This window comes from Centrocercus urophasianus, unplaced genomic scaffold (genome assembly GCF_019232065.1).
Source record: "Centrocercus urophasianus isolate 14NV4802_14NV808 unplaced genomic scaffold, USGS_Curo_1.0 seq_9, whole genome shotgun sequence".
Classification (NCBI taxonomy): Eukaryota; Metazoa; Chordata; class Aves; order Galliformes; family Phasianidae; genus Centrocercus; species Centrocercus urophasianus.
In genome coordinates this window covers 31,492,738-31,636,916 of record NW_024885532.1, presented here as the reverse complement: position 1 = coordinate 31,636,916, position 144,179 = coordinate 31,492,738, and the positions used below count along the sequence as shown (strand labels likewise).

The window sequence follows — 144,179 nt, the reverse complement described above, 5'->3', positions numbered from 1 at the left end:
CCCTTTGAGAGAAAAAGTTTCTCCTAATATCCAACCTAAACCTCCTCTGGTACAACTTGTGGCCATTTCCTTGGGTCCTACTATTTGCCTGGGAGAAGAGGCCAGATCCTTTTGCACCACGACCTCCCTTCAGGAAGTTGTAGAGTGCAGTGAGGTCTCCCCTGAGTCTCCTCTTCTCCAGACTAAACAATCCCAGCTCCCTCAGCCGCTCCTCATAAGGTTTGTTCTCCAGACCCCTCACCAGTTTTGTTGCCCTTCTCTATATATCTCCCTTGCCCTTATGCTCACTAGCTGGAGTGGGTGTGTGTGTATAAGAACAGATTTCGAAAAACATCCATTCATTCATTGTAATCACACCAGATTAATACATTCCAAATTAATAGGATTACAAACATCTCATTAGAGAGCTCTGTCATTCTATCACATCAATGCTGTTTACCCCTGGTTTACAGAAATTAAATTTCACAAGAAAAACCCATGAGAACATTTGCTAGCTTAATTAAAATTACATGTAATGCTGCTTTCCAGGCCATCAGCACGGCCTTATGTGAATATCACAAAACTGATTAAATAAATAAAGAAAAAGAAATTCCTAAGCTTCCAATGACTGACTTAGTTGTCATGGGTCAGATCCTGAGCTCACTGAGTATCTCATCTAACATCAGCACAGCCACAGAGATCAACGAAAATAAAGGGCCAAGTTCCAACTCAGTGAATGTTTGTTTCAAACATACGTTGAGGATGAAAAGATGAGCATACAACATGAAGAGTACATCACAAAAAAATACTATGCATGTTACATTAAAGTACTATAAATGCTATCACTGTTTTAAACTAACATTTGTTTAGCTGATAGCTAGCATGACACAGAGTTCATGGGTTCCTTTGGCACTTAGCACAGTGAAAACAAAGCCAAGGCACAGGCACCCTTAGAGCAAGGCTGGAACAAAGAGACCTGGGCTATCAGCTCAGCTTTTCAAATGATGTTAGGCTGTAATCACCTGAGCTCTCTGCACTTCTCTCACTCATCTATAAAATCGAGCAACTGCTTCATTACTTCTCATGAGTGTGCTGTGAAGAGAAACCCATTTGCAGTTTACAAAGCCTCACATATTATAGGAATAAGAACTCCAGAAAAGCCTATGAATTAATGAGTACAGGCTGGTTCTAGTGATGCTTTTATGTGCTCCTAACTGCCGTACCTGCCAAATGCAGTTAGCATCATCAAGGCCCTCTCCGTTGTGATATGACAGGGAGTGAGACCTAATGAAATGCATAAAAAATAAATAATCTTTCCCTTCAAAGCAGCTGCTCAACCAGAAACTCAGGTAAAGTGAAACAATTGACCTTTCTGTTTATATATATATATTTTTTAATATTAAAAAAGAGAGGATGTTACATCACTACCTACTTACATCATTAGATTTCTACCCAGTTTTTGGGATTAATGCTTATTGTAGTTAAGCAAGGAAAATAGAGTAGCTAATTTACTTGCAATACTTAATGAACTGTGCACAATCTTTTTATGAGCAAAAAGTAGGTGAAAGCACTGCTGATCTCTGTGCGCTTCTTTAGCGCACAATCGCTATGAAAATCCAGAACTGCTTGCCTATCTGTTCACATTTAATACAGGTGCATTAGAAAGTTGAATTTTTACCAAGTCAAGAGTCTGTCATCATCTCTGGCTTTTTTCAAATTCTGCAGCAATTCCGTATGCAAATTCATCTATCTCTACATATGCTAAACGTACACATTTACCCCAAGACTTTACATCAAGTATCGTGCTTATTGTTTGGTAACAACCCACTTGTCACACAGAAGGCACTGCCTTTACCCCTTAGATTCTGTAGAAAAATTAAAATGCACTGGAAGCCCCAGTTCTGTCAAAGGACAATTCTTTCTTCAGTAGCTTGTTTGATTTTCAATTCTCTTTAATGCCATGCTTAGGTGACGGGAGATGCGTGGAAACGGCTTAAGATAAAATAAAGTAAAACTTGTATTAAATGACAATTAGAATGATGCCTCTAAAATGCCAGGCCCAATACTCTACCAAATAGGCCAATAAAACGTGTTCTCAGAAAATGGCAACGGAAAGTGTTTCTTTCAAGGAATTCCTGCATTTGCTCCAAGTTTTTAAACTAACTGCCTCTGGCATCCATCCCCCGTTAATTAAGGATTTGTTACTCTTGAAAACTGTTGCACTTTGAATCACAGGGAGTCTTTCCCTTCTGAACCTTCCTGTCAGATTTAATTCCCCCTCAGACAGCCTCAGACATGCATTTTTTCTGCAATCAGAAAAAAAAGATACTTCTGCCTTTCTTCTGGAAAACAACATACTGACCATTTTTGAGATTACAGTTCTTTCCTCAAGAATTAATAACTAATCACTAGTTGATTTATTGTGTGTTTCATGGATGTTGTAGATTCTCATATATCAGCATGTTGCTTGCAGTTTTCTGCAGCAGCTTCTACTTTGGGCTTAATATCCATATTACACTATTTTAAGCAACCATTGGTTGCCTACTACTCTTCTTTTAAAAATTTGCAATAAATTGCTTGGAACAGACTACATTCTGCTACCAAAGTCAACTCAGAAATTTGCAAAAATATAAGAAAAGCAAGTAAATCACTGGAGGGCCCAATAGCTTCTAAAGCCAGAGGTTTTCTCTAGCCAGTGGAAGAAAGTTGTTTTTTTGTTCATTCATTGTGCTAGGCCTAAAAATACACAACAAACAAAACAAACAAAACAAACCCACACAAAGCAGAGTCCCTGCTCAACTTTCTTAACTCCTTTTCACACCTGAGTGCTTTCTGTACTTCACATCCAATGGTGAAGAGCCATTAATCATTCATGGTGAGAATAAAAGCTCACCATGGCTCAGTGCCCCACTTCAAGGGGTACTGGACCAATTCCTGAGCTTTTCTTTGCAGCATGAGTGACGGTATTGTGACATTGCCACAGAGCAGCCGAGCCCTAGACAGTCAGGGCAACATCTTTAAGTGTCATGCTGAGCATTTGAGCAGAGAGGTGACCTCATCTTCTCCAGAGGGGTGATTCCATCCTCTCCTTTGCTAGCAGAGATTTGGACATTTCCCAGAGTGCCAAGTCATCACTGGAGTTTTATATTACACTCAGCTTTTTATAAGCCTGATATGTGTGTTACTCTTTATACCCAGCATCATTGCTTCAAGAATTCTGATTTTGAAGTTGTTTTGCATGTGACTGGGAAGATGGAGGCCAACAGCTCTGCTTCGTCAAGCCTGGGTTACTCACTGGCAGTTTAACAAAGGTTCTTTAAGGAGAAGAAATACCCCAGTTTTGAAGAGGAGTGCAGCAGCATTTCCCTCAGTCCCTCAGTGTTAAAGCCCGTTAACTATTAACATCTCCTGCCTTGGGACCTCCAGCACGCACTGCAGCAGTACGAGTCAGGAGATGTCTCCCTGCTCCTCTTCCCTATCAAGTCCTTCAGTGTTTCCTAATTAGCATCCTGGAAAGACTGTCTTCAACACAAATCTGAGGGAAGCTGAGAAAAACAAGAGGCTGCTTTGGGCCTCCCTCTGAGTAGGACCACACTGAGCAGGGAGTGAGTACCTTTTCCTGGCAACCCCAATGCAAGCTGCAAGTCTGGTACTTCAAACAGCTAAGCCTTCACACAGAGTTAAAAACAAATGAATAAACAACATATGCTATTATACAATGCTATTTTTTAGCGTTCTGTGTATGAAGCGACCTTTTCAGACAGATGAGCTGCCTGTTCCACACATAACCAGGCACTCAGCCCTCCTAATTGGCACAATGAGAGGACAAGGATTTGTACTCCTCTCTGTACTTCCAGGGCTGATACAAAGGCATCAGAAGGCAGAGCCAGGCTTCATCCCTATTAATCCCATAAGGACAGGAAATCAGAAGTTACTTTTGAATTGGAAATCTTGAGGAAAAGCTTTTGAGATACAAATCTAACCTGAGCAAATACATAGGAAGGGAAGAAAAATCTGCTCTGTCAAGGCCCTATTTTCAAGGATCTTTCATTCTAACTGTGGTCCATTTGCAAAATTATAGTCTTCAGCAGAATACTGTTTTCTGAAAGAGTTACACGGCAAAATAAAGAATACCAAATCACATTTGTTTTGTATATTACCTTTTCATACAACCAGCACTCATCTGTAGCATTTACTATTCAAGTACATGCCAAAATGCAACAGAAATTCTCTATTTATTCTAACTTTCAAAAACACATTTCTTCATTTCTAAGTATACATGGGCTCAGGCTTGCAGATGTACTCTGTGTGCATCTAGGGATCTGTGCAAAGCAACTTGCAGGTTCACAGCTCATATGAGAAATCTGCCTGCACAAGGTGAATCAAGAAAAACTAATGGACCCTAAAATAAATACTTGATTGTTATTGGCATTATTACCAAAGAGTGCTCATAGGAGTTCCATATTACAAGTAAATAGTGATGTCTGTGCTGAAGAATTCTGTGAGAATTTGTTCCAGCTCATATTCTCACATGTATATGAGCTTACTGATTAGGGCTAACAGCAGGTACCTGCAGAGTTTGAGTACTGCTGATGTCAACAACAGTCTGCACAGAATTGAGACGTTGATAACCTGGCTATCAACAATTATTTTATTTTCTTTATTGGAAGTAATATTAAGAGAATATCAAAGAGTTACGATAACTGATGCCATGTTAAAACTGCCACTCTCAAAAGTGGCCTTACTCTTTCACTGACATCTCCTCACTTTATCCCCTCACTGAAGAGGCAAAGTATAGCACTTTGGTCTGGGAGACATGCTCCAAAAAAAAAACCTTCTATCAACGTTCTCTGAACAAATTTCACAAGTTCAAGTTATAAATAAAATTGCTTTCTGTGATCTTAGCAAATAAAAAGAAAGAACACTGATAAATTTCTCCTTAAAGGAAGCACAGCGTGTCTCTGCAAGCACACAGCAACAGCCTCCTGCAGACTAGTGAGAACATAAAGGTGGAGGTCATAAATATCAGGAGACCTGGTTAAGAGTCCCCCAGGGACCATGCAGTGGTGATACAGACTCTTTCTATATTTGAAGAACACAGCCTTACAACATTGCTCCTGAGACACTGAGTGAAGTTCTCAGTAGTCACAGGAAAGGAGGACACCATGAGATTTTGTCAAAGTATATGACAATAAGATTTAGAAACTATCCATTGTTTTGCCCTCATTGCGCTTAGAAGAAGGCTCCTCTAAAATCAGACTGCTCTGGCAGTTAAAAATCATCTTCTAATTTCCTGCAATTAGTACTCTCTAGCTCTTTTGCCAACATGATCCCTCAGCTCAAATATGTCTTCCACAGTCCTGACAGCTTCATAGGAAGCAATTATCTCTTGCTGCCTTTCAGAAGAAAGCTGCTTCTCTCCTCTCCTCCCTCTCCTAATCCTCCCCTTCCACCAGCAGATGCACCCTAGAGATACAAAATTTGAGGAGTGAGGTTTTAATATAATTACAGGGGTACATTTCCTGCAACACATCCAGTTCTGCTCTCACTGCATTTCTGTGAATGCTGAGCAATGGATGCTGAGCAATGTCACTTACGGGCATTTACTGCTTGCTTGGAATTGCAGCCAGAGATCTCTTCGAATGGAAAAGAAATGGCTCTGCTGAGGAGCTGAGTGCAGCTGAACTGATATATGGCCATGTGGGGCTGCAGCAGTGTGAGCAGCCATAAGCTATGCAGAAGCATTAGAACCGTGTAACTCAGAATGGTCAGCATTCAACTCAGCTATTTTGCTTGAAAATAAATGCAAGTCTGTAATCAATTATACTTGCGAATCGGTTTGCTATTTAAGCTAATACAGAAAGTATTGCTTTCTGTACCTGCTACTTCTCAGATTAGCAGGTCAATATTTTGTACCTGATGAGTGAAGAAATTTGTTTAAAATGTTTTCAAAGTTACTGAACAAAAAATGAACTTTATGCTATTTGGGTCTATGCAATACTTTTCCTTTTAATACCTCTGCTTCTAAGAGAACTAAAAAGAGAGAGATTGGTAGCCATGGAAACGTACCTCTTCATTCACAGCCCAGGTGTATCAAGAGCATCTCATTTGTTCTGAGCATTCCAAGGTGACTGTACACTTTGAAGTTTGTCTTTTCTGTCAGTGGTGCCAGCAGTTGATCAGTTCTGCCAGAGGAAACCATGATGCACTTTGAAGTTTTCCTTACGTAATTAATCCACATATTATGACAGACACATTTTTTAAACCTTCTCACGTCATCTGTGAAAACATTCAGTGTGGGTGTTTTATTTTCTCTCCGCCTTTCAAATTAATGGTCCTTTCATTTGTGAAGCATGGCCTGGAAGAAAGATGCATCCTGACAGGTGAAGTGGCTCTTACCTCGTGGAATGGAAACGTCAATTTAAGTCTACTTAACAGTACATTAACAATAATAAATACTGCAATTATAACTAAATAGAACTGAATTCATATGTTCCTATATATGTTACAAAAACTGAGAAAAATGAGTTGTACCAGTGCATTGATCTAAATTAGACAAAGCAGACAGTCATGTCAATTCTGTAATTCTCTAAGGGTGGTGAGGCACTGGCACAGGTTGCCCAGAGAGGTGGTGGATGCCCCAACCCTGGAGATATTCAACGTCAGGCTGGATGGGGCTCTGAGCACCTGATGGAGCTGTAGGTGTCCCTGTTATTTGGACTACATGACTTTGAAGGGTCACTTCTGACACAAACATTTCTATAACTCCATGGTTCTATGATTCTGATTTTATGATTCTATGATTCTATGATTTTATGTTCATACCTAGTCCTAAATCACAATGGCATTTGAGATTAAATGAGAAAAACAAATATATATACGTACTTACATATGTAAGAAAGAAAAGTTCTACAAAGTTGTTGTAGTTCAAAAATTGCACATTGCTGAACTTCAGATCGCTCCATTCGACCTAAACCTCCGTGTGTAACTGTGGTACATCAGATTACTGCTGTATATTCAGTGACAGCTTGGGTTGTTTAAGGACAGGAACACAGAAAGTGTTCAGCTCAGCTTTTAATGATATTTTGAAGATCACTGATATGCATTTTTCCTAAGTGAAAAAGAAAGTCATTCATCCCAGAACAAGTAGTTTATGCAAGAGATGAGGGAATGAGAATATAGGAAATAATATTTAAACATATGAAAACAATTTTTAATAGTAGGATGTTCAAATGCTGGAATTGGTTGCCTGGAGAGGCTGATGTATCTCCATACTGAATTATGATTTCGAACATGACTTTGACAGTGTCTGCATCTAAAATATGCTGCATCTAACAACATACACAACATATACTGACACTGGAAAGACCTGGACTGTTTTTTTCTTAGCCCAGCCACTCAAATTGTTAAAATCATATCCTGCCTCCATTGTGAAATCTGCATTACAAAAGTAAATTAGAATTGTGGTATGGAAGATCATAGATAGATGGTCTTTAGGCTATATATGGTCTAGATTGTAAGTAGACTATAGACAGACAGTCTTTGTATCTTTAAGGAAAATACTGAACCTCCGAGGGCTTTGAGAGAAGGCTCAGTGTGGTGTGTCTGATAAACGTGTGATCACGTTACCATACACTCCAATTCAAATGCTGTGGTTGTTATTACTAGATCACATTTGCTTTGTATTATGACTTACGCACAAAATTAGCCCTTGAATATTACAGGGTGTTGATCTATCTGTGGAGGAGAAAAATGGGATGCCCAGTAATGCCAAGACGTGAATAAAAACGGAAGGAGTAGCTCAGTAGAGGGACCAAATTGAATGGCATATCAGGGTCACTCAAATTCTGTAGATAAGATCAGAGAAGGAAATGAATGCAAGGCTTATGCCTGCACAAAGAGATCATTCTTTGAAGAGAGAGACAAGTATTACACAAAGTGAGTGGGCAAAGTTTGCCTCCCACATTTCTTTCATTGCTCATACCTAACACCTGCTAGTTAACTACCATCCATTTTTCACACAGGCCTGCTCCAGTTCCACTGAACATTAATGTCAGGAGGACAATCTCTCATTTCATGTTGCATTGTACAGATAGAAATGGTAAGGCAACCAAATATGTGCAACCTCAATTCAGAGTACCCACTGAGTTGCAAAGCAGAAGGTACCCAGGTCTCAACCCCTGATGAGAGACAGTGTTAAAATAAAATTAGGGGAAAATGAAACCAGAGGTTTAACTGCACACAGCAAAAACACGCAGCTGTGCAGGGCTCAAAAGAACTGTGTATGGTAAGCAAATAAGTCTTCAAACAGGCAGTGGGGCAAGTTTCTCATTTGGGATGTAAGTAGGACAATAGACTTTATCAGCGTTGCCCTTCCTCATGAAACAGTTATTGTAAATGCAGAGTATCAGTTTTATGTCTTGGAAAACATCATACACAGCAGCTGAGCATGCCTTGGCACTGAAATGACCCTTGACAGCCCAGCACCTCACAGAGACTGTAGTTAATTACTACCACCATATCTATGGCGGATGAATATCCTTGGAAATGTTAAGCCAGTTTGCAAGAGCTTTGCAGGTTGCAGCACATCAAGGTCAGGTACCTTAGCATTCTAAACACTACTCTGATGCCTCAATGGAGGTTGCAGCTATTTGCACCACTTGAAAATATAAACCCATCAATTTAGAGGGCCAGAAGATGGATTGACTTACGTATCTTCTAATATATGTTGTGGCATCATGTACTATACAAGAGAAGACAAGTTGATGAGACAGAGATGAGGGCTGGTACACAACTGCATCTCTGAATGCTGCATAGGGAAAACTGGAAGATACCCTCATCATTTCTCTTTTTTTCTGTGTGGCCAAACAAGATGTGGTTAGACACATTTATTCTGTAGTCTCTAACTGTACTGACAAGAATCTGATGAATGAGAATTGCCCTAAGCACAATATTGTTTTTTTCCTTGTCAGTGACTCCCCACATAAGCTGTCCTTCGTGCCCTAATTTCTCATGCTGGTCTGCATGCATACTTTGCTGTGGTGTTTTGACATGCTAATGAATTTTGCTGTGATGTTAATAACTCAAAGCTACAGGATATCTGGTGATGTCATCATCATCAGCCTCTGTATTATTGTTTTGTCTTTGTAGTTCAGCATTTTCAACTGCGAAAAAATAACATGTCCAACTGGAAGGACAGGTAAGGGCTATTTGGTGGTATCCCTGCATTAAACCGACCTACATTGCCTGTGAGAGCAGGCCTGTATTTTGGGAGTACAAGCTCAGCGTGGACATTTGTTTGGCAAGAATTGACTTCCTTTTGACTGATTCTTATTGTTCTACAAGTGAACTTTGTGCTGGGATGAAAGGAGGGGGAAAAGCTGTGTTTGCTGAATGTGGGTTGTGCAGCCCTATTTAACACAAGTATTCCCAGGCGGCACCAGCAGGCTGCCCTGACCTGAAGCTGAAGGAATAGAGCAGGTATAGGGTAGCCTATGCCTTTCCCTCAGAAACTGCCAATGGCTCCTGAGTGTTTGCTGTTCCCCTCTGGCAGTGTGACTAACTTAATTTCACATGGGTCTACATCATTAATATCAATAGTCTTCCTGCAACTGAACTTTCAGAACGGCGTATAATCATTAACATCAAACCCTGAAGCAGCCCGCTGGGATATTATCACTACGGATTTCTAACAGGAAAGAGATGCAAGAGGTCTGTGCCCAGTGCCCCACAGTGACTTTAGCAGTTAAGCTTTCAGACTGTATTCTTAACATAGTAACTTATGGTTGGCTGTGACTGGACCAATATAAAAAATATTTTGGGGGAAAAAATAAAAAAATACATTGAAATTCCTTGCTTCTGTATGGTAATCTATTGTGATTGGACAAGGGAAAATGATAGCAAACTAAAAGAGAGGAGATTTAGATTAGACATAAGGAAGAGACTTTTTACATTAAGGGTGGTGAGAAGCAGGAAGAGGTTGCCCAGAGAGGTGATGGATGCCCCATCCCTGGCGACACTGAAGGTCAGTGAGGATGGGGCTCTGAGCACCTGAACTAGAGATAGGCATTCCTGTTCACTGCAAGTAGTTGGACTTGGTGACCTTTAAGGGTCCCTTTCAACTCAAATTATTCTGTGATTCTATGATTCTATGATCAGAAGCCTCAAAAAGTTGTCCAATGGAAGTAAGCTCTTTTATGCCCATTACAAGACTAGGGAAAAAGAAGCACTTGAAGAGAAAGTGACTTTCCCACCCACATTCAGTTATTCAGTGGCCACCTCAGAGGCATCCAAGTACCTTGAGTCCTATTCATCAGATTTTGCCACGTCTCGTGTTGCTTCCTGCTGGCAATCCATAACCCCTTGGTTCTGTTTGTAGAATTGTTTAGCTTGGGAGGGACCTTCCGAGATCATCCAGGGAAAATTCCTGCTGCACAAGGATCATCTAAAGAAGGACCCAAGACCACATTCCTCACTACATTCCTCACCAGTCCCCACTTTCCCTCCGGCATTGCCGTCACACAAGTGAGGAAGAGGACACAAAGAAACTGAACCACAGGCCAGATCTTGTTCTTGTCTCTGACAGGATGAAGTGGGAGGCTGGAAAAGAGAGACAGTGGTAGAAGGTTGGAAGGATGGCATGATGTAGTTTGCTGCTTCTGTTCTCCTGAAGGATGTCAAAGACATGGACATCCAGCATGTTATTCCTAGCATGGAGGATTTTTATTTAAAATAGAAATGCTGATTATTTAAGATAGAAATTATGATTATTTTAAACAGATATTCCAATTATTTAAAATAGAAAACTTAATGCTAATTGAAGCGCATATTTAACAAAGATTATTACAGATGCAAGCAAAGATACAGCAGTATGAGAACACCCACCTTTTCTGATACTGCTGCTTTGTAGAGCTCCTTGTTTTCCTGATGTCCACAACCAGTGGTACACTGTGCTGGACTGAACAGGGCCAAATCATAGTGCAAAGGTAATGCCTTTGCTTATCAGTTTCCTGGCTAATACCTGCATGTTGCCAGAATTCAAATTCGGCCAGCCAGCTGCTACTGTGTCTCATGTCTGTTCTGCATTTCTTATACAAGAATTTCTTCTGGATCAGAATGGATTTGCAGCTGTGAGAGTTGCACTGCTGAAAATGTCACTTCCATATTCATTTTCAGTTACAACTTGAATTTTAGAGGAGGTGACACCTAACTGAGGAGGAGCAGAGCTTTTGCAAGCTTAAGACAACTTCTGGATGCCATCTTTCCTAGGACTTTCCTGTAGTTTGTTCATAGGTGTTCAGAATAAAGGTAGGATGAGATAGTTTCTTAAATATATCTTTTAGATACTTCTAGATTCTGGTTTTGTTTTTGTTTTCTAATACAAAAATTGAAATCAGGTGAGGGCTACAGATGAAAGAAAACATTGCTGTTCAAATCTTAAAAATATAAAAATGAAGGAATGCTCTGAAAGATGGAGAAAAATCATTTCATTTCAAGCAATTACAATTAAAGCAGGAGCTGCTGAAGCAGTCTCACTAATAGATTGACATTCAGGTCACCTCCGTAACTTGCTTACAATTAGGCCATGTAAAAACTGGCTTCTTGTTAGCCTTTGTTATTGATTCAAGGTGTTGACTGTAATATGAAATTATTTTTTGGTCCCAGGCAAAGAGGCCTTTGAGTTTTCTGACATTAGTGAAAACATCATGTTTTTAAAAACACATAATTTTATTAATGTAGGGTATTGCTATAATAATAATAATAGTTACTAACGCTATCAACAATCTATTTCTATATTTAATATATATATATATTTATTATATATCTATTTAATATATATCTATTTATATTTATTTATATTATTGGAAAATTGGCTTACGTTGGCTTACATTGAGATCTAGCTTACAGAAACTAGTGCTTAAACAAGAATGTAAAAGTAGGACATGTGGCATACCTTCCAAATTTCAGCAATCCAGAGGAGCTCCTCTTCGAGAAGTTGCAGAGTTGTTGTTTCTGTGTAATAATTCTCAGAGTTCTACAAACTCATGAAGAGAGCTCATCAGTTGACATCCAAAATACTCTATGGTATAAGTTCTACCATTTGGCTGTGTACTAAATGAAAAAATTCATCCCTTTGCCTGTAATGTTAGGAATTGAAGAGTTTTGAGTATAACAAGTTCATTGTGTAGGTATGAAAGCACTGTAAGGAGAAATGGTGAATATCACTCCCTGCTTCAGGTCATATAGACTCTGATAAGCAAGATGATATTACCCTCCCTCCCTAAGCAGTCTGTTTTCTAGTTGAAGGCACTTGGATCATTTACTCATTCCTAACACAGGTGCCATTTCTTTGATCTTATCTGCTTCCCTACTTTGACTCTCCCATATTCTTCCTGTGACATCATTTTGAAGAACCTACACCGTTCAAGGTATAGTTGCGCTACGGAAATGCAACAGTGCCTTTTGTGCTGTTTTCTATTTCTTTCCTAAGAATCTCTAATTTTATAGCTAAGTTTAAATAGTTTATCTGCTTTTCTATAAAAGAAGAAAAACTGGGTTTGGGGAGTTTCCAGTAACTTTGCTATGATGAACACTGACACAAATAATACATTAAAATTATACCATCTTGATGGATGATGGGACATTGCTCTGTCTGAATTAATGATTAGAAGAGCTGCATTTCCTGTTTTAATGAGCCCCAATGATGTACACAGATCTGACTGCTCATTCCTGATGGGGGGCCTGACCCTCGTTGAAAGGTGTCCATGCCTAATTTTAGAAGAGAGAGACGTCATTTATGTGGGTGTTTTCTTGCTCCACAGGCAGCCAATTATTGCCTATCATATCTCATGCAGCTGCTATTTTGCACATACGAGCCCAGGCAGGTGTCACATCCTATTTTCACAACCAACCAATCAAGACAAACATGGAAAAATTGGTATTCCAGGCCTTGCATGTTGAGCCTGCTTTACCACCAATTACAATATTCTCCCCATGTTATGGAGAAGCCATTATCAGTAACAAGCATGTAGCTAACGTCCCACAGAGCACCAAGGCAAGGGTTGCATTTTCAAAGTCTTAACACTTTCACGTTTTAGCCAGATGTGGAAAAATGGGTTTCATTTCCGAGTATTGAATGTAGAAGTGAATTGATATTAATAGCCTAAGTTATTCTTAGAGCTAAAAATATACCCATTCCAATTTCTGATGCAGGATATCTCAATTTGTGATGATGGTAATCTAGAGTCATGTACCAGTTGCAGATACTTCCTTAAGTCTTTGATTGTATGTTACTTGCAGCTCTCCAGCTTTAACTGAAGGTTTTAAGGTACTCACATGTGCAATGCCAATAAACAAAGTTGCTGTAATAGTATCTCTCATTACTACAGACATTTTCCTCAAAATCTGTAGAAATAAAGAACTGGAGGGCCACTAAAATGTCTGGAAGGCTGGAGGTCCTCTCCTATGAAGGCAGGCTGAGGAAGCTGGGGCTGTTCAGCCTGGAAAAGAGAAGGCTCTAAGGAGACCCTATAGCAGCCTTCTAGTAGCTATGGGGGGCCTAGAGGAAAGATGGGGAGGGACACTTTGTCAGGCAGTGTACTGATAGGACAAGGCCTTTAAAAAGAAGGTAGGTTTAGATTAGACATTTGGAGTATATTCTTTACTCAGAACAGGGGTGAGGCAGTAGAATATATTACCCAGAGAAGCTGTGGATGCCCCACCTCTAAAAGTGTTCAAGGCCAGGCTGGATGGGGCTTTGAGCAACCCGATGTACTCAGAGATGTCCCTGCCTATGGCAGGGGGCTGGAACTTGGTGAATTTTAAGACACGTGCCAGCCCAAATCGTTCCAGCAGTCTATGATTACTAACATACTGCGTGAAAACTGACAAGAAGCTCAGATTCTTCTCTTTTTCATGCTCAGCAGTTTGTTTGCCTGAACCTCAACTATTTTGTACCAGACTTCTTATCCAGCTCATGGAGGGCTATTCTAGTTCAGTACCTGTGCAGCCCTGAGAGGTTTGATCAGCACTTGCTGATACAGGGTCCCAGCTCACAAGGGAGCTTATAGATGGAACACACAAACATTGAAAAGCCAGTTTGTTCATGAACTTGATCACTGGATTGTGCCATGTGGATATCAATATGAATAAGAGTGGTCTAAGTTTTGTTATACGTACCAGCTTGTACTGACTAAAGATAGCTCTCTGGAAGACACTGAGATTCATTTATTACATGGGAACATCTGCCATGCCTCAAATGGAGCAGCTACATCATTTTTTACTTTGAACCACTATGAAAGTATGACCACAGATAGTGAAGAAAATCGCATTATGTGAGGACGCATAAGAAAGGTCCATGAATATATTTCATTAGTGTCATGAATGTCTGAGTGCCTTTCCAGACAAAATTCTAAATTGAAGATTTTACAGACATTCTTATAAGTAATTTTCATGTATTCTGATTTGATCAGGAAATGAAAGTTGGCACATGGATGAATTTTTAGGCATTATCAAGATAGCATCGGTGTACAAGGATTTTGTTTCATTTCTTCAACAATATGTATTCATTCCGTGTAGGGATTTTGCCAAGTAGCACCAATGATTCCCATGGCAAAATTAGATTAAAAAGGAGAGAGATTAGTTTATTGTCTGGCCCCACTGGCTGAGTGGAATAAAGCAGGCATTAGTCCATTTGTTATTACCGATAACAATCAAATATCATATAAAAGCTCTCTCTCCTGACAAAATCTGATTTGAGGCTTGCTTTTAAATACAGCAAAACAGGGAAGATCATTAAATCCTCCTTGTGGTCATGTGCAGAGCTAATGTAACATCATCTTTTATCTGAGGAGGATGAGTGACTGAATGTAGTGCGGTCTACTCTGATTTCATAAATTCACCTCTCCCAGGTATATATATGCATTCATTACATTTAGATGTTTTTATTTTATGAAAGTTTGTATTAAAACAAACACAAAGGTTATATATATCAGAATCCAGGGTGAAAGTCTCCATATCTCTGATTACAATTTTTTTTTCTTAAAAAATACTCATTCTGAGCATCTGGAAACGCAACTGGAAATTCAGATGATTCTTGAGATTTAGGATGGCACAAGATTTAAGCTGCCTTTTCTCTCTCTTGCATGGTCAATAGACTGTTCAGAGCTCATCACTCCCAGCAGAGGTTTACACTCCACGGGTACACTGCAGTGACGTTCTGAAAGAGCAGGGTGCTTGAGAAACTGGCTGCAAAAAAGCTTCTTGCTCTTCTACAGTAGCTGCAGAAAGAGACATTGTGGTGTAAGTCATCTCCAGTGAAGTATAAAGGATGAAGTATAAAGGGTGAAGTAGTTGGCTGAGGGGATAACAATGTCGTCTATAGACATACAGCACTGATGTTATATCTCAAACACAGAGTGTCAAACCAGCATCTGGTTTGCATTGCACAGGAGCATTTCCAGGACTGTCCCCTTAGAGTGCTGGAAAAGAGTTGATGATAGAATTGCTTTGAATTTCCCTGAAGTGAGGCTGAAATGCTATGACATTTGTAAGGATACAGTTAAATGACACGGCAGGTTAGGTCAGACCTTGAAGAAGGTCAAAGAAGGCATGCCAACATTCAGAAGGCGTATTGGTGGTCATGTGAGATAGTAAACCTTGACAATATGGTCTATTAAACATTTTAAGTTATTCTTGCAGAAGGGGACACAAACTCAGTGACAATGTCTGCCTTTGGCTTCTCTTTCTGAGATAAAGCTTCAATCAAACACACTTTGTATCCTGACAGCCTGCTAAGCTGTGGGTGAATGTGACAGACTCACAGACCTTCAAGGTGCAGTGAAAAGGTTGAACATTCACTCAGCTGATGAATTTTCCCCCTGCAGATTCTTACTGCTTTTTCGAAGTTTAAGATGTGATCTTTAGCAGAGAACTTCTTGCAGTAAGAATAGGTTTCTTGATTTAAAATAAATGGTCCTTGAAATTCAGAAAATGTTCAAGATATTGGATAATTATATACATATATGGACATTTTCAGAACCATGTTATCATTTCTTACGGATGAAATGGAGCACTTTTCCCAGAGGATAAAAGAGCGCTGATTTTTCTAGCAGTGTGCTTGCATATAAGATATATTCTGCTCTTGATAGATGCCTTCCATTTAGATGAAAGGCAGTGATGCATTCATGTTTACTGGAAGGATACCTGTCATATTTGATGTGGCTGTTAAAAAAGTGACACCTTTTAATAAATCTGCCTCTTTCTGGAACAAAAACATATTTTTAACCGAAGAGCCTATGGACAAAGGGACCCTAACTGTGCATTACTGCTGCCATCTTCTGACATTGAGGTTATATTGCAGGTTTTTAAAAGAATGAAATTACCCCAGACCATTTTTTTCTTAATATGCTTTTCAGTAAGTGTCATTACATCAGTGATAAAACAGAGCAGGATTATATAGATGTGCCTTTGGCTTGCACAAACATTTAGTGAAGGGAACTGTGGCTGTACAAAGTGTACATAAATGCTCCAGAGACTACAAGATGGGATGAAGGGTGCCTGAACTTCATTCCGAACCTGGTTGGTTACATATCCTACAAAGGAACACAAAAGTACAAAGAAACAAAGGATCTAATGTCCTCATCTATAGCTGTCAACTATGTATGACTCAGACACCAAGATAAGGGATGATAAAAAACTAAAGAACAGTTGGTGTGAACTTCATATGAATGGGTGTTGCATGGATATATCCTTCACAATTAGGCACTGAAGTGATAATAGATGACAGCCTTCACAGTATCGATTTCCTGGATGCTACTCAGACCTTTGGATTCCTGGTAGCTTGTTTACAATAAACTGTAAGGTGATGAATTGAGCAAAATATCTGGGCCAGAGGCTATGGGATGTGCCGTGAACTGTCAGATTTGGGTCTTGACCAGCTCTTACCCAGAACACTCACATTCCTCTCTTCCAGTGATGCTTGACTTGCAGCCACTTCATATTCATCTGCCTTGCAGCAAGCTCAGTTAATGCATAGTTCAACACAGGTTGTACTAACATTTTTCCTTTGAATTAGTTGCGTTGGAGCCTTGGAAGAAAGAGTAGCATGGAATTAATCTATGCTTCTCAGAAAAGCTAAGCCCAAGGCATGTTCAACCTTAGCTGTAATAAAAACCTGTAGAGTATCTGATCTAATAATGTTTGCCTTTGTAAAAATGGGTGGAGGAGGCAAGTGAGGATGGTTTACTTCTCACTTTCATAAGAATTCCAACTTTCAAACAGAGTTATTTCAACATTAGCAATAAGACAGCTATGAGCAGTGTCTGGTTTCTAGCAAATGCAGAGCCTTACAGGAAAGATGTTTGGTGTGGGATGCTTCATCTGCACACCTGATTACAGCAAGCCCAGGTTCTGTGCCACTTGTCACGTCCATCAGCCAGCCTATTTTTGTTTCTATTCTGACACATCTGCTCCAGTGTGTTTTTATGGATTTCTTTTATTTCCTATTCTTTTTATCACGTGTTCCATTATTTTCATAGAATCATAGAATCATAGAATGGCCTGGGTTGAAAAGGACCACAATGATCTTTAAGTTCCAACCCCCTGCTATGGGGTCACCAACCTCCAGACCAGGCTGCCCAGAGCCACATCCAGCCTGGTCTTGAATGCCTCCAGGGATGGGGCATCCACAGCCTCCTTGGGCAACCTGTTCCAGTGCGTCACCACCCTCTGTGTGAAAAACTTCCTCCTAATATCTAACTTAAACCTCCCCTGTCTCAGTTTAAAACCATTCCCTATCACTATCCACCCTTTTCTTCTGCCTTTCTTCTCTGATGTGCCAAACGCTTGCTCCCCCTTTTTGTTCAGGTTCAAAATCTGTATAAAAAGAAAAGGGGATTTTGTAGATAAGAAATTCTTACACAGTTGATTATTCCCCATCTTTCATATGTCACTTTGTAGACTGCATGAAGGAAATCCCTTTGGGTTGTTACAGCCATTTTCATACGCCAATCCCGCTTGGATATAATGGATTTGGAGTTTAAAATATTGTTAATTTTAGTGTTAGGAACTGGGCTGAGATTTTGCAGAATGATGACTTAGTGTTACTTGAGATTCCTCTTGATTAACTCCTTTGTTTATCAGAAATCAGTTTCTACTTTCATTTCTTTCCATACCAGTAAAATCTTTGCAAAGTAATAATAATCCCACTTGATTTACTGGTTCGTTGGAGTTATGCCAGCTTTGTTATAATCCCAGCTGCTGTTTTATCCTCAGGGTATTTCAGTTCTTAGTAAAGTGCACAGCACGGTCTCCAAAATCACATGAGCACAGATTTTAATATTTTTATTCACCCGTTTTTTTTTCTCCCTCATAGCAGAGCTCATCTGGTTCTCAAACTTGACCAGTTTGATTACATTTAAACTACATTTTAGACAGATGCAACCCCTGGGTAAAACTTCTTCCCTGATTAGTCTGGATGGGAAGCATCTGTTTTCCTCCTGGTAATAAGCATTCTTAAAATCAAAGCACAGAGACAGTCACTGGCCATGTCGCACGTCACGTGTGAAGACCATGAGCAAGTCTTCAGAAGTGGAACTTTAATTTGGGCAGACTGACCCAAAGACATTAGCACAAGAAAATGAGAAAAAGCCCCAGAGCATCAAACCTCAAACCAGAGCGATCTCAAGCTGTAGCAATGCTTTTATCCTTAGTGATTGGGAATGTGTCAACACCGTAGTAAATGTCACAATTCTAAATGCAAAAAATATCTAAAACCAGCAGTATTATGAGCTGACAGCTATTGCTGCTGTATCCTCAGCAGCACTGCTCTCCCTTCTAATCCCTCTGGCTCTGCTGTTTCCTAGGATCCACTCCCTAAGAGCCAAAATGTGAAAATGCATTCAGCTTCTCTGCACAGTGATAAGGATGGGAGGGGACACAGCCAGGTTCCACTCACCTCTTCCTGCCACCACTGTGCCGTTCAGGATTGTCTGGCACTCCTTTGAGGAAAGGCTGGAGAAGAGTAGAGGTGCCTCCCAGGGGCCAAGAGAGAAGTGGGGAGGGGTATCCTATACCTCAAGAAGGTGTGCAGAGAAAGAAAAGGATCATGATGCAGGGTGCTGCCCTGTGCTAGGATTGCCTTCATGGGTTGATCACAGAGATCGTAGAATGCCTTTGCTTGGAAGGGACAACAAAGAACATCTAGTTCCAACCCTCCTGCTTCGGGGAGGGTTGCCAACCACTAAATGAGGCACTAGATGTTGCCAGGAGACAGGGACTTCTGCCAAGGTACTGGAGCAAGAGGATCCCAACTCTCAGCAGTGTGTTCTGTCTTGGGGGGAATCAGCTGACTTTTCTGGGAGTGAAGTTGTACATATGCTATGCAAAATGGGGAGTCTCGTGGGGCTGTGAAGATATACTCTGAACCTACTCAAGCCAGTGAAGAGAGCACAGGATTAAAAACACTTCTCCTTTTGATTCCAATCTATCCTTTCAAGGTCTCTTTTCACGTTTACTTCTGGAACCAGACCAGTCTTCTCTCTCGCTATGGTTCTATAACACACAAAATTGGCTCATTCTTCCTCGAGCTCTCCTCTCATGTGCACCATCTCCTGGACCAGATAGGCCTGTTATCCCAGTCAGACTGATATGTCAGTGTGCTGTAAACTGGTCCCTGGGGCCATGGCGGGGGGAAGAGATGGGCCCATGAACCTATAAGATGTGGTTCTTGTGAGGCAAGCAGTCATTAGAAGACTAATGTCTTGACGCCCTAGATATCCTAAGGACATGACCCAAGAGGGCCTCATGTGTATGGCTCAAGCATCAGGAGACAGATTCTGGGGAGGCCAGAGCTGTGTTTCCCTGCCACCAAGAAAAATCTCAAAGATTTATAGATAAAAATCTGATGAACTGCAGGCTAGATTAGAAACCAAATCCTTTGTTAGGTCTTGTATCTAAGAAACTGTGAGCTGCACTGCAATGGGGATCAACCAGGGAAGATGGTTTCAAGGGCTGATGGCTCCCAGGAGGGTTGGCCATCAGAAGAACCCCCCTGTGTGAAATTTTACCTGTTCTTCATATTCCCTAATTGCTAGGTGTATTTTGCTGTTGTTACTTAATTTGTGCAGATCCACACTCTCATCTCCAGGATTCCTCAGAAGCCATCTTCATTTACAAGCTATTATTTCCTGCTGTTTGTTTCACATACCAGTTCCTTTGGTCTCTTCTCACATCCATTTTCCTGTATCACTGAAGCAGTCAGTGAAAAAGAGGCAAGGTTAGCACAAACTTCAACTCTGCACAAACCTGGGAACCAACCAGTAACACCTGCTCTGGCAGGAGAGTGAGTTGCCAGGAAATTTTCAGGACAAAACCATCATTTCAATAACAATTCCAGAGTGACTCTAAAGCAAAGACTTCAAAGATCTTTTAGCAAGACAGCATCGTGCTCACTTGTGGAGAGACAAAGCCTGCAGGAAAGCAGTGAGCTGCTGGCACAAATTTGGTACCCAGCTCAGTCTGTAAGTCCTCTTCTCCTCCTTGAAACATGAGACTGCGCAACTCTGCAATATGCCTCCTGGCCCAAGCACAGGCAGACAGACACTTACCTGGAAAAAGAAAACATGTTTTGTTCCTTGCTGGAAGAGTCTTAACGTGGCAACAACTGCTGTAAAAAGATAATGAGAAGCAAAAACAGTTTTGCTCAACTTATGAGTGAATACATACTTTTTCTTCGTCCAAATTGCATTTTACAGAGTATCTCTGTGGGCTCCATAGTAGCTGCATTAAGCTCAGTCAGCATGTATAACTACTGGGCATCTCTGCATATCATCCCCTAAGATCCAACAAGTTGGATGCTCTCATCTTTTCCTGTCTGCCTTTGGCCTTATGTGCTCACACAGCCACCCCTACCTGAATGAAAAACTCCAATAAAAATAAAGACAAAGCAGCGACACCAGGTTCTGAGGAACAGCAAGAGAGTTACCACTGTGCATATACTGTGAACATTTCATTAAATGCCTGCCACAAGTAGACCAGAGCCAGATGTTGCTCTGACAGTGATGGGGTATGTCAGCTTTCCAGTCCATCTGGACCAGCTACCATAGAGCTCTGCAGATTGTAAGTAAATTAAAATCATTTAAGAGAAAAACATAATAAACCATAGCCACGTGAGAAGCCGATTGGGGAGTCACACCTGTGAACAGAATTCTGCTGGTGACTGATGGCACCACCATGAGCTGGTAGCTGAGGGATGGATCCAGCACAGCTGCACCAGTGCAGGAGGGTTGGGTTCCCTCAGCAGCTCCTGGTCTGGCCTCTCTGAAGAGACTCCTGATGGATGGGGCTTCCAGGCCAGATGAGGCTTTGAGCAACCTGGTCTGCTGGGAGATGTCCCTCCCTAAAGCAGGGTGCTGGGAGCTAGATGATCTTAGAGGTCCATTCCAGCCCAAACCATCCTGTGATTCTTTGATGTAAGCATCTCTCAACCCAAACCAACACCCACTTTAAGCTGTTCGGTTTGTCTTCTGCACACATCCAGGATTCCTGCAGGCTGAGCAGGCTCTGCTCCAGTTAAAGTCCTTAGGGTGCAGAAACCAGGTGGGTTGGCACCCATGTGCCAGACCTATCACATGCTCAGGGACACAACACCTGATCTGGGACGCACCCAGGACCATGGTACTGCTTCAGATGAAGTCCTGAGATGAGATAAGCACCTGTAACCCCATTTACAGACATCCATCTCCTCACAGAAATAGGTGCCATGGAAGAGAAATAAATGTGCATTACGTGACTCATGAACAGAATCACATTAGTTTTAATCAGATGCTAAGAAAAAAGAAGTCAGAAATTGTGCAAGGTGATTGTCTATGTATTTCCTAGCAGCACTCAGAGCCCATGATCCCTGGCACTTAGGGCTGCACAGATCTCAGGCCAATGGACAGAGGATTATGCAGATGAGAACAAATCACATGGCTATATAACTGAAGGAAGATGCAGGCAGAATTTACCCCGGAGCTGCTGGAATTAATAGAGCAATGACAACTATCATGGAAAGTGCACCAAGCAAGGTTTTGTGCTGAGAGAATGCAAAATGTATCGGGAAAAAGGCATAAGGCTGCAGGCTTTTAATCCATCTGCTGGAGAACAACCCCAGAGCTTGAAATTATTGTTGACTGCTTCAAATCAACCTGTTTACGGCACTAAAACATTGCTTGGACACTGAGTACTTGATGACTTGTGGAAATCCATGTTTGGGTAAATACTTTAAGTGAGAATGAACAAGTAGAGCGTGACTATCTTTTGAAATGCTCTTTAAGACTGTTCCCTTGGATCAGAAGCTAGGGCAGAAGTGGCATCAGTGCTTATACATAAGGAAATGGGGATGTCCATCACATCCTGGGGCGAATGAATGTTTACATATAATCTTTGACAGATGGGGACATCAGTGCTTTTATTTTATGGATAAAGATGAGAGATACTAGATGTACTACAAAATATTAAAAGCTCTGTGATGAGGATAAACCTCATCTTTAGGGTGGAAATCTGTTTTCTCTATTTCAAGGGAAATGCTCTGGCAAAGGGCTGATGTACAGAAGGCGGGTGACATCACATCTGGCAGCACTCCCTTCTGAAGAGGACCTGGGGTGAACTATGGGAGGAGCAGCAGAGAGAGCAGGTCGTAGGATATCAATATTTAGCAAGACCCTGTTTAGAGACAAGAGTTGGAAACGATAATAAAACATCAGTGTCCCAGAGCTACTGCAAATACGGACGATGCTGCAACACACCCAACACAAACACCTCATGTTAAATTAAGCTGTCCTGATTTGAGCCTTGATCATGTCCATCCTCCCTTGTGAACAGAGCTTGCCTCCTGTTTAATGAGAGTCACTGCAGAAAATGGGATATGTATGTGTTTATAGCTAGGATGTTTTCTCAGAGTCGATCCCTTTGCCCACCCAGACCTCCTCTCCTGACATCACCAATGCTGTCAGAATGACTGACAAGAAGTGAGTCTGGAAGCCTACTGTAGTGTAGGAGAAATGCAGCAAATCTGCAGCATCTGTAGAAAAAGGGAAGCCTTTTCCTTTGGCTTTTTAAAGATCTTCAAATCCAATTGAAATTATGGACATGAATGTGCAGAAAAGGGAATGAATACCAGGGAAGGCCAGTGCTGCAGCCACTAAAGGTGCACATGAGTGTTGGGAGGAACTTAAGAGAAAAGCTAAGAGGGAAAGAAAAGGAGAGTAAGTGTTTCTGGAGGTGAGTGTTCATGAACAGCAACTTCTGCTACCATGGCCAATGCTCCACAATCCCAGGAAACACGTAGGATTTGGGTCTGCTTCTCCAGAGTAATAAACTATTTGGAAAGTAACACCACCACCTGATCTGCCCAGTGACGTTCCTCCTGCCCTGCGGCAGTCCCAGCTGACATAAATGAAGGAAAAGCAGCCTCTGAGCTGGGCTTCGTCAGCCTGTCTTTATTTGTATGCTCTGAAGAGACTCCAAATCAGGTCAGGATCAGTAGCAGTTGCTGCTGTTTCAAAAACTTCTCTCTGTTAGCTGTGACCTGGCAAGGAACACAAATGAAATTGGCTTGTTCTCTTGTTCGTACTTATATTTCTGTGTGAAAAGACATCAGAGGATTGGGAGGGATTTTTCTTATAGATCTATAAAAAATACACGTATAAAATGTCAACTTTGGCTTTTCCTATTTTTGCCAAACAACTTGCAGGATGTCTTAGATAGGATTTTTCCAACTCTTAGCTAAACTGGCAGATTTATCCAAGCATTTACCAGGAGCATATTATCTTCTACATATTTTAAACATTTCAATAAAACAGGGGAAAAAATAAATCCCAGAAGGACATTAACAGCCTTAATGAAAAATCATTACTCCTTTCAGAAATGCAGTTTTTATATATATCTGTATTACTTCAGTTATCCAGCAAGTCCATCATGACAGCCCCTTGAGGTTATTATTAAATGAAAGCCAGAGAATATTATTGGATAAAGAGAGAAAAGCCTTTCAGTCATGCAACATGCAACACAAACAAGGAAAGAAAACACAGGTAATTCTCTTTTTCCCTCAATAGGACACCCTTAGATGGAGCTCTAGACATTTACCAGGAAAGAGACATAGGGGAAAAATGGGTCAGTAGCTGAGAAGAGGAGGAAAAAAGAGGATAACCCCCATTATGGTCTGTATTAAGTCTTTATTGTCTTCCCTTCTACCCAGGGGTGGCACAGACAGTCTGGTTGCAAGACATGGCCCCACCAACGCAGCACTGAGCTTGCTCCAAGTAAAATTCACCAGGATCTTGATTTTATTGACAACAGTAAGGAAGACTGAATATTAAATGAAACATTTGTTAAAAAACTCCCAAAGCAAACAGAAAGTTCTCTATACATCTAGGGGGAATGTGATCAGAGTGCGACAGCTGAAAGGACCACTGAACAAAAGACACGCTGTAAAACGCTGTGTAGCAATTGACTAACAAAAGCTCACGTGCAGGAGGCACAAAAGAAGAGAATTTGGAGGAAATCATACATTTCAGTGTAAAATCTCTATTCACGCAGCTTAACTCTGAGAATTATGCCTGAAAACATCAAGTCAGCGCATGCATCTTGGTGGATCCCTCTTCTATGGCTTCCTTTCACCTCCTGTGCCAGATCCTCCCTATGGCCAAAAACTGGGTTACATCACTGAAATACTGGGATAATCTCTGGTGCTCCACTGTAATGGAAATTGGCAACTAATGGCCAAGCTACTGTTATTTCCCCACTGTTGTTATTTTCATTTGTTTGTTTTTCAGTCATTTCTGCAGCCCCCAAGTTCAGACAGGGCAGCCTGTCCATACTGGGTTCCTTAGTGCCAAAAAAGCCAAGAGTCCCCAAACTAATGTGCAGAAGAGAAATCTCAGATAAGTGCAGTGCTGCTCAGACGCCTACGTAGATAACAGCGAAAAACAACCAACAGGGTGGTCTGGGAAATAGATGGACGAGAATGAGTTGAGAGAAGGACCTGTCACAGTATGAAGACTGGGTAAAGCCTGTGCCAAGGAGGGGTGGTGTTGAGGGTGTGCTGTTGCTCTGTGTGACATTCGATTTGATAACTCTACCAATTCGAGGAGGCTCTCCCTGATGGGTGACTTACTGGCAAAGGAGAGGTAAAATAGTTGTATTTCTGCAACCCCAGCGTCTTCCCCTTCCGTGCTCCACCTCCTGTCACTGCACAGCACACAGCTGCAGCAGGGTGGGGGCAAACTATTCCATCCACTCCCAGCAGTGGGTCCCACTGGTCTGCAGGGACATCTGAAAGCACCATGAGTCATTCCAGGTCATGCCTCAACAACAGCTGGGAGATAATGGCAACAACAACAACAACAAAAGAGGAAAGATTCAACTTGGAAGATTTTATTTTCGCATTCAGAAGTTCATTTTCCTTATTGAAAAATCTGTTATAAACTTCTCAAGGGAGTTATGCATACATCCCTTGGAGCTGCAGCATGAAGGCACCGTGTCAGGGCGCAGGATGAGAGCAGCAGCAGGAGAAAGAAGCAGCAGCAGCACATCAGAGCACGCACCAGCGAGCCGATCAGCTTTGCGAGGCTGGAAGGCAGCAGCTTGCAGACAGAAGTCTGTCCCTCTGCATCTGCTGTCTGTCCCTCCTGCTGTGCCAGCTGCCAAGGGTCGGGTCCTGGTGTTCAGCTCCTGACTTGCATGGCTTTGAGGAGGAAGGAAACAATGCCAAAACCATTCCCATCATTCCTCCCCTGGAGCTGCAGGCACTGTGCTCTGTGGGTGTGTTTAGTCAGTGACCCTTCCAGTGCTTTAAGTGGCGGGCACACCAACCACAAGACTAACCAGTGTTACCTTGTTGGGTGGGATTTTCCTCTCTTCTTGGCCTGTGAGAGACGGGAAAGCTTTTATCTTTTTCTTCCTCCAAACAGAGGTAGCTGCAGGAGTAGAACAGCTCTGAGCATCAGCAGGTGCTGCCAGCAATAACCTAAAAGATGGGTGAACAGGTAGACACATGGGTGTGGGTCAAACCAGAGCTATGTCAGTGTGCTCTGGTGAGGCAGGTGGTGTGAAGTTCAAAGGAAGTACGCATTTTTACATTATTTTATCAGCAGTCTTTCTGATCCAGGGTGTGTGCAGTTGGCCTTTTCCCAGATGGTTGTTTCAGGGTCTCCCATGGTGTTGAGGAGAACTGAGATCTGTGGTAGAAATAACTGTGATGTCTCAAAACTGGGGTTTATATTACAGGTGATGGATCAATAAACAGGAGAGAAAGAACTAGACCAGGTTCTGCTGCCTCGGTTGGCTGCTGGCAGCTGCTTTGATTCATGCCCACTGGGAACTGCTCAAATAGAGTGCTTCAGATGCTAGCTGGTAAAATGAAATCCTTGACTCCAGATCTTTCCATCAGTTGAAAAGGGAAAACAGGTTATAGAACTCCCAACAATGATGTACACTGCTGAAGAGTGTTAAAACCATCCCCTCAGCTGTCCGAGACTTCCCTGCAGTCTTAGTGACACCAAACGTTGGTGACAGCAGCACTCATCCACAAAGAGAGTTGCATGGAGTAGTATGGCAGTGCAGAATGCAACATACAGTTGAATTTGGTATAACTGAAAAGAGCTATATGAGAAACCTTCCCAGATTGCATGCTGATTTCTTTTTAGCCCTCCCTTATCAGAGCTGGTGCAGAGCTCCCAAGCACTGGGGAATGTCTCACATTGCTCATATGACTGTATCTAATTCAACCCCAAACCTAATTTTCAGCAGCAGCTGAAACTGCCTAGGTTCTACCTCACTTGTGGGGCTCACACTTAGACCTGACCAGCATTAACATGTTGCGTCTACACATACATATTTACCCAAACCACCTGCAAGTAACAGGAGCAAAATGAGTTGGAGGAGGAGGCACCAGGCAGCATGGGACAGCCAGCCGCTTCCTCACGGCTCAGCTGGCGCGTGACGGCGGCACGAGCTGACAGCAGAGAGCGGCCCTGGAGATTAATTGCTTATAATGAGCAGAACCACAGCCCTCAGAAAAGGATAAACTGGGGACTGCCTGAGAAATGGCAATGCTTTAACCCTCTGTGGTGTCGGTCCCCTCACTGGAAGCTTTTTGGGCATTCCATCCCCATGCCTGGAAAGGAGAGTTTCTGAAGAGCACTGGCCTGGATTTGCACTTCAGTAAAGGGCCTGGGTTTGGGCTACTGCCACCATTAAACGCTGCATGAAGTGACTCTTTGTCTCCTTTTCTCTCCTTCTTCTTTTTCCTCTGTCTCTTCCACTTTTCCTCTCCCTATCGATGTACGTTTTTCATTAAAAAAGAAGGAAAAAAAAAACCAACCAGCAACTAAAAAGAGGAGGTCACCAAGTCAGGACAGCTATCTGAGCTAGCCCTTCAGACATCGCAGGATCACAGGGTGGTTGAGGTGGGAAGGGACCCCAAAGAGCATATTTTGAGAAAATCTGCAAAGGAAAATGGTTTCAAACTAAAAGAGGGGAGATTTAGACAGGATATAGGGAAGAAGTTTTTTCAGTTAGTGTGGTGAGGCACTGGCACAGGTTGCCCAGAGAGGTGGTGGATGCCCCATCCCTGGAGATATTTAAAGTCAGGCTGGATGGGACTCTGAACAACCTGATCTAGTTGTAGGTGTCTCTATTCATTGCAGAGAAGTTGGACCAGATGGCCACTAAATGTCCCTTCCAATTGAAACAATTCTATGATTCTATCATTCTTTCTTCAGGAGGCAGAGGAACTGTTGGTCTGAGTTAAACAGAAGCAATAGTCTCACCTGGGAAAAGAAAATTGGGAAGAAAAAAGCCAATCACTGAGTTCCAACAGCTCTGTGGAAAAACATTACAGCTTTTCATTGCTGTTTTCATTTCAAGACTGACCTAGATTTTCATGCGCTGGAAAGGTGGGGGTGTTACTGAGCCACAGAAAAACCAAGCTGTCCCGATCTGAGCCAATTGCCATTTGGGGGTCATTTTTCCCATTTAAAACAACCCAAGCTGAATTTTCTGGGAAGGTGTATTTGCTGGATCCTGCTTTGTCTTTAGGGACAGGGGCAGGCACCTGTTCTGAGAGCAGAGCACAGGAGGGTGATGAGAGGAGCCCCGGGAGGGGGCCAGGCATGACAGCTGGCTCTGGGCAGATGTCCGTCACAGAAACTGGTGACAGCAGAGCCTCAAATTAGGGCACTGGGTCACTAACCACAAAGGAGAGATCAATCCATTTTGCAACATGTGGGGAAAAAAAAATCTTAAGGCTTGTTGGTGTTTGATTGGACATGTTCAGCCTTCTGTCTGATCCAAAGCACAAGTCTAAGAAATGGTTTTCTAGAAACCTTGAGCTACAAGCATCCTAGAGTGCTTTCACTAATTCAACAGTTGTTGCATAATCTTCCTTAAGGATATCTATTCGGGATAACAGACTCAGGATTGTTACTGTTCTTCTGGTTCTTCTGCAAACAAGGGAGGATGCTTTTCTCCAGCTGATTGGTTTTGTACTTTGAGACCACAGGTCATGCAGTGACAGAAACTGTAGCTTAGCTGTTAACTGAGGGTTTCCCCGAGACACCTAAGCTAAAAATACTTAATGTCAGAACTATTGTTCAGATAATTTAAATAACACTTAAATAATGAATTGTATAAAGTATATGGGTTTTAACTTATTTTACAGGTTGTTTTTTTTACATCTAGAACAACTACATTTATACATAGACAAGAGACAATATTTCAATCAATTTCAGTTCTCTCGTCTCACAGTAATTCAGCTCCAAGGTGTAGTATCTATTTCTGTAAGGTAATAGGAAGGATTAAAAAGATTTTAAAAGATCCTTACTCAAAGCAGATTATTTATAAAAAGAATCTACTAAAATTATTAAATGCTCTCCTTAGCAATAAAGGCCGTACATCTGACTAGAGGAGTTTGCAGGGCAAAATCTTTTTGTACAACAGACAACTGCTCTGGAGCATCCTAACTTCATCCTTGTTTTCAAATGTGGCAATTAAAGCAGACTATTGTATAGCACAGTTTCTTAAATAATGTATCTCATAATGCAGTCTCAAAGAGAAGACGGGAAAACCTTACTTGCAGGGACAGCTGTGTAGCTGAGATTGGCTTGTTTTGTTTTGTTTATTTTTCTCTCCAAACATAACTGATAAAGAATGTGCTTTTAAGATACTGCAGGCTAATGTGTAGACAAGGGAAAATGTCCTCCTGCAACAGACTAGAAGTCTCTCATTAGCAAACTGCTGGAGTTCTACTATAAGGCATTAGTGCAGCTGGCACAGTTCCTGAGAATAGAATTATTCATTGCCATGGTTACTCGTGCTAGAAATATTGCCCTCCACAATCAGCGTAAACAAAGATCCTTTCACAATGGTATAAAAATTAGAGTGCTTGAAGCAATTAAAGGAAATGATAAAATTGTACAGAAGTTGAAATTGTGCCTTGCAAGCACTGTAGCTTTTCTAACATCTGGGGGAAGGAGGGCAGGGTAGAAAGCCTTCTGCAGAAGCTGAGTCTCTCCCAGCGGCAGTGACACATAAAGCTCTGGGTGGGCATCAGGAGCTGAGGGCAGAGCCTGGTGGGCAGCACTATGCACTGTGCTTCTCACACCACACCAGAGGGATAGTTATAGCTACAGATGAAGGGTAGACAGATACCTCAGTTGTTGGTGGTAAAACTCTGCCAGTGAATAACGTGTGGTGCTAATGTGCATCAGCCAACTGTGCCCTGAAGTGCCCCAGGCCCAGCATGGCCACCAGGCGAGGGGTGTGGGTGTCCCCTCTGCTCTGTGCTGCGCCGCCTCACCTCCAGCACTGGGTGCATTTTGGGTGCCACAATGTTAGAGGGACATAAAACTATTAGGGAGCTTCCAAAGGAGGGCTACAGAGATGGAGAAGGATATGGAGGGCAAGCTGCATGAGGAGCAGACCCTGGTGTGCTCAGCTCAGAGCAGAGGAGCTGAGGGGAGGCCTGATGGCGGCTGCAGCTCCTCACAGGGAGCGGAGGGGCAGCACCGAGCTCTGCTCTGTGTGACAGCGACAGGGAACGGCAAGGAGCTGCGTCAGGGGAGGGCGGCTGGGGGTGAGGGAAAGGGGCGGCGCCAGAGGGCGGTGGGCGTGGAACAGCTGCCCAGGGCTGTGGGCACAAGCTGCCAGAGTTCAGGGAGCGTTTGGACAGCACTCTCAGACAACAGGGTATGGATTTGGAATGGTTCTGTGCAGAGCCAAGAACTGGGTTCCTCTCCTGCAGCTGCTGTGGGACACCTGTGGGTGAATACCCAGTGATAAGGTGGGCAGGCTGTCTAACATGAGAAAGAAGGGTGAGCTGAGGCTTGGAGATAAATATTCCCATGTGCTATCAGCAGCATCAACTTCGCTACACCTGCTGTGAGCCCTTTCAGGCCATTATGCACCAGTTTGAGGCAGAGTAAGCTGGCACTGCAGTTCCTTAGGAATGAATTTGTCCATCCCTCCAGACACCCCTCCAACATCTCCAAGCACCAATCCATACTGCACAGCCTGAGGGCTTGTGAGTCCCCTCACTGTGGGGACAGCACTGAGTCCAGACAGTCCCCAACCCCAGCACCTTTCTCCAATGTGGTTCTGGCAGTGCTGTGGCCTGTGATACTTCTGGAAAATAACTCCTGTTCTGGATGAAGAAAAGAAGGTTTGGGGGAACCTCGGAAGTGTTTACAAATACCAAAAGGAAGGGCTGCAAAGAGATTATAGCATGGCTGTTTTCAGTGGTGCTCAGTACCAGGAGAAGAGTCAGTGGGCACAAAATGCCATACAGGAGGTTCCGTCTGAACACCAGCAAGCAGTTCTGGCGGGTGATGGGGCACTAGCACAAGTTGCCCAAAGAAGTTGTGGAGTCTCCTCGGAGATCACTGAGTCACTTTCTGAGGCTTAATACCTGGCTTATCAGACGGATGTCAATGATAGCTGCTTTCTGACTGCATAGTGGGAGAAATGAATAACTTGCTGCTGTTCTAAGTCAAAAAGCGGAAGTGAGGGAGGAAGTAAAATATCCTTCTGTGACTGGCATTACTTCCTAGTCCAATGTTTTTCATCTGATTTCAGAAAAGTAGAGAGTCTGCAGTAGTAGGCAGGACCCAGCAGAAATGCCATCTGGTGTCAAGAGCATCTGTAGCCGGGTCTGACAGATGTCTCAAAGGGCTTAAGGCATACTAGCAGCATCTTCTCACTTCAACTGTGGAAGAACTGGAACACCCCTCTAACTCTTCTCCATGATGTTGCCAATTTCCCTCAACAGCCTTCTTCTCCCATTCCCCTCCAGCAAAGCAAGGAGGAAGCTGGAAGGCTACTTTGGGAGCCCTGAGAGCAACAGTATTACAGTCGGGTAGAGGAAAAGGCAACTCAATGGCTTCTCTATGGCTACATCGTCATGCTGGGGACTTAGAACTGTCATCCTATGACCAAAAAAAAAGAAAAAAGAAAAAAGAAAGGAAATGAGTTTTTCATCCCCTTTCTTAATCAGGTTATAGCCTGATTCACCCTTGGTGAATCTGGGAAGGCTGGCAGATGAGAAAATGCTGTTATTGCACTATGCCCCTACCCATATCTCACATCACTTTACAGACAGTGGGGTAAAATCTGAAGTATTTAGTTTTGCAAAGCTTCTCCTGCAACAGGATCACCATCAGCTTCATTTTAGAGGTGGAAAAAGCAAAGAGATGGAGTTTTGTGTGAAAGATCACAGAGGACATCTGCAAAAGACTGTCACAACCTGACTGCAGTCCTCTGCCATTCTCCAGCTTTTCTCCTTCTTCCCAGCCATGTCAAACAGCCCCATAACAGTGCTGGGAAGCCTCATGAAGCCCTGTGGAAAAGCTCTAGGGATGAGAAGAGTCAGTTAAGTGATGCAGATCATGACAAGGCAACAAGCAGCCTGCAAACCTCAACAAAGTGATCCTAACTTCTGCTTGGCAGCCAGGTCTGCTCCTGGTCCATCAGGGCATCAGCCATCACCACTGCTTGCTGCACTTCTCCACGGGGAAGTCTGAAACTGCCATGGGAACTACAGGTCAGCAGCCCCTGAAGGAAACATTACATGACATGCTCCTGCACATCATCCAACTGGAGAGAAACAGAGGTGACAAGGTAACACTGAAATGAAGTCCCAGTGGGGAAAGAGAAATTGGGGAACTTGTTAAAAAGCTTGCTGCCATCTGGAAGGCAGGAAGAGGCACGGTTCTGTGAAAGTGTGGCTTCTCTAGGGAAAGTCTGCTTGCAGCTGGCACTGCAAGACGAAAGGATAAGGACTAGCTGGTAGGCCTGCCCAGCCTGTGGAAACTGGAACAGAGGGTGAAGGGAGGGTTGGTTTTCATTTTCATGGGACTTCAGGGTATGTAGCAGAATCTAAAATAATCACCTTGCGCCAGTTGTTGTCCTTGGCATGAACAGTAACTTTGTGGCCCAAAGGGAGATACAAAGGAGAAACCAGAGCACATTGGGCTCTTGATTTACTAATAGGAGTCTTTTGTGCTGTTTATTGGTTCAGAGCCATCTCCGAGGTCTTTACCCTTTACGCCTTAGTTACTGCGAAACCATGCAGTCTTCCTTGACTATGCATTTTATCTTACAGAATGGTAAGAACTGTTCTCTTTGAATTTTCCCTAAGCTCCCATCACTGATCTTAAATCTGGGGCATGGAGAAGGAAGAGGAGACCTATGCCATGGTAACAGATGCCTTTGAATTAGTAATTGGTTTTCTAGTAACTGATAGTTTCTGCTGTTCAGCCCAGTGAACACCAGCTTCACATTGGTCTTCTCTTATGGAAACAAAGTACAAAAGGCTTTTGCTTTTGGTTAGTCATGTAAATCCTCCGATGAAGCCCATTCTAACAGAAGGGTAGTAAAAGGCTGTGCTATAAATAGTGTTGAGTGTTTGCCTGAGCTCAGGCAGAAATGTAAGGTTTCATGGCTCAGACTGAGAATCCCGGTTGTTTCAGAGCCAGGAGCTGACATTTGCCTTTGTGCTTGTGCTCTGATGTCTGTTTTGTTTTCTGATACAGTCATTTATTTTAAATCGGTCTGAATACATGTTACATCTTGAGAGAGAATTAGGATTCAGCACAGACAAGTCAACTTAACCATGTAATCTGGTCCAAGTGTTTTTATATATAACTTGCACACTGATGGGATTTTCTGTCAGAACCTATGGGGGAAAGAAAAAAAAAAAAGAGCAACAACAGGCAAGTTCAACATCATGCAGTGATCACAGACGTAAATATTCTAGGCTTCTGAGAAAGCAATAGGCAGCGCTGCATCCCTCTTGCATTTGTTGCATAGGAGCCTTTCTTACTGATTTGAATAAACCTGTTCAGATGCAGTGACTGCAAAATCAGGTGCTAAATGTGGCATGATAATGACTGGATTTGGTTTAATTAGAAAGATGAAAAGTTAAATTTGTTATCACAGGGAAAAAATGATGTTTATAAACAGAAGAATGGCAGGACTAATTTCTTCACTGTAAGTGCTACACTTCTGTGTGACTTGTTATCTGTCAGTAGAAAAAACCACCATTAGAGCAGAACGTGAAGGGTAGAAACTGAGAGAAATACAGAGGTAGGTCCAATATATTCCTACTATAACAATACACCAAGATTGACTAGATTCCTGAATGTCATTGTTTTAAAGTAATACTCAAACAAACCATCTGATTTTCATTATTACTATATTTTTTGATGCTTTGATTTTTTTTAACAGAATACATGTTTTCTGCGCTTACTTTAGGTTTTAATCTGTATCTTCGCAGACATAATCAAGGTCAGATTTTTTACCGAGACACATTGACTGTGTTCATTCAAAACTATTTTATTGCAAAATTTGGTTATGTTTTCATCTTTACAGGTGATCAAATGTAGCAGGGCAGGAATGAAAAAGATATGCTTTATATTGCACATAGATTTGGTGTAATTTCTGTCCTTAATATACTGTTTGCTTGTTTCTACAGATTGGCCTGCCTGCTCTCAGCCCTGAGCAAGGAGCTCAGCACAGCTTGTTCCCATGCTCTTGTAGCTTGTGGCTGGAGAAGACCATGTAAATATCCCACCAGTTCCACTGTCTGATATAGCACAGTATCTGTAATGCCTTCACTACTCCAGCATCTGTATTACAGCCTGAACAGCATAAACTCTGCCCTTAGTATTCCTGTGAGATAGAAAAGTGCCTCTATCCCACATTACAGATGTGAAAGTGAAGTATATGTCTTCATTTACTTCCTGAAGCACTCTGATACACAAAGAAACCTCAAGGAACCACCACCCCATGAAGCAGGCAAGAACATCTCTGACAACATGACTCCTGGCTGCCCTGAGTTTAGCTGCCTCAACATCTCCCATCACTGCACACCTCTACGATGCTTTCTGCACCTGTAACCAGTCAAATTCTGCTTATTTGGGGCTTCAACTTAGATCTTCACTCAGATCTGAATTCACTCCTCTGTCCAAGTGGCCTATGAATTCCAAATGACACCAACAGCTGGAAGAAGGGCCCGTCCCTGACTCTCACCACAGTGCACAGGTTGTTATCAGCACAGACCGTTAGTCTTTGGAGTAGCAGCAGGAGATATACTTCAACAGGCTCCAATCTTTTCCTCCTTGCACTCGTCTTGTTCTATTTAAAATGGTATCTAGTGGTTCCATTTCTGTCTTATCTTTTAAAACAATCATTCTTCTTAAGCTAGAAGAATACACGCAGCATTCAAGGATGAGTCCTCCTCATTAGTCAGAACAAGAGACCTCCTGTTCCCAGGATCTGAGCACCTCAGCCAAGTGCTCTGGGTCTTCACAGAGTAAAAGGTGACATGTCGTTAAAGATGAAGCAGGTTCTTACTCCTCATCTGCCACAGCAGCAGCCATGGCTGCTGAAATAACCCCTTGCAGAAACGTTTGAGCCTCTCTTCCACATCCCCCTTGGGGTGCTGTGGAATGATTTTAATTGGAAGCAGATGTGCAATGTGGTAGGTAGGAGCAGGCCTATGCTCAGTGTGAGCTCCTAGAAAATAATTTCTGTATGATCACTTCAGAAGGGAAAAATACCATGATTCATGGGAGATTATTTAAAATGAGACTAATAGGCACTCAGAGTCAGTTGCCTGGTCAGTATTCCTTACCAATTATTAGGAGTCAAGAATGTTCTCTCACTTGATAACTTAGCAGAATGGAGCATTCAACTTCAGCGAATGGCCAGAGGGAGATTTCCAAGCCATTATTTCAGTTGCAAACATTTTGGGGATTCCACTTTTTTAATAAATGGCCACGAATATCACAGAGGTGTGCTATTGGGATTGACCTGGGTTTCAGGTGGGCAGGGACCGTTAGCTGAATAACAGAAACTCAGCATCTTAATTTCAGAAAGGAGTTTTTGTCACTTTTCTCAATTTTTTTCTGTCACAACAGATCTGCCACCTACTGTAGCCTGGTTTCACAGAACAGCCGCATCACACATCTGCAGTTTCCAAGATTCATATGGTTGCTGTACATTTGCTCTACACTTCATTGCAACACCTTTGCCCCTCAAGAACCCAGTAGCTGTGCTTGGACACAAGCAATGCAATCACCAGGCAATCTTCTGCAGCAGGGAATAATTATTCAACAACTCTTTTACTTCCAGATGTGTACGGTAAAACACAAAAATGCAACAGGGAACATAGGCCAAGAAGGCCTGAATGTAAAATTGCTTATGCATTAAATCATGGGGAAAACCTTTTTTCAGTCTCATTCCAGCTACTGGAAAGAAATGTTATGCTTGTACAAACATAGGATCAATGTATACCGTGTCACCATGTCCTGCTCCTTGCTTGCATAATGAGCTTTCTCATACCTTTTGTTTTGTTGCTCCTCAAAAATGTTTGAACAGATTTTATTTCAGTTCTTATTCTGTCAGGTTCAGTATCTAAATAGACAAGTAGTAGCATGGGGGAGGCTTTTTGAAACTCAGCTCAATGAAGAAAATAAATGCAAAGGTTGCAACCAAACTGATGCAAGTGCAAAATGTATCTTTGAAACGCATGAAATGTAGAGAAAGTTGCAAATCAGAATTCTAAAAAATATCACTTCACATTCATAGTAGTCAAGCCCCAGGTTTAAAGGCAAGAAATAAAGCTTTCAGTGGCAGTAGTGTTTTCTAGTTGTCATGCCAGAACTGTGGCTCCAGAGTTGATGCATGCCAAGAGAACCAGCTTCCCTGCTGGCTTCCTGACCAGGAGAAGCAGGAAGCAAAGGTGATTTGAAAAATAGAACAAAACCCAGTCCATTTCCATTGTCTTAGTGACTTAAAAGCAAAGCAAACAAAACCTAACAAAATAAAAACATGCTGACGAAACAGAAGAACTGGAAGACCAAACCTCACTCAGATTTGTGAAAGCCCTCCCCTTAGTAGCAAATTCAATCTAGTTATTTTGTGATGCTATTAGTAAAACTGCTACAGGCATTTCTACATTAAAATGGAACTGCATACATGTGCATGTACTTTGTGCTATTCTGGGGACATCATTCCCTGATTCTTGCTTTCAAAAGCCTCATATTTTCCACTGCACTGAGTAGATCGACTCTATCTTTAATTCAAACATCAAAAAGTAACCTCCACATTCATCAGTGAAAAGTGACAACCGATTTTATTAACTGTATTCATTATAACACGTAATATGACAGTGGGAATGTTTTTCACTGTAAGATTTTTGAATGGAAAAAAAGTGCAGTTAGTCTGAGTTCCTTACATTCATTAGAAGCAAGACTACTGAAACCATCAACATTTACAATGACACATAAGCAAACACCAGAACCAGTGCCAATAAATACGCAGAGTAGCAAAATAAATATTTACAGAATTAAAAATAAAACAAACATTGATTAATATATCCTCGTGAGTTGCCAGGGAAAAAAGTCATCTATTGCTATCGGTTACGTTTTCCACATGTTAAGAATAGAGTGATTTAAGGAGACACGTATTCATCAAAGTTTGCAGAGGTGGAAAGGAGAAGATACGCCTAACAATCTGGTACAGAACCACCCCCTGGAGTGTTCTGATCTTTCACTCTGAAGAAGCTGGTGCACAGCCTAGTCAGATCATTGGCAAACCGTTTAGGTAAGAGCAGGGAGGTCTGGCTTTCCTCACTCATTATCTTGAATCGGTCACATGCTGCCTTGCTGGGGGTGGTCGACAAAAAACACAGGGGAAAATTGTAATAAGCAATGATTTGTCAGCTATAACACATCCAGTAAAAACAGATGAAGTGACTTCTAACAGGACACATCTGTCCCTTTCAGCACGTAGGAAGCCCCGCGAGCATCAGTTTGTCAGATGCAGCGTGGAGCAGTCCCTGCTACGTTTTCCTCAGGCACACCATGATATTTAAGCAGAGCTGAGCTGTGATAACAGACTGAGGAACTTCTCTATTTCCTGGACTTCCTGAACCTATGTTTTCCACCAAACACCTCCATATCTCCTTCTCCCTTTCAACAGAGCCACAAGCCACAACACCAGAGCTTTTCTGAGACAGATTGCTGACAAACATAGCAAGGAAAATTCGGATGGGGCTAAACTATGGGATCTCTGCTCAGCCTTAATACCAACCAACGCTGCTAACAGGGCCACTTATTTCAGTGGGAACACTGGTGGGCAGAGCTGTTGCTTGCCATCTCACAGCAGAGCATTTACTTCAACTTTACATGAAGGCAACAGCTTTAATCATGCTTTCTCTTTTGGAAAGCAGGGTAACATCAGGTGCTGCAGAAAGGTGCGTGCCCCCCACCTAGAATTTGGGGCTGTCTTATCCCACTACACTCCCTCCACAGCTTGTCCTTGGCCATGAGGGCAGCCCCCACCACCCTGCCAGGGCACAGATCTTTGCACATCCCTGATGAAATGAGAACCAAACATACCATGCAGTGGTCATGGGCTACAGAGGCTGTGGAAGTATCTAAGCTAAGTGCCTTGCTCCCCCAGCCCATGGGGTACAGGTGGGCTGGGCCAGACCCTTGGGTTTGCTGCCACGAACTGAGAAACATCACCAGATGCATAGCTTTTACACTATAAGTCAGGCTTAATTCAAAGCAGAGGTAGCCAATGTTCTTTTATGAGCATATTATGTTCAAAGATTCCAGTGCCTCTGCAAAAAGAGCCCGTGGAAGCAACCTGATACTGAAATAGCAACTGTTTTGATGCAATATCATCCAAAACAATAAAAATCTGTTCAAGTTCTTGCCATTCAATCTGCAGGCATTGCTTTCCTTAAAACAAATCTAAGATGTTGCTATGAAACAATTAAAGGAGGCATAATCAGTTACCATATTAAAAAAAAAATATCAAACAAGAGCAAAGACATCATAAGCAGGGATTTTAATGCTCTGGAAAGGATCTGGTCCTGTTTTTGCCATCAGAAGTTAAATTAAGGAAGACAATGATTGTGTTAACTGCAATTTAAACATGCTGAGCACTGGCCGTACAGAAGTGGCTGCTTGTTATAACAGAAAAACAATAGAAAGACATGTTTTGCATTCAAATCAGTGGAAGTATAACTACACTAATATTAAAGACTGCACAATCACCCAAATAATGTTTATCTTCTAAAAAAGGGAAGACTTATTTAAGAAACACTTCCTGTTTCCTTCAAGATTAAGAGATTAAGAACCTTCTCCAGCTCCTATTGGAGTCAGTGGAAGCTTTGCCACAGCAGAACTTAGCTTGGCTTAGAAATAGATCGTCAGACTGTGTTGGCAGAGGCTGCTTTTCTGGCTCTGTGGCCATACCTGCATTAGCTTCTACCTCAGAGCATCACTTGGATGTGATATTACAGGCAAAGCAATCTTCCTTTAGCCACTGCTGTTAGAATTGTTAACAGAACCGTTTTCACTTGCTCTGTGAAGTATAGAACCTTTTCCCCTCTCCAGTACACCTTTGGGTCTATTTATTTAAACATATATAGAAAGGAAAAAAGAAAAGCAGCTCTAGCAAAGATAAAAATATCTCGGAACTGCCTCCATAACAAACAGCCTCCAGGCTTTTCCACATGTGTGACATGCTTCCCTGCTAGATTTGATAAATTGCGCACAACAGAGAAGTGGAAGGATATGTGCCACTCTGCAAAATATCACTCAGCATCCTCACCCACATGTATGAGATCACACAGCACATTTTAAGTATCTGTGCTGCTTGTTCTGAAGGCAAATTCGTTTTTTCCATACAAGGAGTAAAGCCCTTTTGAAAACAACATTGGCAGCAGCTCCTCCTTTTGAGTGATGGAGGGGTAGGGTAAAAATCTCCATTTCCCAACCAAGTGCAGTATAGTTGAGTGAGAACAAGAGATGGGGGGCGGGGGTTGGAGAAGGTGTTCCTAGGCAATAAGCTTGGATGGAGAAGCTCCCCAAGGTAGGAAGAGATTTAACAATTTGCTTTTGCAGGAGTAAAGGCCCCCAGGTTGTGGCTTGAGTGGTTATAGCTCTTTGCATATGGCATATCCCTTTGCATAAGGCAAGTTCTTCTGTTTCCCTTTACAAGTAATGGACTTAGAAAACACCAAATCAACACTGACCATTCCAACCAAGATGCCCACATAGAAGACAAGATGTGAACTAAAGACGATCTAAAAAATTTCCATGAGTCAGACTAAAAATCAGCTACCTCTGAAAGCAATCAGTGCGACAGATTTGGATGCTTTCTGCCCACAGCAAACAGCATGTGAACCATCAGAAGGGAAACCCACAGTGGAAGGGAGGGATGCTGCACAGAGAGCAGTCCCAGGCTACCAAAGGACGAGTGGCAGCAGCTCTCAGATGAGTCAGTCGTTGTGCAGTTCTGCCAGGACAAATAGGGCTGTGTCATCGTAATGAAAATGTAAACAAAGCAAAACAAACAAAAACAAAGCATAAACCAAAATCAAAATAAAAAAGGGAAAAGCCAAACCTAGAAAAAAAATACTGCGGAAACTGTCACATGTAAGCTCTGCCAAGAGTCAATCCTGCAACATCTTTAATTGTTGTCAAATTGGTTTCTGAGACAGAAGCCTTAGCCTTTCATATCGATAACCATGAAAATACATTTCCAGGCCACCTTGCCTGAAGTCCCCTACTATCACTGTTAGATAACCATGTGCCTTATAAGTGGCTATTGTTACCGTGAACTGTCTGTACCATTATCTTGCTGAAAAGCCTTTTCTGAAAGTAGTCCATTAGAGCAGGCAAAAAAAACCCTCAGAGCATGGCCACGTAGCAGAATCAATGGCTCCCTTTGATCTGCAAGCTCGTTCAGCACTACAGATCTAAAAAACAACTAGGGTTTGCTTTGCTAAGCAAAGCCCGTTAATTTGGCTCATCTGATAGCACTGATAGCATCTTACTGAAAATGCCATCTGTATCAGATGTTTTGAAGACTTTGGTGCAATACTCGCTTAGCTTAGATAAATAATTTAGTAAGAGATTCATTAAAAAATAATCAGTGAATTAATTTTCATAGTGTACATCTGTGCACGTAATTTTTAAAATTCAGTCCTCTACTACCCTGAATGATGGTAAGGATGTTCACAGTGGATGAAGGAAGTGCTGGTGATTGATGGAGTAATAATGAACATGGATGTTTCTTATTCTAGTCATGTAATTTCTTCTGAAATCTGTTACATGGATTTGAGTCCTATTACTGGCAAGAGCAAAATGCACTACGGGTAACGTAAGAGCCTTTATGTCTGGTGCAGGCCACACGTATAGCACAGATAACTCCTACTGTAACAAAAGAAGTCCACAAAAACATCATTTCATGCTAAAAAAGGGAAATCTCTTGTGCTGATATATATAGGACAGGAATGTATACCACTGAAATCACAGTAGATAGCTAAAAACGCTACACAATATATAGAAACAGCCTAAGAACATACAAATCAGCAGTGACCTGGAAGTGCAAAGAGTATATAGAACTAATGCCAAGTTCTGATCTATAAAATCCTTTATGAATGACATACAAGCTGGTAATTACAAAGCATCACTTGGACCACAAAACAACAAAGAAAACAAGTAAACAAAAGTATTCTTTAAGGAAATTGAAACTGTTACAGAATGGGGAACGTTATCTTTGGGACTCAGAACACTTCTACCTCGATACCTACTGAAGCCAGGGAAAATATATGCCTGAACACAGTAATATAAATAAGGATGCAAAGCACCACAGAATGCCTCAGGACTTCTACCTCCGTGTGTCTCAGCCTTTAAATCCAGCAAGCCATTAACTGTTTGTTATTAGGCATCTCACAGTATTTTACAGGGATCTTTCAGGAACTAAATACAGGTGTAAAGAAAGCCTTTGAACTTCCTTTCAGTGATTGTTTCAGGCATTGTGCAGAGTTATACAAATATTTCCACGACAATTGAAAGCCCTAGTAAATATTACATTTTCAATTACCTTTTGGAAGATTAACATAGATGGCTTAAAGACAAAAGTGAGTTTTATAAATATAAAGTTAATCCGAGCATTACATTGTATTTTTCTCTCACACAACCATTACCCTGAATCAGTGTCAGCGTGTCGCAATGGTTCAAAACACTGACGCCCTACCACAGTTACTTTCCCATTTTCCTTTTAAGGATATGATTGTCCTTAAAATATGTACACAGCAAGCAGCCAAATGAACCACCAAGGGATCTACAGGACATACTTACACAGGGACATGGCAGAAATGACCAGAGAGCACCTGGCCTGGCAGGTGAGCACAGATGTGCTCCCACCCCATTCTGGGCTCCAGCCCAGGGCTGCCCGCTCTGCACGGCGGTCAGCACTGAGCAGCCAGCATGCAGGGGAAGGAGGGAAAACAGGGCAGAAAACAGAGAGAAAATGAAGGGCAGCCAAAGCATTTTAATGATCTTGTTAGTCAGTAGGTGCGAGGGAGCTAGTCTACTGTTAGTCAATCGGTTTCTTGATACATACACGCCACAACGCAAATGAAATGCATACAAGGAATAATTTGCCACAGACAAGTCCTGCAGAAATGGCAGCTGATACCTTCTAGTGATTCAAAGAAGCATCACTGATACTCCCGCAACCAGTGCTTCCAGTTCTGTGTATTACCCAAGCCCACCGCATCCTCCCTCCCTCTCGACTTCCAGTACCCTATAGAATCTCCCTGTACAATCTGTCCGTCAAACATAATGGAGAACTATGATTTTTTAGCAGAGCTGTCATGCAAGGAAAGATATGCTCCTTATAGTCACATGGAAACAGAACAGAAAAAAGGATGTTAGGCTTAGGGCTGAACAGTAGGATAACATTCAACGCTCTGTACATCCAACCTTTTGAGGGTATTTTAGCTTTAACTTTCTAAAATGCATAAGCAGAGTTAGGCCAAACGCAAACCTCTTTGTCAGGCAATCATCACCAGCGTGCTGTGAAACAGATTGGTGGTGCATCCCCTCAGTCTGCATGTAGGAGTGTGCATGCGTGGCCATGTTTGCACAGGTGTGAGAGTGCAGGGTGTGTGTCTGCTGTGTGCATGCACGCTGGGAGGAGGTGGGCTCTGACTAGGCATGCATATGTACAACGTGTCTGTGTGAGTAGGCATGTAGAAACCACACGTATGTATGTTACAAGGGAGACATACAAAATTATCTTCTGTGAAGTGTATTAAGGTTCTTACTCAAACCACAAAAACAGGGACTGAGCAGAAAAGAACAATTTCTCCCTAGTCACTGGGGTGGCACAGCTTGGTGTTCCGTCCTGCAGTGACTGCACAGCCAGATGCCAATTCTCCTCTTGTGACCACAAGGTCATCACCTCAGTGAACCACGCATATAAGACATACTTATATGTTATTCCTGGCTTTTTATGGTTTATCTGTAACCTTAATATCCTTCAAATGTATATCCTGTATATTTACTTTCCTTTTTTTCTTTCTTTCTTTCAGTTTAAGAAACAGTAAAACCAACTGCTATATAAGATCAGACCCATTAGCTTCAGTTACGTGAATTTAGGACTCTCTGCATAATATAGTCTTATATTCTTAAAATGTATATTATTTGTAAGATACACCGGAGCATATATTTTATATTAGCTGTGGTCTGATGATTAAATACTCATATCAAAATATTTTGTAAATACATAATATTCGCTTTTAATCTTCAGTGATTTTTGGAGCTTTTTCAGTGTATCATAAAAATATGTCCTCAGGCACATTAAAACCCTATTAAATTTCTTGGAAATGTTGTCAGTGTCCACGTACAGTAGCCACTACTCAAAAACATGCTGACCATTAATACATTTCTCATAAGATCCAAGCTCATCAGACCATTTCATGGACCATTAGCCTACCATATTTCTTTTCATCTCTTTAAGTAAAATTATTATTAAGAATGAAAATAAAAAGCAACAAGAACCCAGACTTTCTTTAAATAGTCAAAAACTAATTTTATATATTTTAAAAAATAATAATTAAAAAACTTGTTTCTTTCCTGGGTTCCTCCTCTGTAAGATTTAAGCCCAGAGTAACTTTGCCTAAACCCCTGAAAATAGAGGTTTGCAATGGCAATGCTGTCAGAAATTCTCCTCTGACATGGAATGTGCCACTCGAATTAAATCAGCACTTCAGACTTACTTAACTGGGGATGCATGAGCCCATACAAAACAGAGTTTTGCTCTAATTTAAGGTACTTACACAAAGTTCTATCATTTTAGAACTGTAAAATTATCTACCTATAAAAACTAACTTCTGTTTAAACTCTAGATAATACAGACAGGTGATTTCTTTCTATAAAAAAATTTGTATCATTGAGTAAATCTGCTAAAATATGTATATATTTACAAATGGCAAGCAAGTTATTGTATAAATGTGAACAGTGTGTATATATTGGCATTTAGTAAATTGTTTCCCTGAACCTGATTATATGCATTATTGGACAACTATTGATGTAAACATCTGAACCTACGTCAGGTGTCTCTGTTACCCAATTACATTAGAGCAGATCAAAACGAACCAAACAGACAGACAAACAAAAATAGATTTTCCTGTTGGACAAATCCACCTAACTCCTTAATTAGCTACTGCACATAAGTCAATCAAGTCTGCTGCTGAGCAGTGCTCTCATTCCTACATCAGGTAAAATACCTGTTAGGTTGTTTGTTTTTTGCTTGGTATTTTTCTCCAACATCTTGCAGACCAAACACTACTTTTGGCGTCAGGCACCCTCCCCCCACTCCTCCCCAGGAACAATTAAGAGATAAGTGTAGTGGGGAACCTCTTATGTCGCTCCTTTCGTAACTCTTGCTCCCTTGAAGAACATGTGGCACTGCTTTGCATGAGGGAAGATACTCATTTAGGTTCATAATCCAAGTTCTGCTTTCACAAAGGCATGTTAAAATGAACCTCCCCAGTACTCAGTGCTGCAGAAAAAAGATACAAACGTAAAAAAAAAAAAAAAAAAAAAAAAGTGCTTGAAAAGTTGTCTTCTTGTATTCAGCCATACAGATTCAGAAGTGCAGGCCGACATAGTATAGTGAGATAAGCCTTTTAGGTTCCCCCTTCAGGCAATGCAAAATTAACACACTGTTTGTGACCTCCTATGCAGATTTTCACATACTGATCTTGCTGTCTATCTTTATGTCCACCTGCTCTTCAATTACTTTTTGGCACTGTCCTGGTATGTGGCAGCTTTCACCGTTGTCCCTGCTAAGCCCCTGTTACTGACTCGGCGTACCAGTACTTTAGAGACAGGGATTTTTGTTCTGTGCATTTCACTTTTGGCCAGGTGATGGTGTGCAACGTGATGGCTGTTACTGGTATCTGTTCCATGGCTAGCAGGATGCGATGCAAGGTGTTTAATGCTGATGGGTATTTTGGAGTCCTTCACTGTGCTTGAGGGCGTTTTCAGTGAGCACGTGGTCGTTATTGGAGACACAGGCTTGGAGCGTGGCGTACAGGTGACCTCTTCTTCTGGAGGTCCTCCTGGTGGGTTTTCATCAGGCTCAGCATAGAGGTCATAGAGTGCATCCCCGCTGTAGCTGTCCCTGGGAAGGGTCTCCTTCTGGATGCTTGTAGTGCTGTCTTCTTCAGGACCAGGGGTGGTGGAATCCCAGTAGCCCTCATCACTATTTGGGACACCTTCGTGCTGTTCCTTCTCCCTGCCCTTCTGCTCCTCTTTGTTGTTAAGGTGAATGGGGATCTGGTTGAGGCCACCACGTTTCACCACCACTCTGTTCTGGGCCCCCTCAGTACCTTGGTTCTCCTTCAGCTCCTCGGCTGTCTTTGTCCCTCCTCCACCTCCTCCTCTTCCTCTTGTTTCGGTCTCTTCTGTCTGTGACAGCATATCCCAGAACTCTTGCAGGTAGGTATCATCCACCTGGTCCGGGCTGGCCATCTCCTCCCCTCCTCCTTGATAGGCAACCATGGTGGAGTGCTTCTTGGATGCGCCCAGCTTGCTGGCCCCGGGGGTGCTCTTCTCGCAGCCACCACTCCCGCTGCCCACATCCTCCTCCTGGTCCGCAATAATATCTCCGCAGCCTGTAAGAGAGTCAAAGCTTTTCAGTGAAGTCACGTCAGCAAACATCAAACAAATACGATCAATCGACTGCTCTGAGGGTGGATCAACAGAGGAAGGGTCAGGGGCGGCTGCCGTCTCTTGACCGCTATCACAGTGAGGTTCAACAGGGGAAATAGTCGTTATTGGAACGTCACCTGTTATGGCCGCATCCTTCGCAGTCCCAACCTCTCCTGCGCTCGGGTCCGGTCGCTCACCGCAGAGCTCCTCGAGTCTCCTTCCAGCAGCAGCAGCAGCAGGGTCCTCTCCGGGGGGAGTTCTGCCGTCCCACGACTCCCCAGCTCCCGCCTCGGGCTCCCCGGCCGAGCCACACGCGTCCCCGCCGCGCTTCTCCCGCTGCGACTCGGGACCGGCGTCTCCCGCGCCGTTCGGAGTTTCAGACAAAGGTTTCGGCGCCTCCTCTTTGATGCACTCCAAGCTGGCAGTCAGAGACCCCGGCATAATAAGACCGGACGGGATTTCTGAGGCTTCTCCCCTCTCCTCTTTGCCGTTTTTGTCCTTTCTGTGCCACCGCATGCTGCTGAAGATCCCTTTCAGCCCCTTCTTTTGTCTGCCGCCAGCCCGCTGCTCCGCGTTCTCCGCCGCCTTGCCGTTCTCCGGCCTCCCGTTCTTCCTCAGTAGGGAGAAGAAGCTGTGCGATTTGGCCACCGAGCCGCCGGCCGAGCTGCCGAGGCCGCCGGCCGCCCTGCTTGGAGCATCCTTCCCTCGCGCTTCCCCGCCGCCCCCGTCGTCCTTCTTGCCGCTCTCCAGCACGGCGTCGGCCAAGCCATCGTGCGTCCTGCTCCGCACCATCCCCGTCTTGCTCGCGCCCTTCCCCTCCCCACCTTTGCTCCTCACCCCGAAGATGCTCGGCATGGTGCCCCCGGATTTCCTCCTCTTGAACAATTTGAAGGCGGTTTTGTTAATCTTTCCCGACGGCTGCTCGGCGGCCGGAGGCTCGGCACAGTCGCAGTGCGAGTCCATGTCTGCCGCCGCCGCTCCCCGCCGCGGCCTTCTCCTCCACCTCCTCCTTCACCTCCTCCTCCTCCTCCTCTCCGCCGCCGCCGCCCGGTGCCCGGTGCAGCCTCACTGACAGCCCCGCCGCCGCCGCCGCCGCTCCCGCCGCCGCCCGCCTATCTCCATGGCAACCCGGAGGGGGCTAAGCCGCTTTCCTCCGCCGTGGGCCTGCGCCAGGCCGCTGTCATCCGCCCTCAATCAACCTGAGCCGCCGCAGCCACGCCGGCAGCGCCCCTTTCGTCCACCCCTCCCCAAATGGCTTACATAACTTAACCCGTGTGGTCCTGCGCGGCTCTCGCCTCACGCGTCCCGCCGGGCGCTGAGAGAAGCCCTGGTGCCGCACAGCCTCGCGTCCCTTTTCTCTCTGCGGTGCTCGGGACTCCTTTTCCCAATCGCTGCGTGTCCCCATCGCCGGTGGCTGGAGGGGAGCCGTGGCCGCTCACCCTCTTGCTGTGGGAGGTTCTGTGGGCTGGTAGCCCACCTTCCAGGGCTTTACCCACACCCCCACATCCACTCGGGTGGTCACAGTCCCCACTCGTGGCCACGGTCCACTGCCACAAGCAGTGGGGGCATCTCTGGTGAGACCTAATCACAGCCTTCCAGTACTTGAAGGGCCCTTACAAGCAGGAGGGAGGCTGTCTTTTTATGTAGTCTGATAGTGATAGAACGTGGGGGCTTGACTTTAAACTAAAAGTGGAGGCATTTAGGTTTCATGTTAGGAAAAAGTTCTTTGCTCAGAGGGCACTTAGGCACCGGCAGGAGCTGCTCAGAGAGCTGTGGGTGCCCCATTCCTGGAGGTGCTCAAAGCCAGGTTGGATGGGGCTCTGGGCAGCCTGAGCTGGTGGATGGCAACCCTACCCATAACAGAGCTGGATCTTGATGATCTTTAATGTCACTTCCACCGTAAGACATTCTGTGATTCTATGAAATTAACCTGGCCTGACGTGTTCTTCTGGAAGTGGCCCCCAGCGCCCTGCTCTGTGTCCTTGTCTTGGGCAGGGGTTGGGCCAGTTAATCTCCAGAGGTCCCTGACCATCCTGTGACTGTTCCAAACTGGTTTGGTGGCGCTACCACTATCAAGGCAGAGCAATTTTGAGTTGAGAGCAGTGCACCACACCTGGCTGTGGGAGAGCTGCTTTCAGCTGAAGCTGGTATAACCTACATAACCTGGTTGTCCAGTGACCAGTGTACAGGGTTAGTCTGGGGCCCTCCAAACAGAAACAATCCTCTTGGCTTTTAAGCAGTTCTAAGCACAATTGAGACCTACAAGAGAAGAGCTGTATGTCAACCCTCTGGTTCGGGGCTAGGTTCTGGCCTCTGAAGTTAGTAAAATGTTTTGCATTCATTGACTTCACTGCTTGGAAAAATTAGCTGTGTTTTCTTTCTGTAACATAGGACATTCACTGCACTTCCCCACTAGGGCAGGTTGTGAATGATTTACCCAGTGATTTTAGCCCTTCTGTTCATTTATTAAAAGTTCCATTTTCATTCACAGTTGCTGCTTGTTCATTAAGAGCAATATGAGCACATAATTCAACATACATGTATCCCCTGCCTTCTGCTAGAGATGGAGGAAAGGATGAATGAGACAGAAGCCAAGACTGTGGCTGGAAGAGGGTTGAGTTACATTGCACAGTGTGCACTGCATCCATCTGCATAGCACCCAGAAGCCATGGAGGCATGAGGTCACTTTGAGCCTCCATCAAACCCCATCACGTGGGATGTTAACTGCTCTCTAGTCAAATGGATGAAACTCGATAAAAAAGAGAAAGTATCGAATCTTCTTCTGCAGATGCAAATACACGTATGTCCTTTGAAAAACTGGTAGAACAAAACCTGGTCACATGCCTCGTATAAATGTGGAACTCTTATTTAATAAATAATTTAATAAATTTAATAAATAAGAGTTGGCCAAATTGATGGACTTAGAGACTTTCTGTAATTTTATGTTCTGGTGCTTTGCTACATTTCACCAGTTCCTTACATTATATCAATTTTTCTTTAAACAGTGAGTCCAAAGGAGTGGGATAGAGAGAGACAAAAGGATGAGGCCAGATGACTTAATGCTTCACAGCTGTACAGGAACAGACAAGTTATTGTGCCCTCTTCTTTTTTTGTGTGTGAATATTTGCAGCCATGAAGGAAAGAGTGGACTTTTAGCTTTTTTTCTTTCAACTTAAAATCCAAGTGTTAATGGAAGAAAGTGACTTGGGGTCAGTCTGAAATTACTATTTAAGAAGTGTTTTGACAAATTGAATTCTTCTACACTTTTCTTCTTAATCCTTTTCCACTTTTTAATATGTGATTTAAATAATCTTGAAGTACCTTTGGAAATGGATGCTCATTTTAAAATGAAAAATCAAAGCACTGGATTTTGAAAGGGACAAATTAAACGTTCCTTTTTTTTTTTAATAATAATATTTTGTTTTAACATGAAGACATCTGTGAATTCAGCATGAACTCATGACGTGCTTTGGTTAACATGCCCTTTCAACAAAGCATTCACTGCTGTCTTCTAACTAAAGACAAGTAATGCTGAGAGGTGGTTATATTCATGCAAATTCAGTTTTACCCTTAGAGATATTTGGGCATGGGGCAGCTGTGAGATCAAGGGAGTTGGGGTAAAATGTTCTCTTCCAGACAATGGTTTTAAACTAAAGGAAGGGAGATTTAGATTAGATGTTGGGGGGAGTTTTTTATTGAGATAGTGGTAAGGTGCCAGGTTGTCCAAGGATGTTGTGGATGCCTCATCTCTGGAGGCTTTCAAGGCCAGGTTGGATTGGGCCCTGGGCAGTCTGGTCTAGTATTTGATCTAGGCAAATTGGAACTTAATGATCCTTGAGGTCCCTTCCAACCCAAACCATTCTATGATTCTATGATTCTATGATTCTATGATTCTATGATTCCATGATTCTATGATTCTGTGATGAATCGTATCCCAGTCCTCACATATAATGGCAGCTTCACACAGTTTGAGTGGAGTCTCTTTGCTCTTTTTGTTCCCCCTGCTTTTGGCTAGGAAGTCCCTTGGAAACAAATCATCTGGTGTCATTTTTGTAAAACTGAAAAGGGGTACAGGACCAATGCATTTTCAAGGTAAGCTGTGTTGGTTTCTAGAACAGGACAGCAGGGAACTGAATGAAAGGAAACCAGGGACATTCACCCCTTTGTACTCGTCTATTCTATCTGATTTTATATTCTAGGAGCCTTGCACAAAATGTGTATAAGATTCATCTCATCCCAAGGGGTATCAGCACAGATGGCGAGATCCTATGTTGGGCCTCATGTCACAGCCAACACCAGCAGATTATATTCCAGGAGAGAATCTATGGAAGAAATGTTTCAGAAAGTGGATTGGTCTTGGCTTGTAGAATGAATATTCCAGACATGCAATCACTATGTAGCAAAATTATTCAGAAAAGATCGTTTAAAAAACACACAGCATTTGCAGGTATATAAACTTTGGTAGAAGTTGTGGACTCCAAGATGAGAGCTATCTTCTTCCTTATTCTCTGAACATACCCTAGAGCTTTTCTGGGCTTCTTGCTTAGGATTACTAAACTTCTGGTCCAGCTCCCAGCCTTGGCAACATCACTGACCTATGCTGAGACCCTCATGAAGCCACTGTTTGCTCCATTTCATCTGAGACTGCTGTCTGCTATGACCAAGATAGTAAGACCCTATCCTATCCTTGCCCCCTGCAGCATGCAGGAGCCACCGGGACATCACTAACTGTTCCCACCAGTCAAAGCAGCAGAACCATCACCCTGCTTTTCTCCAGAGTTTACACCAGACAGGCTCCTTCATTTCCCCTGGAGCCTGCAGCATACAGCACAGAATACTGCACAGAATACTGAATAAAAATCCTAAGACTCTCCCAGTATGAATTAGTGATGGAAGTGACAGCTCTCTCAAGCCATCCTTTCCCTTGTTTTGACAGAAGCCCCCAAGCTTTGTGGTGTGTTGATGTTGTCTCACATGCTGAATGTTGTGTTACAAGACTGAGGTGTCTGCAAGCCTGCAGGTGCAGGAATTTTTATCTTCCATCGTCAGTTCTAAGCAACTTCAGTGACTCCGCAGAGCAACCTTCTCAACATATTACTCATAATATGCTCAAGTTTTATGCCAAAGTTTACCCATTTCCTTCTGAAGCTCTTTAGCTTACATTTTTTTTATTTTGTTTAGCACTCTCCAGAGCTGTGTCTCTACCCTCATATATATACTACAGTGCATGTATAATTAATGGGACTTAAAGTTACGACGATTTAAAACCGGTAGGTTCTCCTGATGATGAGTAGGGAATCTAAATTGCAAAAAGTGAATTGCAAGGCTCCAGCCAGCACGGTGCCTGCTTCTAGACCCAGACTGGAGATGGGAGGAAGTCAGCAGGCTTTTGAAAAGCCATAAACAATTGTTGTGCCAGTTCCTGAATGTGAGTGAAGGGAGGTGCAGAGCAATTGCAGGCTGATAGGGAAAGAAAGCTCACTACTTGAGAAGTTGTTGCAAACACTGCCATTCCTTCTTTTATCTTGGTCAGGTGTGCTACAGCACAGAAGAGCACTTCAGTGCATTCCAGGATCAGAAAATGGAAGAGTTACTGTTTGCTGGATTACTAAATCAAGATAAGTGATTCTGTGCTTCTTTAATATAAAAGTGGAGGTAAGGAAAAGCAGCCACCACATTCCCATTTCATGAGCCTGGAAGACTGTGTATGAGCCCAGAGAATGCTGGTGGGGACTTCACTAGGAGAAATACTTCTTGTTCTCACCCGTAACGGACTCGAGGCAAAGGCCATCAACACCTTTACACGTGAAAGAAATCCTACGGACATAGCAGTTTTTGTTTACTGCTGTCACTCAGTGCAATTTTATCAGAAAAATAAATAAACTCAGTGTTAAGTGGATGTTCAGGCTGAGCAAAACAGTGATGAGTTTTCTGAGATCGGCTAAAAGTCTGAAATGAGCAAGAAGGAAATTACTGTACTTTGTTTTTTGTTGTTTCTTTTCAACTGAAACAACATCTCTGTGTAAATGCTTATGTTATGCTATTTTAAAGAGAAAAATAGGAAATCAGTAACTCACCCCAAATGAAACAAAACATAAGTTTAACCCTTGAAAGAATTCTGTGTTTTCTGGTTCAGCTAATACTGGAAAAAATGGCTTGTATGCACACATTCTTTGTATTATCCAACTGTTCTTCTAACACAAAACAAAAGGATTACACAAAAATAAGGAAGGAATTGAGAAAATGAGAGGGGAAAAATACGCTTCATTTGTCTTAAAGCTACAGACACATTAAAAATGCAGGCAGTGCATGTAGCCCCCCAAGGGACAGATTTATTTCTAATTAATATTATGTCAGTGCCCTTGCCCAGTGCATGAGAAACAAAAACAAACCAAAAAAGCCCACGCTAGATTAATCCCACTGTAACACTGCAGTGAGAACCTCTAAGAATTAACCCAGCCCGATCCCAGATTGTCTTGCACTGTGATTACTGCAACTGTGGAGAGTTTATCTTCTTTGACCTAATGGACTGAAAAGAGAAATGTTTAAAAACAAAATCCCCAAATCCCCCCCCCCTTTTTTTTTTTTTTTTTTTTTTTTTACATAGATATGCAGCCATTCATTTTCTTCTTGAAGTGTTCACGATATCTCAGATACATAAGTAACTTTTTTCTTTTCCTAATCCTGCTGCTTAAGCTCTTCTACTTCAAAAATTAATGAAAACAGGCTCATGGCTGTGCAATCCCAGCAGACCTGGCAAACAATAGTACTGCAGAGTACCACAGGAGACAAGGCCCTGCCCACTACCATTAATTAAAAGCTCAAAAGTCTAAACAGATTAGGGGAAGGATGGGTGTGCTGGGTATGAATGTATATTTCAAACAGATGGGAATAATCTCGGGAGAAGAGAAAGGACATTTTTTACTGAGAAGTAAGCATTCAAAAACTCAATGGGGGGTGCCTGGGCTTTATTCTCACACTTGTCACAGGCCCTTCCATTGACTCCAACAGAAATCCTTCTGATTAGTGTAAGTGGATGTACAAGTCAGAATGGGGCCCTTAAGTCAAGATTCAACCTCACTAAATATGATACCTATGTAGATGTGATCATATTTGTTCTGGTTTTGTTTTGTTTTGTTTTGTTTTTTGTAAAAAAAGAAGAAATACTTCTCAAATCCAGCATCAACACTATTGCTAGATTCAGCTGCTTATATTTCATTATAATTACTGATAGATACAGTATTGGTTTGATTTCTGAAGTGCTTTGACTCATTTACTTTCTTTCCCCCACATCACTATGGGGTGAAAAGACGCGGAGGTCAAAAGTGAAACAGGGAAAGAAACCTGAGCACGTGGGAAACAAGGAAATTGCTAGAAAGCTTTGAAAGTAAAACTGCCTTGGATCATCGTGGAGGAGGAGAGAAATAGTCATGCTTATTATGATATCATGATAGGCTTTCAAAACTTACGGCAGAATTCACTGTCTGGATACACTATCTCTAACAGCCCTCAAAACAGCAGCTATAAAAGCTGCACTTAAGACATTGCACATTCTATATTTGTAACAGGGTACATTTCAGTAGCATCTGAAAGAGCTGAATGTAAGATGCTATTAAAAACTTGGCTATGCCTTGCAAACCCATCAGAACCATGGCTTTCAATCTGTTTCAGACTAAAGAGAGGGTTTAATCTCCCCGTGCTTTAATCAGCTACAGGATAAACAGCTACACTGCAGCTTGCTAGCTTAAATCACCTTTCTCAAATATGGAAAAAGATAGGTAATCTTAGAGTGTAATTTATTTGGCCTGTTTTATACATCAGCTGAGTGAGATAAATCGTATCCTAAAGCTCTGTCTCTACTGATAGCAAAGGGAGTCCAAGTTTGACATCCAGACAGCAGCACCTGTGTTTGCTCAGATCCGCCTCTCTCCAAATGTTTCAGCATTTGTGGACTTAGAGTTGTTTCCTCCCTTTCCCAAGCATATCAGCCAACACTTTTCAGCCAACATTTTTTTCCATTTGGAGAAAACGTTACATAGAAATAAAACATTTCCCACCAACTCCAGTGAAAACGTGCACTGCTTCATGTGCAGCTGTTGATGCCCATTTCTTGCCCCAGTGAAGCTACTGCTGTGACTGGGAGCTGGCAGGACAGAGCTGCACCACTGGGAAGGCTTGGTGCAGCCCGGATTTTGGTTTTGTTGGTCCTTCAGAGCAGTGAGGGATTCTACAGAAATCCAGCACCCCGTGCTTTCTAAAAATGATGCCTTGAAACACATCGGCAAGCTTGTTAGCTTGAGACAGTCATAGGGACTGGTAGCTTGTAGAGGCACATGATTCATTTCCCATACAGCACTGCCACTGATCTCTTTTTAACACAGGTCTCTGACACCCTGCTCTCACTAAAGAGCATTGTGCAGCACATGCCATACAAATAATACCAGAGTTTTTCCAAAGGGCTGTTTTTGCCAAGAGCTGATGTTCTGAAAGCAGATCACTCGATCAATTCTAACTGAATGTCAGCTAAAGGATGGCTTCTCTGTTCTTTTTTTTTTCCTTTTTCTTTTTTTTTTTTTTTTGTCACGAAGATAAATGGAGCAGTGGGTGTTGATTTATGACAGCTTTACTGAAATACCAAAAGAGCACAGTTCAGTTTAAGAATAGGTTCACAGCAAGAGGGGATAATCACTGGGGTTTGCACTCCTGCTCTTCTTGCTTGGATGAAGCATATTCCTGGAGAGGTATCATGTGCACACAGCGCATGTAGGAACCATAGGTCTAGGCTCTATGAGTTGGCTGGTGGAGTACCCAGGGTAAGGAACAAGCAAGCTGGAAACAGCAGCTGTCACCCAGGCCCACCTCTCTTGACTCTTGGCCAAGTTATATCATTCTCTGTGTCCAGCAAAACTGAATGCGAAACCCATGCATTATTGTAAAAGATGTCATGTGAATCAGCTAGGATGGTCAAGACTGTCCAGTCCTTTTCAAAGAGGTTTTTCATGGCACCTCACAAAAATAGGCTGACAGGTGGTCGCAGTTTTGCCTGCACTCATGGATTATGAGGCCAGAAGGAAGAACTGTGTCAGATCTGCAGCCTTGGAAGACACAAGCTGGAGGAAATGACCCGATTTTTGTCAGAAATAAGTGTCCATGGCCTGTGTCTCTTTTCAGTTGCTTTCTTCATGACACTCATGCACACACGTATACGTATGTAAACACACAGAATTTCTAAAATAATTTTTTTGAGATTCTTCTCCTTTTGTCATTCTGCTGTTATTTAAGCAGGCTTCCAAATAGACTCTCCTTCAATAATAACTGTCTGTTTTATTTTCTGAACTGGAGTTGTAGCTGCGAAACAGTAAAGAGGGTAAACAGATACCAAACTGTATTCAGCATTAACATTCATCTCAAATCAATTGATAAACCCTTGCTAGACTGACTGCTGTCAAAAGGAGGACAAGCAAAGGCATTTTTCCTTCCCACCATTGCAGCTGTTGTTCTTTTCTGTTAGCCCAATTAAGCAAAGCGAAAAGCAGTAGCGCCATATCAGAGCCAATTTCCCTCAGGATGTAAATTGTCCTCTTGTGTTTGTCCATAGCCACTGCAGAAATAATAAAGCAACACCATAAATGTGGACACGGTGCTGGAAACACAAAGGAATGATTTTTTTTATTTTTTTTTTTTTGCCTGGAACCAGCATGGCTTACAGCCACAATGCCCCACAGACAGTAATGGCCCTCCCTCTCTGGGCTCTGGCTCATTGCAGGGTTGTAGCCAGCTCAGAGCCTCAGGGGACCAGGGACAGTCGACCAGATTGGGATCCTTCCCTGCCACTCTAGAGGGCTTGATATGGATGCCACCATGAAAGCTTTCACCCCTCCATCTCTACTCCGCACTTGGCAGGGGAGATCCCTTCACCTTTCATGAGGAATTTTCTCTATCACTGCTAGCCAAAGACCTCCTGGAAGTGAGCTGATGCTGTTGTTGCAGAAATGCATCTGACTTCTGGCAGCAATTGCCAGAGAAGTAAACCGCCCTTGTGCCTTCTTATCTACATGGCAGGGCACCCTGTTGTGTGTTGGACTGTCACATGTAATCTATGCAAATGCAGTCATTAGCTTCAGCAGATGTTTTTTTATTGTGCTGCTTCAAAATTGACAAGACAGCAGCAGGGATTTTTGTTTCTTTTTACCTGTGTTTCAAGGAATGGAATACATTGCACCAAGCTCTTGTTCACATAAATACATCCTTCCTGGTACACAAGACCGTGCACCTACCTCCACTCCACACAAGAACACTTTATTTCCTGCTTTTCTGATTCTCTGAAGTGTAGCAAATGTCTTCAGAACAGCCTTAGGACAGTAGATTTGAACTTACTGGCTGCCAGTGGAGAACACAGGTACCTTACTGAAGTATCCAAGAGGAGAATTAGTGCTTAGGGCAGTTCACTGTTTCTGCATCCAGATGGTGACTCTTTGGGTCCCCTTAGGCAGCTTCACCTCCATGATGTGGCCATGAGAGATATCAGAGCAGCAGGCAAGTTAATGGATGCATCCAAGTTCCAGTGCATTGGATCTTGGATGCATTCACTGGATTTGGAAGATGGTGCCTTAATGGCACCAATGTGGGCAGGTGTATGCTAGTTGTCTGCACCAGACAGACCTTGTGCAGAGAGCAGACACAACCACGCTGTCCTGTCCTTAAGCTGTGAGCACTTGGGGCCACATCCACCTCCTGGCTGCAAAAGTCTCAGGGCTTATGGTGAGCACCGGGACTGGAGCAGGAAGCCAGGCAAGGCCAACACCAATGGAAGGGGATGAAGCTGAACTAAGAGGATTTGCTGGCTGCTGTGCCGGGAAGCCCCTGGAGCAGCCATATGGCTGCAGCCACTGCTAGGCCCCGCTCACCATTGTGACTCTGAAAGCAGCCCCCTCCAGCAGCATGGCTCCAGAAGCAGTGACCCTGCTGCTCAGCAGCTGCTGGCGTGCTGTGTGGGGACGAGAGAGGATGGTTGTGGAGCAGGAGGCAGGGAAATGAGGGTCTCCTGAAGCCTAGCAGAGCCACGCACCCCATGGCCCACCCCACACAAAACCAGCACTCGTGGGCGTGTGGAAGAGGGCACAGGGCTGCGCTGCAGTAATTAAGTGAGGATCATGTGTCTGTTTCCTGGATGTTTAAATCTGAATGAGTTTAATTGAGTTTTAATTAAAGCTGTTGTGAATCGGCTTAAATCTTTGCTCCTTCCGTTCTCTAGGAAGATTTTGAACACAGGTGTGATGCTATCTCAGGAGGCAAGAGGGCTCGAGCTGACAGCTAGGTGCATGTGGAGACCTAAATATGATGACCCAAATTCAGCTCTCAGAGCAGTGTCCTCAGAAACCAGAGAGCCCAGTTCCGATGGCACAGCCTGTGAGGCTGCCAGTGGGCATCCAGCACTGCTGGTTGGTGGTGAGATGTTGGTGGAAGTGATGACAAGTCAAGGTCATGGTCTCCAGGCTGGGAGCAGTGATCAGAAACTCGCCTCTGGCAGACCACAATTTCTTGCGCATCGGTGAAGTTTGCAGGAGAGGGAGACAACGCTTGTTCTGGGGCAGACTGCGATCATCGGGTGGTTCCCAGTGTATGGAGGCAGCATCGTGACTCTCTGCCCTGAGGTTTCTCCTATGTAAATATACAGCTCTGTGTAACCTGAAAGAACCCAACCCTACCAAAACACTTCATTGCAAAAGTAAAAGGGAAAAGGTAAGAAAAGGACAAAATCACATCAATTTGCTCTTATACTGAACACCCAGAAGACACTTAGATGTCAATTAGGCAGTGACAGGGATGTGTAGGTAGAGCAGAACACAGCAGCATGCACCAGTGTAAATTAGGTGTGACTCCAGTACCTGACTCTACTTTTAGATTGCAGATGTGATGAAGCATTTTAAGGGAATGATGCTTTCCTATTAATCGTGAATAGTATTGATAGGGGATTTACTGGAAGAGTCTCTTTTGTTTTATGAGCATTACACATGTCCCACTGTAGTAAACCATTACAAAGTATTTGCTCCTAGGGAGGAAGGAAAAAGAATTTGGAACAGTTTCTCTTAACATCAAAGGTGAAAAGCCATTTACCCTAGGGAAATACGTGAACCTGTTACTAGTTATGTGATTGCAGTATTTGTGAGAGGTTTCTGTACATTTTCATAGGGGATCTGTGCATAGTTTGTCATGTTTTTCTTAAATTTTAAGAATTTTAAGGATTAATGAGAACAACCCAGGATCCTCACAAAATGGTAGGAAGCAGTAACCAAATACTTCCCTCCTCCGTTTCAAACTGGTAACATGTTTTTCACTCTATGTGTTTGGAAGAGAGAAAGCTTCAAAGAATGCCACTATGAATCTCTCTGAGAGGGTTTCCTGTTATCTTAGGGTTTCCTGCTACCGGCTGTAGCTGGGCAATCACACCACTGGGCTACATTACAAAGGCATGACTTTAAAATGTAGCTATTTTTATATGACATCTGTAACACCCTGGGGACCTGATTATGTAAGACAGTAACAGAGATGCAGAAAGCTGCCCTTTGTGGAGATTTGCATCAACACATTATCAAAGGAGAAGTACAGATCCAGGCAATGTATAAATCATAACTTGAGTGCCCACATTTGCATTGAAGCATCTTAACGAGCTGCTAAATGAAAACATCAAAAATCGAAGTCGTCATACAAAAATGCCAGCTGATGTAACCGGGAGCTCAGTCAGACCCCACAGAGCTTAAGCAAGGATGGGGTTGAGCAGATGCAGCACAATTAGGTGTGGTAATGCTGGCTAGGGCAGCTGGGTGCACCTGGGCCAGTCTAATCCACTCATGGTGTGGTTTCTCAAAATCTTGGTTCCCTGCTGCTCCCATCCCCATGGGCAGAGGCTCCTGCGGAAGCGTGAGGCTGGAAGCTCTGCATGGATCTGGAATAAAATTTCCCTTTTGTGGAGATCTCATGAGAACTGTAGGAGAAGTGGATGCCTCTAACCTCAGAGCTTCAGCCCCGTCCAAGGAGAATCAAGAATTTCCAGGGGACAAAGCATTTCCAAAGGGAAAAGTTGTCGATGGCAGAGAGGGCAACATGAAGTGCACCCTTCCTGACAAGGCACATTGTGTCTAAGTTACACACAGCATCTCTGGGATTCTTTTGGGCCATGTTTGATATACTTCAAGCTTTGGGTTTTTGCTCTGGGATGACACCTTATGTTAGTAACAAAGTGGAAGGATTTATTACTGAATTACAGCAAGTACTAACCTCATATGTATACACCTATTTTCCCCTCAATGTATACAATCAGATCACTATTTCACTATATTCAAGCTCCCCATAGTAAACAGGGATTTTTGAATAGATATTTCCTTGTCTCTCAAGTCATCTGAACAGTTTTTTTGTAAAAATTCAACTGCAAATTTCCTACAGAAATGAGTACTACTAGACTGGTTTAATCCCTGCTTGCTTTATCTGTGTTTCTAAGACTCGACCTGATTTAATTAGTAACCATCATTACAGCACGTGTGGATTACTGTCTTATTAAGGCAATAAATTTTTAACAGGATTTAAAAGAAACATTTGTAAAACTCATTAGCTCTGGCCCAGTTCCCATCCATTCAGATGGACACGTGGTGGCTCCCATGTTTGTGAAAGTCATATTTCTGAGCACGTTTCTTGAGTTTTTGCCCTAAGATACTGCAAGTCTTTGCACATCATTCTGTTGGTCCCATAGAATGCAGTGCATCAGAAGTTGCAATTTCCAAAGCAGAAGTGGATGACATTCACAAATGTAGGAAAAAGTGCCTTGAATCTCAGATCAGAAACAGTCACCTCAGGTGGGACGAGGCAGTGAGTCCTGCGGGTGTAGCTGGATGTGTCCCACACTGCTGACAGTTCTGCAGGACCCACCTCTCCACCAACACTTCCACTTCTGCAAATCTTAACCACTCATTTTATTTGAAGCAAGAAACATGAGATTTAGTTTTGCACCAGGGAAAAACAGCTCTCGCACCTCTCACATTTAGCGGAGCACTTTTTCACTTTTCTCCACATTCTGTTTGAAAGCTGAGCAAAGCCATAGATTTTAGCATGAAATGTAACTGCAGTAACCATCTTCCCCATTTCAACAGTAGAGCAGTCAGTGGTCACCCGGAAATGACTAAATGTAAATTCAGGGCATTCACTTATGCCAGTCTCGCTAGGAACACTGGAGCCTCATTCGGCAGAACGTTGATATTGAAAGCAAATATGGAAGGTACTTGACTGTTGGAGGCATGGGAAGTGGGATCCAGAATAGCTTTGACTTTGCTGTCTGCTGGAGATAAACTGGAAAAGCAGTGGGAGAAGTAAAAGAGGGTCCTGGGGAGACACACGTCAGCCCTTGTCACTCCTGAGGCCTCTGTGGGCTCTGGATGCTCAGCACCAACATGACCCCTTGAAATCTGCATACGTGGAAGAAGAAAAAGCAGAGAAAAGGAGGAACAAGAAGTGAAGATTTAAATAAAAGGCAGCCATGGCTGGAGCTGAGGAAAGCAGCCTTTGGGTCACTTTGCTCCTCCAGCAAGTGAGCATATCTTCCTGAGGAGATCTGGTGGCACAGGAACAAACTAGAAGAAAGGCTGAAGCTCAGAGATCTCTGAGGGGACTCAAGGGACCCCAAACTTCAGTCTCCTATGGGAAGGTCACTTTTGCTGTCTGTGGCTGCAGTGTCACTCCCCAGTTGGGCTGCGGAAGGTTGCTGGTAGGGCGCTCCTTTGGCAGGTGAGAAGTGCCTGAGAGTCTGAGGCCAGCCTGGTTTTGACATGTGGCTGAAAAGCAAAGGAAACATTACTGAATCTGAAGCTAGTGCTGCGTGAGGATAAGAGGAAGGAAAAATGGACTCATGCCTTTCTTTTCTGTCCTTTCCAGACAAGGGCAAACCCATCTGGACAGGACAGTTGCTTTATAAATGAATTAATCTTGAAAAAAAAATACCTTCATATAAAATGAGTCTATTTGATCCCCAAAGGTCTCCAGAGCTGGCCTGCCACAAGCCATATTCCAGCAGTGGTTCAGTTCATTCTCATATCTGATTGAAGAAACACCATAGTATCATAGATTCATTTGAATTGAAAGGGGCCTTTCAAGGTCGCCTAGTCCAATTCCTCTGCAATGAATAGGGACATCTACAGCTAGATCAGATTGCTCAGAGCCTGTCCATCCTGACCTTTGTGTGTCTCCAGAGACAGAGCTTCCACAACATTATCACCAGTGTAAGTTACTTCAACTCACTTATCACTGATCTTCTGGTTCTTCCAGATTATTATCTCGCTGTTTCCTCTTGCTGTTAAAAGGCAACACAGTCCAGACAGGAATTGAGCAGTGTGGGAAGTGGCTGAGCTCCACAGGGAGCCCCTGGTAAAACCCCTTCATCAGATTTCTGTTTCAGGTCACTCCCTTACTTGTGGCCATTCCTTAGCTATTTCCTTTAAAAATCCCCAGAGGGAAAGGCACAGTCTGTAAGATTAGAGTTATCCTTGATGCTCTTCATAGGTTGAATGCAACTGTTGATTCTGTACACTCCTTTTCTTCCCATACCTGTGGATGAGGCATCACCTTCAACATTACTTTCAAGCAGACTCTTCATATTCTTGTCCTCAGAAGTAGCCGAGACCTTTCCTTCAGAAAAAAAAGAAACAGGAAAGGAAAGGGCAGGTGTTTTTGTGAGCCACCTCCAGGAGCACAGGATAAGCAGTGCCCCATACAGATGAGTTATAAAAAAAGAACAAGGCAAGAAAATGAATGAGAAAAAGAGACGGAGTAACAGATGAAGAGTAGGGAACAAACTGGTGTGCATCAACAGTCTGACTAATGGCTGGGCCTGAAGAAAGGTGCAGACATTAAACAGATGTGTTGGAAAGAGAAGGAAAAGGCTGAAATGGTGACAGTGTAGTGCTGTGTACTGAGAAGATCCCACCAGTGTCCTGAGCAACTGAAATATTGGGAGCAAGGAGATCTTTAAGCAAGGCAGCAGCTGCTCGGGCATCTGCATTGATGGACAGTTGGTCACCACCATGCCCACATTGCAAAGGACCAGCTCCATTTCCCTCTGGAGCAGAAAAGGGCATTAAAAACACTTCAAATTAAATAGCCAGTGTGTCATATGCACAGACAGGCATGGATATGTGTGTATCCTTCACCTGAGGCTACGATTGATTCAACAGTCATGTGTGATTTGAGTAACTGCAGAGTGCAGAGGGCCAAACTGATATGTTTGTGGCAGACAAAATCATTAAAGAATTAAAAAATAGGAATCTGCCAGTTTTGCTGACTGACAAATTGGAGTGTTAGCAAGGAGCTCACAAGAGGAGCACAACCTCAAACCCAAGTGCTGCCTGCTGACAAGTGCAGCCTGGAAGCAGTTTTCTCAATTCAATCTATGATTTCACATCTCCCGCAGTGTTTTGTTTTTTGTTTTTTGAATGTTTACCAGATGACTTCCTTAAATCCTTAAATCTTGACAGAGGACTCTTGATTTTTACATATATCTTATTTTTTCTTACTTTTTTTTTTTTTTTTGCTGATTTTCTGGGAGAACAGAGGAGCACCTCATCATTACTCAGGTTTCTGTTTCTCTAATTATCCAACACATTAGTAATAACTGAATTCATGGTTTTGTTTTTGTGGTCACTCAGGCTCTGTAGGTAGTGCTGTGCAAGTGCCCTGTCCCTGGAGGTTTTCAAGGCTGCATGGGGCCCTGGCAGCCTGATCTAGTGTTAAATGTGAAGGTTGGTGGCCATGCATGTGGCGGGGAATTGAAGCTTGATGATCCTTGAAGTCCCTTTCAACCCAAGCCATTCTATGATTCTATGAATAATTAGTGTGCAAACTCTTTGTAGCTACTAAGCTCATGGCAGTTGTGGCTATAGAAAGTCACTAGTTGTTATCCACTGTAGATTTTATAAGCTAACCTAACAAGAGCTTTTTTCTTTCCGCTATTGTTTTATTCTACATGAAAGATGTAGGAGACTGTAGGTGTTTCTTGTTTTCTAAGTACAGAAATATAGCCTGTTTCAGCACCATGTTTTATACACTTCTGTTATTTGGTGTAAGGCTGCGCCTACTTGCCCTTGATTATGTGTTTAATTATGTCTACAATATTCCATAATTAATCTCTTAAACAAGATCTAAAATGGAGATTAGCTCTTTTTATGATTCTCAGCTGATCATCTGTTTTTACTACAAGGAAGAGCCAACACAGTTAGCTTCAGCTATTCTGTTAACTCTTCTTGCTATGGTCCTAGTCTCGGTATTCCTTCCAACACTTCCAACCAGTATTTGCTAAAACAGTTTAGCAAGTTAAAAAAAAAGAGACAGAGAATAAGAAGGAAACAGCAGCTAACAGCATTCTAAGATGGGATTGGTTTTCTGTCTGGTCAGGATCACACCTATAAAATTTCCCTTCTGCCAGCAGGTCACCCACATGCCCTTCACTCCCACTGAAGCACAGGAAAAACCGCCCTGCATGAGCATTCTGCTGCAGATTTTCCTCTTTCCACCCCAGCTCCCAGCCTGAATGTGCTTTGTCTGGGCTGCTGCTTTGATGTGGCAGCAAGCAGCTCTCAAACAATCACTTGAAGACATTGCTAAAGACAGCCAAGGGTGGAACAGCCAGCCCAGCTGTGCAGCCGTGCAGACATGTGCCAGCACTGTGCAGGGAAGGGAGCAGTACCCACAGCAGCTCGTGAATTGGGATCCAAGTTCTGCCGGGCTGCTGCTCACAAAGAACTCTGGAAAAGCCAGGTAGGGGCAAACCTCTGCTGTCTCACTTCAAGCAATTCACAAGTGAGCGCAAACAGGGTGGAGGCAGCCCAGCCAGAGCTGTCACATGCGCTGGTTTGGAACAATGGAGGATTGAGGCAGCAGGGGGGGAAAAGTTGTTTATGTACATCTGTCAATAAGGGAGCTTAAGTTGGACACGAGAGGCAAGAGCTGCAGAGGTACTCAGGGAGCTTAACTGCAGCAGATTTATAGGTGAAATCTGGTTAGTGTTGATGTAAAAGGTTGCGGGGGAGGTTTTCAAAAGCGTATGTGGGAGGAGACTGCTTGCATACTATTGATTTTCTATTTTGGTGCCTAGCTCTCATTTCCGTATGGCAGTCCTCCTGTGAGCTCCTGGAAGATGCCCATGGAGCAAGCAGCAGTGAACAGTCAATGCTGAAACCATCCATCACTCACTACAGAAAGAGGGGGAGGATGAACCACAGGAAAGATGCCCTCATTTCCTCCTCACCCCATCAAGCATTGCCATTCTCATGCAAAGATAACACAATGCTGCGGTCCTGCTCCTCACTGATATTCCAGATAAGTGGCAGCTAAGGTGAAGGTCAGAGAGGAATTTTGTGGTGTACAGCAGTGCCTCTGGAGCTATTGGTCTTTCCAGTTTTGTGTGAGGGAGTTATTTCTGCACGAGGGAGCACTGACACAGAGAACTGCAGCCCTGCTGTCCCATAGTTGATCCATCCTCATCCACTGGCCATCCCATTTCATGGTGTTTCTTCTCTGTTTTATCCAGACCTATGTAACAGCACACATGCAGTGGCAGCAGAGGGATGTGCAGTGAGCATTTGGACACACGGTGGGGAGAGGGGGTTGCAAAAGCAGGAATGGCTTTAACAAAACCCTGAACCAGGGCAATCTGCCTCTTGATTGCCGTCAGGAAACAGCAGCAGCTGCTGCTCTACCACGTGCACTTTGTTTTTCTTTCCAAAGGCAGAAAAATAAAGTAGGTCAGTATCTTATTTGCCAGAAGCAGAGATTAAGGATATTAAGAAAGGACACAGAATAGACTAAGCTGCTCAGGAAAGCATGGCAGATCCAACCTGCATGGGTTTGTACATGACATGAATGAGAAATTCAGTGCTGATGTGAAAAACAAGCATCATGTTTAGATACTACTTGAAGAAGAGATGTCAGGTGTGTTGATAGTAGATAGATAGTATGCATTAATTAGAGGATATTAAAGCAAAGTTTATGGTTTCCCAGTTCAGGCACATCCCAACCAGTGAGAAACAAGGAGTGATGGATGGATGCTATTGCAGAGCATTCAAGGAGGGCTACGGAGATGGGGAACGGTCTGCAGGGCAAGGTGTGTGAGGAGCAGCTGAGGCCATGTTGTGCTCAGCCCAGAGCAGAGGAGCTGAGGGGAGGCCTGATGGCGGCTGCAGCTCCTCACAGGGAGCGGAGGGCAGCGCTGAGCTCTGCTCTGTGTGACAGCAACAGGGAACGGCATGGAGCTGCGTCAGGGAAGGGCGGCTGGGGGTGAGGGAAAGGGGCTGCGCCAGAGGGCGGTGGGCATGGAACAGCTGCCCAGGGCAGATCTCACAAGCTGCTGGAGTTCAGGGACTTATCTTTCCTCTTTTACAAGCTTTATAAGCCTCAGTGTAAAGCCTCAGTGTAAGCCTCAGCCATCTTGGAGTAAAAACAGCTCTTCAGCATTAAAAACGTCCAACTGTAACACTGGAGACCTTCATGTGCCAACTGTATGCTGCTGCTGCAATCAATAGATATCATATTGTTGTTCTGCTATTTGATTGAAGTTGCAAGCAGCTTGGGAAGGATAGTTATTCATTGTGATTTTAGTACCTTTTCGTGGACCAATTACTGATATTTTCCAGATAACACTATTAGAAAACAGAATTATCTACAGATAGTAACAGCTTCAGGGCCCTCGGTGAAATTGGTCTGAGCACCATATAAAATAAGAGGAACAATCTTTGGCCTGAATAGATCACAATCTAAGCAAACGAAAAGGGGAACTGATGAAAAAAGGATATTATCTCAGTTTTCCACAGGCAAACGGGAGTAGTATAGAGATTAAATGACTTATCTGAGGTCAGAAGGAGCCAGCAGCAGACTCAGCCATCAAAATCACATCTTCCAAAGTTCCAGATCTAACTATGAAGCCATCTTCCTATTTTTATAGAATCATTGGGGATGAATAAAGCTAAAAAGGAAGAATTAACCCTTATTACAATCTGGAAATTAACACCAATATTTCTTAAGAGAAATCAAATATCTTCCTCTGCATCATGTATTTGTAAGCAGCTTAACAGGCTTTCCAGGGAAATGGGGTACAATAAAGATTTTTTGCTTACATTATCTGTAGAATCTGCCATGCAGGAATATTTATGAACTACTTAAGATGCTTTGTTGCAAGCAAGTCACATAATTCACACCATCAGTTTTGTTAGAGTGGCCACATAATGTGCCACATTAAAAAGAAATGTTGCTTTGTGTACTGATTGTTCCATTATTCCACACTTACTGTGGTAGGAATCAGCTTCACAGAGGATGATACTACTAGTCAACAAATAACCATCTCTGGTGTGTAACACAATTTCTGTGCATTACACAGATGTCAACTTACCTCTGTCTATTTCAACTCTTTGGTTTGAGAGACACGGGAGAAGAGGATTTTCTGAGTGCCCAGTGAAGTGCAAGTCTTGCTTTTCCAGAGCATACAGAGCATTGTCTCTAGTGGTGTACAGCATGAACACCTCAATACATCCATTCAGCACAGCAGATCTTTTCCCTCTACTTCCTAGTTCCATGTATTCAATCACAGGCACTGCTTCCTTCCCTCAGACCTTGGTGTATCCATGGTATCATGACATATCTGGAATAGGCCCTGAAAATAATGAGGATCCAACACCACTGTCACCAAGCCCTTTGGGAAACACAGGTGTACGTGGTGCAGTATTGCCTTGGGGATGGGTTAACCACACTAAGTGCATCTCCATTTAGCATGGCAAAACTGCACAAATCAGTTCCTCAGTTCTAGTGTGGCTTTCCCAACAACATTCTCACAGGACAGAAACACTCCCTTTTCAGATCAAAACCATACCTCTGTTTAGAATAGTCTCCTATGGCTCAAATCTCCCTACTTGGGGTTGAGACTATAGTCTGAAGGTTTTCCCTTAACTAAATTAGTTGCACTGCAGGCCCTGATCCCTAGGAAACTGAAGACCAGTTCACCTTTCACCTTTTAGTTCACCTATCACCTTTTAGCCCAGGTGCACTCACAAAATTGCACTCCTTCTTATGCCCCTCTCATCCCCTTTATATCAGGTACCTTGGCTAAGTATCAGGAAACCAGCTTTGCTCCTTCAGAGGGATGGAAACTGATCTTAATTGGCTGAATGCTTGCTCCAGGGAGGAGGGAAATGTTAGTTCTAATTGTATCTTCATGGCAGGGACTTCCAGAGCTGCACAGGGAGCATTGCATGCCACCAGTACCCCCTCTGCTTGCACTTCCAGCTATATAGCTGAATCCAAGACTGACAACAGCCTTTAGTATTCATGTTAGTGTTCATAGATCATATTTAGGGACCAAAAAGGTTAGTTGCAGTTCTCTGCTGCAGCCTGTTTCCCTCTGGGTAACCACTCTAGAAAACATCTCCAATTTGGCAGTCCATGATTTTGCTACGCAAAAAGGCGGGATTTTGAACTGCAGCAGTTCCCTGAAACGCACTCCCAGGTGTCACCACCTGAACTGTTAACAAATCCCATTAGTTGCTTTGCTGCTGTTCTGTCACCTCATTAAATACTGTTTATTCCTGCCTCTTTAGGCCTTTGAGAGGATGAGAGGTAACCACCTCAAGTTGTGCCACGGGAGGTTCAGGTTGGAAAAAATTCTTTTCAGAAAGAGTGGTGAGGCAGTGGCACAGCTGCCCAGGGAGGTGGTGGTGTCACCATCCCTGGAGCTGTTCAAGAACTGTGTATGTGTGGCACTGAGAGACGTGGTTAGTGGGCTTGGTGGGGCAGGCTGGAGTTGGACTGGATGATCTCAGGGAGCTTTTCCAACCTTGATGATTCTATGGCCCTGGGTTTTGAGCTAAGCCTGTGGTCAGAACAGCAGTAATATATTATTTCAGAGCAATAGTAGAGAAAGTTATAAAAGAATGCTAGTAAGAATTGTAGTTTCAACTGCTCCTTTTCTCATGGCCAACTACACCATCCCCATGAACAGCAGAGGGAGTGCAGGTGGCTTGCAGTGCTCCCCAGAGCTGGTCCAGTGGCCACTGCCAGGAAGAACTCCGCCAACAGACCCTGGCAGCGTTTCACATCTGGGCACTGTGCTCCCACACCAGCTCTTACTTTGTGGGCCATGTTTTTAATCTGCTCGAGGTTGCTGACCTGTAAAAGCAGAGGGACGTGACTCGGTGCCTGACTTGTCACATGGCTGAGCGGCTCACCCGCAGCTCCCTGCATATTCAAGCAAGAGAAAGGAGTGTTTTCCCATGTGTTTATTACAACCCAGTTCAGCAGTGCACCTCCGCCTGAGGTCAGTCTTGCACCAGGAGCAGCAGTTCATTAGCATGCAGAGCCAAGAGTGGCCAGCCCTGAAGCGATGTCCACATGGAAGCAGGTACACAGCTGGGAGATGGACCCAGCAGGTGGCTCTGGGTCCCGGCCACCTACCAGCAGCTTGTGATTCCTCCCCAGGTTTGCTGGAAGGGGCGTTCAAGGGTGATTTATTTGAATGCTGGCTTAAGCTACCAGGGTAATTTCATCTCTTTACCCTTGCTTTTCTGCAGTGTACGGCTTTGACATTCCATTACAGAGGAACAGGTTGCCCAAGGAGGATGTGGAGGTTGTGGATGCCCCATCCCTGCAGGCATTTAAGGCCAGGCTGGATGTGGCTCTGGGCAGCCTGGTCTGATGGTTGGTGACCCTGTGCATAGCAGGGGGGTTGAAACTTAATGATCATTGTGGTCCTTTTCAACCCAGGCCATTCTATGATTCTACATACTTGTGTATTGTTTCAGAGTTAGTACTAAGATCTCTTGGGGCAACTTTAACAGAGTTCGCATGACAAACTGAGCATGACTTTCTTGCACAAATTCTCATGTAAAGTGCACTTATGTTTCATATACCTCCTTTAAGCAGTACAAGTCCATTCTTGTGGAAATGACTGAGAATGCTTTCAGGACTGCCAGGCTGTTCGGTATCCTCACCATTAGTTTGCAGGTTTGGGGTCCCAGCTGCAATTTCACAAGGCTTGCTGGAAAGTCTGCGAGAATCTTCCCTAAGACATGGCACAGATATTTTCCCTGCTGTTATTTGGCTTCCCATTTTAATGTCTGAAAAGTAGATTTTATTTAACTTGTCAAACTAATGCCTGATAAAGCAAACCAGATATTAAAGTCTACTAAAATAGGCAGTAACAGGGAAAAAGAGGGCAGTTTCTATAATCTTTGTTCCACAGTAAGGAAAAAAGTGATTTGATTTATTGTTACTGTAAGCATTACAGTTGAAAATGATAACATAACAGCAGCATGACTGCATTATGTAAGGAGCCTCGGGCTCTTTCCATCACTCTAACCTGGTTTGGATGGCACATGAAAGCTCATCTGGCAATGAGAACGGTGTTTGAATGGCACTAAACCCAAGGAGCCACACACGATGCTCAGAGCTGCTTCCCTGGCTCTCATTAACAGCAGTTAATTTCTCAATTCCAACTCACCATAAAGACACTGTGAGTACTGTACATTCTAGTAACAAGCTGTACTTAAATTTGATTGCTTTTATCCTCTTTTGCAAATAAATGCACAAAGCCAAATGCACTGCTTTCAATTTTTCACTGTTATTAACGTTATGATTTCACCCACAGCAGAATCCATCCCCCCCCTGCCCCACTTCCATTCCGCTTCACTTCATGCCCACAGAACCAGGTCCCTGAGGAGGAGGAAGCAGCTGTACAGGCAGTGGTAATGCATTTCTGTGCAGAGCCCTTCACCCCAGTGAAGGCTGAGAAGAGAAATGAGGCTTAGCTGGGTTTGTTAATACCAATCAGGGTATAAAGGCTCGACAGCTTGCTTTCTTGCTGCCTCTGCAAAGCATCCAGGTAGGAACATCTTCAAGACAATTGATCATTTGGGAAAAAAAACCTTTGTATGCACAGAAAATGGCAAACATCGAGGTCTCAGTGGCTTTGGAGAAGCCCTATCAACCCCTTCCGGGGTGTGAAGCCACCATCTGAAAAGCTACAGAGAAGGTAACCATAGATTTACAGTGAGCCCAAAAGTCTCCCTGAAGCTGGAAGAGCTTCACTCAGTGGCACAGCTGCAGCTCTGTTTAATGACACAAACTCTGCTAGAAGCTAAGTTCCCACGACCTTCTAACAACGAGATGCCCTAGCTCTTCCTAGGCTGTGATCATCAATTTCTAAAACCATGCTGGGAAAGGAGCAGGCCTGCAACACCCTTACTGCCTGTGTAGCTAACACTAGAAGCAGTTACCTGTTACACTACAAAGCCTACAGAGCAGCAGGGCTAGACACAAGCTCCTGTGAACAGCAGTAAATCAGAGCAGCTCTTCCTGATGCTCCTAACAATGGCTCCACATCCTCAAACACTGCCCTCCCAGCCCTTGGCAAAGCCTGGCTACTGGTCTTCAGAAAGGGGTCAGCCTGTGAGTTCTACTACAAACCTGGTGTAATTACTGCACTGTTCTGCAGCTCAGGACAAGCATGGTGTGCTATTGCTGGGAATCCCAAATGGTGTTTTTCTACCTTGCTGGCTTGACTGACTGTGACTGAGATGAGCAGCTCAGTAGCAAACATTTGTTCCTTGGCCAACCTCCAGAGCTACATAGGAGTAGCTCTTCTGTGCCACAGTGGCCACATGGTCTGACTGAACAGGGGCAGGTGGGAGAGAGAGAAGCAAGTAACAGAGCAGACCAGAAATTGAATAGCCACGAGGACACTGGCCCCAAGGGAGCATGTGGGCCTCAGTGCAAAGCTTCACACCTGTTTGTAGTCTATAAATAATTTCTGGCAGGAATTTAGCAAAACAAAGTTTTACATGTGGATTTCCATTTTTCAGTAGAGCAAGCCAAATTGAAACCCAGAAATTTGAATTTTTAGGGCTGTATAAAAACTCAGCAGTAAGGTTAGATAAATAAAGTTCTCCGCACATTACAACACCGCAAACATTAATAAATGAAATTACTTCTTATGGCTAACCCTGACCCTTTGTAATACCACTGCTGAAGTCCAGTTGACCATCCTTTCTCCCGCTGCTGTCTGTAAGCAGAAATTCAATCCTTTACAACCTTGTGATCTGCATTTGGAATTCAATATCCTCCACACAATTTCTGCTGGAGAAGCCGCTCTCCCTTCATTTTCTTGGTTCGTATCAGCAAATACTCAGATAGCAGTTATCTCTCCTTTCCCAGGCTGTCCTTTGGCACTGTGGATAGCTGTGCGTGCTGGGGGATACAAGGAAGGAATTACAGAGCTCAGCTCAGCCTCCTGGTTTTTATTTTGTCCTTTTTAAAGCCACCAAAACCTCAGCGCTCTTCCCTCTGCACCTTATTTGACAACATCCACAGCCCATGCTTCTCTTTCACATTCTCCCACCACAACATGTATTTCCCATCCAAAGCCAATTCATTACGACTTGTTAAAAAGCACCACCAAATTAATATCTACAGAGCTCCACCCAGATGAAGCCCCATACCAGGCACCAGGAGTGCTCACGCTTCTCTCTTGTGACCACTTGTACGTCATCAAATAACCTACAAATGCCAGACCATGTCATGCAAAATCCAGCAAGAAAACAAGAAGGTATTAAAAATCAATCCTTCCATCAGCACACTATCAAAATCCCAGATCACTGAAAGCTTCAAGTGGGATCGGGAGACAAAGCAAAAAGGCTCCAACCGCTGGGAGAGTTTGAAGTATTCTCACACGAATCTCAGACAAAAGCTGAAGCTGCAGCAGGACTGTGCTTTCATGGAGAGGGACTCAGCAAAGCTGCCAACGTTGGGGCTGAGCAGTATTTCTGAAGAGCATCAGCACTCCCGGACATTCTGAGAACAACCTGCTGGCAGCTGAACCACATCCTTGCAAGAGGACAACCACCTTTAATGCTTTATCCTCAGGAGCTTTAGGGGATGGAACGGAAACCCAAAGCGAATGGTAACATTTTTAGGATCACTCTGTCTTGCATCAAATTTCAGAAGCAGCATGGCCAACATCAAGGCTCTCGTGTCACTGCAGCATCTGCCCTCTTCCCCACACCCTCCATGGCCATCATGAAGATCAACAGGGCCAAGCCTATCTCCCTCTCTGCCTTAATGGAGCACACACATAGATGAGCACCTTGATGCACTTCACGTAGCAGTGCTGCCGCTGGAGGCCGAACCCCGCTGACAGATGTTGGGGTTGTTGTGACATATGGTTAAAATGCACTGCTGTGACTTGCAGCAGGTTTGACATTTCCCCTTAATGGAACTATGCAGATTCTCTCATGGTGTTGTTCCAGTACTCTAAATGAAGCTGCCCGAAAAACTAAACAAAACAAAACAACCTCCAGCCCTTTAGGTTACATGCAGCCACAGAAAGAGGGTTCCAGTCTGTAACAAAGATGACAACATCATCTACAGATTGCAGAGTCCAATGCTCAGGTCCATTTGCTTCCAACTGTAGTATAAACAGAAACCACGCTGTCAGTGCAGATCAAGATGGAGCTCAGTGCAGCCTAAGTAAGTGGGACTGTGGCACAGGCTGCCCAGAGAGGTGGTGGGTGCCCCATTCTCTGGAGAAACTCAAGGTCAGGCTGGGCAGGGCACTGAGCAACCTGATGGAGCTGTAGGTGTCCCTGTTCACTGCAGGGAATTGGACTAGATAGCCTTTAAGAGTATCTCCTAACTCAATTCTTATAATCCATATACTTATCATAGGAAATATGAGCAAAATGCTCCTGCAAGAAGCTTGAGCACTGTGTAAGAGCAAGTAGTTAGGAAGAGCTTTATCAAAAAAAAAAAACAGCTGCTATCTTTACTGTAGTCCCAGTAAGCCTCAGAGCTAAGAATTAAAGAAAATAATTCTAAATATTTAATTGAAATAAGCTGTTGAGAATAGGGTGGCGTTTCCAGACAATCGTTCCAATTTGGAACCCTGATTTGCTGGATGTTTTTGAAAGTTTTAATTTAGATTACCAAGTACGGAGTAAGGGTAATGCTAAGTAAAAGTACAGAGCTCTGTTCTCCCAGCACCAAGGTCTGTAATTAAAGAGCAGCAGCACAGAGCCAATAACAAAGGAGGAAGTTAAGCCAGTCTCCAAAACTTTCATTCGAGAAACTAATCAATAGGCCAAGCCATTTCTCTATTCCACAGCCCATACCAGATTTTTCACCCACAAAAATTATCTTCTATTCAATAAAGTCTACACACTGCTATTATAAAGGGACTGTTTAATGCTCAATTAGATTGGCAATACTAAGATCATTTTATTTTAAGATTTATGGATTTTCAGAACATGTACAAATAATATACCCTTTACAAAATCCCATTTACTGAAGTTTCTCCATGAACATCAAGCATTATCCCAGCACAGATAAATGACATTTACAGAGCAACAAGCAGTCTTTAGGACAGCCGGTCCTTCCAGACATATCACAATGAAGAAAGTTTTCCTTCCCATTGCCACATCCAGCACTTAAATGATTTTTTAAAGCCAGGTCTGAAGTTAAAATGCCATAAGTGAACTGACTGTGGAAGTCAGGAGGCACTCAGAACCCCAGAAGGGAAAACAAGCAGTATTCTTCAAGTTTGCTAGTTCAGGGGTACAAATCCCCAAGAGCCAGAAATACAAACCCGTTTTCTTTGACAGAAAGATGTTTGTCAAGGGGCTTCGCCAACAGCGTGAGAGGATAAATGGTAAGACTGAAGAGCAAGAGGAAGACAAAGCGAGCAAGCCAGCATGGGTGGGTGCAAACTTAATGCCAGGTGTTGAGGAAAAGTGCTGTGGGGCAGCCTGGGAAGCACTTTACAAAGGCTGCCTACTTGCCAGAGAGATGCAGAGACACAAAGCATCTGAACCTGGAAACTGGCCAAGAATCAAGGCCCTGACCTTCCTCTTCATGCCCCCAATGCTGCTGGCCATCAAAACAGCTTTGCTGCTTCTGCTTTTGTGAGCCATGTCCCAGCAGGGTGCCTGCTACAGGCTGCCATGGGAGGGTTGACTGCATCCTTTCCTTTATGCCTACTGTGCATATTGAAGTTCCATCGTTGAATTGATTTTCAATGCTGTTTAACATGTAGGCAGGTCAAGTCAACTGGACCAAACATCAGCACACCCATGGTATTCACTGAGGCTGAACCAAACCTTCACAGTACTGGAAGAAAACTGCAGTACTTTTGAAACATTAAGAAGCCTGTTCTAACTGACTTACCAAGCAGCATGCCAAGCAATGCTTAAAGTGCAGCATGAATGGTGGAAGCAGTCAAAGCAGACCAGCCAAGTATAAAGATCTAATCTAAAGGGTAAAACAGGTTTCATGACTGCCATCTACAACCATCTACAGGCTTAGAACCATCAGCTACTAAATACTGAGTCTTAAGAGCAAGCTTTAGGTTCTGACCAAGGGTTGAATCGACTACCAGCAGGGAGGAGGAGTGACCAAGCCTGAAACTGGGTCACCTTTAAGCCAAATAGAAAGCAATAATGATTCTTATGTGAGGCCCTCACAGTAGCTACGCTTGCTCAACAGCAGGGCAGGACTTCAAAGAGATGCTAGTAACATGGGTCCTGTACTATTTTAACCCAGAATTTAAGTCACTTAAGTAATTTTCCTCAAGAGGTTTGTAGTTAAAAAATCAAGCTATGCCAGCCCCACTTCCCCTCTTTTGTAAGGGAGCTCAGGGACTGCAACAACAGCACATGTTCATTGTGTTCGTTTACCAGACTAGGAGCAGCAAGTTCCCAGAGCTCGGCTGAATGCTAATGTTTAATAAAAGGCCTTCAGAAAACAGCAGCTACAGAGAAACTCATCCCCTTTTCCTGAAAGGCCTTCTCTAGTGTGCTTACAGTAAGTAAGACACACACCAAACTGTTGCAGTTTGATTCATAATAGCTTTAACCCTACCTGACATTATTTTAGGACGTATGTTCCACATAAGATAGAGATGTGCAGTTTTATGGAAGGACCACTTCTCTAAACGAGCTCTAGACTCAGGCTTTTGCCCTTGATTTAGGTCACTAGTAATTGGGTGTGTGGAAAACGCACAGGCTCAGTGCAGTGTTGCTTAATTAATTTCTTAGTCAGTTGATTTGGCAGTTGTCCTACAAAACAGAACAGCTGGATATTTAAACTTGTATCGAAGGAATACATCATGACAATACATAGCCACCCAAAAATAACCCTTTCTCTTTCTGCACTAGTGACATAAATATTTTAGATTGCCTCAGGTGTTTAGATGCTCGGGTGAGACTACCAGCTTGTCAGTTAAATGGTGCAGTTTTTCCTCAATAGTGTTCTGATTAGAGAGAGGAAAAGTTAAAGAAAAAAAAAATCAAGCAGACTTTACCATGATCTTCTCACAATGAAGCACAGAATCAACAGGTACCAAATGCCTGCAGCCAATGAAGTAGAATCAGCCACAGCAAATTTCTGCCTGGGCCATCACATTCCCACTTGGTCAGTGCAGCACCATGAAGTTAGAGACACCATTGGAAACAGTTCTGAGCTGTGCTGGGCACCTTTCCGATACTGCAGTTTCTCCTGGAACAAGACATCTGCCATGAACACAAACTCATGCACTTCACTATGAATCAGAACTCCTCCTCTCGGAAGGTTCCTGCCTCAGCCGTTCAGCTGACTTCTTGAAGGACACAGCGCAGCCCTGCTGAGTCCCTGCCATCCTGCCAAGCTCTGTGCTGGAGCTCGCTTTGCTGCCGTCTATTTACTTCACCACAGGTCCCATGTGCTTTAAGGTAGTTTTGGCTTGAGTGCAGACAGCAAAGGAGAACAGACAGCTGCCTCTCTGCAGGACCTTCTCTCGCTGCTGACCCTGGGGGCTGGACTGGCAAAGCTGTTTTAAGCTGCTCTACACAACCACCTTACATAACTATCACATACTACTGCAGCAAGATACTCTGAACCAGGAAGTACTGCCTGTTGTTGTTGGTTGGTTGGTTTTAAATGAAGAAACAGGTTTTGTGCATTTTAAGGCTAACAATGTCAACCACCTTGATTTTTTCATATAAAATAAAAAGGCATCCCAACTGCTTTCTGCAAGTGACCTCTTCCAGTGAAAAAGGCCTGAAGACTGAATGAAGATCCCTTAAACAGTACTGAAAGTAGATCTTTCTAAAAGCCTGCCATGCAGGGTACAGTCGGATGGTTCTTAAAGTAAAAACCACATACAACAGTATTTGCAAAAAAGCTTCATGTAATCTTTTGAGTTCATAAACTCTAAACAATAAATATGAAAAAATGTACATGGCACATCAGAGCAGCTAAATATTAATTACAAATTGATAACGCTTGCCTATATTGTCAGTGATGTTTGTTTCACTGGTGTGATACAACACAAGCTTAATATACAAGATGTTTTTCAAAGGAAAATCAGAATCAAGTTGATACAGAAGGTGAAGGGCAGACAACAACTGACAAGGCACAGAAACCTCTTGTTGTAACCCTGTAAGGCACCACTGTGCAAATGCAAAAATCAAAACCTATAGTGAAAAAAATCAAAACATGGATAATGTAGTTTAAATATCACCATCTCTCTGAGAATAAAAAGACTTACGAACCTTTATTTACATTTATAGACTTTCAGAAAATAAAAGAGAGAAACAGTGACTTACACTCACCAAATACAAGGGTCAGAGTTAAATTTCACCCATACTTCACAAGTGCAACTCAATCACCACCTATATCAGCCCTATTAATAAAGTCCTGCATCTAATCTGGTGCCAAGGGGACAACTGCCAATTACGTCAAGTAATTTTAATAAAAGAGACTTCAGATGAGAATAAACTCATTCTCCCATATCACTAAAAAGGATTTATATCTAAAAGACCATCAGCAGGATCAACCTAAGGATCTTAATACCCAAAGTATTCTCTGTAAAATCCACTAAAGATCTGGGCACTGACTTGTACTTCTTTGTTCTGTTACCTGCTCAGAAAACCAATCATGAGCTAGAAACTGACAGAAACCTTCTCCCTTACTAAAAGGCTGCATACAGAGTTAAGTTTACATACCACAGATTTTCCTTTATTTTTTTCCGCCCTCCCTCTTACATGTCAGGAAGTCTACTATATTCTGCTAGATGAAGTTTGCCTAACTACGTATCTCCAGACTACTGAAATTGCTTAAAAATGCAAGGGTTGGACAGGTTTTCACAAGGAAAGAGGGAGCCCAATAACTAAAGTTTTCTCTTAAAGAAAGGTTTAGTACGAGGCACTCAGTTTCTCATGAGCTTCAGACGCCCAAATAGAAGCTTTTTGCACTTGGGAGCAGTGCTAATTCACTACAATTCCAAGATTCTTGCTTCCATTCCCAGAACTTGGACAACTGCACAGCGCACAGTTAAGCAATCTGAATAGTCCAGTTTCATTCAGACACTGGCCAAGTTTTCTCCTGACGTGTTTTACTCTCTCTCTTCTACATTTAAGTACTTGCTACAAATCAAAACATTCAAGATCAAATACATGACCTGTAGCTTCAATTATGCTCAACCCATTGAGCTGCAAGAGAACAATATCAGGCCAATCTATATTTTAAACAATGGAGGAGCTGTAAGAAAGAACAATATTCAGTAATAAATTTACATTCATATAGCTATTCGCTGAAAGGCTACGCCAGCTTAGGCATGCTTCATTCCCTATGCTCAATCCTGCTTTAAGGAAAGAGCACTTAGAGCAAATACAGCGTAAACAGAGTCAGGTTACGGACTGCAGCAGTCACAGACACCAGTATCACTGATCTGACAGGTTTAAGGCCAACAATTTATAATTTGAAATACATTATGCTTTTCCCTGGCACTTAATATACTGAATAATAGTATGGGGTGGCATTTAGCAAGAATATACATAATTTTACCATATGTGATGTATACGTACACACAGCTTCAGTTCTCAAAATAGAAAGTTCAAGTTTTCTTGCCCACATAAAATCAATTTGTGAAAGACCACCTGTGTTTTCCTATACTGAATAAAGTAAGATTACCATTTTAGTTTAGTGCAAACTGACTTCAGTCCAAAGCCATACCAACCATACCACTCCTCGATTTTTAGTCACTACTTACCAAGTGTATTTTAAAAGAAATAGAGGCAACTACACTTTTCTATATGTGTATAAAGAACAGCAAACACCTGACAGCTAGCATGCTGTTCTAGTCTACATCAACAAAACTTGCCGATATACAAATCGTGTTTTGGTCATGCAGCACAGACCCATCCTCAAAAACAATCTGTCTTTTAACTCAGCCAGTCTAGGACAGAGGAGCGCTGTGCCAGATTTCAACAGGTCATCCTGGCCACTCCGTACTCCAAACTGACAATAGCAGGCTCAGCTTTGGAAAGCTCTTCCATCAATTCACTGTAGCGATTGTCCGCTGTGTTGCTGCCCTCTATAGTTCTTACAGCATCATTCAAAGGGATCACAGGCTGGTCCTTCTTGAAGCACGGAGGGCTTTTCAGCATCACGGGTGCAGGACGAGCAGAGTGCTGACGTTCTTTCAGAAGGACTGCATCTGACTGCCCTCTCTTCTGCTTTATTTTCTGAAATAGAGAATAGTTACTAACAGTAAGCACCACTGACACGCTGGTGACATTCTGGCTTGAATGCAGATGAATGTACTTTTGCTCACCAACTCAACTTCTGCAGAACCCTGAATACAGCCTGGACTAGATATGTAACAAGGTAAGTGTTACAGCACTGGGTAAGCCAGCATTTTTCTACAGTTTACAACAGATGCAACAAGCACTGTATGCTTACAAACAGCAGCTGAGCAGAAGAGAGAAAGTTGCTTGTTAGTTCATAATGAAGGAGAAATACTTTCAGGCTTGTCCCTTGTCTGATTGCTATTAGGACAGAAATACATTTTGGAGTACAGAGGCTTCAATACTAACAGCAAGCAAGGAGCTTGCAGCAGAAAAGGAGAGAAAACAGCGTCATAAGCCTTTATATCCTTCCTTACATTCTTCCTAAAAAATTCCTACAAGACTTTGAAAGTAGATAAAGAAAGACCTACTCTGAAAGCACAGAGCAAGAGAAGAGGGAAGATCTGGCCAGGGTGGTTTTTTTTTTTGTTTTGTGTTTTTTTTTAAATTCAAGCTGTCCCACTGGTAACTGACAATTTTAAATAGTTCCTTTTTCTTCTTATTGATGTCTTCATGCTCCATTACAACCTACACTAAATCCAGAAGACTTCACTGTCTTTAACAAACTTTTTTGAAGATGGAGATAGCAGCAGAATGTCTATGAAAGTATTTTAAATCCATCCAGGTGAGAAATGCCTGTGTGAAGTTCACACCTTTCAACAAGATTCTAGAAAAATGAAGTTTCCATTCTGCTTCATTTAAATTTTCACTTTCATTCGTCAATTATATAACACAACTTAAATAGATAAAATTAACTCTATTTCAAGTCTTAGTTTAGATACCTGAATTCATTATATTAGGTAGAATTAATTTCATAAAAACATCCCCTCCTCCCCACAAACACAAGACAATATATAGAAGTGTTATCCTTTCTAGCAACCAAAATAAATACAACCCTAATTTCATACTGCACAGCAGAAGGCAGCAGTAACAATCAGCTCCTTCTGGGACACAAGCACTACAGAGAAAAGATAATAAAAACCAAAAATTAGCTCACCTCTTCTGACAACTGGTGATGGTTTGAGAGGAATGCTATCTGTATCCAGGGAGGCACTGCTCCCTTGGCTGCTAACACTTCAGTGAGGGTGAGGAGGGGCAGACCCAGGGTCCACTCCTTCCAGTCACTCAGGTGCCTTACTTGCACTTGAGCTCCCTGGATTAGCCGTACCTTCTCACCTGGTGCTCATCCATTGGTCCAGACCATGACCTGACAACTCTACTGCACGTACATTAGAAATGTTTTTGAATTGAAGATAAATTGTTCTGGAGTTTAGCTCATTAACTGGCATAAAACAGCATCAGTTAGACACCATTCATTAATCCACAGCAGAATCAGGTGAGATGTTCTGTTCAGTCCTCCCTGACTGTTTACTGTAGCAGACCAGCAGTCACAGAAACCTTGTCTCTGTGTAATGCTTACTTGCAGACAAGAGTAAATCAAATGTATAAATCCCATAGTTAAGGTGACTTAAAGTTCTATGCATCTGCACATCAAGTTAAGGAAAGAAGGACAATGATTAGGGCCTCCTGTTTTAGTAGCTACTGCCAAAATAAAACATTTTTAGCCTATTTAGTTTATCACCACAGTTTGCACCTATGATGAGTGCCTGGCATCTAAGATAAGTTCCACAGATTTAACCTATACTACACCACCTCCAGTTTTGCTTTGGTAATAAAACAGTTTTACAATTTATTTTGCCTTACCAAAGAACTATATCATGTATTCAAGAGCATAGAAGCACACTGTGGAAGGTGAATTCAAAACTATGTAGAACAAGTACTGGAACACAGAACAATAACATTCATGTAAAAGCTAGCTGCATTATTACAGGCTTTATACATGAATTTGAAGAACAAATCACAGATAAATACACTTATTTTATAATACTTACAGCTTCCAGTTGTTTAATGTCTTCTTCCAGTTGTTTATTTTGGTCACTCATGTCCATGATGAGGTCATACACAGACTGCCTGGGATGCATGCTTCGATCAAACTGATGGTACATATTTCTCCAAAACCTGCATATAGCAGACAGTTTTAACTATGTGTAATATAAACAAAATTGAAGAAAAATACAGTATGTAGTTCTAACTTACTTGAAATTGAATGACACAGTATTAGGCTCCAAAAGAGTTAGATTCGGAGAAAAACTTGGTTTATACAGAGGATTCTGATATTTCTTTTGTTCATCTAGAAGGAAAGGCCACAGGGAATATGTCTTCTCTTTTAACCTTAAGGCAACAAGAGATCAAATCAAGACACTGACTGTAAGTAAAAAACAGAAGCTATTCAACACAGAAAATCCATCTTTGATTATTCTTTAAATAAGTTGAAAGAAAGAATTAAAAGTACTTTAATTCAAAATTTGCAAGTTGAACTTATGCCTGTCATATGCTAATGTTGGATAAAAGTATCAGTTATAGAAGAAATAGTGCTGTGCAAGTTTTTCCTCATTGCAACAAATGCCTTCTAAATACTTACAGACGAAAATGAGATGTTGAAAACTTTCCAGAAGTTTTCCAACTGAAAGCATTGAGACATCATATCAATACTTCCAAGAGTAATTACTGTCAGTCAGAAAGGCAAACAATTCTAAAGTTGCCTGAAAACAGACTGGGGAAGCAATGAGGTGATGCTTCCGACTTAAGCATACCCATTTTTAGAAAAAAGGAGGTAGAAAGATGCCTTGACTTCCCCTACAAAAGATGAGCAAGGGATTTTCTCCCAGTCGTATCAAAAAAAGCATTCAGCTTGCAAAAGCATGGAAAGCACTGCTGCTCTTCACCGCACTTCAACATCGCTGCCTATCCTGCCAGTTTAATTTAGGGCGCAATAGAGAAGATTCGCAGAAGTTCTCATTCTGCCAGAACAAACAAGCAGACACAATGCATCTGCTTACTTCAGTTCTTCTCGTTCCTTTTGGCAATTTCCAAGGAAGTTCCCAAACTGGCACGAGTGGACATGTTCATGGATCTGAAGGAGGAAAGCTTCGTTGTACTCAAAGGCTTGTGGGAACTGCTCAGTCAGATTCCACACACTCTCTAAAAACTGAGTGAACACTGGGGAGACCTCTTTGGGATCACCATCCAACTGACAGCACCTGGAACGTGAACAGATGCACTGCTTTAAGGTGGCAACTGAGAACAAGTGCAACTATGGTTTTTTAACTACAGCATGTTAATTTGACACAACTCTTGGTTTGGAGACTGAAGACCTCACTTTGACAACTGGGACAATTCAACACCTGATGATACAAAGAGCTCTGTTTTTAACCTGTCCTGATCACACACAACTTCTACAAAAGTGAGAGTTATTTCATCATCAAAAGTAAGGATAAATGCAAATCCAAGCATGTAAGAACAAGGCAACAGTGACTTATGCCTGCAATAAAACAGCTACTCAATAGGTATTTAATTAAATAACAATACACAAAGTGCAATGTCTACTTACTGCTTACTCACTGCAAGTTTTTTAGCAACAATACAGTAGTTTAAAATGCACAGTTTTCTCCTTTTTTTCTTTAATACACATGCCAAAGTATTAGAGCAAAATGCTGTCACTCTTTTTTGTAATACTTGTCACTCGTTTCACTATATACATTCCTGAACATCAGAAGAGCAAACTACCTGTCAGAGAACTTGTGCCCAAAAGAAATCCAGTCTTTCTCTATCAAGACCTAGAGGGTAAAAAACACAAAACAACTAATGCAAAATTTTACTAAGTCTTGCATCCACAGAATTAACTTCAACAGATTATCAATGTACTGCAGTTTAAATCTGACTCAATTTAACCACAGTAGGAGCAATTGTGTATCACTTCATAGCTTCTTCATTTCCTACATTTCTTTCCTACATGAGATGTGCAAGTCATATTTCCAAAATTAGTAAAAAGAGCTGAACAGGCTGACAATCAGAAACCTACTGATAAAGCAGACACACTTTAAGCACATGAATACTACACAGTTTCACACCTAAGTGGAGTCACATAAACAAATTATCAATTTACAAAAAATTAACTGCTGCGTATGGGAAAATGTTTAGTGTTGCACTCCTGCTACTATGATTTTCATAAAATCACACAATACCATCTTAACATGATAGCAGTAAAACTGCTAATATCAACACTAGCTTGTTTTATCACTCCAGTTGTAATATCAGGCACTAAAAAGTGCAGAGGACTGATTCCTCATTGCAGAAGTTTTCCCAAAACTTTACATCAAAAGTGAGGATTAAAGACAAAATAAATGATTAGATGAGGTCCTTAAAGATTACAGATATTCCCACTATCCATGAATAGTTCATCCACCAATTCCTTCTCACTCCAGCTTTTGTGGCTTGTATTCATTACTGGCTAACTGCCACAAATAATACATGGAACACAATTTGCGTGTTAACTCAAGTGCTTCCATGACACCAAGCCATGTCAAACACACAGCTGATCTTCCTACTGGGAAGTTTTAAATAGCCACACTAAAATCCTTCATTCCTCTCATGAGGAAGATGAAGTACTTCAGGTTGCTAAAATATGTCCAGGTCTCTATGCTGCTGTTTGGAGGGGATGTCATTCAGATCTCAGTGATATTGATTTGGGACAAATAATGAAAGTGCATAGCTGCTAGAATGTAGTCTATTTATCTCACAAGCACTTCAGAATCCCTGTATTTCATAGGTAAGTTCTTTGTTATTTTAGATCGAAGATGCAGTTGTTACATTTCTGCAGGGTGCCTGAAACAATCTGCTATTTGTATTTCAGTCTCTTAGGTTATTTTAAACACACAGTGCTTCCCCACTGTCAACTATTTCTAACACAAATTCTGCAGATATGATTCTATATTTGTAATCAGAAAAAAAAACAAACATCACTTCAGTTACTCTGAAGTTACACTTCAGTTACACTTCACCTCCACGCAAACATTTTACATTCTTTGATTTACCAAGGAACAATTCAACAATATGACAGCTTCCTTACCATGAACCCCTTGATTGTTCTGTAATAGGAATCTAACAAGAGAGCTCCAAGAGAACAAACTTGGGACGTCCTATCCCAGCCATCTGAGCAGTGCACTAACACACTGGCGCTCTCAACCGCTACTGCCTGCAAGACATTTGTTTCCTTAGTGAATGCTCTGTTGTTTGCGTTGTTCAGACATAACTCAGCAAATACATACAAAAGCTATATTTATCCAAATACATACAAAAGCTGTATTTATCCAAAACTCACAGCATTGTCTACTTTATTTCACACAGCAAGAAAAATATTATGGGAGAAGTTATTAGGTTAGATATTAGGAGGAAGATTTCCACACAGAGGGTGGTGACACACTGGAACAGGTTGCCCAAGCAGGTTGTGGATGCTCCATCCCTGGAGGCATTCTGGATGTGGCTCTGGGCAGCCTGGTCTGGTGATTGGCAACCCTGCACATAGCAGGGGGTTGAAACTCGATGATCTTTGAGGTCTTCAACGCAGGCCAGTCAAAGAAAGAAAGCTATTTCAAACTATTCCCTCTTTGTGAAGAAAAGAAACCGTATTTGCAGGGCTTTATATGTTAGACAATATTATAGCAAGCCAACCTGCCTTCAAACAAAAGCAGCACACAAAGTACCTTGACTAGGAAGACAGCAGCATCCAAAACAGCTTTGATATGACGCAGCCATCCAGAACTCTCCAAACCAGACAAGAAGTCATTGACAGACAAACCCTTTGTGCCACTGACTGAAAGAAAATGAGATGAGAAAGCTGTAAGCAGTTGCAGCTCCAACATCCTGCAATGGAAAGAGTGCATTCAGCAGTATGAAATTATTTTTCTGTGTTCTAAGTTGATTTGACATCTCTTTAAGGAAACCACCACTCAAATAATTAAGAGAAAGGCAGTACAAAGTTTTTTGTTTTTTTTTTTTTTTTTTTAATCCAAAACTCTACTCCACAGAATTGAGCAATGACAAGTAATGAGAATAAAACCTTCACGTGTATCTGATGAACCATTCAAAGCAAATACACCGGTTACCCCAGCAGGGAGCTGTAACCATTACCCTATCCAGAAAGGGACACAAATAAGAGCTTCCCAGAAACACTTACACATTATTACTAGCACTAACAGAGTAACTGCAGCCAAAGAGCAGATACAGTTTAAGCAGTCAGGATGTGTTTCATCACCCTCACTGCTCTGCCAAGAACAAAGCGAGCGCAGCACAAGGAGAAAGTGATGAACTAAAAACCATGCAGATTTTGTCTGCCTCCAGAACTTACATACAATACCGACTGATGTTCGCCATTCTCCCACAGCACACTTTGATCCCACAGCAGTAAGACCAGGAGGGAGAAGAGCTCAAATTAAAGGCAAGCTGCTACAGTGTAACAGCAAGAGGCATAGAGGTAGACCAGACATTTTCTCACAGGGATGTTGCCAGTTTAGAAATGAGATATATGACCTAGTCCTTTCAGGACATCAAGCACCTACCAAATGTAGAAACCGGTTTTTCACTAGCCCTTTAGCACATGATTTCAAACATCACAGTTGCATTATTATCTAAACACAACTGGAATTTATCACTGACACACCTTCATCTATCTGTGTGTGATACTTAAAGATAATACCTGAAATTGAAACCTACATAAATATCTGACAGAGGAAAGCTAATTTTATGCCAAGCTATTTATGATCCCAAATTAAAAACAAGACAATACTGTAGCTGAAAGCTAGTAGTGGAGGCACTTCTATGGCAGTTATAAAATAACCTTTATCTCTGAACTGGGAGGAAATGAGTCAGCAGGAGAAGTCAAGGACAAAATTCACCGCCACTGTGTGACGCAGTTCCATGTTCACACAAGCAATCTGATGTAATGAACACTAAGATCTCAAAAACAAAAACAACCCAACAACAATAAAACTGCCTTCTGGAGCTTTTGTGCACCCACATTTTCGTGTTTTTCAGCTTTCAGTTACACAAGTTTTGATATACTCCCTATTGCTCAGGAGGACTCAATGCCAGCTGCTGCTGAACGTTATAACAAAGACAAGTTTCCAAGTAATAACAAATTCCCAAGTAATGCAGCATCTTTTCTAAAGCCCATATGACTTCCTTAACTACAAGAAAAGAGCCAGCAAAGCACAGTACAATGCAATAACAGAACAGTGGTATGCTCCTGGATACAAGACCTAATTTTAAGGGGCAGCCTATAAACATCAGTAAAATCAGGAAAAAACATCTCAGTTTTCTGTGGTCTTTGAAAAAATAAAGTAGTATAATTAGGCAAAAGTTTTGCTTCAGAAAAATCACCCACATGACAGTGGAGCAATCGGAGAACTACCAGATACTTTCAAGTTGCTGACACTAACAGTTTGTGAAAAACCCTCTCTACCTGTGCTTCTACATATCTGCTAAACCACAACAGCACATAAGTAGCTCCACCACTCCAGGATAAAGTAAAAACGTCCCCCCAAAAATCTAGAAAGCCAAACATCTGCAAGGAACAGACTGGACAGAGAAAGCAATACCTGCAGGCATTATTCATGACTTCACACCCCTACATTCTGCAGCTTAAGGCTTAAAGCCTTAAGCTGTTAGGAACAAAATCAAGAGGTATCCAGCCCTCAATTTCCTTTCACCCAGATATTTCTGTCAAAACAAGCTTTTGATCAGCATTTTGCTCGGCTGAATATGAGCCGACAGTGTGCCCAGGTGGCCAAGAAGGCCAATGGCATCCTGGCTTGCATCAGAAACAGTGTTGCAAGCAGGAGCAGAGAGGTGATTGTTCCCTTGTATTCAGCACTGGTGAGGCCGCACCTCGAGTACTGTGTCCAGTTTTGGGCCCCTCACTGCAAGAAAGACATTGAGGCCCTGGAACGTGTTCAAAGGAGGGCAACAAAGCTGGTGAGGGGTCTGGAACACAGGCCATATGAGGAGAGGCTGAAGGAGCTGGGAATGTTCAGCCTGGAGAAGAGGAGGCTCAGGGGAGACCTCATTGCTCTCTATAACTTCCTGAAGGGAGGTTGCAGTGAGCTGGGGGTCGGCCTCTTCTCTCGTGTCATTAGTGATAGGACCAGGGGGAATGGCTTCAAGCTACGGCAGGGGAGATTCAGGCTGGACATGAGGAAGTGTTACTTTTCAGAAAGGGTGGTCAGGCACTGGAATGGACTGCCCAGGGAGGTGGTGGAGTCACCGAGCCTGGGGGTGTTCAAGGAAAGACTGGATGTTGTGTTGAGGGACACGGTTTAGTAGGAGCTATTGGGAATAGGTGAACGGTTGGACTGGGTGATCTTTTAGGTCTTTTCCAACCTTGGTGATTCTATGATTCTATGATTTTCAGTTTGGAAAAAATACTTTGTCTGGTATCTTGTGTTTCCAAACTCCTATCGTTTCATAACTCAAGGCAAAAACAAAAACAAAAAAGCATACACAAAGAACCAATAATTAATTTCCTATTTTTGTAGATTAACACAGACATTTTATGTTACTAAGGGGTGAAACAAAGAAACTGCATTAACGACTTTGTGCTAAACAATCATTTCCACTCCCTTAAGCTTCCCCAGAGTAAAAGATGGTTTTTGGCACCATTAAATAGTTTACCTACTTCACAATAACTATTCTTTAAGATAATTTTGGCTATAGGGATCCCATCATAAAGACATGCCCTGCACGCATATGGGCCCAAAGGACTACTTTGTTCCATTACACATTTGTCCTTACACTCAGGCTGCAGTGGCATCACAAGGTGACTGGATCCTGCAGTCAGAACCTGGTGGCTGAAGCACGGTAAATTAAGATAGGTCATTTTTTAGCAAAGAACCACCCCACAACACTCCATGTAACTTTCAAAACACTTGCTTAATACACTTCCACCACCATCAACATGTATGCAGCAGATCACAGAGGCTATTATTTTCCCTCCAAACATATGAACTGAGCTGTTAATGCAGAAAACTTAATGCCTTTTTGCTTATCTGCATGCAAACTTCTCAGACGTGCAATAGTATATTTTCAAATGAATATAAAATATACATTCAATTTTTTGTTTAATAGAACAGCACAGACACAAATATCGTCTATGCAAAGAATCTTCAATCAGTGTTGCAGAGATAGACAGTCTGCCCATTGGGAGAGCAGTCATCACAGTCTTAGTTCACACTTCAGATGGCTATTTTAGAGGAGCTTGTTCCACTGTACAGAGGACCTTTAAAGCAGCAGCTGAATCAGAAAAACAGACTGAAAAGCCCCCTAACATGCTCCATTAGAGAATGATGTTGTCAAAGATGCTGTCTTATGTTCCACTTGCAAGCAAACGTCTTCACAACCCTTTCATTAGATTATGAAGGAAGTCAGACAGACAAAGAGCTTAGGATCAGAAACACGCTGAAAGCAGAACAGTTGTTTGTTATAAATAAAACTGAGTACAGTCCCAGTTAGAAAGACCTGAAAGAATAGGGTCACTGGTATCACACTGTTGATCAGAGAACATTCAGTTCAGCGTATCTAGAAGAAAGCCCAAATACAGAAGTTAAATGGTGCCTTCCTCATTTGAAGTTATGAATCTTTCTCACAGCATTTCCTTCCAGATCACCTTACTAGCACCCTATTTCTACAGAGGTCTATAAGGTTACTTACTGCATGCCTCTCTAAGTTTTCAAAGTCCTTCCTGCCACTAAAGATGCATATTTCATATTTTCCCTGAAAGACATAATTCCATTCCCCTCTTCTCTTCCCTTTCCAGTATTCCAAGAGGTAACCAGTAATAGTATCTTCACCTTAGGAACAGCACTTGAAAGTGTAGAGGAAATCCAGGACAGCCACTCCATCATCTTAAACAGCTTCAGGTTTTAAATTTCCCTATTGAAAGAAGTGAGCTACTAACAGACACCCTTGAAAGTCAACAAGACTTAGTTGAGAAGATTCATGGTGCAATTCAGATTAAAACTCCCTGGACAGGAACTTGGTACAAATACCAGTAACAAAAAACTACCAGGAAGTATTTTGCCTCTACTGCTCCTACATAAAAAGTAGAGTTTAATGTATTTAGAGAACAGCAGCAGTTAGATTAAACAATCCAAGAGATCATAGATTTCCAGTCATTTGTCTTACTGCTGTTATGTAGGGCTTTCTAAAATCTGGAAACACCTCACTTCAACAATCCCTCTCCTTCAGATCTAGTGGATCTCAAAGAAAGCCTGAAGGGACAAAGATAGCAACATTCAAAAGCAAGCAAGCTCTTACTGCAAAGTCTGTTTGGCAACAAAAACAGATGGAGGAATCCACAATGATAATCTAAAAAAAACATCTACTTACAGACCAGCTGAACAGAGCTGCAACAACTGTGTCCATTTACCTCAAATCCTGAATTAGAGAACAACTGCACAACTGTTGAGACATTTTGTTGTTGTTCAATTTACAAAAAACAATTCTTCACATGAGTTCAAATGCAAAAAATATTCCATCCTTGTGGAAATGTATTATTAAAGAAAAATATATCGTAAGGATCTGTTGCTAGGATGCTACATCAAGTGAAAACAAAGTCTAAAGCTTTACTGTGAGGCATATGCTCATATCACTTCATTATGGAGGAGCAGTACCTTAAAATAAACCAACATTTATGAGCTAGTTCTCTGGAACTGAAGAGATTTACAAGAAATAAGGATTACCCCATACTTCCAAAAAAATTGAAGTTCAGGCTCACACTGCTCATCTTTCCCTTCAATAAAGTGTACGCAGGAATAATCACAAAAATATGTAATCAAAGCTCAAGTAATATTTCACATAGAATGCCTGAGAAATAGGTTAGCAGTAGATACAGGCTCGATGAAAATGAAGGAAGACCACACCACTGGCCTGTAAAATTTCTTGACCAAAACAGCCAGAACATTTTCACCAAGAGAGACAAGTGTAAGCCTTCCCCATCTGGAAATACAAGGATAATTCTAGAAGGGAAGTGCTTATATATACGCACACTATTAGTCATGCTTGTGAGTCTGATTTCTGCCACTGTACTCTAATTACAGCACTAATATTCCACCAAGTGTCTTAGATTTGTTTTCAGCTGATTACCTTAGTAAAACATTAAGGAAACTAATTAGAAAAATACCATTAACATAGATTTCTGCCTCACTACTTTCACCATACTGTGAACTGGGTCACTTGTTTTCCACCCATCTCCATTCCCTTCTACCAAACATTCTGTAAGATGCATCTACAAGCATAGGAGTGGTTTGCCAAGACAGAGAGTTCAAGTTTTGTACAAACCACAGTTATTCTGAGTTTGCACAAGTAAGTCCCTTGAACAATTAGTGTTCCATAAAGAAAGATGCACATATATACACAAACCATTTCATTACATACATATTCACATACCTCTACGTACATACACATGTATACTCAGAAAAGTGAAGTCTTTCCCATAAGTCACTGACACAGTAATCAAGTTCACTCAACATAGGTACCACTCAGTTCTTTCTTCAAAGTAAAATCATTCACTGTGTTTACAGTTTAACAGTAAGGGCTTAAGGTAGCACACTACCAGAACAGAACACAGTCAGCTGGTGCTAAACGTGAAGCTTGGATAAGAATGCTGAAATCTCAATACAGTTTAAGCTATTATTAAGTATGTCAGAAGAAAACTGATTTTATTTTCATAAATGCTGTTATAGTACAGTTAGAACATACCTTCCAGAAGTTTTTGTAAGCTGGACCTCATCACGTGAATATTTTCAATTCCAACAAACTGGAACCTAATGTTAGAATAGTTGTCTTCATTTTCATAGCCCTTCCCAGCAGCTCTGTTTGCCATCGCATTAAGCTAAGAAAACAAAATTGAAGTATTGAAAGTCAGCACTCAAAATGTCGAATTAGGATCTAAGATTATGCAATTACAGTGGAATACACTGGGCAAAAAACACACTAGAGCACATACCATGAATCATAAAAAACTAACAGTTTGTTAAACATTTAAGTATAAGAAAAGTGTAGTACACAGAAAGTAAATCTACATTCAAAGTGACACATCTGAACAACGCTTTTGAGATTTTCCTATTCTCTCCTCCTATTTTATTCTCCCTCCTATTTTATTATGTTGGCCACGACATCAGAGGCAGATGTCAGTGGTATGGCAGTAGAGGCTAAACATTCCCACCAACACTGTTATATGTTACTGCTGTGTCACAGGTGGCAGCAGAGGGGCAGGTTGACAAAACGGTGCCTGACATGGAAGTGCATACGAAGCAAAGGTGTGTCACTGAATTTCTCCACATGGAAAAAAATGCACTCACTGACATTTGCTGAGCATTTCTGGAGACCAAATAGTGGATGTGAGTACAGTGAGGTGGTATGTGGCACATTTCAGCAGTGGTAACAGTGTGAGAAGCAAGACACATTCTGGATAGCCATGCAGATTTTTTGTTTTTAGATAAGTGCAGCATGCAGGCTCTTGTTTATCACTGGCAAAAATGCATAGCTAATGGTGGTGCCTAACTGAAGAATAGTTGTGTAGGTGAGTGTTATTATTCTCTATCTGTTGTAGTTCCCATGGAAATAAATAGGAAGCATTACTTTCTGAGTGACCTCCAGGTGAAATGATTCTATGTGGAAGACCTTCAAATTCAAGTCCAACCATCAACTTGATCACACACATGTGTTTTGATTTATTTAGGAAGGCAAGTGCTTAATCACTGGAATATTGATGCTCATCCTTACCCTTAAGGAATAGCCAATATAGTCATATTTAACTCTTAATCCTTCCAAGTTACACATTATCTCAGTACTCCTCTAACATGCAGGAAGAGAGGCTGTTCTTGTAGCCCTACATACCTTTGGCCTGGTGTCCATAACATACATGTAACGATTTGAAGGATTTGCTTTACTGATTGCTTGCAACATGTGTTCATCTTCCAGGCACCTGGCACTGAAGCCTGAGAGAGGTTGGCTGCATCTGCAGATGGCAGCCTACAAGAGGAAACAAACAATAGGTTAACATCAGTTTAATATCAGTAGTTGAAAACACTTCCCGTAAGTTCAAGATGTCTAAACAATTTTATTTGGCAGATAACCATACTGACAGGTATTTCAACCTGCAGATTTTAAAACAGATACAGCCTACAATTTAAACCTAAAGTTTTATCAAAACATTTTTTCCAGACCTATCCACGGGGGCAAGGTACTGGTTTAATGATATATAATGGTATACAATATAATAATAATGAACTTCAACTGCAAAAATTCAAAAAGTATAGGCTAAGAAATGAGAAAGAAGCACATCAGTATCTTAATAAAGCAAATTTCTCTTGATATGAAAAATTAGTTAGTTTTCTACTTTACGTATAGTTTTACTGTTGCAAGTATATGTTACAGTCTGATGTAGTTTTCACCACCTCACTTTTGACAATCTTTTGCCCTTGTGAGGGTATCAGGCACATTTTCCAATTAGTAATCATGTTCAGACATATTCACTAATTCAGTATTTATCATTCAAAAATTCTTCCACTCACCAAGGTGACAATCCTGCTCTCCCTTCGAAGATGCACCTATCTACAGACAAGCAGAAGTTGCTTCGTACCTCTGTCTACTCAATCTTGCAAAAAACCTTGCTTTTCACTCCTTAGCTCACTTTTCTCTTTGCAAATTACTCCTTACAGGATAAATTATATTCTTTGGAAGGTTTTCTTCCCCCTTGCCTATTTTAAAAAAATAGACTTTATTCTCAATTTATCGAGAACTTGACAAAAATCTATCTTCAGTTGGTCTTATGTTCAGTTTCTGAAAGCTTTAATAGATTCAACTGATTACTGAAGGATTTCTGTTAAACTGGCTTAGCTTAATTCAGCATCTTGTTAGACGATACTGATGTCAGCCCTACTTAAGGTTATCATGAGTTATACTGTTCTAATTCAAGTCAGTCTACTTACTTGCTCACTTACCCTGAACTACCAGCAAGTGTTGAGAAATACTTTTCAGACCACTTGCATTAAGAAAACAGATCGTACCTTTTTATCTTTATGATAGTAGGACAACACTGGGAACCTTCCTTTGCTTCTGAACTTGGAGCTACCAACGATTATGGGTTTGCTTGCAGTTCTGGGAACATAAAGTTCTCTAGGATAGGTTTCACAGATCTGAAAGATACAGGTACGTTTGAAACACACACACACACACACATATATATATATATATAAGTACTGTGCACAGATCTCTAACTAGGTACAAAGTCCTACACTAGTTTATTTGCACCCAGTTTTGTGAGCAGTTAAAGGAAAACTCCAACATAGTTTCTCTATATACATGCAAGCCTCTCTGAAGAGAAAAATCTAGCCAAAAAGGTATAAAGTAAGATCAAATTGACAACCAATCACTGCTGGAAAGCATTGCTATATTGGCATTCACCTTAAGAATACAATTTTTGGTAGAACTGTTGAGAATGTGTTTCAAATAATGATATAGAAGCTATTCCCATCATTTTTTAAAGTTGCAGACTACAGAGAAAGGCAAAATCTATTCTGGGAAGCAGCTGTTCCACCAGAGCCATCATCTACCACATCCAGCACTGCAGATCCTAGAGTCCCTCTCTCAGTTAAGAGCGGAGAGCAAAACTGCAGAGCACCTGAATCACTGGGGCTGGACTCCAAACAATTAAGTCTACTCAAACAATTCCAAAGAACATATGCATCCATGCACACATACTCTGAGTGAGGCCTTTTAAAATAAACTTGAGTTGTGAGACTGACTACACAGTAAACTGTGAGTTGTGAGAGTGATTACTGATTAAGGAATAAACTCCTTCCACCTGCAAGTTCCTTGCTTGTACTGCAAGCCAAGTGAATTCATAGAATTAGAGTGCCTTCTATTGGACCAGAGCCAGAGAATAAAGCAAAAAAACCAGACAGTAAAATATTTTCTCCACTACAACCCTTACCTTATAATCACGATTTGCATCGGACAACTGCCAGTAATCATTTGGCACTCCCATTCTCTTATATTCTTCTGCTAGATCAATAAGCTGCCAGCCTTTGGCTTGCTCAGATTCATTTTGCTTTGGATTATAGGAGAAGGCATACAGATCTTCATATTTTGCTAAAAGGTGAAGAAAAATAAGATTGTGTAATGAGCTGTCCCCAAAAATAGGGGGGCAAAAATGGTAACGCAGTTGACAAAGCTTGAATTGAAGAAGAACCAATGAATGATCTGGATTGGAAGGAACCTTAAACCCCTCCAGTCCCAACCCCCTGATGCAGGCAGCAACACCTCCCACTCAATCACACTGCCTGGGGTCACCACCCAACACTTTCAAAGCCTCTCTGGGCAGCCCGCGCCAGTGCCTCACCATCCTCATAATGAAGAATTTCACCCTAATACCCAGTATTTCCCCTCTTTTAGTTTAAAAGCATTAAATTTCAGGCTTCATGATTCTCAGACGTTAGAGTTAATAGATATTTGGCACTTCTAAAATATTTGTTCTGCAACGTCTGTACAGTTAACAGACAATGCCAGTTAAAGGTAGGTTATACAAACCCTCCTGGAAGAACAGGCTTTATTTCAGTAGGGACATTTGTGAAGTCACACCAATGGGCAAAGAATGAAGACTAATAAAACAGCTTATTATTAGAAAAAGCTTCACACAAGCTGGAGGAGCAGACATCATCTTTAGGGGTGAAAAAACAAACAAATCTACTGAACATTAAAAGCAATGTTAAAGTTCTCTTTAAACTGAGAAAGCTTTCAAAAATATTTTCTAACATTTCTCTTACCACTCACGTATGACACAACTTCACATTGTTCTAAATACTTAGAAGTGCAGAAGGCCACACTAAGTGACAGGAGACTCTTAAAATTACATTGATACTGTTATTTTAGCATCAAAACTTCAGCTTTTTAAAGTTGCATTAAATCAGTAACATTAATACTTCTTCAGTAGCATTTAACCTATGGAACACACCAACTTAAAGAGACTATATGTATTTATATTCATAATTAATGATAACACTTGAAATGCAGAATCTACAGGAATGCTGCATTCTCCTGGACAACATCAGGGAGCTACAAATGCCAGACAACACAGCAGCTTCTGAATTTGTGTACAGATCAATACTTCATTAATAACATTTTACATATCGAACTTTTTTAGTGCACATTTCTCAAAAACAAAACCCACACATGGAATTTTTCTCATCAACTTATTACCCAGGCACATTTCACAAAGTCTTTTGCAGTTAGAAGCCTCACCTGTTTTTGACAGCTGCAGTAAGGAGTTATAGATGTCATGACAATCTCTCTCTCTGGGAACAACAAAGTGGACTATTCTGAAGTTCTTACATTGGATGACAAGGGGGCAACCAGAAGTAGTCAAGGGAAGCTTTTCCACTGCAGCAATGTGATGATGTAATATCTAGGGCATATAAGAGCTCACAGTGTTAAGCTTGCTGGTGAAAAATGAGAACAGCATAGTGTATTCAAGATCAGAGATAAGAGAAATTAAACTCGGCTGAATATGGATTTTAATTAGATTTGTCAATGTTACAGTTATATAAAAAAATATATTTAGAAGAATAAACCCAATTCTGGCATTCTTTCCTCATATTTTGAAGTGTCACCTTATATTAAAATACAAAAACAAACAGAACAAAGACATAATACACATCCTTCTAAACACAGAAATCAAGAAGTAGAACTCCACGGGAGTAATTTCTATAGCTCTGCTAACTGAACAGCTCATTTGGACCTCACCTAATTGGATACAAGTTGTTTGATTTCCTTGGTATATTTTAATAGATCTAGAGGAACGTGCTTCCTTGTGCTTCACGGAATTGTGAAATAAGTCAGAGGAAGTAGCAACATGTGGAAGATAGTGAAAACTTTAGAATTACAATATTTAGCATTGTTTGCCTGTTGGTGCAGTTAACATTTAATATTTTGTGCATCAGTCATCTACTTACATCAGCTTTCTAACATTCAAGCCAGGAGTATAATTTCAAATCACTGACAGGGACAAGAGAAACCTCTCCTGTGCTATTATTGCACTACTATTGCACTGTTATTGCCCTATCACTGTACTGTTGCCCAAGCAGGTTGTGGATGCCCCATCCCTAGAGGCATTCAAGGCCAGGCTGGATGTGGCTCTGGGCAGCCTGGTCTGGTGGTTGGCGACCCTGCATATAGCAGGGGGTTGAAACCTGATGATCATTGTGGTCCTTTTCAACCCAGGCCACTGCATGATTCTATGATTATCCATTGTGTTTTTGTAGACATGACAGTCTTAGCTAAGTGACTTCCAACTACTTTTGCAAAAGACTGCCACAGGAATGGGATCTGTGCTAAATCCACAGAAGGTCTGGGAAATGAGAAAGTAACGACTGCACAACCCTGAGAAGAAAGCCACAGATCATTGCCTCAACTGAACAAGACCTTCTCAACAGCTTTTCAGTTACTTCACAAAGCAATCATCTTCTCCTCATAAATATTGATCAGAATTAGTTATCTGAAAACTGTGCTGCCAATTACGCATTTTATAAAAGAATATACTCTGAAGAGAGACATCATTATGATTATACTTGCTAGTTGCATTATCACTGCATAAATGCAATATTCAAAGTACAGGTTTAATATCACTGAAGTAAGACCTTTAAAGCTGTGCACAAGCAGGCACAAACAAGGCTTCTGAAGTTCTCCCCACCATCTCCTTTCATCACAGGATAACAATTAATAGTAATACTATACAAAATTGTACCCTGTATCCAAGAAAATATCACTGAAAAAAACTATTTTTTTTTTTTTTTGTCTTGAAAACACCAGGTAACACCTGTCTGCCCAGGTGCTAGAAATTCCACTTGCAGAAAAAACTGCAGAGCATGCCCAGGGAAATGAGATTTTATCCCGGAGAAGCACAGACTGGAAGGCAATGACCTCAGGTAGCTGTGCTACAGTGGAAGCCAGAACTTGATGCACACACGTGCCACCAGGGAACTGGGAAGAAAAACTAGTGGGAATTATCGTACTTGGCCTGTACAGCGTTGGTCACAGTCATCAAGGAGCTGCAGTCCCTCAGAATTCTTTCATTCTAAAGATGAACAACCCTCTGAAAAAGCGCACAGGATCACCAAACCTAACTCATTGGATTTTGCTGTCTCTTTTAACCCAGGCAGGATCTGATATGATAAAGGTAATACAGGAACTTTAAACCTAAAGCTCAAGTTATCTAACGATCTTCCACACCATCTGTGAGCTTCAGTGCAAGTCAGATGTTAAAAAAAACAAACAGCACACTACACATTTGGTCAGGAATACAAGTGAAGGCTATAGAGAAGAAACAACAGCAACTTCAAAACACGGAAAACTTTTCAACATCATATATTTCAACTGCAAAAGCGTCATGCAAGAGTACAACCTAAGTTATTAAGTTACTGTGGTACCATGAACAAGAAGAGCATAGGGAATAATTAAACTCAGAGAAACGTTTTAGTAAACAGAGTCAATGTTCAAGAAGAACAAACGCACCCGAAAAGCCCACACCTCTGAGCCAAGGGCACTTGTTATCCTTACCCAAGTCTCTCTCTGGTTTGCATCTATGAATAACAGGTGAGTTGCTGTAAGGTACAGAGTTCCTGTCAGAGACTTATTGCTGGTACTGAACCTATCCAGTAATTTCACGTGCTCTACCTGTAAGAAAAACGTGGCAGAAAGTAGAACTTAATATTTAGCTGCTGTGGTTATTTGCTATTAAAGAGATCAAGGTGTTAGGTTTTTTTAAAAAGCTGAATTTCTAAACATGGAAATTGCTGTATTTTATGGGAGCAACCTCATACATTAATCATCTTCTGTTGTTCACATCTCAGTACTGCATTAACAGCTCATCTCAGAATACACACTTCTCCAAACAGCTGGCTGCACCCTCATCATAGCTACAAAAATTATGCTCTCCTGACTTCTCTAACACTGCTTATATCATTCCCAACTTTAAAAGATTAAATTACAACAATTTTCCCTAATAGATAAAGCAAGTAGAAGTGCAAACATTATGAGAAATAGAAAAATATCTCCCAAAAAGGCAGGGACCATGCTCCTATTTAAAGTGAAGACACTTCAAGTTTGAATCCTCCAAGGACACACTTCTCCTGGTATTCCATCAGCACTGTTTCAAAACAAAGCAATTTTCAAATACCCTCCACCTTATCTGGTGCTGGTAACCTTAGTGGCTCATTTGCTTTGTTTGAGGCAACCATTACATGATTCCAGAAAGGAGCTGGGTGAATGGCTTATCTCTATGCATTCCTGTATTTCTTGGCAGCACTGGCTCATTAGCACCAATTTAGAGCCCAAAGCTTGATGCTGCTGCACTACACTTGTACACTACACAGAGCTCCAAAGGCTTTCAACCAGCAAGATCAGCACCCAGATCCAAGTTCACATCTACAGCATTGATGTTAGGCAGGTCTCGATTTCCATAATTTACATGTACAAACTTAATTATCTACTAAAACACATGCAAATCACTAAAACCAAAAAAATTGCCAGTTCAGTTATTTATTGCAATCTAGCCAAGTCTAAATTTCTTTTTGAAAATTAAAGAAAAAAATCCATGTAATGCATCCAAGAGGATGCAGGAAATGCAAGCATCAGCTCACAGCCCTTGCTACTACAACATTCTAGATTTGAAAGGCAAAAAAAAAAAAGGAAGTTGCATATATCTGTAACTCAAAATACATTGTGCTGCAATCAGCAGTGTACTGACGCTCAGATACAGAGCACCATAATCAATACAGTAGAGTGCAAACATTGAAATTATTATCTGCAGATCTGCACTGCGCTCCCCAGCAAACTGACAAGCGCACAGAAACTGCTCCAGATGTGTTACAGTGATAAAGCCCACAGAATCTAAACGTGCAAAGTTCTCTTCCTCTCCATGTAACAATATGGTTCTTCCCTAGTTATGCCAGGACAGCATAAGCATAAGTACTCCAACTCCTTAAAGTCTGCCAACTCTGAAGGCCAATTTCTAGATATACTTTACTTAAGGACAGTTTAAGAGCATTTTAGATACAGCCTCCATAGATGGTGTGCTCAGCTAAACCTGACAGCCAGATTTAATGGGCACTCAGCTAAAAAAGCACACACCTGCTTCAGGGACATGCTTGCTTTTTTCAACTGTAAAGCTTCACAAATCCATTGTTCAGTTTTGAAGAGAATGGATTCATAACAGACTGAAGACAGCTATAGAGTTTTAGCACATCTGCAAACAAGGTTCACTTAAGGAAGCAGAAGAAACATTCTTGCAGTAACCAGCACTAACAAGTCAGTGATACAGATACCACATAATCAGATACCTTGCTAACATAACCCAATTCCTGTGAAAGAGAATAACCACACAGCTTGTTAGGACTGGGTGTTACAGATTGAAGACAAAAATACAGAACTGTTTCAATGTAACAGATAAATTAGTAGAGAAAGGAAAGCTGAAATTCTCCCAGTCATAAGCAGTGTGTCCCCCAGGGCTCAGTACTGGGGCTGCTTCTATTTAACATCTTTGTTAACAACCTTGATGAGGGGATTGAGTGCACCCTCAGTAAGTTTGCAGATGACACCAAGTTGAGGGGGAGCGTTGATCTGCCTGAGGGGAGAAAGGCACTACTGAGGGACCTGGATAGACTGGATCGATGGGCCAAGGTAAACTGTATGACTTTCAGTAGGGCCAAGTGTCGGGTCCTGCATTTTGGTCACAACAACCCAGGCAACCCTAAAGGTGTGGGGAGGAGTGGCTGGAAAGCTGCCTGGTGAAAAGGGACCTTGGTGCACTGATGGACAGTCGGCTGAATATGAGCCAGCAGTGTGCCCAGGTGGCCAAGAAGGCCAATGACATCCTGGCTTGGATCAGGAATGGTGTGGTGAGCAGGACTAGGGAAGTCATCCTGCCCCTGCACTCGGCACTGGTGAGGCCTCACCTCGAGTGCTGTGTTCAGTTTTGGGCACCTCAGTACAGAAAGGACATGGAGGTGCTGGAGCAGGTCCAAAGAAGGGCAACAAGGCTTGTGAAGGGCTTGGAAAATACGGCCTATGAGGAGAGACTGAAGGAACTGGGGCTGTTCAGTCTGGGGAAGAGGAGGCTGAGGGGAGACCTTACTGCTCTCTTCCATATCTGAAAGGTGTTCACAGTAAGTGAGAGTTGGTCTCTTCTCACTGGTGACTGGATGAGGGGAAATGGCCTCAAGCTACACTAGGGGAGGTTTAGGTTGGATATCAGGAAACACTTATTTACAGAAGGGGTTGTTAAGCACTGGAACAGGCTGCCCAGCCAGCTCCCAGGCTGCCAGGTTGACCCCTGGATGTGTTTAAAAACTGTTTGGATGTGGTGCTCAAGGACATGATTTAGCAGAGGGTTGTTAGTTAGGGTAGGATGGTTAGGTTGTGGTTGGACTCGATGATCCTAAAGGTCTTTTCCAACCTGAATCTATGATTCCATGATTCTCTCTGATGTGCTGCACCAAAAATACTAAAGAATCACATTATACCAATTAATGACATAAAAATACAGCACATCATTCAAAGACTTATTACCACTTAGATTTGGAAAAGCACATTAATCACCCAGCAGTCAATATGGGGTCCAACTCATACCTACATATGCACAGACCTTGTATGGCACATAGTGCAGAGACCAGACTTTAGCAACTGTGCCTCCTATAACTGCAACAATCACAATTATTACAAATTAGCATGCGTGTATCTTAAACCACCTGGACATCCAAGAAACCATTAGCTTACGCAAAGCTAAGCAAGCGTGACAATTATAATCAAAAAGAGAAGTTATTTTAGCCATGAAACCCATCATTTTAAAGCAGACTGTTGGGGGGAACAGAACAACACATGAACTATATCAACTGAAACAACTGTAGGTCCTGTATCTTCAACTTGGATACAGTGCCTATTTCTCTCTTCAACCAGTTACGTTGCTCCATAAAGTATTTTCCCAGCAGGGCCCCAAAACGCCCACTAACACGAGGACTGGATGCAAAGAAGTCAGCGACCTGATCTGCAGCCTTTGTAGTCTTAAATTCAGGTTTGAAACTTAAACATCCACTCAGATCATTGAGATATTCTACTTCTAGCCTAGTTTTTATTTTGAAATTCGCTAATGACTGTAATAATACATTGTGAAGTTTCCAGAAAAGGAGTGACAGCTTTAGAAGACTAATAAGCAAACCTTATTCCCAACCCGCCCATTTGGCAAAAAAATCCCAATCCAGTTAACTGAAGCATTAATGTAGCCTTGCTAGGGGTCATCCTACAGTTGTATATATATGCATGTATGTATACATAAAAAAAAAAAAAATAAGATGCATACGTTTTGTTTCAAGTAACTCAGGTATTATTCCCTCGAAATTAAAAGCCATTTCCCTTGCAGTAATTATAAATTTACTGGACGTGAATATATGGAGAACGTGATGAAACACCCTACGAGCCCAGGCTGTAGTCAGGCTGCCAGGCTACAAACCGCCTGCTTAGCGAGCCCCGAGGCACCAGAGAAAAAGGCGGTCCTCACAGCAGACTTAGCAGTAAAAAAGAAAACAAAACACTGCTAAGCTATGACTCGGAAAGAGCTCAGACGTATACATACGGATATAAACTATATATTATCATAAAGGGGAGCAATAGGATAAAAACAGAAACAAAAAGAGCCTCATAAAAAGGACAGCTCAGCCCGGGAGCCCACCGCGGGAAGCTGCGACCCTCAGCGGCCCGACCGAGAGGCCCGGCAGCACTAAGCGCCCCGAAGGCGGGCGAGGCGGGGGAGGAAGGAGGGAGAGAGGGAGGGATGGAGGTAAGAGCTGCGGAGGAGGCACCGACGCCCTTACACATCGGCGAGGCAGGGACACGACGGACACGACGGGCCTGAACGAGCCCCGGTACCTCCCACAGGCGACCACCCCAACACCAGCAGCACCGTCACCCCTCCCGCGGTACCGGGCAGTACCTTGGTGGTGCGGATGTGCTCCATGACGGCCCTGAGCTGAACGCAGTACGTGCTGCCGCCGGGCCGGGCCGGCCGTCACCTACTGCCGCTTCCGGGGCGGGGCGGGGCTGGGCGGAGCCTACCCTAACTGCTTGCAGCGCCCCCTAGCGGCGGGAGGGTGCGCGGAGTGCCTTCACCATTTGCTGCGCATGCGCCTTCAGGAGATAGTGCCATATGGGGGGCGTGAAGGTGGCTTGCATAGAGTTGCGGAGTGTTGTTTCCTAATGTGATTGGCAGTGCTTGCTTCGCAGTGCTTCGGTGTGTCCTTGTGGGAGCAGCGGTCGGGGAAGAAGGGCATGGGAGTGCAGTTCTAGGAGTTGTGGAGCTCAGTGCTGGATGCAGAGCTTCTCCGGTAGCTGCTATTAGGGAGACTGTAGGAAAAAGGATCATTCCCTGGTTCCTTAGGCCTTGTGTGGAGCAGAATCAGAATCGTTGGGGTTGGAAACGATCATCCAGTCCAACCTCAACTCATCCCCCGCACCACATCCCACATCCCTCAGTGCCACAGCCTCACGTTGGAGGTGACTGCACCACCTCCCTGGGCAGCTGTGCCACTGCCTCTCTGCTGTTTCTGGGAATAAATTTTTCCTAATAATCAACCTGAGCCTGTCCTCCAAACTTCCACCCTATAGGGACCCTTTTTGACACAACGCGTGCTGGCAAACGAGGAATTTTTAGTTTCAGGCTGCACTGAAGTAAGAGTTATGCACCTCACAGCTGTGTGGGAGGCAGCATACAGAGCCCTGGTACCATAATTAAACGATAAAGCAGCTTAAACAATGGACTGCACTGCCAGCTCAATTAAAAATAGCGCAGCGTACAGGTTTTATACCAAAGGAACTCATTTTATCCGCTTCTCAAATACCGAGCTTTCAGATGATTGAGTGATGATGCCCACAGGCCATCACACGTTATTAAAATCACGCCTTTAGCGAGCCCCGTTTCCCGTTATACCGTTACGAGAGCAGCAGGCCGCTCGCTCTCCAGCGATTCTCAAGGAGCAAGGCCGGCAGCTCGGGGCGCTGCCGCTTTAAGAGCGGAAGGTGGCGGTACCGCCATCCCGTGGTGCATTGCGGCGGGCGCGCGGAGGGAGCGTGCTCTGTGGCCGCCCGTTCTCTTGCCGCCGCCCTCGCGTTCGGAGGCGTTACGGGGCGCCATGTGGCGCTGAAGGCAACAGCTGCTCCTCGGGAGGCCCCCGCAGCCCTGCCGGGACCCCGCTGCCGCCTGACGCCGTCTCTCGGCACCGCTCTGCCGCCGTTCCCGCCGCCGCCGCCATGTCTGCGGGTTTCTCCTTCGGCGCGGGCACCCTGGGCTCTGCGGCGGCCGCCGCCGCCGGAGCTGGAGGAGGAGGTGGGGGCGGTGGGTTCTCCTTCGGCACCACCGCGCCGAGGTAACGCGGCCTTTTCCCCCCGGCCCCCGTCGGCTGGCCCCTGTTGCCGGCTTCCCGGCCTGGCCCGCGTGGGCCTCGGGGTGGGCGGGATGCGGGCAGGCGGGCAGCCTAGCGCTGGGGTCTGTGGGCGTTTTTCTGGCTGCAGCCCCTGCCCCGCCTACAGGACGGCCCTGGTGGCCGCACGGCATCGCGTGCTGCGGCCCTTGGGCGCGGGGCTCCGTCCGGCCCTGTGCCCGCTGCGTTCGGGGAAACGGAGCGCCGCTGCTGTGCGCTGAGCTGCGCGGGGCTCTGCTGGCGGAGCTCTGTGAGTTATAGCTGAGTGCGAGGGCTGGTTTGTTCTTTTCCGTGTGTGTGCCTATGGATGTGTGAGTGCATACCATGTCTTCTCATCTCCTTGCTGCTTGTGCTTCTGCTGAAGTTTAGGACTGTTATGGTGGAACTTTGGAGCTTTCTCAGTATTTTGGAGTTCTTCCCAAATCTGAACGTGCCAAAATAGTTGCTGAACCGTAAGTGAGCTACTTAGGACGTTAGTCTGGAATGGGTATATTTCAGAATGCCCACCCCGAAGCATTGGTAGGAATTAGCAGCAGGAAGGGGATGGGGGAATCTTCATAGAATCCTTTGAGTTCTATCACCTTTAAGGCTCCCTTTCATTATCTGAGAGGAACCTCCAACCTCTTCTGGAGGTTGGTGGCACTGTCTGTGGGAAGGGGGCTGGACCTTCATGATCCTTGGGGTCCTGTCCAATCCAAGGCATGCTGTGATTCTGGGTTTAAAGGGCATTATTGCTGTTTGGAACCACTTATGGGAGAGGCAAGGCTTCAGTGTCTCTTCTGATGCCTTAGTTGTCCCGTCGTCATAGATTCTTGATATATTTCTGCATATTCTTTCCTCTACAATAAAGCTGTTGTTGGCTTTGTTAAGAATTTTTCCAAGTTTCTTTTGTCCCATACCTGTTTAATACTGAGTTCCTATGAGTAAAACGAGACAGTCCAAAATTTTTTTATTCCAAGCCATTATTTTAATTGTACTGTCATAATTGAGAACTTCTTTTGTCTGGTTGATGGGGTTAGTACAAACTTCCTGTAGCACTTAAATGTATTTATAGGTGTTTATTTTTTTGCTATTCTATCTTGCTTTTTTATCTGTTTAAAAAAATAAAGTAAGCATATAACAGGTGCTAATTAATAGTAAAGATGTGCTTGGTATTTTTATTCATAATTTTATTTCTACAAGTAGGCTGAGTCTTCAGGGCTATTGGTCAGGGAGCATCGCAGAAGCCTTTTTGCTGTTGGGTGGTAAATGAAAGAATCTTGAGCATCCCTATGGGGTGGTTTACTTGAAAATGCGCTTAAGACTTGAAGAAGAAGCTGATTCTCTTCTCTTCAGGGCTGAAGGGCAATATTGCCAGGTGCTGGGGGAAAGGGGGTTTTTGTTCTGTTTTCTAATCATAGGTATTACTGATCACAGTGATCAGTCACAGTTTATATTCTTGTGTCTTAAGGAGTATGGTATGGCAGCCCATGTAATTCCTGTGTTAAATCTCTAGCAGTTCCAATGTTTTTTTTATCAGTGTATTCCATATCCAGCTTTAGCCCGGTATGGTGCTTTGTGAGGCAGCCTGATGTGGGTGACAATCCTGCCTATGCCAGGGGTTGGAGCTGGATGGACTGGAAGGTCCCTTCCAGTCTAAGCCATTCTATGACTTGTTTTAGCTCCAAAGTCTGAGTTTTCCTTTGGAGCCACCATGTCAAAGTGATGCCTTCCATCTATGGGCAGGTAGTAAATAATCTCTGTGGTCCATGCTTTCCTGTGCTGCCATTGGTTTGCCTCTATGTTTTGGCTTAGTTAAACTTTGTTTATTTTTAAATTTCTCTGTATTTACTGTCGTGTTTGGTTTTCATTTTCCCCATAATGCTGAGCTGTATCAGTTGCACCATAGCTTTCTTCTACTGGAATGCAGGGACTAGGAAAGAAATCATAGATAAATCGTCCTTTTCTGTAGTAGGAAAAGATGAGAAACAAGCTCTCAGCAAGTGAGAGAAGCACTGTGTTGTATATTCAGGTCGATAAGCAATTAGGATGTGCTGCTACAGTTTGGCATCTTAAAATTCTGAGAGGAAAAAAAAGCTGAAAGCTTCGAAGCTGGACAATTATTTGTCTTTTGTCTTCCTCAACTTCTTGGCCTCTCTTTCCTGAGTTACTTACCTTTAAGGATGACTCGCATGTAGGCTTTGAACTTGAACCACTTTACGGGATCAGTTGTGTAGGTATTTCCAAGACCTAAAGTGTAGAAACCTGTGTCAGCCTTCTTAAGGATTAACTCCTGTGATTAATTTGTTGGGCACAGGAGCCGTGCTCGTACCAACAGAGAGGAGGTGAGGAAATAAAGAGAGGATATTAAACATCCAAAACTTAAAACAATCTGTAAAGACTGTTACGTTGAAGTCCAAACTGTGCTTCATTTCATTGCTACTGTTGTGCTCTATGCCAGATGGCTCAGTTGAAAGAAACTTGTGTAGTTTATCAAGAGGTCTGCCTGTGGGAGCTGGAAGTTACTATAAAGAAATCATTCACATAGCTTTTCATCAATTAAGAACCAGAATTTTGTGATCTTAGATTAGTGTGGCTGCTAGTACCTGTCATTTCATAGGTTAGAGATAATCATCATTATTGTATTCCCCATATGTTCTGTGCAGTAACCTAATGCATTCTGTGCAAAATGTAAGGCTTGTCCTGTGTTTGCCATAAGATTTCTACAGTGTGTAGCTACCCAAAACAAATATCTTCCTTTTGATTGCTAGATTCTGAGTCTCTCCTTTCTTTCCTGTATCTTCCCAGTGAAAAAAGCTCTGGGAGTTAATTTCTTTAATTGGATTGCACAATGTATTTTTGGAAAAGAATGTATTTGAAATGTAGATATGGGTCATCTGTGATTTGCATTTATGGGTAACAGTAGCAGTTTTGTTCCTGTTTCTTGCTAAGGCAGGACAAAGTTGTGCTGTTGGTGTGATGTGTCTGCATGCTTACTGCTTTGGAATGAAGCAGTGTGTGAGTTGAGGATTCTGGTTAGACACATCTAGGAGTACTTTCAGTGTGCTTTGAGAAGATGTTCCTGTAGGTTTGTCATGTTTGCAATAGCACTTGTTCCTCTGTTCCCATAGTTCAGGGGAAATCATTAGGCAACTGACAGAGAAGTGCAAGTTTTTAGCTGTTCTAGCTATATGTAACAGTTCAGCCGAGTATTCAGCAGGTGCTGGACTCTGAGTCACAGCAGCTGTGGCTTCCAGGTAGCCGTACAAGTGAGGAAGGTGGATTCCTCTTTGGTTGGAGTGAGCTCTGACCGTCCTGGTCAGCTGTGTTCTGTCGACTCACAGAGGTGAAATGTGGGAAACAGAAATAAGGGGGGGTTGGATTTTTTCCTTTTAAGAAATAATAAATGTTAACAGCCTTATTTTGTAATAGCTCTACAGGAGGACTTAATTTTGGAACTCTGGGTTCTTCCACTGCTACGGCAACCACATCAGCTCCTTCAGTGGGATTTGGGAGCGGGCTTTTTGGATCAAAACCAGCCACTGGCTTTACGCTGGGAGGCACCAGTACAGGTAGGAAAACACTTGTACAGCAGATATGTGAAACAGTGGTGAAGGAATGTACCATATATGCACAAAAACAGGGTTATCATGATGTTTGTTCATAGTCTCAGATCTGTAGCTCAGAATGTTATGTCACGTTGTTAATAAATAAATTTGAAAAACAATTTAATTGAACTGTGAAATAAGTTAGTAAGAAGCATGCAGTACCAATGATGCAGGAACATAAATACAGCTGCTAGAAGCTGTAACTAGGCATATGTATAAATTGTGCCATCATTTGAATTCTAATTATTATTGTGCATATATATTTTGCAACTAACCTCCTGCTCCAAGAGACTCAAAACTATGATTTGAGATTGAGATGTGTTTTGGTCTGAAAAATACTTAAATCAATGTGAAATTGTTGGTGTTGACGGTCTTGCAATAGTGAGTTTACTTGTATTGCCAACATTAATGAAAATTATAAATTGACTTTTTTTTAGGTCCGTAGTTAAGTCTATAGTCCTCTAAAAATTGGTGTATAAAGTAATGAACCTTTTCAGTCTTGAGTTGTTTTTCAGTAATTGTGCACAAAGAGGAATTTTATTTTGGCCTCAGTATATTTGGACAGCACCTTTTTCTTCATCTATCTGAATAAATAGATTGGTTCTTAGAGATACCACTGTTAGAAAGGAATTCATCAGTAGGTCAAAATCATGTCCTGCTCTGCTGGGACCATTTTGTCTTGGCTCTTTGCATCATTTCTTTGATCTTCTAATTGTTTAAAGTCTGAAACTGCATGGCTCTGTGTTCTCCACCCCAAATATCCACTGGGGCAGTCATACTAACATAAGACACAGCATTTCACAAAAATCTTGTAATCCTTTTCATTGTATTATAAATAAATCATAAATCCATTTGATGTACTGTCAGATGGCTGAAAAAATACTTGATAGAATTATCAGTCTTCATGTTGTAGTGTGCCTTCAATTATTTGAAATTTAGTACTTATATGTTACATCAGCTTCACTGTTAGTGGATTCTTGTAAAAAGGCATTGTTTGCTTTAAAGGCTTTATTTTAAAGGCTTTATACTTTGATTTGTGTAGCTGGGAGTTACAAATAGTGGTTTTGGTGTGGCAGTTACTTTGCTTTCAAGATGTTACGTAATGTAACATGTAGTGAAACAACACACCAGAATAAATATTTATGATGGTTAATAACATAACTGCTTTGTGGTCCTCACTGTTCTTACTCTATTTTTCTTCTTAAAGCAGGAACAGCAACAACCATTGCCCCAGCACTGACTCTGGGTAAGGACCTCATTTGGATGTTAATGATGTACAGGCAGAGAAGAAGTTGTTTAGTTCTTATAATGTAGAAGGTTAACGTGTGCAAGCTTTTTGCTCACTGTTAATTGCAGTCTGCAGTGTTAAGGTAGTGAGCCAGAGTGCAGCTAAAGGGTTATTCCATTGCTGTTCAACAGTAAAAGTAGTCACAGTGAGAAGTTAGGCCTGCGTTTAAATCCCCTGATGAGTTCCATCCTTCAGCAGAGAAGTGGAGTCTGTTAGCAAAGAATTCTTAAGATAGAATTTCTTTCTGTCATGAACTTTGAGAGAACAAATCTGTTTGCTGATTCCCTCTAGTAAAAGAGTAAAGAGGTTTGAACTGGGAAGGGATATTAGGAATATGTTTCTCTGATGTATATGTAATAACCTTTTCAGCCATCATTAGAATTACAGGAATGTGTGGGTGTTTTTATTGTTGTTGAAACACCAGCAACTGAGCTTGTGTAATTAGAAGTGTTTGGGTCAGGGTGGTGGTGGTAGTGCTACAGGACAGACTGGTGTCCTAGAGCTTTGGAAGCTGTGCTAATTGGGAGGCAGTGGTTCTGAAGAAGTAAATGAAGTTGATGGGAGAAGAGAGGAGCAGCTAAGCCAGAATGTAATCATATATGGCAGTGCTGTGCATGTGAATAGTAATTCTTTTCTGTGGTTGAATGAAATGTCATTGGAAACAGCTACACAGCACTTACTGAGAATAGTGTTTTTCTTATGCTTGTTATTGTGATGTTCTAGAACAGAAGGCATATTCTTACTGTGAAGTTGGCAGGAAGTAGAAGCTTTGTTTAACTTTGCAAGTGTTCAAAAGCAAAGTTGGAGGGAGTAACATCTCAACGCATTTTTCTTGTTTGCAAATTGAAAGGGTACCTGTTCTCATGCTCATACACACATCCAGTGGAGAATTTAGTCTGTATTTTGGACACTATAGTTCCATCTACCAATATTTTGGTAGTTTTTTTCAGCCAGATCTGTTTGGTGGAAGTTCTTTTACACTTTTAAATTACCATTTGATGTAATCTATACTCATAGATTGTTTGAAATTCTGGAGGAAACATACTTTTGAAATGTATCTGAAGATGCTATGGAAATATTTTATTGGCTGCAATTGGTCTCATGCAGTGATGCTAGTGACAGCTAAACAGATATAACTTAGAAGATAAGGTTAAGTACTCATTCTCAAACAAAATATCCACAAATGATAATTATTTTGGGGATTTCTTTTAGGCACACCTGCTACCACATCAGCAGCTACCACAGGCTTTAGTTTAGGCTTCAACAAACCTGCAGGTTCAGCCACACCGTTTGCTTTATCTATTACTTCTACCTCAGCAAGTGGCCTGTCGCTATCTTCTGCTCTTACATCAACTCCTGCAGCAGGTAGGAAAATGTTTTGTTTTGTTTTCACAATGTAACTATTCTAAAACAGTGCTATTTCTATTTTATTCTAGTACTTACGTGTTTTTGTGGTATTTCAGTAAGAAGGCTCATTGGATTTTTCTAGCTCTAAGTTTGAGGAGCCTAATGCAGGCCATCTTTACATTTATTTAGAGCACAGTATAGCCTGTAATTTAGGCAGCCTGTTATCCTGGTCATTAGGAGGGTAGCAACAGCTCATTTGTCATGTTCTATAGCTGAAAAATGTCTACCTGGTGTAGGCAGCATGAAATAGTTAACTAAAAGTGTAAATGAGATTTTTTTTTCCTGTGTAGTTCTCTTACTGTCCAACAGTTTCCATCATGCTACAACTCACATAAACTGCATCATACATGATGATAATTAAGACCAGAGGGTTTTGTTTTGTTTTTTTTTTTACCCCAGGAGCCTACATTTAAACAAGGTTTTGTGTCTTCTATGTTCTGTCACTTTATGCCAGTGGTCCTTCTCTGCTTCTGCCCTTTTCTGCCAAAGCTGAGACACTTAATTCCAGAACAATGAGATGTCTTTTTTTTTTTCTTTTCAATCTGACTCATAGAATGGTCTGAGTTGGAAGGGACCTTTAAGGTCATTTAGTTCCAACTCCCCTGCCTTAGGAAGGGACACCCCCACTAGACCAGGTTGCTCAAAGCCCTATTCAGCCTGGCCTTGAATGCCTCCATAGAGGGAGCATTCTTTCTGGCAGCTCTCTGGCAACCTGTTTCAGTGTCTCACCACCCTCACAGTGAAGAATTTCTTCCTACATGTCTAGTCTAAATCTACCTTCTTCCAGTTTAAAACCACTTCCCCTCATCCTGTCTCTACATGCCTTTATAAAAAGTCCCTTCCAGCTTTCCTGTAGGCCCCTTCAAGTACTGGAAGGTTGCTATAAGGTCTCTTCAGAGCCTTTTCTTCTCCAGGCTGAACAGCTCCGGCTCTCTCAGCATGTCCTCGTAAGGGAGGTGCTCCAGCCCTCTGATCACCTTCATGGCCCTCCCCTGGGTCTGTTCCAACAGCTCCATTCATTGTGTTGGAGGCTCCAGTACAGGTTACAGTACTCCAGGTGGAGTCTCAGGAGAGCAGAGTAGAGGGGCAGAATTGCCTTTTTCAACCTGCTGGTCACACTTCTCTTGCTGCAACCCAGGATACAGTCGGCCTTCTGGGCTGTGAGCACACACTGCTGACTCATGTTGAGTCTCTCATCAATCGACACCTCCAAATCCTCCCGAGGGCTGCTCTCAGGCCATTCTCCATTCAAACTGTATCTGTGCTCGGGATTGCCCTGACCCAGTTGCAGCACCTTGCACTTGGAAGTGAAGTGCTTTAATGTTTAACACAAACATTTTGGCATTTAAAAGGTCAGTAGTAGTTGTTAGATCCATTGTGCTGTAAAATCAGTGTGAAGTTCCAGATTATCTAGCATTCTGGGTAGCTCTCAATTTTGCTACAGTTGCAGGTAAACTAATGAAGCTTACAATATTGTGAAACAAAGTCACATATGGTTTGAAAGTCTCTGGTAGAAAAGTCACAGAGAAAAAGGCAATAGCTGAGTTTAATATTGAGTTACTACAAGGATTATTTCTTTATTTCTGTAGATGACTTTGAATGCAGTGTCTACATGAAGCTTGTTTTTCATTGTTGGGTTTTTTTCCTCTGCAGGTACTACTGGCTTTACCTTAAATTTAGGTGGAACAACTGCGCCAACTACAACTGCCTCCACAGGCCTGTCCTTGGGAGGGACGCTAGCAGGTTTAGGAGGTTCACTCTTCCAGAATACAAGCACAGCAGCAACAGGTAAAAGTTGATTTGTTTTTTCCTTTTCCTGCCTCAAAATTTTGTGATTGTGTAGCTGTATTAAATTATGATCTAAAATTTTATATAAAGTAAATCTTAATGCCATGAAAGTCATTTTTAAGCATCACTATTTGAAACTGTTGCTATTTGTAGAAAATAATCTGAAGTCCTTAGCTTCTTCCTAATGTTTAAACTTGTTTATTTTTTTTTTTAATGAAAATACAAGAAAAATCTTTGTAATAATTGACTCAAGGAAGTAAATGAGAGAGGGTGGTGTTGTCTTAATATCTTATTCAAGTTGATTGCTCCTTACATTGGTGGTTTTTAGTCTGAATAAAACCTTTGACTTAGTATTATCCTTTCAGTTATTTACTGATTTCCTGTCTTTGAGTTCTAGAAGAAAAATTAATATCTTGTAGTGTTGGGAACATGCTGCTCTTAAACAGAATGAAACAGAAAGGTGTTGGCAATCCTGATGATGTTACCTATCAATTTCAAAAATATTGTAAGGAAATTACATTAAAAACCATATATAGTTGTATGAAACTTGATAAAATCTGTTTTTCTTTGTGCTTTTTAATCCAGATGCAATAAATGGACTCTGAAATTGCAAGCAAGGTAGTCTGGGGTTTTAGTTTAAAGTAAACTACTTTTTAAATGCAGAAATTCTGTTTGTGTTTCTTAAAAGGACTTGGGCAGAATGCTTTGAGCTTGACTTTGGGGACAACTGCAGCTCCTTCCAGTACTGCTAATGAAGGGCTTGGTGGCATTGATTTTAGTAGTTCTTCAGATAAAAAGAGTAAGTTTGTTTTTAAAATATTTAAAACTGATAGCCTTTGCAGTAATTTGTTGACAAAGTATCTGAGTGCAACAGATTGAGGACAGCAGAGACGCTGTTTCACTGTTAGGAATGTGGCCTTCCTGGAATAAAAGGCTCAGGGCTGGTTGTTGAAAAGTCATGGCAGATTTCCTAACAGTTGCATCAGCTGGCCGCTAGATGGGGGAACAGTGCGATGTTTAAGAAATGCATTGTAAATAAGAAGGTGCTCACTGGAAAACAGTTTTCTCCAGCAGTAGCAGTTCTTAGACTTGTGGAGTGGAGATGGCTTTTTTTTTTTTTTTTTTTCTCTCTCTCTCCTCCTCTTCAAAACCTACAGAATAAAAATGTCCTGTAGTTCACCTGTTATTCTTCAACACAAATTCTTTCTAGTGCTGGGGATCTGTTACCCTCCATGAGGTTGTTGACACTAGTTATTAAACCTATGTCTGAGGTAGGTCCAATGTACTTAAATAAGGGAAAAGTGAGTGTTGACAGGTGGTTGTTGACTTGCCTTGATTTCATACATCTAAAGCATCTTAACTAAAGTTGATTATGAAATGCCTATTTTCTCTGGGGAATCAAAACTGTTAATTTAATATCTTTAGTTCATTAAAGAGCAAATTGTAAAACTGCTGAAATCAGGTATTCTGAAAACTAATAGAAGCTTCATGAAACCATCTTTACGAAGGACTGTGAGTTGTGGAAACGCAGAGCCTTGTGCTTGCATATTGGCTTTCTAAACTGGAGTGCTCAGCATGATGCTGACTTTCTCTTTTTTTACTTCATTATTGAAAGTGATGAAAAAGCTCCAATTCTTAGGTTCTCATGGAGTTTCCATTACTGTGATATTAGGATTGCACAACTCTTCAATGACGTACAAGTATCTTAAAATATGACCTAGAGAACCACAGACTACTTCAGCATTGTTTTTCTCAGTTCTTTGGATGTAATCCCAAAGGAGCTGATTACCAACTTCCTGCTGTGTACTGAATCTGGGTTGGTGGGTGTGGGTGTGTGTGGCTGTTGCTGTCAGGAGGACGATGAGCGAAGAGATTTCTAAACTAAGCAGTAGAAAATACTGAAGGGGACTGCTTGAGTTTTCACTTATAAAAATTCAGAATTTAATTTAGAATTTCTGGTAACAGGTAGTAGTGACCTAAGAAGCCTTGACAAATTCCTATTTCTGCAGTACTGCTTTTTTTTGATGGTACAGTTGCCTGTAGGACTACATGAGAAACTGCAATAAGAAAGGTTTGAGAGTGTTGGTTTTATGGCTTGAACCTTTTTTCCTTCCTGAAGAAAAGGAAGGACGAGATGTGGCTACTAAAAAGAAGTGCTTGTGAGATTACTGTCCATGGAGTTCCAGGACACATGGGCACCTTTATGCTGTCTTCTGGAATTTGCTACAGTATGTTTTTCGACTTGAGACTGAGGAGTGGCTGCCTAGTATTTCTTTACAGATGGCTACTGGGAGTTATTCTTGTATGTCAGATTTTCTTGTAAGTGATCAAAAAAAGTGAGCATATGGTCAGATAAGTAGTTAGGTATGATTTCAAATCTGTCCTTCACTTTGTAGGTACTGTTCAGACGAAGTTTAGCTAGAAAAATTAGTGACTGAGAACGCAGATTAAACTTGCTTTACTACCTAGGCTGTCAGCTGAGAAAGGAGTCTGAATTCTGGTATTTGTTTGGGTCATTTTTTTTTTTTTTTTTTATTTCCCAGTTTTGTGCAGCTTCTGTTTGGTTGTTGGTTTTGTTTAGGTCGAGTGGAGGAGGAATGGGACATTGGTTGATTCTTGTTTGTTCATTTTGCAGAAGGTGTAGGGAATAGGTATGAGACACTGGGTTCTGGCACTGGATGACAGAGTGCAGATCTAAGCAATTACTTCTTTTCAAACAAGTGGCTTCTCCTGGCAGGAGCACTGGCTTGTGCAGCCTAAGTTTTGGTGTTCACGTGACCTTCGTGGCTACCTTCTAGTTTGATGATGCTGTGAGGATTTGAATGGCAACCAGTCTGAGCAACCTTACTAGCAATCTGCTCTGATATGAGGTGCAACTTCTGCCCATGGCTGTGACTAGAAGGACTCATGGCTTGCCTGTTCATGTGATACTGCTTTCAGCTCCTTTCTGTATAGTTCAAGAGAAGTGTTTGGCATCTTGGTTAATTTTATCATCTAGATGTGCAGATTTGTAGTTTGGAGTCTATAAATGATAGATAAGCAGTAACACCTTTGGTTCTGTGAAATCACATTTATTCCTGAACAATGTGCAATAGTAGAGCTCTTAAGAAAATCCAGCAAGCTTAAGGAGGGATGGATTTCTTATGCAATTGCAGTAGCTCCTGTATTTGAAGGGACTTGTAAGGTGACACAAGATGTTTTATGTTAATTTTTGTGCCAAGAGATTAACACCTGAACGCGTGAGTCATTGTTCTTGAAAAGAAACTTATCTCTGAAGGAGAATAAATGAAACCTTCTTCCTTATATGCTGTATTTATCAAGAAAATCAATCAGATTGCAATAATCATTTCTTAATGGAAAATCTTACTAAAGTTTTTGTCAATTCTTCTACGTGTTTTCTCATCTACCATTTTTATTTTCTAGGTGACAAAACGGGAACAAGACCAGAGTAAGTTCAGATTCTTTGCATTCAGTATCTTAAGCTTAGCTGTTTTCGATATGCTGCCTCTTCTACTACTTTAATCTTTGAAAAGGCTTAAATAAATAACCAGTTCTTGTGATATGGGTCACTTAATAATGGTGGTTCATCCTTTTGAAGCATTGCATTTGAGCAAATTGCAATGCCTACGGCTCAGCTGCTTTGTACTTTAAACTGGTCACATAGACTGAAAAACGGTTTCTGTAAATTATGTGCAGTATTTACACCATGTTGTTAGATACTCTCACAGTCTCGGGCTATTAATTAATTCAAATCATTCCTAGATAGATGCAGCATGCATGCAACAGGTGCAAAGTTGAGTGATTGGTCACTTGGAAGTTTTCATGGTACTTAATAATCATGTAAAAATGCTTGACAGTATTGAAGCACCATCTAAACATGCATTGTTTCTTGTAGAGACAGCAAAGCACTAAAGGATGAAAACCTACCTCCAGTAATCTGCCAAGATGTAGAAAATCTACAGTAAGTAGTGTTTATTTATGACAGTGGTGTTGCTAAGTACTGTATTCTGTTAACACTCTGTAACAACAGTGTAGAAAGCAGTAGAGAATGTGTAGTATGACTTATTAGCCTGAGGCTGACAGGAGATTAATGATGGGAGCAGAGTAGGTGAATAATTCTATTAGCTGATGTCCCAGGCTATCTTTTGCCACTTCAGTTTTCAGTCCTGTTTCCACAAACAGGCGTGTCCAAGAAACACTTGTAGAAGCTGATCCAGCCCTCCCTGGGAGCATTAAGCTTCTTGCATGTGTGTAATAAGTATCAAATTCTGTTTGCATGTACACTATGGATCTTGCATAGCATGAAGAGAACTGCAAGCTAGCCTTGATTCAGGCAGGAAAGAGGCAAGTTATACAGCCTCTGACTAGACTACGTTTTAGAGTATTTGTGAGTTCAATGTAGTAATTACTTTATGTACTTTAATGTATATATAAATCGTAGCTTACTTATCAGGTGCAGTGTAAAATGTTTATACAGTTACAAGTCTTGTGTTTTTTGCTGATTTACAGTATTAGCATATTAAGAGTTAATGTTACTCTGCATTTTACTATTCTGTACCTGGTTTTTGGGAAAATTAACTTCATTGCTATTTGAATAATGCAACTAAAGTAAGCAGTTCAGTACTTTAGGTTGAGTACATTATTTTCTTTCCTACCACCTCCTTTTTTTTTCCCTTTCTCTAGGAAATTTGTGAAAGAACAGAAACAAGTTCAGGAAGAAATTAGTAGAATGTCATCTAAAGCAATGCTTAAAGTACAGGAAGATATAAAAGCTCTGAAACAGCTTCTGTCTGTAGTTGCCAGTGGATTACAAAGAAACACTCTTAATATTGACAAGCTGAAAATGGAAACTGCACAGGTATCACATTTTTTTCTTAAGTAGAGCTTGAATGTTTGCTGTGGGATATATACCCTTCTTTATCAGTCAAGTTAAGGTGTCGAAACTCCAAACTGAAGCAGTTGTAAACAAAGTGAGAAGTTGAATCCCTTCTGATCTTCTTGAAATTACTGGAGGTGGCGACTGACTGAAATCTGTGATGCCAGTATTTTCAGCTAAGTGTAACAGCAAGGAGAGCTTTATTCAGGAAAGCACTACACTTAGGTAGGCAACAGTAGGGAATATGCACCCACTCTAGTTTGATTTCAGTTGCACATTCAACTGCTAGTGAAGGTTTTTTTGCAGTCATGTGCTGAGCAGTGGAAATGCAAGTATGTTTTCTCATCACTTAAAAAAATAAATTAAAAATATTAGGGATAAAATGTCTTGTTATGTCCAGTATTTATTTAATGAGGAAGTCAGCTCTATCCACTGGTCCTGGTATTAACTGTCTAACTAGCATGAGCTCAAGTTTTGATTCAAGTGCTTTTGAAGTTAAGCTCGGTGTCGTTCGGTCTTTCATCTGGCTTGTTCTGACTGCTTGCTTTGTTTATAAGTGTATTTCATTCTAAAATGAAAATATGCTCCTAAATTTTGAAAGGAAATACTCTGTAGTTGTGCTTTGGTAATTATTTGCTGTGAAAGCAAAAAACTTGTTAGTAATACTCTCTTATTTTCTTATGATTAATAATAGAACTAGGCACTGAGAAATGATTAATGATGGTATTATTAGAAAGTATTAAAGAGAATCTCTAGTCTAATCCTCATGCTTAAAAAGATCTTTTCCATAGGAAAAGAAGCATTATCACACTACTGAGCCTTTTTTAAAGGCAAAATAGCCCTTTTTGTTAATTTTTAGGCGTGTTACTTTCTTGCATTTGACTGTTGTGTTTTTTTTTTTTTTCCACCCCTTAGTCTTTACTTCAGATAGCCTGTTAATTTGTTACAACAGAATGCAAACCTTACCTGTGACAGTCTCTGCCCAGAGCAGGAGGGTTGGCCTGGATGATATTTAAAGAACTAGATGATCAGCAAGCTTTCAGGGTGCACTGCTGCCTGTTTCTTGTCTGAACATATTTTGGTATTTGCAGTTCTTCAACCTCATGACAATCTGTTCTCTGAAGAATTTCTGGTCATATTCTATCATAGTTTTAACTGACAGAATGTTTTCTTCCCATGTTTGTGGATTAACTGAAGAATTGTAGTTATTTTTCTTTTGAACACTTAATTCTGAGCCTTATGTTTTATTAATTTTCCTCATTTATTTAGGAGCTAAAGAATGCAGAAATAGCATTAAGAACACAGAAAACTCCTCCTGGTCTCCAGCATGAAAACACAGCCCCAGCAGAGTGAGTTACTGTTGCTTATAAAAAAGAAAGAGGGGAAAAAAAAAAAAAAGCAATAATATAACTTCTTAAGTTGACACTTTTTTTTTTTTTTCTTGTAATGTCTGTACTGAATGCTTCATTGTATCAGTGCTTATTGGATCTCAGGCATGAGAAATGCATCCTTGTTCTTTTTCTGCTAGTAGAACAACATCAAGAATGTCATTAAAACATACCTGCTGCAAGTAATGAAGTGAATGTAGGCAGCTAATGTGGTGGTGTGTTCTTTGTTTTCAAATGGTGGCAAATCCATGAAATGATATGATTAAACTTCACTGTTTTACTCACCTAGCTACTTCAGAATCTTGGTAGAGCAGTTTGAAGTACAACTGCGGCAGTATAGGCAACAAATAGAAGAACTGGAAAATCATCTTGCTACTCAAGCAAATAATTCACATATAACTCCACAAGGTAAATGTTTCTACTTAAATATTTCAGACACAAAAAATATTATGCTTATAGTAGGCTTAATAATGAAAAACTAAAATTAACAGTAATTAATCTCCTTACTTAATGTACAGAAACAAATGTTCAGGTGAATTCTGTGGCTTGGAATATAGCCTTGAATTTGTAAAGTCTTTTAAGCTTTGTAAAATGAATTTGTTTCCTGAGATGCAGTTTGTGTGCTTGGTTTGTGTCATTTGGAAATTTTGGAAGGTGTCTAGGAAAACAAATCATAACTTCAGTCCATCTGAAAATTAGGAAGTAAGGAAATGTTATATTCTTACACTTACGTTGTCTGACTTTTGCTCTTTCATGAGAGTGGCTTCTGAGTCTTTCCTACATTCAGCTAGGGCTCCTGCGTGGGAGCTGTGAATGGAAGTTCAGGGCTCTTCATGGGATTAGGGCACATCTGAGACATTTTGAGAATACTTAAGAGCAGTTCTGTGCTCCCTTTCTGGCAGTGTGTATGCATTTGCCATCTTGTTGTCCTTGTTTACGTTCCTAATGAACTCATAAACATCAGAGGAATCACCCTGCTCTGCAGTCTTTTCTTAACTTGGCCCAAGTTTGCCTGGTCGTTTGGTTAGGGTTTTTTTGTTTGTTTGTTCTGCTTCCAGGTCACTCATTGCATTTGTCGCTGTGTAGCGTTCTTAGAGGTTAATGTTATAGTGAGAAAATGTGATTTCCATTTGGTAAGCATAAAAGTGGGAGCATTAACATCTGTGATACCCTTCTGGCTAGGCTGGGTCCTAGCACCTCATGGTCTGGCACCTTGTGTCCTTGTAGTGCTCTGTCTGAACAGACAAGCAGTCTGTCTGCTCTGGCCAGTCACAATCAAAATGAGGACTTTTCTTAGTCAGAGCCAGCTTGCTACAGATGTTGAAGAAGACTTAGTCTTTTTGCTGCTGTGTCCCTTTATCCAGATCTCTGATAAGAGGTTTTCCCAAAACAGTGTTCTATAGGCTTTTCAGCAATGTACTGCTGCAGTGTAAAGTTCTTTGCTTGCATGGGCAAGGACTGATCTGCTGTGCCAGTCTGCTGTCAGCAAATCTAGTCGGCTGTGTGTTCCATGTGTGGACAGCTGACCTGTCAGCATACAAGAGAACTCAGAAATTATGACCCGGAATGTCTTGAATTTTGAAGCGTCTTGAGTTTGGTATCAGTAAATTGGCCACATCTTTAGAAAGAGTCTGAAAGCAGTGTTCCTAGATTCCACTGGCTCCACATATTTACAGGATGACATACAAAAGCTTCCCACCTTCTCTTCTTCAAAAAGAATTGTAAGTTATAATTGAGAAGTTCCCCTGCAGAGCTGCAGATACTTTTGGTACTCAAAGTATCTCATCTTCTGGAAACTTATGGCTGTTCTTTGGATTTCAGTGGCATATGTGCCTCCTTCTAGAAATATGAAGCAATCTAATCTCAATGGAAGATCCCTACGTTACCTTCCCATCTGTCATTTTGGTACATGCAGTTCTTTTGAAAAAAAAAAAAAAAAATAAGCATTTTTTTGTCAGCACCTTATTTTACACAAACCTTTTGAGATTTCATCTTTAATCCTAAAGGTTTACATTATTTTAGATACACTGAAAACAATTTCATATCTGTGTGGTAAGTAGGATATTGTAGATCTAGGAATTTATGTAGGCAAGAAAGCTCCACTGGTATAGTTTACTCAGTTTGTGATATGTTTGTGAGTAGAAGGAAAGAGTTTCTGTAATGCTTGTTAATCATGTTTTTTAAATGTATGTAAGGCCTCCATTTTCTCTTCTCTTTGCAAAATCAACTGAGCACTCTACTGGATTTACTGAGTAGAAAATATATGCAACTGGGTTTCTCATAGACATCAATTTATTTTCATATAGTCTTTCTGTGCTTTGTTCTGTGTGGATTCAGAGTGGGCTTCTTTCTATAGTATAAACACTAAACCTTTCCTCCTGGAAATAAGGTTGTCATTTACCAATATTCTGTGTGCCTTTTCCAGATTTGTCTATGGCTATGCAGAAAATCTATCAAACGTTTGTAGCTTTAGCAGCACAACTTCAGTCCATACATGAAAACGTAAAGGTATGTCATGTTCTTATGTGTTTAGTGAAAGAACTGGAGAGTCACTGTTAATAATTGATACTGTATCTTCAAGTATGCTTTTTTCTGTTAAATTGTTATATTGTTAAATAAACCACAATTGTCTTATATGCTTGGATTAAAAGGATAGCTTTCATTCAGCTGAAGTTTAATTTGAAACATCTGTCTGTAGTGATGGTGGCAGCTGAGCTGTCACTTAGGTTACAAAATGTTTTTAATGTAATTTCTTTTCATTGTTAATCAGTTCTTGATTTTTTTTCTCATGTGGATATGTTGTGCTCAGTGACATCTTGATGTCAAGCAAGGACAATCTACATATGCTCTTACTCAAATAGGTAGCAGGAAAAAGAAGATACTTATTTTTTTTCTTACATGAAGGATGTTGGTGATAAGTGTGTTCTGGCTTTGTTTTCTGTAACCTGGTTTTCTTGAAAAGTTGCATATATTTATATATATTTATGTATTTATATTTATATATCTATTTATATCTATTTATATATTTACATTTATATACATATTTATACATATTTATATATATATATATATATATATATATATAAAATGACTACTGCTGAAAGAATGCTTATGCAGTAGGGCACCATAGGAGCCAAGTTAGACTTGAGTTTTCCACCATAGGCTCCAGCTTGAGTTTCTCATGACAGTTCTGGACTAACTGACAAAATGTCAGTGTTTTATAGTCTCAGAAGTGTCAACTCTTCATGGTAACAAAAAAAGCAAGCTCCAACACATTAAAACAGCAAAGTGCAAGTGTTTGGTTTTGCAAAATAGGTTTAAAAAAAAAAAAAAAAAAAAAAAAAAAACTCTGCTTTTTTTTCCCTAAAATTTTATTGCTAGTTCTATAAACGCTTACAGGCGTTGACTTTAGGGAAAAGTTAAGGAATGCTAAAGCTCTTGTAGGAATTATATTCTTTGTATCTTGTTGCTTTGGTCAGCATGGATATTTACTGGATTACAGCTACCTACCATCAGGCTTTTGTGCTCTGGTTAGCTCGTTTTGTTACCAGGTACAGAATAGATCAGCTTCTCCTATAATTTCAGCATAATTAAATAAAAAGGATTCCCAAAGTGTTTTATGTTTCTTGCTCCTAAGATCTGAATGTGACCAAAGTTGTGATGTGATCTGTGTGTGATGCATGTCTTCTTCGATATGAAGAGCTGGATTAGTATGCAGGTGTTAGCAGTGATAGCTTCAAGTAATTGGTTGGCCTGACTCATTATGAAAGAGGTTATTTTTTTATTATTGCCTGAAAATAAGGGATTGTTTGAAGGATTTTTCTTGTTGGGAGTCTCAGTCTCATGAGTGCAATGGCTGATACTTTGGAAGACAAAATTACATCTAAAACTTCAAAAATGAGGGAAATGAACATACTGCAGAGGGATATTCAAGCGGTCTGGTTTGGTTTATCAACTGATAGGAGACATTAGGAGAGTAGAGCAGTTCTGAAAGTGCTGCCTCTTCATCATTTGATGGTTCTGATATGATTTATGAAGGCAGAGCTGTCACCGCAACTCGTTCCTTTATCTGAAGAAGGCTTTTTGGCTTGCATGTATACTTCACCTCAGAGGTCTGAAGTTGTGGTAAAATGTGGCCTGAAACTTCTTTGCACAGGGTTAACTGATAAATGTATTTACATAATGGATGCATTTTTATATCCAGATTCAGTGAAAAGTAAAATGTGCTTGGGCACAATAAGGTGGAGAACTTAATTTAATCGTTCTGCCTTAGGACCTGCTCTGGATTATCCAATGCCATTTCTGAGCTCTGGCGTTGTGTTACATCTCATCAAAGTTCCGCAGGCATCTTTTCTCACCAAAGATAGCAGTCCTGTTCTGATGATGAGAGAAATCTTTGTTTCTGATGGGTGCGATTTCTGATAGATTCAGACTTAAAACCCGGAGTAAGAAGCCTTTCTGAGAAAAGGAGCACGTTTAACCTTCGTAAAACAAGCATCTGCTTAGCCAGGATCTTGGGAAGTAGTATGTCTTCATAAAATTCAGTTCAGTCTACTGGGTTTCATTTTGTTTTTAGTAACCCTATTTTATTTTGGGATATTCTGTAAATGAAATCAGTTTTACCAGTTTGTTAAATGAAGTCATTTAGTCCTTTTATGTTACTAAGATATCCATATTTCCCTCATCTGTGATAGAGGTAGAAGTGCTTCATAAGACAAAGTGAGGTATTGGGACAGAATTTGGGGTCTTGAGGTGAGGGAAAAGGGAACAAATTTGGTAGTCTAAAGCGAAAGAATGAGTGCAAATGCAGTATGTTACCTGGCTAACAAAATGTATCAAAAACAAGAATGACTCTTAAAGTGATACATTCTTTGAGCTTGTAGTGAGAAGTGCAAGCAAGGAAAGACAGAAAAAGAGGTGAAATAGAGCAGAAGATATTTTAATGTGATCAGGGTAGCACAGAAGGAAACTTGTTATGATGAATAATGCTGCTGTATTTTCTCTTTGCTCAGCTAGTGTACTGACAAAAATCAAATGGTGTTGGTTTACACCTACTTTAAAAGACTTTGATATCGTTCTGAACGTCCCTCTATTACATTTAACCACTTTGCAGCATATAAGCAAAGAAAAACTTACGGCTGTGGAGTTTCTAACTTGACTGGATCCTTTCAGGTCTTTTTAAGAAATTCAAGGAAATGATATTTATGACTTGGTCTCTTTTTTTTCTTAGTAAGTTATGCTTTTATGTCAAATATACTGAACTAAAATGGCTTCCCCCACCCCTTCAGATGCTCAAAGACCAATACCTTGGCTACAGGAAAACCTTTCTGGGAGATGCCATGGATGTGTTTGAGGCAAGACGAACAGAAGCTAAGAAGTGGCAGAGCGCGCCACGCGTTACCACTGGACCGACCCCTTTCAGCAACATACCAAACGCAGCAGCCGTTGCCATGGCTGCCACACTTACTCAGCAGCAACAGCCTGCTACAGGTCTGAGTGCATTCAAGTTATAGATTATTAGTGTTACAACAGTAGTCAATTTGTGTAACATTTTCTATGCAGTCTTCCTTTGTGTTAGACTAAAACTCTAAACGTTGTGATGAGTAAAGTTACTGATGCATAGCCAATAGAAAAAGCAGGGTAGACTTAGCAATAATTATACAACAGATACTTAAACTTGTGGATTTATTTGTATTAGTGATATTTACTGTATTGTTCTAATTTACCCCCTTGGAATGTGAGTCTTTACTCTTTGGTAACATCTCTGAATACGTTTAGCGTAGCCTCTTTCCAGAACTATGTGGTTATAGTGAATTATTTAAGAATCAGTAAGGAGAGAATATCTAAAGAGACATCACCCTTTTTGTGTGTAAAATAATGCATTTTTATATAGCACTTTGGAACTGTAAAATGAAAAATGCTGTAGAACAGGAAGGATAGTTGAACAAAAATCTGTAGGGATAGGAGTGTGGGTGTCTGACTTATTTTATAGCCAACCCAGGGTGATGCTGGGGTACTTTTTGCAGGCTGTTCTGTTGTTGTGAATATTAGTAGAGAAAGTAAAGTGGATTGGTGATTCTCTGTAATGCATGTATACGTAGGAGGAAATTAAAGCAGAAGAAATACCTGATCCACTGCCAATAAAAGAATTAATATGTACAGCAAAAGAAGTAACTTTTGGCACCTTAATTGACATCCTAACCAATGCTTCTCAGAGAGGGATTCTTGAACGTAGAGAAGTTAATTGGTGTATAATTATTTGTCAGAAATAATAGCCTTTCATTTAATTTTACTTGAACATGCGTTGGCAAATTATGAGAAGTTCAGTTAGCTGCATTCTAATGCTTTTCTAAGACATTTGCCTCTTTGTACTGGAAGCCAAATTAGCAACTTTTCTCCCTCCCTTGTCTTCTAGCAGTGATCAGACTTTGAAAGATTGATGAAAGACTTGCTTAACAATCACTCTAGGAGTTTGATTTGTAGGCAGTCCTTGTCTTCTCCATAGAAGAGAACTAGAACGTGCTTCCAGTCCTGGCAAGGAGATGATGAGCTTAAAAGACAATTATGCCAAAATTGTTTAAATGCAACAGAAAAGGAAGTTATGAAATGTTTATATTCTAAATTTCTATTGTAGTCTTTGTTCTTCCTTGTTTTGCTGCTATCTTGATTCATGGAAGTCCTGTTGAAGTGATGCCAACAGAAGATTCTGCTCTTATACAAAAACATTACGAATTGTAGTTGCACTGGTAGTTTTTTTTAGGCTTCCACACTACCATCCATATTAATGTTACCAAAATAGTTCCTTTTCCTTTCATCCTTCTCCTTGTGTCTTTTTTTTTTAATACTGTCTGTGATCACTATAGGTTTGTGTGTGCAAGTCACACTATTGAGATGTTGAATTTAAGTTTCTACTTATGTTTTCATGAATTGTGGCAAAGGGATTCAAATCTCCTTTTCTTGGTCCTGTTTTGAGATAACTGATAATAACTTCAGTAATTTGCCACTGATGGCAAGACATGAATATTCCCTTAGGAGTAGGAGTGAGCAAAATGTGGACTTGGTATTTATCAACAGGTGTGAGGTAAGGTGACTTCATACCTCAGAGCTTTTTTTAACACTCCTTTGTAGTGCGAGGAGCCAAAGGGCACAACGTTTGTGTGGGTTTTTGGTTGTTCTTGTTTTGTTTTGTTTTTTTTATTAGGTTGGTTTGGTGGTGGTTTGTTTCCTTTTTTTCTTGTTTGTTTGTTTGGCTTTTTATTTTGACAGTGTATCAAAAGCCAAAAATGCACCAGCTGCAAAAAGTGGTGCTGATAGAACAAAGCCATCAAAACTTATCTTGCACATACCAACAAAAGTAGACAAGAACTTAAGTCTACTGCTTTTTAAACTGAAATACTGTTGCCCTCCTTGAAATTTGTTTGATAAACTGGAGAACTTGAGGTAGAATGATGTTTTGAGTGGCACTTCCGGAGCACTTAAAATATCATTTAAAAAAATAGTTAGATGGAATGTGAGGGCATCTTACCTACCCTCTGGCTTGACAGCAAGTCTGAACTGTTCCAGAATGATCTTCACGTCTTAGAAACTTGCTTGAAGGAACACTTCATATCTTCCTAAACTACTGATGATAGTTCTTGATTTGTTCTCAACACCTTACCTGAAACTTCTTAGCATCAACTTAAGACCACCACTTTTGTTCTTCTGAGCGGAGAAGAATCTATTATTTCAGTTTTGCAAGAATCTTTAAATATTTGAAGATTGCTTCTTTCTTTCTTTCCTTTTCCTTCCTTGAGGAAAAACATTCAGTGCCATTTCCTGCAGTAAAACTGCAAATGCTTGCTTGATTTAACTTTGTGTTGTTATAAATTTGATGATCTATCCACTGGAAGTTAATCATGCATATTCCTGTGGAAGATTTAGATCTTTTAGAGTCGGATATAGGAATGATAATAGAAGGTTATGAGAGAAGTAAGGTGTATGGAATGGAGAAGAGGGATGGTCTGTGTAATACCTGACCTGCTGTTGCTGTTTTTAAGATAAAAATAAAACAAGACAATTAATCTGGACTTGAAAGTTTTGTTCTTTACTTAAAGTGTAATGTGTGGTACTGTAATATTGGGGGATCAGGAAGGTTAGACTCTTCTTAAAAAATATTTGATGTTTACATGGTTAAGTCTATTTTGTAAGGTTAAGTTGGAGTTACTGTCCTTCCTCTGAAAAAGGTAATATATTTGAAATTTGTGTTCAAGTCAAAAGTTTAGTAGCTGCATCTAGACTTGAATATATGGGATCAGGGGGCTGTTTCCCCAGTTCCTGGATGTTGATATGCATCACATCTGTTTTCTGTGTGCCAAGGCATGTCTGACTTCTATTGAAACAAAGCCAGTAGATCCTGGCCATATGGAAGTAAGCTTGCAAAGATGCACTGCACTGATCTCCTGGGGTAGGTAATCACGATCCCAGGATTGTGATGTGCACAGTAAAGCACAATTCTCGTGCTGTTCTATTGAAGCTAGAGTTAATAAAATTATGTTTATCTTGTCTGCATGCAGCTTTTCTCCCTGGTTTAGCACTTTTACTCGGAGCACATCTTTACTGATAGCAGTGGGGCTGGTTATGCTTTTGTGCAGTAGTAGCTACAGTTCTAATCATAGCCTCCTTTGCATCTTCCCTGAGCAGTTTTTAACAGCATGGAAGTTAAAATGATGGTGGCTAGTTTACTGCTTACTATTGATGAGTCTAAAATGAAAGACATTATTGGAAGCAACTGCCTAGTGAGCTAACAGCTGTGAATCCATGAGACTGAAACTGATGTTTTTCTGGCAAGACTAAGTTGTCTTAATGCTTTTCAAGTTCACCTTCCCTCTGCTTTCAAGAAAAAAAAACAACCTCCCTCCCCAAGAACTTAGTTACTCTCTCCTTGACTGGTGAAGTGCAGAGTTGGTCAATGTGTAATCAAGCTCGTAGCATACTTACTTGTGTTTTGACTTGAAAGAGTTGATAGAAAATGATACTCAAATCTTCATAGCACTTAATTTTTTTTACTGTGTAATTTGGTACTAACCTTGGTTAAAACTAGTCAATGTATTACTTTGTCAGAATCAGATCCGAGTTGTGACACTGAATTTGTTCATTGTTAGGACCAGCTGTGATTTAAAAGTTGAAGAATGTCACTTTGGTAAATTTTGCTGACCTGTCTGGACTCTCAGTTGTGGGTCCAATTAATGAAACTGAAATGCTCTACAAGGCAAATATAGCAAGTTAGAGGAGTGTTAAATTACATGTTTTAAAGAATTTGTCTCGTACCTATAGTAACCAGAAGTGCTAATTTTTGCTAGTACTTCTGGCATTGAGGAATCTTTTATTACTGGCTTTTTTTTTTTTTGCTATTGAAAATTGTTTACTTACAGTAACTTTAAGTAGTGATGATGCCTTCAGCACAAATTATGGTACAAATCAGCAAATATCAAATACTGTTGCTCAGTGAAAAGCTTGTTAGCCTAAGAGATGTGATCCTGTTTTATATGTTTTTTACTAGCTCTTAAAAGCATATTGCATTTGGAGGGGGAATTAAAAACCTTGCCTGGAAGACTGTAGTGTTTTGTTTTAAGGTCTTCCACTAACAGTGCCTCCTACTGAGATAGAAAACCTGTGCACTCTGAAAGAACTGGATATGTGTTTTGGGATTCTTTTTAGTTTATTAGATGACTGGCTTGTTTAGGGTCTCTTTTTATTGATGAAAACTGTTATTTTTTTAAGAGCTGCTAGATAGATGTATCAGAACTTAAACTGGATGTGAACAAGTCTAGTTTGCAATTTGTGAAAAATGGTAGTTAAAGCATCTGGTATATTTCAGCTGAAAGATTAGTGTGAGTTTTCCAAGTGTTCCCTGCCAGGCGGAGGCAGAAAGCTAACGACTTTTAGTTGCTCTTAAAATTTACTTTAACACTACTTGTGAGTATGCAGATGTCATTCAGCTTGGATCACGTAAGAGTTGTGTTCCTTGCAGAAATGTTTATTTTAATATACAGTGCCTTTCACTTGATTCAAAGTGATTTTTCCATTGAAAGCTTCAAAAACTGAAATGATTTCTAAAGCTTGAACTACTCACAATTTAGAACTTTAGGTAAATATTAGGTACGTAAAGTATTGTGGTATTAAGGAGCACGTTTGGAATTAAACCCAAACTGTAGTAGCTGGTAAGGAAAAAGACTTAATTGTTGGATCCTTAAAGTAGCATCTGAATAAATCATGACTCTCCCAGACACAGTGAATAAAGCATGTTCAAAGACAAAGGAAGTTGCCTTGAGGAAAGGTGCAAATGCCTATGGATTAAGAGTTTGGCACTGTATTTTTTTGTGATGAAACTGACTAGTGCACTGAAAACTGCTTGAAAAAGACAGGAATATAAAATTGTACTGTGAAAACTGTTAGAATATATTAATTTATCAGAATTAATTATTTTAAAATGTGTTAGTAATGGGCTAGCAAGTTGATCCTTTATTCCCAATGGTTTAAAAAAAAAAAGTGAGAAAAATAAAATGAACTGAGGCTGTAAATTTTATCTTGGCAGACTGAAAATGGTTTTTAACAGTCCTGCACCTCAGTGCAAATGTGCAGGGAAACCACTGTCAACTTTTTTTAGTTATGGGACAAACTCTGACTCTGAAATCTTGAATGTATCTAATTCTTTAAGGTACACAAAATCGTGCCTTTTGTAAATGTTTATCAAAACAGGTGGTTTGACTAGTTTACCTTACTGAATGGTGTAATGTAGCAGAGCTTAACAGAACTCAGTTATCACTTGTGTGGAAAAAAAAATCGAATTGTCATGTTACTGTGTAATTGACTTGCTTAAAAAATGAACAATAAATTTAATAAAATAAAGTCATTGTCTTGTTTTTTATCTTAGTGTTCTCTTTAAATTTGGATGGAATACTTGAGTAATTTTGAAGATTCCTATTTATTAAATTGATAGAATAGTGTCAGTTCTTTTGTTCTTGGTTTAAAGGTTACCCTTTTTCAGTTCCATTAATACAAGAGGCAGTAAGTTACCTATAGTTCTATCAGGATCTTGATTAGTGATTCAATTATGAAAGTTCAAGGTGAAACTTTTTGAAGTGGTAAATGTTGTTGCTGTCATGCTACTAGTTTGGGGCAAGTTTGACCTCATTACAGTCAGGGTTTTCCTAGATCTTTGTCAGGTGGACATAAAGGCAGACAGTTAAGTGAGGTAAGGTAAAGTTTAGAGTCTTAATGGAATTTGATGAAAGCAATGATGATGTTCACATGGTCAAGTACTTATAAATGAAGGACCTCTTTATTATGAAAGAGTAAGGCAAGTTTGTTCTCATTTTTTTTATACCAGGGCCACAACCATCTCTGGGAGTTAGTTTTGGAACGCCATTCGGCTCAGGTATTGGCACTGGCTTGCAATCAAGTGGCTTAGGTTCTTCAAGCCTTGGAGGTACACTTTAATTTTTCTAATATTTCATTGAACTATGATATCGCACATCTGAATCTCTTGTAAACCTGAAACTTCACCAAGAGGATGATCTGTTTTGGGGCAAGACCTTTACAGTCAGCAGTCTGCACTTCACAAACTTCTTCGTGCCTTACAGAAAGTGTTAGCTATGGCTAATGCAATACTGTAGTAAAAACCCAGGTTGAAGTTCTCCACGGAACTTGGTTGGCAACTGCCCGTGGCAGGGGGTTGGAACTTGATCTTTGAGGTCCCTTCCAACCCAAGCCATTTCATGAGCTGTAGGAAAGTGAATCAAGACCATTCTTCTGTAACTACACTTTGCACTAATTTGAGTATTTGAAAGTTAGCACGTGGGAATACTATAACTAATATATAGAGGTGTTTCACCTGTTGTGTACAGCTCTTAGCTGTGGGGGCCAGTTTCTTATTGGAGTAAGATATGACACTGCTAGAGAACAATACAGTTCTGGGGTCCTGCTGGGTGAAATGTTTGCTCTAGCTGTCACTCTGTTTGTTAGTGATGAAGTAGGGAAGAGTCTTTTTCAACCTGTAAGGCAAAACAACATTTGAAAGCGAGGGGATAAAATACTTTCATAGTGTTGATTAGTAGTGCTAGTAAGAGACACCTGAAAGAAAACTTCAATATCTTTATAGACCTTTTCCTCTGATGTAGTTCTGCTGAAAATGCATTACAACTAGAAATATATTTGCATACAAATGTTCCTATCTATATCAGTCAGGGGTTCTTACACTACACATCAAAAGGCAGCAGTGTTTATTGAAGCTTTTGTGTAAGATCTACAAAGACAATATATACGATCACAAATGGTATGTTGTGGTTTTTCTTATTAGATCCTTTCTGCAGTTGCATTCTGTATCCCTGCATTTGAATCTTCTCAAAGTGTGATAACTGCTACTGTAACACTTAAAAATAATAAAGTCACTGGCTATTGGAAACACTTAACTGCTATGATAGGTAATACTTGAAGATTATGTCAACTTTACCTTAAATGATGATCTTGAAATTATCTTTAAGTCTACTGGTAGGTTTTCACATCAGATTTTATCTCAGATAAGTCTATAAAACAACAACAAACAGGAGAAATAACAGTGGTGGGCTGAATGAAGAATAACTGTGGATTATTGTTATTCCTGCAGTGTTTTAGATGCTTTAAAGCCACACAACTTTTCAACCAAATCAATTATAGTCTAAAGATTGTTTGTGTTTATCAGTCTTACCAACATAAGGAGCATTCTATTTTAAATTGGTGGACATCTGCTTTTAATTTAGCATTAGAGGCCTACCACCCCTTTCTCATAAGCCAGTATGCAGTTGCTTGTTTCATCTATTCTATATTAATTTGTAAAGATTTGGTCTTTTGGCAAATCAAGAAAGCTGTCTCACAGAAGCAACTGTAGAAGAATAAAGGAATACTTTATTCTTACTATTAACTGGCCTGCAGCAATGCTCTTGGAAGGCAGTGAGCAGAGTGAATATTCCAGACGTTTGGAATTCTTACTTAGTAGCATTTTTAACATTTGTGAAACTGCATTTTAGCTGGGAAACATAAATATTTATGAATTGGTCGATTATAAGCATCCAGACCTTAGCTGTTCAGTATGTTAGATAAGCAGCATATTGACCCAATGCTTCATGAAATATTTGCTGATAGAGACCTGACTGTTGGTAATTCATTGCCAGCTAGAAAGGAGGAAAAAGGTGCATCATTCAAAACAAAATATCCTGCGTTCAAATGATATTTCCTGTTGTATTAAATTAAAGCTGCACTTGGTTTAAAAACGACAGAAGACTATGGAACACAGCCTCAGATAGTATCCAATCATTACTAGTTTTAAAAGGTAAAGATTGTTTTGCTAAAGGAGGTGAAGGCTCCATTCAGTGAAGTACATCACCTAACACGTCGCACTTGACGCAGGGGCCTCGTTTCCTTGAATATACTGTGCTCATTCTCACAGTCTCTTGGGACAACAAAAAATACAGAATATATTTCTCTTCTGTTGATCTGTCCTTAATCTCAAACTGCACATACCAGCTTGCTTTTCCTTTTATCTTGAAGATACTTCATGCTCATAACAGAGTTTGAAATTCTGAAATGTATTCTTTGAGATCATAAATAGGAATTGCAAAATGAATATACAGTTAAACATTCACGGCTGCCCTTTTTTGATGATTTTTCCATTAAAAAGTATGAAATTGTTTCTATTCTAGATTCTAATTTACTGTGTTATATAAAGCTTATCACCATTCTGCTTAGAGTAGGGGTGGATGAAATAAGCCCTGAAGTGAGCCAAGTAACTCAAGGAGAAGTCTGCTCTATTCTAAGCCCAGGGAATTTTTCTTTTGGAGTTGTGGATGAAGATTACAGCTTTCTGTAATACAAGTCATATAACTTGTCTGAATTTTCCTAGTTTTGGCTTGTTTGTTATGTTGTTTTCTTGCTGACTTAACAGCAATTCATTAGCAATTTGGTGAACTCGGATACTTCACTTGTAATCATTTGTAGCTTGTTTTATTCGGTTTTGTATTTTGAAGGTAATAATTTTCTCCGAGTCTTTCCTGTTCACACTGATTTCTTACAGAAATCAATGCTATGTTGAGAACGCCACCTATGGTGGTGGCCTTGGAAATATATCTTTACCAAATAATGCTTAGAACAGTTTGTTTTTAGAATACTTGCCCAAAACCTGTATGTCCTTAATTGCTGTGCCTATAATTTTTTTGTTGTGTGTCTTTACTGTTCTGCTAGGATTTGGAAGTAGCTCTGCCTTTGGAAGCAGTGCCACAGGAGCATCGTCATTTGGGTTTGGAACAACAAGTAAACCATCAGGAAGTCTAAGTGCAGGTTGGTTGGTTTATTTAATTCAAGTTTTGAGTGTGGTTTTTTTTTTTTTTTTAATAGTGTCTGTCAAAACTAAAGGAGGGGAACATGCATCACATTGAATCAGATGCAATCTGAGGCATAGAAATGCAGTTACTGCCTGAATGCATAGGCCATACTGTTGCTGAGCTATTGAAATTAATGCATAAATTAGTGACAAGTATACCAGTAATTCCACTTCCTGTATTTAAAAATAAACATTTTACAGATGTTTTTTCTTATCCTGTATATGTTGAAGAGCAAATTATAGGTATCTTTCTGTATGCCTATAATTCATGTGTTCATTATTATGAAATGAAATTACTTCTCTGGCAGTTGAGCTAATCTTGTCAGCATCATCTCACTACTTTGTTTTACCTGGATGATGGTGAGAAGATGAAAATATGGATGTAGTTTCTCCTTAATTCAGATAGCTGAAATCTTACAGGGACTCCTATAACTTGCATCTCTATTTACTACTTAAATTAGAGCTTGTTTTTGAATTATGTAGCTTATCAGCCTTTCTTCAGTGACAGACTGAAGGAGCATCATGTCTCCAGGAATCAGATTTTAGTAGCATGATGATTGTTTTTTAAAAAAGAAGCTTTAACTGCTATTATTATAACCACAATAAATGGCTGCTATTTGTTAGTAACTGCCCAGTAGGTCAGCGTGGACCAGCATCTTCAGTTCCCATGAATTTTTACTTTCTTGGTTAACATTGGATCATTCTATAAAATAGGCCTCTGAAATACCTTAAGCTTTGTGTTATAAGGTGGGGATAGTTCACTAATCTGGCTGTATAGCAGAATGAAGGTGTAACTGCCTACTGCATTTCTGGTAGAACATCTGGCTTTGCAGCATGCAAAGCATCAGCCTTTTTTTTTTTTAAATCTTTTTAATATCAAGTAAGTCAAAACTTGCACTGATGACATTTCTGTTCATAATAACATTTTCAAATAACACTGCAGCCTCTTTTTAGCAGCGTGAATGAGTTGGACACAATAAGATTATAATTGTTTTCAGCTGTCTCAAGAGTCACAGATACAGAAGGTGGTAACCAGGAACATTAAGGATTAAATGTAATTATTTCCTACTTTCTAAAATAGTCTTCATGAAGATCCTCATCTAGGCTGGGATCATGGAGTAGAAAATTCTGTGACATTTTGGTTATCCTGAAGCATGTTAACTTTTACCTTTCATGTCCAAAACTCTGATCTATAGCTTCTGGATTGCATAAACTCTTAAATACTTTGTGTGTGTATAAATTATGTGTAAGGCTAGTAATTTTTTTTTTAGCTTATATATCCTATTTCCAAAGTAACACTTCCAGAATCCTGAAATAGGAATATTTTATTACTCACCATAAGATAGTTTTATGTTTTTTCTGAATTTCTCTTTTCAGCAGTTGAGAGATGGGTGGAGGTGGCATGTGTGGTTATACTGATGTTACTGCTTTTGTTTAGATGTGAGCATTTTGGTTGGTCTTTTGCCCATTCATAAGGAAGTGTTCTGCTATCCTATCTTGGGTTGCTTAGGTAATGCCTCAACTCTCCGCTTTCTACCAGTTTGTTCTTAGTTTAGAATGAAGATTAGAGGTCCTCAAAGAGTTCCTGTTGAGTGTTTGAGTTACGTACATTTGTTACAAAACTTTGGTGGTTTTTTTTCTAGTAGTATTTACTGTTTTTCTCAGTTTCGGTTTGTGTTTCTGAAGAGAATTTTGTGCTATGAAAGTACTTAAGCAACTTTCCATAGCAGCTTGAGCTCAGTGCAGGAGCAGTCTCTATATGCAGTGTGTCAGCAGGTGAAAGGCAGTGCAGCTAGTCTTCTTTCAATTCGATGTCAATCTCTCAGGAGTGGGACTGTGCTCTCAGCAAGTTTGCTGATGATCCCAAGCTGAGCGGTGCAGTTGATACAATAGAAGGAAGGGATGCCATCCAGAGGGACCTGGGCAAATTTGAAAAATGGTCCCGTGTCACCCGATGAGATTCAACAAGGCCAAGTGCAAGGTGTTGCAATGGGGTCGAGGCAATCTCAGGCATGTGTACAGACTGGGAGGAAAAACTCAGAGAGCAGCCCTGCAGAGAAAGTCTTGGGGATTCTGGTGCACAAAAGGCTGGACGTAAGCCAGCAGCGTGTGCTTCTGGCCCAAAAGGCCAGTGGTATTCTGGGCAGTATCAAAAGAGGGGTGGCCAGCAGGGAGAGGGAGGGGGTTGTCCCTTTCTACTCACTCTTCATGAGGCATCACCTTCAGTACTGTGTCCAGGCCCAGCACAAGAAAGATGCAAAGCTGCTGGAGTGGGTCCAGAAGAGGCCACGAAGACGATCAGAGAGCTTTAGCACTTCTTCTATGGAGAAAGATTAAGGGAGTGAGGCTTGTTCAGCCTGGGGAAGACAAAGCTCCAGGGAGACCTCATTACAGCTTTCCACTACTTGAAGGGAGCTTATGACAGGGAAGGAGACTTGACTTTTTCTTACACAGGCAGATAGTGATATGACAAGGGAGAATGGTTTAAAACAAAAAGAGGGTAGATTTGGATTAGATGTTGGGGAAATGTTTTTTATTCGGGGGGTGAAGAGGCACAGGCTGCCCAGAGGAGCTGTGGATTCCCCATTCCTGGAGGCACTCGAGACCAGGTTGGTTGGGCCCTGGACAGCCTGAGCTGGTGGATGGAACCCCGTCCATGGCAGGGTTGGAACTGGATGATCTCTAAGGTCCCTTTCAACCCAAGGCATTCTACAGACTCCTTTAGTGCGCACAGCTGTGCGATAAAACAAATGTTTCTCTGAAATGCAGGCAGAGCTTCCTTCCATTGTGAAGAGCCTACTCCTAGTGAACAGTCCATCTTAATTCCTAGCTCCTTATTTATTTGATGGCAACCAAAAAGACTGATTTAGGTGGAATATTAAGAACACTGACTCCCGAAATGATGAGAGAAGCAGAAAAATCACCTGAATTTTTCAGAGGTAATATTGTGGGGGGGAGAGTGTGTGAAAGCAGAGGTACTAAGCATGCTTTGAAATCTGAGTTGGTAATTTGTAATAGAGAACTGTTTTTACTGAAGAATAGTAGTGCCAATGATGATACAAGAGACAATTGAATGGGATCATGGAAGGACATGCTTCTGCTGTTGGAAAATGGACCTATGTGTAATCAATATGTAGTAGCAATGAGCAAGTAACAGAGGCCTTTGTAAATCAGCCAGAGCTGTGCTGGAAATCCGTTTTGAATTAGTGTCCTATTGTAATATGGAGGGAGGAGGAGATTGCTTTTGAGGTCTGCTCAACTGCTAGTTATCCCTGTGGCATTGAAACAAGAACAGCAAACTACCACAACCTGTTACGAGAAAGCTTTTATCTTTTGTTTGGCTTTACCTCTCTGAAGGGTTTGCCTGAAGTTTGAGTTGCTTGAGTGTGTGTGATGGGGTTTAGTAGGCCAGGTGGATGGTTGAGCTTGATAGTCTTGAAGGTCTTTTCCAATGGCTATGAAGCAGAGGTGCAAATGCCCAATGAGTGAAGTGTACTCTAAGGTCCTTAAGGTTGATGCTAAGTTTGTGCCTCCAAAGGACAGGTGGTCGCTTACTTCCTGAAAGGAATTGTTGATACATAACTAATGTTAATTTCAAGCCAGAAATTGATCATGTTGTAGCTGTGATTCAAGACTGTGTGCAGCTCGTCCCTCTAAAACTGAATGTGGGTCTTGTTGGAAGTTGATTTCTAAAGATACCTCAAGATTTTCATTTGAATATTTTGTGTAGGGTTTCTTTTTTTTTCCTCTTAAAAAAATTTGTAGGACAAAGCCTTTTAGATTGATTTCCCTTTGACCTTTCTACACTTCTGTGGCCGTCCTAAATAGCACTTGTACAGCTGTTGCTTCCTGGGTCACAGGTAAATTAACAAACATCCTCTCAGTCGCCTGTCACACACGGCTCGTGCATCTTTCTTTCTCTAACATTACTCAAAGTTCAGGTTGTGTTCCCTGCATCCAGAAGCAGCTGCATGGAGGTGGTTCACATGCACTTCATCCCTGGCACTGTGGATCACATACAACTTTACTGTGAATTGTTTGTGTTGTGTGTTCTGTAGAAACCAATACTTACGTGCTATCTCAGCTCTGTACTTGAAGTAAAAATTTAACCTTACGAAGAACAGCTTATGTTATTAAAGATTTTTTTCATTCATGGCATTTCCAGATGAAAAACCAGTTTATTCTTTCGAAACCTTACCTAGTATTCAGAGTTAACAGGAAAATAGGAGGATAGTGACATCTGCTTCACCCTTTACAATCTAGGATGGGAGACAAATCAGTCCAGAAGGCTTAGGTGAAAGCCAAACGAACAATATCACTAGATACACTTGAGATGCACGTACTTATTACAGTGAGTTGTGCACAGGCAAGTGTATGCTGAAGAACTGCAGTTACCAAAATGGCTTGGTTTTCCCCTTCACAAGATGAGTTACTGTAGTGTGATTGTCTGATCCAGATCCAGGCGTTACAGGTAGGAGAATTCCACCTTAGACTTTGAAATGTAACTGAAGCATTAGAGCAAGAGCTGAGTGAGAGAAGGGAAGATATCAGGCTCATGTGGGCAACTTGAGATTCTGCTGAGAAAACCAGTTGGGTTTTAATTTCTTGGCTTTAAAGATAAGATATTCAGTTGATACTGATACAATCAAGGATTGCTTTTACTGTCTGCCAGAGAACTGGTGAAATTAAGTAGTGCTTATTAAGAACAAACTTGTTTGTGAATCAGTCTTGTTTTTTCTAATATTAATGTACATTGTGCAACATGTATAAACTACTTGAAATCTTCACTTGCACCTGTCGTACTTGTTGTGTGATTGTTTATTATCTGCTTTCTTCAGGGAATGGAAGAGTTATGGGCTTCTACTTATTGACCAGTAGTTGGAAACTTATCCTCCAGTTCTCTCTTTTGAGTATTACCAAATTGGTTATACTTCAAAAAAGAAAGTAAAATGATGAAGCGTTACTGTTGCTGAAAGTGGTGAATGGATTTTCTTCAGCTGACCTTGCTTTGTAGCTGAACAGAGTGGAATTATTTTTTTGTAACTCCTCCCTCCTTTTTTACGTCAATGTGAGCAACAGCAAAACTTGCTCACCTATTCATTCGGTTTTCCAGAGCTTTGTTTTCAAGGCTGCTGTTTGACTCAAGTCATAAAGGGTGTTTTTTAGATACCAGGAATTTGACAGAGATTTTGAACCTTTCCTACCTCTTATTTAATGTAGGGTCTGTGCCACTTATGTTGCAAGGGCAGGGAAAGGTAGCCTAGTCAGTAGGGCAGGGGGCTGCGTATGCAGCTTTGCCATTAACTTGCTGTGAGGTGAAGTGAGGCTCGTGGTCTGCTTGTACCTCTGCCTTCCCTTCCCACCCTGCTTTTTATGTGTTACGTGTCTCAATATGCAGTGCTGGGAGCCTGGGCTGGGGGTTATGGCGCTACAACTGCTGTGCAGTTTCAGTGGGGTTTGTGGCTGCCACTTTGATGTGAATAGTGGTATTGTATAAATAGGCTGTGATCTAAGATTAGAGTTGCTTATAATCACTGAAGTAGGCTGTGTTAGAGCCGTAATATCCCAACTGATATAGCTGACAAGTCCACGTGTGTTAGCAACACGACATACTGTTGTAGATCCACATTGGTATACAGTACTATAAATATAGTAATAAAGTAGCTGATGCTCACAGCTCCAAGGAGAAACAAATTTGCAATCCCGGTATAAGCCATGTTTTAAAATGTCTTTTCCCTCCTTCATAAGGCTTTGGCAGCTCGACTACGTCTGGGTTTAACTTCAGCAATCCTGGCATCACAGCATCAGCTGGCTTGACGTTCGGGGTGTCTAATCCTGCATCTGCAGGCTTTGGGACAGGAGGGCAACTTCTTCAGCTGAAGAAACCTCCAGCTGGAAACAAGCGAGGGAAGAGATAGGCACCTCTCTTAGGGAAGTGGAAGTGAATCAACTTTGTTCATCTGAGAAGTCTATTTTTCTAGATTGATGCATTGATTAAATCGCATCCGTGAGATTTATAAAAAATAAAAATAAAAAAAAAGTTGCTACTTTTCCCTAGTCTGAAACACAAAATGAATCATACTGAACAGCTATTTTCTTGTGAATATAAACCTGTTTATGTATTTTTATTTTTGGCCCTAGTTTTAGAAATGTTCTATACTGCATTATTAAAGATTCTTGTAAAACCATCTATTTAAACTAATGTTAGTAGCAGAATATTTTTTGTTAATAAGCTTTATACCATATGAATATATGCATATTTGTTTTTTGTACAGAAAGTATATTCTAGTACAAATACTAGAGTTCATATCTTCTGTTCCTGGATATGGCCTTTAAATCTACTTCAGGGTGTTTCTGTGTATATGGATGTAAATATATACAGTACAGTGCACACACCAGTGTGTATGTGTATGTATAAAATAAAACCAGATGTGCAAACCTTTCCCCACAGACAGGTCTCCTTTACTTTGTGTTCTGTTTGTCCACGTTGCTCTGTGGTTCCACATCTTGATGTTCTATGGATTTCAAACGGGGGGTCCCAGGCTGTGTCGTCATTGCTGCTTGTGTTTTGTTGCTTAAGACCAGCTGAAGTAAAACGTTTACTATCTCATGAAGTTCTGTATGTGGCGTTTGGTGGATGCAGTGTGTGAAGTTGTTTATTTTAGCCACTTCTCAACCAGTTCTTAAAGAAGAAGCCGGGATCTTGACTCAGACATTTCCTAGGTAATGTTCCCAAACTGATTTTTCTTCAGCTGCACGGCAGGACGTTGTGGGGTTTCAGGGTTCCACAAGGTCTGCTTGCAAGCAGAGCTGTCAACCTGCATGAGCTCTTCCTAGCAGCTGGAGGGGGGGGGTGGATTGTACCATTGTAGCCATGATTGGAATTAACTGTTACAAATCAGAGCTGATTCACTAGCTGCTTCTAGTCAGTGCTATTAGCACAAACACCAGAGCAGGTGTGTATCTGCTTTCAATATGAGCTATAGTACAGTAAGTTGCTGCTGAAGAATTGAGAAAAATGATGTAATTTGAAGGTTAAACTACTGCAACAGTAGAGTATAAATCTTGTGTATTACATCATAGCTGCTTGTGCTGCATTTCCAATTCAGTGTGTGCTACAAACATCTGGAAAGCATCCTAAAGAGGTACGTACTGCCTAGTGTGAGTGGAAATGTGAATATGGGACTTTGGGTTCAAGTGTTGCTTTCTGTATACAAGATGCATCAAATGAATATTCACTGTTTTCACAAAAGCACCTTTTTTCTAAAACAGTTAAAGTGCATAAGGGTGTTTTGGTTTTTTTCCAAGCATCGAGTTATTCCAGTTATGGAAGTGTTATTACCATTTAGTATGTTTTGGAAGTGATGTCTGCGGTGGTTGCTTTTGGACAGATGTTTATCACTTGATCTGGCAGAATTCAGAGAAACTGAGCACAGAACTCCTGGCTTTGGTACACTTGTATGTTATTGCATCTCTGCGAGCGCTCCCTTAGGAATCCAGTGTGTGTTTTTCATGTTTGGGAAAACTGAAAGCTTAAAGTTTGTTCTGACTTAACCTTTTTTAAAACATATGTTGGGCTGCAGTCAAAACCACAATGTTTTTATTCTTTTGTTATTGCTTTTTAATAATGTTAAACCACTGGACTTGTATTAATTTGTGAAGCCAATTCAAAGTATGTACTCCTTGTCCATATGTGCAACTTACCATTGTGCAAACAATAAAACAAATGCTGTGATCCTTGTAATACATATTTGCCTATTTGAAAGGTCATTTCCTGTTGTCTTCCTATGTTATGTAGAACAAACAAAACTATAATCAGCTAATATGTAGAATTCTATGGTTTTTTTTTCTTGCTGAAGTTTTAGGGCCTCAATCCCTGGAGTGAAAGGGAGGGCTGGGCTGGGAGGAATGGTGGTTTTTGTCTGGAGTCTCTTCACACTGAGCTATATGAAGCTGGGCCATGCTGTAACATAGTACTAGGTAGGTTTTTTTAATCAGTTCTAAAGCTGTCTGAGCCTCCTGTGTATCTGTATTTTGTTCTGTTTCTCTTCATGTTAAGGCAGCCCGTATCTCCTTAATTCTAGCCCAGGTGGAGAAGTGATTACATAGTGCAATAATTGCATGCTGTAGTACAAACTAAAGTGGTTGAAGTTGGATTTGAAATAATTACCTTCCCAGTATGTTTCTTTGAATTTAGCCATGACTTTCATGGTTCAGCACTGCGTGTGTTGTTTCAAATACTTTTTCAAAGTAAAGCTGTGCAATACAATTGTAGTGCAGAACACAAATACATTTGAGGGATGACAGTTTCCTACAAGGCACGTTAAGCTGACCTGTGCTTACACACAGTGGAATGAAATCAAGTCTGCAGTTGGCTCTTTCAAGAGGGGAAGATTGCAGTGGGATGGATGTGGGATGTGATTCTCTTTATCTGTTAAGACCTTGTACAGTTGTGGTGTGAAGGATTTATGTGGCCTCTTCTACCAGAAGGACCTTGGGTTTTCCATTATTCTCATTGCAATATCCGTAAGAGGAGGTGTGACAGAGTTAAGCCTCAGTTTGCTTGCATTGTAAACCTCTTCCTGGCCCATCATCTCAAAACCTGCGCACCCATATTTGCTTGTGTTCCTGACAAGCTGACTGTGCTGCCTGCCATGCACGTTTACTGTTTTCTTTTTGCTTGGGTGGGAGGGGGTTGAAATGGAGGAGCTGGGAAGGATTCGTGCATCTTCTCACCACAGGCCTCTGAAATCCAGATCCTGGCACACCTCTTCCACCTACATGTTCTTAACAGGACTATATGTTGAACTCTAGACTTAGTGGCCTTTTCATCTTTGATGTAAGTGATAATTCTGTGGGGTTTCTTCCCCTCCCACTCTTTACCTGTTAATAGAAGTAATCCAGTGTCTGTTATGTCATCTGTTACCTGTTGATGGTGCTGGTACCTGGAATGCCTCAGCAGAGGGTAAACAAGCAGTAATGTGCAGGGTTTCGTGAGAAATTAGGAGTAACCATATAGGAAAATGCATCCGTGCTGTAACATGCAAATACATCATGCACTATAAAAGTTTGTTTTCTGAAAACTCTTATTCGGGTATATAATGGGGGTGGGGGGAGGGAAGGGCAGTAAGTGGATTTCTAGCATTAAATTATACATTTTGACTGCTGGGATTGTGCTGGCTGGCTGTTCCTATCTTCCTTGCCCAGTACCTTGTGAGTGCATGGTGACTGCCTGCAGGCATTGCTAGCTCTGCATACTGAGCAGTAGGGCTGCACAACCTGTGTACAACCCAGGCTGGGCTTGGGAAGGCGGTGAGGCAGAGTGCTGCCGTGGCCCGGTGCCTCCCACCTACCTGGATGGGTTTGTTGCTGGGAAGGGGTGGGAGATGGAGGGGTGCAGAGTGTGAGGTTTCCTGCTGTCAGTGGGATGGCAGATTTCAGTTCACATCAGGATCACTTCTGAGCTCAAGGCCGAGTGCTTGCATGCTGATATTTTGTGCTCCTAAATCCAACTGAGCCTGCAAAGCACATTCTTGTATTGCTTACAGTAGGTAGAAACTAGATGTAGATGACTGTAGCAGTTCAATTTTCTAGGTAGGAAGAAAACAACCCTAAGGGTTTCCTGTTGGGATTCCAAAAGCTCTGTTAGAATGCTGCTTTCACCAGGTGGCAGGAGACGACCACTTTCATACAGCCCCTACAAGGCTCTCAAAGGCACAGTTGTGCAGCCTCACCTTTTTTTACAGGTCACTCACGTGTTCTTGCACCTTTCTCTAAGGTGGTAAGGTTCTTGTTCCTCTGCACCAGCATTTGAGCAATCCCTGAGACTGACTTGGCTGTGTTGCTGTGAGGTTTGTTACTCAATGCATTCTTACTCAGCGTCAGGAATCTAATCTTCGTGATCCTGTGCTGCAGTTGTGGAGCGCTGCAGTGAGGAGGTGAGTATGCCAGGTGTTGCTTTAGCCTTCACAACTTCTTTCAGAGAACAGCATGCTCCTTCCTTCCCTAACTTTGTATAAGTAAGGCAATTCCAGCTTACTCTGAGCTGCTTAAGTTTAGAAGCTTCTGCAAAATTAGGTATAGAACTGATAGCAGGTCAGCTCTGCTGAACTCGTGCATGGAGGACTTGGGAAGCATATGCCTGTCCCAACAGGTCAACAGCTGAACAGACATGAAGTGTTTTTTCTGGTTTGTTCCACTGAGCTCTCAAACTGATCAATTTTCCCTCTTCTTTTCAATGCAGGTTTCAGTGTACAGTGCATACTTGGGCAGCCCAAGGACAGAACCATTATGAAATGTCGTGCAGTTGTCTCCAAAATCCTGTTCTGATCAGACGCTATCTGCCTCCTGGGCAAGAAGTGCCTTGTTGGCTCTGTGTCCTTAACGTGCTGTGTTGCAGAACCACTGGGTGCTTTTGGGCTGACTGTCCCAGCCACAACAGTGAGCCAGGATGATGAGGTTTTGGTTGGGCACTAGGGTGTGCTCATAGTAAAAGGAAAAGCCTTGATAAATACTCAAAATTCAGTAGTGGTGAATTTATTATCTGGTGTAAGCTCTTGGGGGGGGTGGAAAAAGTGGCAAAAAGCTTTCTAGACTTGCAGTTGGATGAAACCTTGGGTGGAGAAAATATGAACTGTAAACATTTGCGTAAACATTACTGAGCTACAACTCAGTAGTCTATTAGCTCCTTAGTTAGGTAGCTAAATAGCTCCTCCAAACTGGACATCAAAAATCTCTAATGCTGTTAACACTGATAGTGTTTCCTAGCTGTCAGGGCCACCCTTATTTCATCTGGTCACTACGGAAATTGGTGGCAACTTACTGCCACTAACAGTGCACTGCTTAACGTCACAGCTTACTGCCCAAACCCTGGGAACAGCCCTGTAGGAGCAGGTGGGTGCTGGCATGCCTCATACTGCCAAAGCACGAGTCAGCCCATCCCTGCCTGGGCTGCTGGCTGAGCTCATACAGCTCAGATTTTATCTGCACTTTTGATGCTAAGTAAAATAGCAGTGCTGCAAGCAAAAATAGTCTTTGACCAGTGATGTAAGCAATATGCTAACATCTCCTAATCCTAAATACACTTCTATGCATTTTTAATTTTCTGCTCATTTGCACTAATAATGTAAAACCCAAACCCACACATTAAGCCAAGAGGAAGAACACTTTTTTTCTTGCCTAGCACATGTGAATCTCACTGTGCAGGTGGTAAGCTGGGCCACACCTGTGTGGCAGTGCTGATTCCACAGCACAGTGCCTGTGGGCGCAAAGCTGCTGGCTGCTACTGCATCACGAGGTGAGCAACAGTCAGATCTCAGTTTTGAGACTGTTTTCTCTGCCTTCACTTGACTGAAAATGCTCCTGTTTCATGCTCTGGTTGGCACAAAGCAGTGTGAGTAGGGGAAGCTTCTGGGTTTTTCTTTCAATTGAAGTAAGTTGATGACGGTGCTGCCCTGCCTGTTTGCTTTGTGTGGCTGGGAGGGAGCAGGCTGGGAAAGGTTGGTGTAGTCGTAGAGTCACAGAATAGCTTGGGTTGGAAAGGACCTTACAGCCCACCCAATTTGAACCCTGGGCAGGGCTGCCGCCCACCAGCTCAGGTTGTCCAAGGACCTACCCAGCTTGGCCTTGAACATCTTTGGGGTTGGGGTATCCTCAGCTTCTCTGCGCAACCAAGGCCCTAAGAAGCAATTCTTTCCTTCTTTTTATCTGGGGCTGCATAACTAGGTGTATTCTCCGTTTGCTGGTACCTGGGTTTGCTGGGCCGATGGTGTGCGGAGGTCCAGGGTGGGTAAACCACAGAATCACAGAATTGTAGGTGTTGGAAGGGACCTCCAGATGCCCATAGCAGTGTGACACGGACTGACTGCTGTCAAGCTGCTCACCTGCCCCAAGTGCCTCAGCTGCGTGGGTGCTGGCCTTGGTGTCATGGTGGGGCTGCGGCTGCCTCCTGCCTTTGGCTCACACAACTGTGCCTTTGGAGCTGGCTGTGAGGTGGTGGGTGGAGGTTTCAGTGTTACTGGTGCTGCTGTGGGGCTGTTGTTGCCCAAGGCCTGGTGATGGAGCTTCACCTCACCACAGCCCAGGCTGCTCCTACTGTCATGACTCTCTAGTGAGGTTTTCCTTGGCTCCACTTGTTCTAATTATTTCTCAGGAACTGAGAGCCAGTAAAAGAAAGTCTTTCTCTCAAGAATACACATGTATTTTAAAACACAGATATTAAATACGTTCCCTGAGCAGGAATAAAAAATAAAAACGTCCACGCCATGCAAGCAGTACCCCAGTCAGTGCAGCAGCTGGGCTCTGGCCGTGCTCAGGGCGCACGGCGTCGTTGAGCGGCTCTACGGCAGCGGCTCCCGGGGCTCCGTTCCCGCCTCTGTCACACGGGGGCAGCACGGCCACGCCGCGGCGAGCTGTGCCGGCGTGCCGCTGGGTTGGCAGGTCGGAGCTCAGCCGCGAACTCATCCTCTGCCCGTGCAGCTCGGCAGGGCGCGCGGATGCGTGCAGGAGGCGGCTATGAATGCAAGAAATCCGCCTTGAAGCGGATTCTCAGTGCCACACGGCACGAGTGGAGCGAGCTCTGGGCTCGCGGTGCCGGGTCGGGGCACAGCGGGGCTCCTTCGCTGGGGGAGCCGGGAGGGACCGCCGGGACGGCCGAGCTCCGCGCTGCGCTGGGGTGGACACACGGGCGCCTGTCCGATACCAGTGCGGGTATTGTCATCGTGAGAATGCAAGTGCAGCCCGAACTCAAACCGGGCGGTGCCGGCAGCGGCGCTCCGCGGATCGGGCAGCGCCCCGGGCTGTTGCTGAGGAGCCG

The 144,179-nt window shown here is 41.7% G+C and overlaps 3 protein-coding genes across 4 annotated transcripts; 1 reads left to right on the top strand and 2 right to left on the bottom strand.

The window, feature by feature from the left end:
* Nucleotides 1–44,383: 44,383 nt before the first annotated feature.
* Nucleotides 44,384–46,508, bottom strand: AMER2 (APC membrane recruitment protein 2). The gene is made up of 2 exons (XM_042839123.1): nt 45,683–46,508; nt 44,384–45,508 (listed from the first exon to the last, which is right to left on the bottom strand). Exons 1-2 carry the CDS (start codon nt 46,506–46,508, stop codon nt 44,628–44,630), a joined length of 1,707 nt encoding a protein of 568 aa, XP_042695057.1. The 3' UTR covers nt 44,384–44,627.
* Nucleotides 46,509–74,879: 28,371 nt separating this feature from the next.
* Nucleotides 74,880–101,244, bottom strand: MTMR6 (myotubularin related protein 6). Its single transcript, XM_042838927.1, has 14 exons — nt 101,157–101,244; nt 96,731–96,847; nt 94,418–94,580; nt 93,111–93,268; nt 92,185–92,313; nt 91,013–91,147; nt 89,873–90,005; nt 83,824–83,933; nt 83,190–83,315; nt 81,848–81,897; nt 81,121–81,321; nt 80,318–80,452; nt 80,113–80,239; nt 74,880–78,118 (listed from the first exon to the last, which is right to left on the bottom strand). Exons 1-14 carry the CDS (start codon nt 101,178–101,180, stop codon nt 77,858–77,860), a joined length of 1,869 nt encoding a protein of 622 aa, XP_042694861.1. The 5' UTR covers nt 101,181–101,244; the 3' UTR covers nt 74,880–77,857.
* A 1,225-nt stretch (nt 101,245–102,469) lies between these two features.
* NUP58 (nucleoporin 58) lies at nt 102,470–139,113 on the top strand. Of its 2 annotated transcripts, none has more exons than XM_042838847.1 (16): nt 102,470–102,585; nt 106,051–106,190; nt 107,437–107,472; nt 108,727–108,879; nt 110,575–110,709; nt 111,398–111,508; nt 114,133–114,157; nt 114,605–114,670; nt 115,393–115,567; nt 116,855–116,934; nt 117,263–117,381; nt 119,399–119,481; nt 122,262–122,463; nt 128,342–128,440; nt 131,227–131,322; nt 137,114–139,113. In XM_042838847.1, exons 1-16 carry the CDS (start codon nt 102,470–102,472, stop codon nt 137,281–137,283), a joined length of 1,806 nt encoding a protein of 601 aa, XP_042694781.1. In that variant the 3' UTR covers nt 137,284–139,113. The 2 variants fall into 2 exon arrangements, with proteins under 2 accessions (XP_042694781.1, XP_042694780.1); XM_042838846.1 differs by having other exon boundaries at nt 107,434–107,472.
* Nucleotides 139,114–144,179: the final 5,066 nt, after the last annotated feature.

What these genes read in the sequence shown, in the direction of transcription:
- MTMR6 (XM_042838927.1), bottom strand. Translation starts at nt 101,180, where the DNA reads ATGGAGCACATCCGCACCACCAAG. An exon ending in CTTACAAAAACTTCTGGAAG is followed by an intron (nt 83,934 to 89,872) that starts GTATGTTCTAAC and finishes ATTTTCTTTCAG; the next exon opens with TCAGTGGCACAAAGGGTTTG. An exon ending in AAGGAACGAGAAGAACTGAA is followed by an intron (nt 80,453 to 81,120) that starts GTAAGCAGATGC and finishes TGTTGCCTTAAG; the next exon opens with GTTAAAAGAGAAGACATATT.
- AMER2 (XM_042839123.1), bottom strand. Translation starts at nt 46,508, where the DNA reads ATGGACTCGCACTGCGACTGTGCCGAGCCTCCGGCCGCCGAGCAGCCG. An exon ending in GAAGGATGCGGCCATAACAG is followed by an intron (nt 45,509 to 45,682) that starts GTGACGTTCCAA and finishes ACTCTCTTACAG; the next exon opens with GCTGCGGAGATATTATTGCG.
- NUP58 (XM_042838846.1), top strand. Translation starts at nt 102,470, where the DNA reads ATGTCTGCGGGTTTCTCCTTCGGCGCGGGCACCCTGGGCTCTGCGGCG. An exon ending in AAAACGGGAACAAGACCAGA is followed by an intron (nt 114,158 to 114,604) that starts GTAAGTTCAGAT and finishes TGTTTCTTGTAG; the next exon opens with AGACAGCAAAGCACTAAAGG. An exon ending in AGGTTCTTCAAGCCTTGGAG is followed by an intron (nt 128,441 to 131,226) that starts GTACACTTTAAT and finishes CTGTTCTGCTAG; the next exon opens with GATTTGGAAGTAGCTCTGCC.